Source organism: Colossoma macropomum, unplaced genomic scaffold (genome assembly GCF_904425465.1).
Source record: "Colossoma macropomum unplaced genomic scaffold, Colossoma_macropomum, whole genome shotgun sequence".
Classification (NCBI taxonomy): domain Eukaryota; kingdom Metazoa; phylum Chordata; class Actinopteri; order Characiformes; family Serrasalmidae; genus Colossoma; species Colossoma macropomum.
In genome coordinates, this window is record NW_023494784.1 from 42949122 (window position 1) to 43092032 (window position 142911).

The 142911-nt window shown below is 39.0% G+C and overlaps 10 protein-coding genes and 2 pseudogenes across 15 annotated transcripts in view; 2 read left to right on the forward strand and 10 right to left on the reverse strand.

Moving 5' to 3' along the window:
- Positions 1-2535: 2535 nt before the first annotated feature.
- On the forward strand, positions 2536-12370 carry rnaseh2b (ribonuclease H2, subunit B). Of its 2 annotated transcripts, XM_036572040.1 has the most exons (11): positions 2537-2684; positions 4053-4124; positions 4268-4375; positions 5519-5595; positions 6353-6467; positions 6591-6655; positions 6912-7017; positions 8230-8311; positions 8833-8878; positions 11912-11989; positions 12205-12370. In XM_036572040.1, exons 1-11 carry the CDS (start codon positions 2621-2623, stop codon positions 12313-12315), a joined length of 924 nt encoding a protein of 307 aa, XP_036427933.1. In that variant the 5' UTR covers positions 2537-2620; the 3' UTR covers positions 12316-12370. The 2 variants fall into 2 exon arrangements, with proteins under 2 accessions (XP_036427941.1, XP_036427933.1); XM_036572048.1 differs by lacking the exon at positions 11912-11989 and having other exon boundaries at positions 2536-2684.
- A 4365-nt stretch (positions 12371-16735) lies between these two features.
- Positions 16736-19944, reverse strand: LOC118810602 (uncharacterized protein C13orf42). Its single transcript, XM_036574488.1, has 3 exons — positions 19543-19944; positions 17937-18081; positions 16736-16986 (listed from the first exon to the last, which is right to left on the reverse strand). The coding sequence occupies exons 1-3, from the start codon at positions 19942-19944 to the stop codon at positions 16736-16738; spliced, it is 798 nt and encodes a 265-aa protein (XP_036430381.1).
- Positions 19945-24884: 4940 nt separating this feature from the next.
- Positions 24885-30849, forward strand: LOC118809096 (protein CXorf21). Its single transcript, XM_036572062.1, has 2 exons — positions 24885-25568; positions 27843-30849. The coding sequence occupies exon 2, from the start codon at positions 27856-27858 to the stop codon at positions 28699-28701; it is 846 nt and encodes a 281-aa protein (XP_036427955.1). The 5' UTR covers positions 24885-25568; positions 27843-27855; the 3' UTR covers positions 28702-30849.
- A 580-nt stretch (positions 30850-31429) lies between these two features.
- On the reverse strand, positions 31430-38113 carry LOC118809124 (nuclear factor 7, brain-like). The gene is made up of 6 exons (XM_036572117.1): positions 37451-38113; positions 37170-37265; positions 36847-37077; positions 34577-34599; positions 34386-34504; positions 31430-32392 (listed from the first exon to the last, which is right to left on the reverse strand). Exons 1-6 carry the CDS (start codon positions 37832-37834, stop codon positions 31848-31850), a joined length of 1398 nt encoding a protein of 465 aa, XP_036428010.1. The 5' UTR covers positions 37835-38113; the 3' UTR covers positions 31430-31847.
- Positions 38114-47235: 9122 nt separating this feature from the next.
- Positions 47236-58615, reverse strand: LOC118809097 (nuclear factor 7, brain-like). The gene is made up of 6 exons (XM_036572077.1): positions 57870-58615; positions 57586-57681; positions 57263-57493; positions 56951-56973; positions 56750-56868; positions 47236-49725 (listed from the first exon to the last, which is right to left on the reverse strand). Exons 1-6 carry the CDS (start codon positions 58269-58271, stop codon positions 49175-49177), a joined length of 1422 nt encoding a protein of 473 aa, XP_036427970.1. The 5' UTR covers positions 58272-58615; the 3' UTR covers positions 47236-49174.
- A 2080-nt stretch (positions 58616-60695) lies between these two features.
- On the reverse strand, positions 60696-76883 carry LOC118809103 (zinc-binding protein A33-like). 3 transcript variants are annotated; one of them, XM_036572105.1, is made up of 7 exons: positions 76288-76883; positions 66043-66420; positions 65766-65861; positions 65443-65673; positions 63315-63337; positions 63108-63226; positions 60696-62477 (listed from the first exon to the last, which is right to left on the reverse strand). In XM_036572105.1, the coding sequence occupies exons 1-7, from the start codon at positions 76534-76536 to the stop codon at positions 61936-61938; spliced, it is 1638 nt and encodes a 545-aa protein (XP_036427998.1). In that variant the 5' UTR covers positions 76537-76883; the 3' UTR covers positions 60696-61935. The 3 variants fall into 3 exon arrangements, with proteins under 3 accessions (XP_036427998.1, XP_036427983.1, XP_036427991.1); XM_036572090.1 differs by lacking the exon at positions 76288-76883 and adding an exon at positions 67924-69703 and having other exon boundaries at positions 66043-66709; XM_036572098.1 differs by lacking the exons at positions 60696-62477; positions 63108-63226; positions 63315-63337; ... (1 more) ...; positions 65766-65861; positions 66043-66420 and adding exons at positions 69912-70789; positions 73049-73167; positions 73256-73278; positions 75168-75308; positions 75401-75496 and having other exon boundaries at positions 76135-76883.
- A 2732-nt stretch (positions 76884-79615) lies between these two features.
- Positions 79616-82851, reverse strand: LOC118810926 (serine/threonine-protein kinase pim-1-like). The gene is made up of 5 exons (XM_036575089.1): positions 82831-82851; positions 80827-80877; positions 80353-80731; positions 79974-80150; positions 79616-79722 (listed from the first exon to the last, which is right to left on the reverse strand). The coding sequence occupies exons 1-5, from the start codon at positions 82849-82851 to the stop codon at positions 79616-79618; spliced, it is 735 nt and encodes a 244-aa protein (XP_036430982.1).
- Positions 82578-88428, reverse strand: LOC118809131 (nuclear factor 7, brain-like). Of its 3 annotated transcripts, none has more exons than XM_036572147.1 (7): positions 88099-88428; positions 87774-88062; positions 87517-87612; positions 87194-87424; positions 85424-85446; positions 85224-85342; positions 82578-83550 (listed from the first exon to the last, which is right to left on the reverse strand). In XM_036572147.1, the coding sequence occupies exons 1-7, from the start codon at positions 88173-88175 to the stop codon at positions 83015-83017; spliced, it is 1371 nt and encodes a 456-aa protein (XP_036428040.1). In that variant the 5' UTR covers positions 88176-88428; the 3' UTR covers positions 82578-83014. The 3 variants fall into 3 exon arrangements, with proteins under 3 accessions (XP_036428040.1, XP_036428030.1, XP_036428022.1); XM_036572137.1 differs by having other exon boundaries at positions 87774-88059; positions 88096-88428; XM_036572129.1 differs by having other exon boundaries at positions 87774-88428.
- A 6949-nt stretch (positions 88429-95377) lies between these two features.
- LOC118809151 (zinc-binding protein A33-like) lies at positions 95378-100878 on the reverse strand. The gene is made up of 6 exons (XM_036572175.1): positions 100308-100878; positions 100046-100141; positions 99728-99958; positions 97727-97749; positions 97528-97646; positions 95378-95913 (listed from the first exon to the last, which is right to left on the reverse strand). The coding sequence occupies exons 1-6, from the start codon at positions 100584-100586 to the stop codon at positions 95378-95380; spliced, it is 1284 nt and encodes a 427-aa protein (XP_036428068.1). The 5' UTR covers positions 100587-100878.
- Positions 100879-102470: 1592 nt separating this feature from the next.
- LOC118810936 lies at positions 102471-109530 on the reverse strand (annotated as a pseudogene).
- Positions 109531-112878: 3348 nt separating this feature from the next.
- LOC118809158 lies at positions 112879-114771 on the reverse strand (annotated as a pseudogene).
- Positions 114772-127336: 12565 nt separating this feature from the next.
- LOC118809145 (zinc-binding protein A33-like) overlaps positions 127337-142911 on the reverse strand; it is an 18352-nt gene continuing 2777 nt past the window's right edge. The window contains exons 4-6 of the mRNA XM_036572162.1: positions 131586-131608; positions 131379-131497; positions 127337-128714 (exon numbers count right to left, since the gene is read on the reverse strand). Coding sequence (XP_036428055.1) covers positions 128173-128714; positions 131379-131497; positions 131586-131608 — 684 coding nt within the window. The 3' untranslated portion in view covers positions 127337-128172. The remainder of the gene's footprint in view (positions 128715-131378; positions 131498-131585; positions 131609-142911) is intronic.

Below are 142911 nucleotides of genomic sequence, written 5' to 3' on the forward strand. Positions count from 1 at the left end.
ATGAGTCAGTGAGTGTCTCTTGGCTGGGTGATCACCAGAGTGTGACGAAACCCTTCTACAGACCCAGACGTTTGCCCTCGTGTGACCCGGACAGAGACACAGGGAGGGAGACAGACTGTACTGTCTGCTGCTGAATGGCGCCCATACATGAGGACGAAAGCTGAGGAAGATAAACACTAAGTCCTTTCAAACAAAGCTCTGCAAATACTGAGAATACAACCAGCATTACAGTACAGTCAGAGCTGGTTTAAGGGGAGCCTGGTCACTTCTAATTTCTCCCATTATATCAAAAACATGACTCCAGAGGGCGCCCACGAGCGAGTCCTGAATGAATGGGAACTAAACGGCTAAAAAAATAAAAGTTAAAATAGTTTCTAACCGTTTGTTCAGGACCTTCCTTTAATTTTGGAAAGCAGGAGGATTTATTTCACTAAAAATTAAACAAAACCTCCCTGTATGTTTCCTTTTTTCTACAGCAAACTACTGACTGCCAACCAATCAGTGCTCAGTAGCAGTAATGCTAACCAATCAGCACTCAGTAGCAGTAATGCCAACCAATCAGGACTCAGTGTCAGTAATGCTAACCAATCAGCACTCAGTATCAGTAATGCCAACCAATCAGCGCTCAGTAGCAGTAATGCTAATCAGCGGTCAGTAGCAGTAATGCTAACCAATCAGCACTCAGTAGCAGTAATGCCAATCAATCAGCACTCAGTATCAGTAATGCTAACCAATCAGCACTCAGTATCAGTACTGCTAACCAATTAGATCTCAGTAGCAGTAATGCTAATCAGCGTTCAGTAGCAGTAATGCTAATCAGGGCTCAGTAGCAGTAATGCTAGCTTTTGACTGTCCAAAACCTGTTTACTGTAGAAAAAGGAAGCATACAGGTAGGTTTTCATTGCTTTTTAGTGAAATACACCCTTCTACTTTCCAAAATTAAAGGAAGTTGCTGCTCAAATGGTTAGAAACTATCCTAACCTTTCGTTTTTAGCCGTTTAGCCCCATTCAGACCCATTCATTTAGGCCTCGCTCGCGGGCGCCCTCTGGAGTTTTGCAGCCATGTGTTTGATATAACGGGAGAACTAGGAAGTGATCCGGCTCCATTAAACCGGCTCCGCCGACACTCCTCACTGCGCTGTCTCTGCGACCATCAGCTCTGCTGCAGTGTGTCAATGCTCACCAAAGCGCTTGTAAGACTTTGGCGCCATCTAGTGGACAGCCGATGTCTCAGGTTGCACTCAGTGAATTCATAACCATTTTGTGTAGTAACTTTCTGTGAGGGAGCTTTTAGAGGCGGACGTCTGGTTCCTATCACCACCACTGTGAACAATTCTGACTCGGTGAGTTTCGCTAGAACGGAGCGTCTCACACCAAACCAAGGGCTCCTAAGGGGCCGTGGTTAAATATTTCCTCGCAAAATATATGCTCGTCAGACAGCAAGCAAACGTAGGACCAGAGGTGACCAACGACATTGCCTACATTTGTTTTTAGCATAGCTAACGTTAAAAGCTGTATTCTACGGAGCCCCGCTGGTGACATCCTGTATAAGTAAAAATAACGCGTGGTCACGCCTTATTAACACATGGGAACGAGATCCTAAAGCGTGGCCACAACTTAGTGAGGCGTGGGAATGAGATGATTAAGTCGTGGCCATGACTTAGTAAGGCATGGGAACGAGATCACGGCTTGCTAAGTTGTGGCCAAGCATTAGGATCTCGTTCCCACGCTTTACTAAGTCATGGCCACGACTTAATCATCTCATTCCCATGCCTCACTAAGTCGTGGCCACGCATTAAATTTATTTATACAGGACGTCACCAGCGGGGCTCCGTGGTTTTCCCAGTTTCGCCAGTCGGTGCTGAGTTTATTCAGCAATTGTTCTCTGCAGTCTCTGTAAATGTAGTTTCAGTTTGCGTCACTAATCATGTTTGATTTTATATTTCAGTCCAAGATTAACATAAAATTCAATGAGCTGCTTCATATCTGAGCTTAAGCAAAGCACAGCTTTTGCAAGCGAATGCAAACCGTTGCATCGTAATGCAAAACATTTGCGAGGGAACGCAATGCTTTTTTTTTATTTATTATTTAACCACGGCCCCTTAGGGGCTCCGCACCAAAGAGAGGTTGGAAAACGGCCACGTTAATATTAGTTATGTTTTTCTGGTCAATAAATTCACATAAAAGTGAACAAAAAAAAAAATACCAGAAAAAATAAAATATCAGAAATGGCGCATTTAAAGAGGTGTCCGGATACTTTTGGAGCTATATTGTACACACAGGGAAACGTCGCTGTACAGAATTTCCAACTGGCGCCAAATCCGCTGTGTTTACCGGCCTGGTTGGGAAGGTACCATTTTAGGGGGGTGACGGTAAAAGTACTTTCGGGTACATCGAAATATACATAGTTTAGTCCGGGAATACTACAGCATTGAATACCTTTTCTTTGAAAAAATAAAAATACATACATTTTTCATCAGTACTTTTACGAAATGTTTTCTATCAGAAGTTTGCAGAAACTGCGGACACCCCTTGGCGTACTGAGAAACGTGCCGCCATTTTTGCTTGGTGCTGCAGCTCTTCAGTCCCAGAGTTTAACGGATTAACATAAACCGTCGAAATGACGACCAAGAAGAAGCGCTCGCCTCAGACCGGTAACGACCGCTGGGTGCTCATCGCTGCAGGTTCGACAGCTTAACGAGTCACTCTATTTGTTGGAGAAGTCATATCTGGTGGATAAAAGTTACCAGGCTGAAGTTCAAACCTCGTCTGCCTGCCTTCTTATTCGAATGTTCCGGTCCACCTTAAATGGTGCAGCTGTGGCTCTCAGGCACGGGAGGCGCCTCGTTGTAACGTCACCGTTTAAGGTGGAACGGAAGATTCGAATAAGAAAGCTGAAGTTTTCAGAGAGGTTGGTCTTTATAATCCACATGTTTAGGTTGCTGTAAGGTGTGTAAACTCTATAAAGGACACCTGTTAGCATTTGTAGGGGCTTCAGCAGCGCTAAAGTGTTACAATTTTAATTATTTTATTAAAACACGGCCATTCTGGAATGCACCAAAGTACGGAGCCCTGCTGGTGACATCCTGTGTAAATAAAAATAATGCTTTATTAACGCGTGGGAACGAGATCCTAGTGCGTGGCCACGACTTAGTAAGGCGTGGGAATGAGATGATTAATTCGTGGCCATGCATTAGGATCTCGTTCCCATGCCTTACTACATGGTGACCACGCATTAGGATTTCATTCCCATGCCTTACTAAGTCATGGCCATGCGTTATTTTTATTTATACAGGATGTCACCGGCGGGGCTTCGTACAAAAGCTTTTTTTTTGTTTATTACAATAATAATAATAATAATAACAATAATAGTAATACAGCACCTAATTTCTTTTTAATTCTCAAGTGTATTGCTCTGCCATTATTTTGTGAAACTAAGCAATTATTTTGAGATACTATTTCATTTTTCTGAGATGCTTTCTCATTATTGTGAGGAACCTTCTCATTATTTTCAGAAACTTTCGCATAAAGCGTCTCAAAATAATGTGAAATCATCTCAGAATGAGAGTTTCGGAAACTAATGACATAAAATCTCAGAATAGTGAGATCGTATGTCAAAGTAATGACTTAGTATTGCAAAATAATGGCAGAGCAATTCACTTAATACCAAAAAAATATAATGAGGTGCTGGATCTTTTATTTTTAGTGGCTGGAATGGGCTTCCATAGGAATTGGAGTCCAAATGTAGGGATAGGCGATAACGCTACCACTTATTTGCTTTTCAATCCAATGCTAAGGAATGACAGCATTAGCATCTCAATACCAATATTTCATTTATTTTTTCTTGTGCGCACACAGTGGGAAAACTTTGTGATTAATACAGAACAAACAAGTAAATAGTGACATCACTTTTGTTTTAGAGGGAGGAGAAATCATTTTTAGATAAACCTTTGAGCCCTTTTGAACTTTTGGCATCAGTGCCTGGTCATTAAAATGCTCTTCAGTCTTCTCTCAGTGTGACTCAACCCTGTATGTTCTATTATTGTGAACAGACTCAGCGTTGGAAACAGCGAAGCCACATGACGGCGACCCCAACTTCGTTAAACTCAGGAACCCAGCAACAGGTAGCGTTCTATTTTTATACATATCTATATTTGATGCGTATGTATATATTAAATGCCTTGTTGAAGCTGAATGGCTCATTATGGTCATCGAGCTAGATGACTAACAGCCCTTATGTGTTATGTGTTATGTATTATGTATATAGGTGCTGCCTCTCAGTACCTTTTCAGCAATGGGGATGAGCACGTGTATGAGGTGAAGGCTTTCACTGAAGACTTCCACTCCTGGTTTATTGACCAGACAGTCCAGAGAGGTGAGAACACTCTGAGCATCTGTTTGTTAGGACTGTACTGCCCACAATTTTAACAGCAAAGGTGGCACAAAAGGACTTTTTTGAGTACAGAGGATTGTTTGGGTGTAGAAGAACATCTTTTGGTATCTTAGGGCATCGAATCTCAAAGCAGTCCTCGGGGCCGTCCAGATGGTCCACATTTTTGGTCTATACCTATTAGCCTAGTGAGGCCAGACATGGGCCCAATCCCATTTCACCCCTCGCCCCTGCCACTGAGCCCTTAGTCCTCTGTTTTTTGCGTTCTCGTCTAGGGGTAGGGTGTCCCAACCTTTGTTGAGATATAGGGGGGCGAAGTGTTGGGGCTACATGGCCCTCTAAACTGAGGTTTTTCAGAGACTCCAAACAGAGTGATATGAGAAAAAAAAGAAAAACCAGCAAGATGAAGCACAAGAGACCAGTTAAAAATTACGATAATCACTGTATGATCTTAGTTTAATGTGCTGTCATTGTATTATATAATGATGTTTTCTTCATAACAAGCATAAAAAATCGCTAATAGTATGCTAACATCTCGGTAGCTAGCTAACTAACTTTCCTGTTCCACCTTAAATAGTCCGGCAGTTCTGACGCCTGAAGTGCCAGAATGTAACTGCTGCTCCATTTAAGGTGGAACGGGAAAATTCAAACAAGAAGCTGGAGAATATCTGACTTCAGCTTCGTATCACTGAAGAATTAGGGGTGGGTGATAATAAATAATTGCCCCCCTCTTTGAAGGCATATGATGCCCTAAATGTAACTAAAGCCCAGCAGTGAGGAGCTGAACTTTACCCTCCTCTGCTATCACTGCAGACTGGCAGGGTCGCCTACAGAGCAGTGCTAGTAGCTGTTAATGTATATGCCTAACTCTAAAGATATTTTATTTATTATTTTAAGACTTTTGAAAAGGCACCATATCAAATCATCAGATTTAGCTGCCTGGGGAAGGGGTCCAAAACACGGCCGACATTACAGAGAGGTCTCCAAATCCCCAAAACCTACATAGTATAGCTTTGAGTAATGGTCATTAAACATGTTGAACACTCCCCTGTTCCCAGAGTATGTTTGAAATGCCAGTGATAGGCTTGCTTTGATGCAGCTGTAACTTTAGCTTGCTGGTCTTTGCAGATGGCAGACTGCTGTATGTGACCGCTGTTGATCCAGTGTTTCTGTTGTTGCCGTACCTGCAGCGCGGTGGAGCGGAGGTAAACTTGTGCATCCTGTCATCCTAGTGTTTTGCTAATAATGCCTGCAGCATAAAACATGCAGTGTAACCTTTTCAACTCCTTGAGACCACCGGTGATTCCAAAACACACTTCGCCATATTCTTCATAACTTCCATATTTCATAAGCTACATTCAAAAGGTGGGGGTCGTATGAGAGCTGTAACTGTCTTCTCTCCAGTCAAATAGATGGGTGATGAAATTTTAAATCCCTTATAATAAAAGAAGCTGATCTCACTTTTTTTTTCTACTGAAAGTCAACCCATTTTTCCACAAATCTGGGCTATAAACTATAAACAGATGGCGTCTCTTCAGTGATCTGCTCTGTAAAAATTATTTTTATAAAATAATACCAAGAGCTTCTAAGATTTTTGGCTTTCAGCAATAAATTGTAAATGTATAGCAATATTTGTGATCATAAAACACGTTCTGTTCATTTTAGGGGAACTTTTACAAAAAAAAAAAAATAATAATTAAAACTTACACTTATTTCATGCAGTTACTGAATAATTTGCCTTACGATTTGGTCATGTAAATTCAGATGAACAAACCAAAATATACCCTGGAGAATAAGAAGACAAACAGCAAAGATCATTTTCATAAAAGTGTGCAGAAGAGTAAACAATGTTGTGCTACACTTATAATTTGTAGTCAGCTGTTGATAGATGAGCTGTAAGAACAAATGAATGCATGATCTCAGCTCTGTGAGATCTTGGGTTGATATTGATGTCATCCACAGGGGAAGTTCCAGCCGCTGCAGCAGATGGTGATGGATGAAGATTACCCAGGATGCACAAGGCTGCTGAAATGCACACAGGCTTTGGACTCAGTTCACCACGTGGCAGATGAGAAAGGTATGCAAGCTTATACCTACAGTGTCATATCTATTATAAAGTTTTGATGAGGGTTTTTATTTGTTTATTTATTTGTTTGTTTGTTTGTTTGGTCAACATTTGTGTGACTTTTTCATCTGGTAGTGGTTGGCGATCTGAAGTTTCACAGACATAACCAGGAGAAGACCCTGGAGTGGCTGAAGAAAAAGGTTTGTACAGTTGTACAACCTATGAAGTCAGTTTTTGATAGATTTACAGCATCAGCTCATCGACCACAAGTGTATGACTATGTATGTTTATGGCCGTGACCCTTAGTGTGCTGCTCAGTACAACTTTCTCAGCTGATTAGAGAATTTATACTTAAGCTGCAAGACCACTAAAAATTGTGCTTGTTTAAATATCATTGTGTATGGTTGAGTCTGTCTTTATTTCCCCAAGATAATCTTGAATTCGTTGTCATTTCAGGTTCAGAATACAGTGAGTGCACTCAAGAAGAGTGATCTTTCTGTAGGTGGAGGAGTGAAGTCCACTACATATGTCCGAGTCAAACAGGAAACAGATGCTTCTGAAGGTAAAGGGGAGATTGAGTGACTTAGTAACTAACAAGTGAAGCTTTGAACTTTTGATTCACTGTTGAATGAAACATTGCATGATGGTGACATCTGGTGGTTGATTATGTAAATGCATTGTGAAAACAATGGTTTTGATACATATTTAAGGATAGATAATCTGTAATATTGTGAAATATGCATAAGTCTATATAAGTAATCCTTTATGTACTTTTGTTTTAAGTAGTGATGCACTGATGCGATACGGTGTGTTTGCTGGCTGGTACTTCATGTTTATTTTCGTTGCGAAGGTTTTGCTAAATTATCTGGTATTGGATGTTTTGCATGTCAGTCAAATGGGTCTTTCCTATTTCAAAGCCTACCTAGTCCAGCTGTTCTTCAGTCCAGTCTTATTTCCATGCTAATAAAGTACTTTGGGCTCTGTGTTTAGCAGAAAAGCTGATTTTTTTGTTCTCTTTTCATGCCTGTTCACTGCAGTTTTTACCACAGCTGCATTTCAAGCACTGTCCTTTACTAGAGTTTGCAACCCCTAGCTGAAGCATGTCAAAATAAAAGCCTCTCTTAACAAATAAGTCTTCAGAATAAACACATTGTTCAGGAGCGCCTTTCTAATTCTGATGTACTTCACATTAGACTAGTCAGCAAATAACCATTTCAGACTTTTGCATTTTTATTAATTATTGCAGGCTAAAAATGGTCATATTTGGGGTGATTTTGGTACATTTAAATTAATAGTTAAGATATCTATATTGATCAGTTTAAGCATTCTAGCTTAAAAATACATTAGAAGAATATAATTGAATATGAAATGCTCCTCTAGTGTGCCTCATTTAAAAAATCTGTAATTAGTAACATTTAAAAAAAATATATATCATGTTTTGGAGCTTTTCAGTTGTAACAGCACAGTGTATGAAATATATGATTTTAAATTGATTAAGAAAAAAATCTGATTGGTACTAGGTATTGAACAATAATTTGAGTAGGAATCGATACCAAAAAAGAAAATTGAATCGGTGTATCTCAAATTTGAATCATGTTTGAAACAGAATGATGTAATAAAGCATCATCTGCCATAATACAGTGCTGTCAGTGTTTTGAAGTGTGTTGAGTTGCTGTTTGGAGTCTGCCCAGCACTATGAGTCACTGTACTGAGTGTTTTGTGTACACAGCGCATGCTCAGGTTCTAAAATTATCTAAAATTGCTTATTTTGCAGAAGACTACTTGCGATACGCTCATGGGCTCATCTCGGAGTACATCAGTGAAGAACTGAGCAAAGACCTACACAAGCACCTGCAGTAAGTGTACATACACACAGTAGTTTACCTTGTCATGTACTAGTGAACTAACGTTCAGTGAAAAAGCACATTTAACCAGTTTTCCCCCAGATGTAGTCGATAAGCCAAAAAATATTTGTTGTCCAAATTTTGCTTCTTTAGTTTAGCACTGAAGCTGTGAGGCAAACCTTGCTAACAAATATTAGTGGTCAATAGTCACCCAAATCTCTTCTGTAAAAACAACCCCAAAACCTTTCTAGAGAAGCATACCAAGTCAGAACTGTTCACAGTGGTGGTGATGGGAACCAGACATCTGAAGACTCTGAAAGCTCCCTCACACAAGTTTTGAGAATGTTTTGGCCTAAAATATTTTAATCCTTTAACATGCACGGGCTGCTGTACATGTTCATAGTATGTAGTACACAGCTGCTAGTATAACTGCGCACAGTATTACTAATTAGTAATACTAATATTACACCTTAATACTGTAATAGTGAAATATGTCATGTTTTTTGATACAGCATTTCTGCTTCTTTAAACAGGTTACCTGAAATATCCAGCCCTAAAGAGGTGGAGCCTCCTTCAAAGGTAAACCAGCTAGTCTGTCGCAGATACCAGTGCCTCCTTCTCCTCCTTTTTTCACCATACATATAAATTAGGGCTGTTACGGCAATTATGACTTAAAAATACTGTGATCAGTTATTTTGTGTACTTAATACACTTGTCTGAATTGCTCAAATTGACCCTAAAGAAAGAATTTTTAAAAGCAGTACATTGAGTCATAGCTATATGAGTGGACAAAATAAGCTTCGTCAGAATCTATTACTTTCTATAATTCGTGAGCATTTATTTTTTGTGTGAACGCAGAACTTGTCAACTTTGACGGTCCTTATATATATGTATATATGTATATTCATGGCATGCTTAAGTTCACCTCAGTCCGTTTTGATGAATGTGTCTCTTTGCTATAATCAGGCTGCTGTGGCAACTAAAGTCTGCCCACTGCTTTTAATGGACACATAATATCTGGTTGTACTTGCACTGTTGCTTACTAAATATCTGTTGGGCAGCTTTGCTCTACAACAAAATCAGATGCAGCACCTTATGAATTTATGCTTTGTTCATGTCTATTTATATATAATTCCTGTTGCTTTGCGTGTTCATATTTTCCCCTTTACATGATCTGGTTTGCTTTGTAATGAATTCAGTCTTTTTGGAGGCTTAAAGCTGCGGACTGGTCAGAAAAAAAGTTTGCAGTTATGATGCATGATGTTATAAAGCTGGCTTGCACGTGACTCAGTTACGTAAACTGCATCCAAATAGGTGCTCTACAAGTGCAGAGTTGGGTTCTGAGCTGGGTGCAGTTAGTATTGTGCGGTATGCAGGTTTACCCAATATACTGGTCCAATATATTTATTGTATTATATGCCACAAATACACATATTAACAGTGCCAGTCACATGAACATTAGCTCATTTGGCCGATTGGCTGGGTCAAGGATGTTTCGGTCACACGTCAGATGAAAACAAAGCAGAACCTTGATCATTTCCCGCTGTCTAGTCTGTTGATTCTAAGGTAGTTCCCTTTGTTTTCGAGGCAGTGAACATAAAGGAATGGGCAGTCTTTTGTGGTTAGCCTTAGCCTAACACGGATACCAGAGCTTCTGTTTTCTATAGTACCACCTTAGAAGCTGCCTGACTCGGTCAGCTGCATCTCACAACTGGTACTGAAGCGTGAATGGCTGTAATATTTTCCAAATACCAGCAGCATCTGACAGTTGAGGACACAAGTATATGCAACGTATGTATGAAAGAAAGGACTTGAGAAATTCGAAAAAATTGAAAAAATAAGAGATTGACTTCTAAATCGAATTTCCATTCCTCTCTAAATAGTCCCAACTGTCACATTCAGGTGCTTGTACAGGTGCCTGAATAAAACTGTTGCTCCATTTAAGGTGGAACAGAAAATCTGAACAAAATGCAGGCGCACAAGAACCAACTTGTAGAAATTCAGGCACGAAACAACATTTAGAACGAATGTTGCGAATATTATAAAGCAATATTGACAGATTTGTCTGTATATTGTTCAGTTTTATTTTTACTATTTTGCACAATTAAATTATTTCAGATTTATTTTGGCTGTTAAAAATGTTTCTTATTAAAAGAAAGGGACAGCTCAGAATAATAAGACTTCTACAAAAATAGGTTTACTTAGGCATCTGAATCAGATTTATTTAGATACCAACATGGTCAGAAGTTTTAATTTTACCTTGATACATTTTTGGCCATACCGCCCACTACTAGATGCAGTGCTGCAGGAAGGGCTACAACAACCACTGCAACACCACAATGGTAGCATGTTGGCCATAATCACATATATATGTATATACTGTATATTCAAAAGTATCAAGACACATCTAATTACTGAATTCAGCTACCACTGTGTCATGTTGCTTCTGATATAAACCCAGCTTGTGTGATTTATGTTGATATTTTATGTTCAGTGGTGTGTGTCAGTAACCATACAGTGCGTTGTACACTAGAAAAATGGAACCAACCAAGTTACCCTAATACAAACTGATGGTAGGCCAGTTTACATTTTGTGTGGGCCCCTCCATGGCCAAACATTTATCAATGTAAAGTTAAAACTTCTGACCATACCCAAATAAATCTGGTTCAGATGCTTAAGTAAACCTATTTTTGTCAGTGGGAATCATGTTCACTGTGATAAGCCACTCCAACAGTGCTGCACTGAACATTTACTACTACAGCAGGCCTCACCGCAGCTAGTCATCTGTCCACAGGAGTGTTATTAGTCAATCAAGGGAATTTTGTTGATATGTATAGATGTATACTGCTGTATTTAGATGTCTACCATGTTGCTCAATTGGCATCAAAGATGTGGCTGCATGTCATGGAGAATGCATATGCAAACTCTCACCCCTACAAGTTGGTTAGTGGTCATGCAGTTTGAAGAATTAGCTGTGACTAACACTGGGGGGAAGCGTAGATGGATAGTTGATTTAATGAATAAGGTTACGTTCACATTACAAGCCTCGTTGCTCAAATCCGACCTCTCTGACACGATGGTTCACACTCGTTTTAGTAATATCTGTCATTAATGTGACGAACAAGCGTCCTGAAATGACCCACATGAGCACATCCTACTCAGTAATGTCAAGTGAATGAATCACGTGCATCATCAGCACAAACTAACGAGCAGAACGAGCTTCGCTGAGAAGATTATTATCCCGTGATCAGCTCTCAGCTTCATTATTAGAGCGAGACTTAGGAGAAAAAGCCACCGTTTACAGGCTTTACCTTCTGTTCGGCGCTGCTGCCATGGTAACGCTGAAAGATGGCGCAGTGGAAAAAAAGCACATGAATTACGATCTGAGCGTCACATTGTCACATGGCCACGAATCGGATACGTATCCGATCTAGGACCACATATGAAAGTGGCTCAGGTCGGATTTGAAAAGATCAGCTTTGTGTCCACACAGCCCTGAAAACATCAGATCTGAGTCTCATTCGGGCAAATCAGATTTGTGCCACTTCCACCTGCTAATGTGAACGTAGCCTAAGTCTGTGGTGGTTTTGATTACTGTCCCGTGTTTGACAGAAAAGGAAACTGTCCGATAAACCCGTGGAAGCAGGCGAAGACTACACCAAGTTCAACAGTGCTGACTTCGTCCGAAAAGTGAGTGAGAACACAGATCTGAAGATGACAGGAGATTTTTGGGCTTAACTGATTCATGCTTTGCTGGAAGCTCCCTTGGGCGGCCGTCTGTCTTTCTTTCTATCACTCTTTCCTCCTGCCTTTTGATTGTTATTGCTTGCAGGTTACTTTCTGAGTTGCTTTAGAGATGTCAAGTTGTGTTTTTTGTTTTTTTTGGTCTTTTTTTCCCTCGCTAGCCTCCTAAGAAGATGACAGCAGCTCAGAAGTCTCTGGCCAAAGTGGACAAGACTGGCATGAAGAGCATGTCTGCTTTCTTTAGTCCAAAAGTCAAACAGGAAAAGAACTGAGTGAGTGAATGTGTGTATGTGTTTATTTTGTTAATAAAGTGGAAAAAAGACAACACCAAGGTCTTTTATTTGATTGAGTTTTTGTGTTGCATAAATAATGCTTTCCAGCTGTACTGGGACTGTGAAGTCCATTTTTTTTTCTGTTTGCCTAATATGAACCTAAGAATTGAGACGATTACCCAACATATGGTTTTAACTGATGATTGTGCTTCCGGTACAGCTAATATATATTATGTTAAATGTTACGTATAATTTATTTATTCATTTTTTTCTTATTAGAATGTGATGTAGTATGTAAACCTTGTTTCAAAACATGTTATCTGTTTCCCAGTCCATACAGTCCTTATATGGAGAATATATATGTATATATGTATATATATATTAATCCATTTTGAGTTGTTTTTGTGATGTCACAAAACCAATTCATCTACATATATCCACCTATTCAGCCTACAGCAGTTTAAGCTCCTCCCATTCACCCTGAAGTTTTAAGCCCGTGACTGCTTTTTGAATGAGGCACAATACAGAGCACAGGGCAGCCAGTCAGAACAGAGCTCATTTACATATACCAGTCTTAAAGGGACCATTACAAAAACAGGCTGTTTAGTTATAAGGGATAAAGAGAGGTTGGAAAATGGTCATGTAAAAATGAATCATGATGCCAAAATACAAGAAATATATATGATCAGGCCCCTTAATGTGGTCACCCAGCAAATGTGCAAATGTATAATTTGGTTTTAGTCTGTTTTTCTGTGTTTCATCGTAAAAGACAGATGGTTTCAAGAATGTCTATGTAAAGCTGGCAAGCAATTTAGAAATTTAGTAGAATAACACAGGAGACTCGCAAATAGTACAGCCGACTAATAGCACTTCTACCACTTGACAGACTGATATGCCGCAGTTATTAATCTGAATTTAGAACTGTCCATACCCTGATCGAGAACCTGTGTCTGTTTTCCATCAAATAACGGTACTCATTAAAGTAGAAGTTCTGAGAAGACGATTAGCAAGGTGACTGCGTTTCACTAATCAATGGTCTTAGAGCTTTTAGTTCTATCCATGTGTTCTTGTTGAATCATGAGAAGTGGACCCAAACCTAGCAGAGCTATTCCAGTACTTCAGGGACTTGGCAGTAGAAATAATAAGTAATAAAATAATAATAAGTAGAAATAATGGTAAATCCAATAGAAATAAAAATGTGGTGTCATTAAGATACACATTTGGCAGATGCTCCTATCCAGAGTCACTTACAAATTTAATCATGTTACAGAGATCAGGAGTCTTGCCCAAGGACTCTTGGTGGTGTAGTGTTCTTGCTGAGTGGAGAACTGAACCCTGCCCTGTTGCAGCAAAGACAACAGTGCTGCCTGCCACATTATGCCAACTGCATCATAGACTTGGTGGAAGAGCCCTGCTGCACTCTGGGTTAAAAGAAAATTTGGGTTACTTTCTTCTGGCTATCTAAAATGGGCTAGTCAGTCCCAGCCAGCTTGCATGCTCATTTTGGCGCACTCTTTTAGGAAGATAGTTGGTACGAAAGAAATAGAAACGATGGCACAAGAACTATATGCTTTAAAAAGCTGGTTCTTCAGGGGTTCTTTAATAAAGAAAATGGTTCTATGTAGAACAACAAACACTCAAAGAAATCTTTGCATAATTAAAGGGTTCTTTGCATCATGAATTGTTCTTCAGATTGAAGGAAAATGTGCGGTAGATGGTTCTATGTAGAACCAAAAAGGGTTCTGCTATTGTTTCGATATCAAGTATGTTACAGTAGAAGAACCCTTTTTCAAAATGGTTCTATGCAGACCCATATACAACACACTCTCCATCATTCTGAAGAACATTTCACCATGCCAAGAACTATTTAGTCATGCAAAGGGTTCTTTGAGTGTTCATGGTTCTATATAGAACCATTTTCTACTAAAGAACCCTTGCAGAACCATCTTGTTAAGAGTGTAGACCTAGCAGAATTCATTTTGAATGTACTGAAAAAGGAGCTACTTGTTAACTTGGGTACATAGAAGAGCTTGAGTATACAACAAAAATTATTCTGACGTCACTATAACAACACAGCCAAGCCTGTGTTCAACAGTTCAGCGCTAGCATGCTTATTCATAGTGATGGTTGGGGAAAACATCTGACACCTGCCTCTTAGTATTGTGGGGCTTTCCTGGTTTAGTTTGGCAAAAAATATAAACCCTGTTTCCTCTTTCCTGAGAATAAGAAACTAGTAGTGCACATGCAACATGTTCCTCTTACAGAGCTTTTATTTAAAAACAAAGTGAGATCAATTCTCACCACAACATCTTTTACAAATCATACTTCTAGGTAAAACAAGCACTAACAGATTTGGTCACTGATTAAACCCGTTTTCAGGGATAGACAAATATGGATAATCAGTTCGTGTGTAAAGATTAGGCTTATTTTGTGCCTAAAAAGCAGCCCTCAATTTAACAAATCAAGGCACTTGGTAAAGGAAAACATCAGTGCTCACAAGTATGGATATTAACCAATTAACAGTTAAACAACAAATACAAAAAATGTTACCTGGTGATTTTGGTTAAAAAGTTAATGTAATTTCTGATAAACAATAAATACACAAACAGGCAAGTTTTTCATTCACTATGAAGACCGTATTTGAATTGTATGCAACAGGGTGCAAGAGCTAAACTTGTTCTGGTAGCTCTACTGAGTGATGCACGACTCTGGGTTTCTGAAGTCGACTCCAAGTCTCGACCCCTCGGCTCCAATTTATTTTAACCAATAGTACCAGAGCCACTGATAAAGGGTTATAGCAGAACCGTCCTAAATGTAGTTTACAGCACAGTCACAACTAGGATATCTAGCCACATGGTACTGTGGCTGTGCAGCTACAACAGACTCTTTATAAAATGCAATGTTGCTACTGTTGAGTGGAGCCTTAAGCTATAGCCTAAAGATGTATGTAGTTATAACTGAAGTTTGGGGAAAGGAACATGCCTGAAACCCCTTCTTTTTCCAATCTAATGCCCTATAAATGCACATCCTCAGCTTCTGTTCCCATGACGAAGCGTTCTCAATCCCCACCGCCACCCCATCTCCTCCCTGTTCCTCAGACCCACATCTGTCCTACTACACCTGTGGGGGGGTCTGGCCTTCTAGCTACAGGCAGAAGCCGCCCAGAACTCTGGCCCAAGTTCACAGAGTTCTCCCCCCTCCTTCAATCAGTCTTCCCTCATACTACCACCACCATGTTGAAGGCATGGTCTGAACTAAAAAAAACAAAAAACAAAATGTGTTTGTTAACTAATAATTAGCCTAGTTCTAAAGAATTGCTGACTGCATTGATTGTTTTTTAAACTATATGTATATGAACTGATATGAATATGTTCATTAACTTGGGCTAATACTATATGGTAAATGTTAGACTGTGTTTTTAGTGACTAGGTAAAGACTAATAACGGTCGGTTGTCAGTCAAAAGAATTTCCAAAAATTTGCATCCCTATTCAGCAAATATTTTTTATGACTGTGATGGCATCCTGTCTGTCAGCCTTGATTTTTTGATGATTGAGGATGTATTTTGTAATTTTCTGAAAGTTCCCAGTGGACTACACATCATGGGTTTACACAAGGACAAAACTGCAACAGATCCTGGTCGGTAGATCTGAACATCGGCCAGGTTTCAGTTATCTGATCCATATCCAATATCCAGAGGGCTTGAGATCAGTAGCGACAAAGGAACCTGGAAATGGCCTGAGGACCCCATTGTGCTTTTCATCCCTTGTCTCAGCACCTGATCGACTGACTGATTAATCAGACCGTTGACAGATCAGTAGACAAATCTCTAACTGAGGTTTGTTAGCAGGCGAGAGTCCTGTTACTCTGGCTGGAAAACTCTATGAACGGAAGTTCTATCTGGAACGGCTTGGTCACGCCCTGGTAGAGGCCTGAGCGTAACGCTGTGAAGAGTTGCTGAAACTGAGACTAGTTTTGCCTGGATAATTGATGAAGCTGGGCCAGTGAGGATCTCCAGGACCCCAGTGTTACGTCACCGAGCTTCTATGTTCCACAACAGATGACTCTGCTCAGTCCTATCGACTCTTACTGCTCCATTCTGATCTGATACCATCATCCACAGCGAGCACGATGAACCTGCTCTTGCAAGTAACATTTGTGGACAATCAAAATCTATCACCGATATCACTCTACATGACCAAACGCCTCCAGCTGTTGTCCATTCCTGCAATGTATTGTGCTGTAGAATCTTTCAGTCTTTACGCTTTGATCAAAATCTCTTTCCTTTCTTTGAGACCACATAGAAACTAAAACCTGTGGCTGGTTTGTCCACAATAAAGGCACATTCTGAAGAATCCTTACTGCTGAAATTCGTACTTGAACTTGCCAAGTTGCTGGAGAGTTCTTTTCAAATTCCACGTGCTAATCTTTCTTCTTAAGCTTTGGTTTAAAGCGCAAGGTCTGGAAGGCACTCTCCACCACTTTGGGCAGGTGGATGGGGTTTCGCTGCAGACGTCTTGTGCTGCCTGTGCTCCCACCAACAGCCTTCTTCCAAGCGCCTTGCTCCGTACTCACGTCTGCCCGCTTCAGACGAGATTCGTCCATGGATATCCGCCGAGGGTCCCGCAAAACCCAGTTAGAGTGGAGATCATGTTCACACGTACTGGTAGCCACTGGAAAGAGAGCCATGATGTGAATTAGTTACCTTTTTACAAAGACTTCTCATGTCTCTGCTACTGAACAACGTGCAAGTTGTATTTTGCAGTGATTGGTTTAGTAGGAAGAGCAAAAGCGACTGAAAAGAAATCAGCAATATTGGCATAACTGTGGAAACTAAAGGCAACGACTGCAACAAAATGGCAGAATGGAGTGTTTGACAGTCTTCGCTTACTTGGTAACATTTTCATGAAAATGAGAAAATTGACAAAAATTTATTTGAAAATTTAAAACTTATTGAAGGAATCGTGTCATAAATGAAATTCAACACAAAGTAAAAACATAAAATTAACTTAAAGAGGCATTTACTGTTATTTGCCATATTATGCAGAATTTTGTAATGCAGCATTGGAACCCTGTTGGTCAGTTGGTCATCTTTCTAGCAGTAACATTGACTGTCTGGCTTCCTTCTGCATTTGCCGGTTGGCAGAAAAAGATAATAAATATTTCGAACAGCCTGACCTCATGTTCATTGTAGTTCCTCCCACCTTCAAGATACATCATCAAATGGTGGTTTTGTGAGTCTTTACATAAAAAATCGCACTCTTGAGATTATTGTAGCACCGTTGTTGAAGGCTAGTAAGCATATTAACAACAGATGCAGCAATGATAAAATTTGATAAAAGGGTGCAGAGACACTTTAAACCTCACATTTTAGCCAAAGTAGAATGAGTCAGTGTTTTCCTTCCAGTTGCCATAGGAGTCTCTGCTGCCGTCCCTGTCAGCAGTTCTCAAACTGGAGACACTGGCATTGTGATTAACAAAGGGGGCCTTGGAATAAAAAAGTTTGAGAACCACTGGCCTAAAGTTCCAGTCTAAAAGATCTCCCTGTAATCTTTCCCTGTTGGTAGGAAAATGTTCATCAAATGGCTTATGATTGGTCTAAATAATGAACTCTGGTTCTTACCAACAAAGTCCACGTCTGCATGGCCATCATCCACGTGTGGTTTCCTGGTGCGCTCGGGGTCACAGCTCGCAATCACTGCATCAAAGAACTGCAGTGTGTCCTCTTCATTAGGAATCGGAGGAGCTGAAGGTTCTGGACTTGGATGCTTTGAGAAATTTGGAAAAGACGTGTCCATTACAGATGACCTTCAGCAGGGAGATCACAAATCCCTTTTCTGTTTGTGTGATGAATCTTTTTAGGTACTGGTTAATAAGCCTCTGAAGTCATGTCATCATTCTGTAGTTGGTGTCAACACCAACTACAGAACGATGAGAAAAATCAGTGGCATCAAAAATTGCTGAGCAGACATTTTTCCTCCACACGTCACCAAATCCTATGAATTATGAGATTGTTAAGGAGACGAAACATGAATAATAATACATGCTAGCTCACCCTGTTGTGTACAGAACTCACATCATAAGACTGACCTCACTAAAATACCCCCAAGCAAGCCAGCAGGCTTCGTCCACTGTGGTGGTTATGCTGCTTTGTTGGTTTTAGGCCACAGCTGGTGTAGGTATATAACAGCTGTCGTTCAGCGGCATTTTAGGATGCGAGAGTGTTAGCTTTCTTATAGCATGCGTGTAGCATTATTCATATTTCAACTTCTAAACAACCTCGTAATTGACCCATGGGGGGAAACGTAGCAGGTTTGGAAGTTTTTTCTGGTTTTTTTTTTTTTGTTTGTTTGTTTTTTACCACAAGATGTGACAGCAGCCATATTTCACACAGCTCCTAATATGACTATGACACCAACTTCACAATGCCAACACAATGACGAAGTCTATGGCGCTTATTCAAAAGATATTTAAGGCACTCGATTTCACTGTTGGTGTGGGGCAGGGCTGTTCACCTCCAGTTCTGGGGAGCTGGTGTCCAGCACAATTTAGTGATTCATCTCACCTCATCTGTTAATTATTCAGTGTTTGATTATCAAACTGTGCTGGACTCTGGCCCTCCAGGATGAGTTGAATACCTCTGGTATAGGTAGTCCTGTTACAATCATGACATTTTAGCTGAAGATTAACTGCCATATAAGCAACTGCACTAAACAATTAAACTCTCTTTTTGTTCATTGGATCCATTTATTGAAGCACAAGCCTAATGTGGCCAGACTGACCAATTACATATTTTGCTTCCTAGCTGTCAGTATGAAGGAGATCCCGATTGATGACTCACAGCTCAATGGTGTTATAGCCCCAGTCAGAGCTTCTATTGTTTTCGCAAGACCCATCACTTCTCAAGAAATGTGTTCTGCTTCCCTTTATTTGCATGTATTTGCCTTAACTGATGAATATGCATCATTTTGTTTGTTCTGACATAAACGTGTTTGTGAAATCTAACAGCTCTGGAAAATAGTCATCATCACGCGGTAGTGTAATAATTGTGACAGGCCTAGGTAAGGGGTTTGTCCCATTGAATGTCATGGACATGTAAGGTTCCTATCATAGTCTAGGGTTCATTCTTTCTAGGAATCATGTGAAACACACTACCTCTAATAACACTGCAACACTGCTGAGGTAAATACCTCCGGAACCCAAACAATCAAAGTAAATGAAGACGTTACCTGGATGATTCTGTGCTGTGGCGGCCGTGGTGGCTGTGGCGCAGGCTTTTTCTTGCTGGAGACAGTCTCTCGGCGTTCGGCATACTTGAGGTCACTGATGCTCTTGGTGTACTGTCGTCTGAGTGCCACCAGTTCCTGGAGATACTCCAGACAGTTCTGGTTCTGGGAGTAGAGCCATACCCTGTCCTCTCGGCTATGGTAGTAGCACAGTGTCGTGCTGGACTCCACACTGACTGCGCTGACGCTCCGCTTCAGGGTCAAGTCCTGCCGGACACCACTCTTCTCCCCAACCACAAGCATAGATGTGCTGCGCACAAGCTTTACGGTGCAGGCATTGTGGTAGTCTTCCTGTGACCGGTGCCCATGGTTGGGGCGGAAAACGGCATTGATTTTCTTGAACATCACAGCAAGAGAAGCAACCAGGTCCTCAAGATACAATCAGTATGATACCTGTTTAAACTATTCTCCTGATCTCCATCCATTCCCTCTTTGGATGGACTTGCCATACATCAAAAATCACAGGGATTTAACGTACCTGTAGGAAGACGGGTTCCACGCAAATTTGAACTCCTGATTATTATCAGTTATCTTGTCCATTGTTGCTGAATTCATACAGAGACAGAACAGCAGACATTTCTGTTTTGTATGTTTCTGTGGACCATTTCTGTAGCCGTAGCAACCAGGTCCGTAACTCTAACCCAGACTTTAATAATGAATCAACCCCTAACCATATTAAGCTACACAGTTAAAGAGAACTTGTTGCCTATGGCAGCTGATGGTCAATAGGAATGAGTTTGATGTTGGTTACCGACTTTAACAAGTTCAGGAGTCCATCATTTTCCGTACTCTTAAATTTCATTCTCTATGGTTTGCCGTCTCTTGCCGTCTGGAGAACAAGCAGCTTCTTTACCATGTGCCCACAACCAGCAGGTGAATGTGACACCTGAGCCTGCTCACCTGTTGCTGGCTAAAGTTTCCCCTCAAGTACTGTTTGAGAGCCACGTCTGACCACCACTGATCAAACCCATAGAAATAAAAGGCAATTAAGAATGAGCCAAGCATATCATTTACAATTTCATCCCTGAAAGATGTAAGCAAAGAGTGGTTTGGTGTAAAATGGGAAAAGAGCCAGAATTGTTCACAGTGGTGGTGATGGGAACCAGACATCTGAAGAGTTTAATGCTTCTAAAAGCTCCCTCACAGAAAGTTATTACATGAAATGGTTATGAATTCACTGCCTGATGTCTGACACATTGTTTCATGATAGTCTTCAGAAAGTTTTGTCCCAGATCATATTTTTAAATCCATTCATATTGGTAGGGGACACGGAGGGCATTTTCAGGCAGAATAATCCCCAAAGAAGACATATTTTTCAGACTTACCACTATTTACCATCTTCAACAAGACACATATAGGTTCACTGGTGTTTTTGGATAGTAATGAAATGGCTATGTTTGTGTTTAGTCATAGGTTCCTATCACCACCACTGTAAAGAAAGTCAGTAATTTTTTCTAGAATGCTGCATTTCACATCAAACCACTGTGAATAACTTTGTTTACATGTGGAGATATCGATGGAATTTCCCTTCAGTGAACATTTGTTGACCTTTTCAGGAAGTGCTGTTTAACTACGGCCTAATTTGCTTAGTTTATATTCTCTTAACTTGGATCTTGATTAATTTCTATGCCATTAAAATGCCTTAAGGATACATTATAAGCAACTTCCATGGGGAAGAAGACAGTAGCCCACAGGATGTCGGTTGCAGAACACATTTTAACAGTATTCTAAACTATAGGAATCATTAAATTGTTTCAGTTTGAACAGAAATCAGTGCAGATCTTTAATAATCAAGATAATAATCAATAATCAACAAGACGAAGTAGCTTTGTTGTAATGTATAACAACTGATATTTTCAATTCAAGCCTTATAAAAATTCTGAGTGAGTGAATTGTTCTTCTGTAAAGCAGCAGGTGCAGTACTCGGTAGGTCGGATACTGAGCAACCTGTTTATTTTCAGTGAAACTAAAAGTTATGTCTTCCTCTTTCCTGGCAGATGTGCTGTTTTGCAAGATGTGTGTGTTTTGGGGGATTACCATGGATGCCATGCCCAAAAATAGCCAGACAGCCCTTCCAATTAGTGTATTCAAATTCTTCAAAGGAATACTTTGACGGAACAAAACAAACAAGCAAACAAACAAATTTACACAATTTTCCACCATCTGCAAATGTAGTCAATCAGCCAAGACATGTTCAGAGTCCAAATTTAGCTTCTTTAGTTTAGCACTGGACCTGCAACGCTAATGCAGCAAACACTACAAGTCAATAGTCACCCAAATCTTTTCTGTAAATACAGGGTGTCCCAAAAAAATTGACATCATTTCGTAGTCTAATAACAGCCAATTCTCCCTCAAATGATCTCAAATTTTAACATAATGTGTAAAAACTAACCAAGTTTAATTTTTAATGTTTTTTTCAGGTTGAAGAATGGCGCTCACTAGAAATGAAAAGGCATTTTGTGTGTTAGAATATGCTCGAACACAGTCAAACAAGAATGTGCAGCGGTATTTTCGAGACAATTCAATAAAAATGCACCAACTGGAAAGCAGATTTGGACATGGCACAAAAAATTCAAAGAGGAAGGCTGTCTGTGCAGGACAGAGGGATCTGGGCGACCACCAGTATTGGAAGATATTACATTTGTGAAGCTGTGAAATCGGTTATAAAATCTACATCCCTCTGAATTTCTTGTTCGAATTTTGATAAATAAATCTTGTATTGTTCAACATGAAGCCTATGTAATTTTGTTTGCCATGTAGTTACTCAGATATTCACATCTCAAATGATGTCAATTTTTTTGGGACACCCTGTACATCCCCAAAACATCTCTACCTGTATCCAGATTTTATTTAAGGCTGTGTCTACTTGTCAACGTTATCTAGGCCGCAGTGACTTCCTGTGAGCTGCAGGTGTTGTGCTGAATTCTGACTCCTCTATAGAATCCAGCTCACCTTCAAGATTAACAGTTTTTTTATAAATAGAAACAACTGAAATTGCAAACGGAATCTGTAGCCCGTGTGATGTGCATGTGCAAGAAAGGGGGTTTTGACACAACACCTGTTGTCTAGAGTGACTGCATTCAGCTTCATGGTGAAATTTTGATTATTTTTATGGTTCAAAGTAAGTCATACTGTGTCTTTAACTATGTCAGCAAGTCTGTGCAACCTTGTTGATGGCCTGGATGCAATTTAAGCAGGCTTGGTGAAATTTTGAGGATTTACAGATTTGGGTGGCTATTGACTTTTAGTGTTTGCTAGCAATATTAGCCTCAGTTCTAAGCTAAAGAAACATTTGGACATCAAACATTTTGTGACTGATTTGCTACATCTGCACAAGAACGTTTTCTAATATTGGCACAGTGCAATTCACCTCTCATTCACTGAGGACTCTCTCTGGCGCCCTCTAGCTTTTAACAGGCGTGTTCTTCGCATTAAAGAATGTAGGCATACTTCCCAGGAACTGTTTTTTTTTCTGCGTTGGAAGTACACTAATTTACCAAAGTGTCCAGACAGCCTTTCTAATGAGTGATTTCAAGGTGCACCCATTGCTGATACAGGCATTCAGTTTGTGTGCACGTGAGTCTATGGTCACCAGGCCCAATGCCAAGTGTCAGCCAGAGGGGTCTATAGAGCTGTGGAGCAGTTCAACAGCATTCTCTGGAGTGATGGAGCTCCATCCAACTTTTTTTTGGGATGAGTTAGAGATCCAGAACTAATCATTCAACATCAGTACCTGGCCTCACCAATGCTCATGTGGTGGAATATAGTCAAATCCTCATAGCAATGTTCCAATTTCTAGTGTTTTTATTTGTTTATTTATTCAACCCTTATTTAACCATGTAGTCCCTCAAGATGAAATTCCCTTTTTTTGGAGGAAAAGCTGGCCAAGATAGCACAAAACTTCTAGTTACAGCAATTATAAAATCAGGCATAACAAAACAGACATGGGACAGTTTAAGTAGAACATGTTCAAAACAAGCAAAGAAGAACAGATACATAATATAAAACACCAAATCCAGTTTAAGAATAGCAAATGCCCTCGTCAGTTACACCAATTTTTTTTATCAAAGCCTTAAAATCACTCAGGGAAACAACATCTTTAAGCCGTCATATGTTCTGAAGATTATTTCATGACCAAGGCGCAAAATATGGAAAGCTGTTCTGCCCAATTCTAAACTGATCTTGTGTACCGTAGAGCAGCTTTCTAGAGGAGTGAGAATCATAGCAGCAGTTGAAACATGATAGTTTACCCAGCGAGACTTTGTAAGTAAAATTAGGCTGCTGTCTCCTTGGGCTGAACATAGGCCAAGAAATCAGATGTGTGCTGGACAATGAGTTAGATAAGAAACGTAGAGGACTGTGACACACGGACACTAAGCAGTGTAGAGCAATCAGCATGCATGTAAATCATATCCCCATAAAACATAAACAATATCCCCTTGTACAGGCTACATACAAGCTGGGAAGTGTGAAGCCTGGGAACAAACTCCCTAATAATACCCTTCATCAGAAGAAACGTGTGAGCAGGTGTCTACAGACTTTTGCAGTGTTTGGAATTTGAATGACTTTGGCTGTATGACAGTTACAAACATTTAAAATGAGGAGTACCCGGACACACGGTGGGGTCCAAGATGTGGGAAAAATGTGGGATATTTTTCATTTAAACCTGGAAATAAAAAAAACAAGCAAACAAAAGAAAAAATAATACAATTTTGAAAAAGTAAAAAATTAAATTTTCAAGATTCCGTGTCATTTCTGGCTCACTATTCAAACTTAAGCTAATTTGTTATGGTCTTAATTTTTAATCTCATCTCTTCCATTGAAGCTTATGTTCAGGTGATCTGCTCATCAGAGGCTTCTACACAAAGTCAATTCAATTAAACTATATTGTCATCAGTCATTACACATATACGGGTGTCCACTATAACGAAACACGTAACGACAATATATACATACAATAAGTACAAAAATAGACAATACAATAAAAAGACAATAAATACAGAATAAAGCACACTAGTGCATAAACAGCGTAGATACTGATGTGCAAAATACAGGGTGATTCAAAAAGATTCATCCGATTTCAAAATGATTTATTTCACTTGTAAATCATTACAGAACAATGCAGTAAACTGAGCATAAAGTTTATTATGTAATTTTATAAGTACTCAATATGGCCCTTCCAGCTGTACAGGCAACATCAACACCATAGTCAAATTCATCCCATACTCGATTGAGCATGTCAGGTGTCACTGTACCCCCACAAAAAAAGTACCCCCACAAAAAAAAGTCACTCGGCATGAGATCTGGTGATGCTGGTGACCTTTTTCTTGGAACTGTTGGTACCAACGAAGAATGCTCTGAGATGTTGGAGGTTCACTGCCAGACTGACAGTCAGAAACTCTATGACCCCCCTCTTTCAATTGGAATGTGATTGGTTCCTAGGCACCTCACGGTTGTAAAACTACGGAGCGTTGAAATCGGATGAATATTTTTGAATCACCCTGTATGTGTGGCTTTCTCAGAGGGAGGTCCAGTGTGTAAATTATTCTTAAGTGTTTAGTGAACAATGTTATGAATGTTTTCCACAAAGTCCATGCCAGCTGGAGTGCACACTGTCATTAAAGCAAAACAAGGCAAATACCAAAAACTAACTATGTTAAACTTTCAAAGATTCTACTTCATTCAAAACTTCAAATGAAAAATGTGAATGTGTTAAATTAGAAAAGAAGGCACAACAGAAGCATTTTCACTGGTGGTCTCAGATTTTGGATCCTTACCGCAGACTGTGAACTAAAAATATATATCCAGATTTGCATACCACACTATATCATGATGCTCCATACAGTTCTTTCACTTCCTCACTTGAGGCAGCGTTAAACCCAGGGAGACTCATGCTGCTTTCACTTCACCTCTCAGCGCAACAAAACACAGCAATCGACAGGCAGTTCTACACAAATCTGGAACAGAAGGTGAGTTTCAGTAGGGCTGCTTTTACAGTAATAAGAATTCTTTATTTGTGCATATACAGTATACTGTATATATAGTACTGGGCAAAAGCATGTGAGCATCTGGCTGGAGTGCAGTGAGAAGTCAGGAACCAAACCTGTGCTCTTCTAACTCCATTCTTCTATCCAACACATTCTTGCTTTGCCTTATTTAGATTTATTTACATTTATTCTAATATTTTATAGTGTTTTTACTTTTATTGCTGAGAAAATAGTTTTAAACAATTGTCTTGGCTGCCTAAGACTTCAGTGTTTACATATGTGCTGAGTAAGGAGATGCCCTTTTTGCTTAAAAAGAAGCAGGACGTGCTTTTTACAGGGGTCAGTTAATGCATTTGATAGACCCTTTTCACAGTTTTGTGTCTGAAACAGCTGAAGTTGTCAGTGTATTCCTACCATGATGGAATACATTACAGCAGGAAGGCATCTTCGAATGAGAGTGTAGAGGACTCAGACACTTTGACATTCTCATTAAGGGCTTAACCTGTTTTTTCCACAAAATCAGTGCTAGTTTGGTGGAGCAGTGTTCATTGTCAGAGACAAGCAAGGTCTACATAAAAAGCAGGCTACTGATGCTGCTGCTTCATTGCTGGATGGGTGAGCAGCACAGATTTAAAGAATATAAATAAAAATATATAGGCAGGAGAAAGAAAGTGACGTTGTCTGTCTACAAATAAATGAAAACTGGTGGGTTCACCTTAGTTATCTAAAGTTAGGTAACTCAGATGAGTCAGTGAACTGTGTGGTCCTGCCACAGGATTCTGTGCAGCAATTGTGTTTATCAGTATGTTTTATTTCTGCTCCGCAGTAGCGTTAAACATTCGTGTTAGTACGAGGCTGGAGTTGGCTTTGTATTTGCCAGCTTCTTTTTTCAGAACTTTCTGTCTCACCTTAACAGGTGCAGTAGTTACGTTATGGTGCCAGCATTTTTCGATTCCACCTCAAACAGTGCAGCAGATTCTGGTGCCAGTGAAATTCTGTTCCACCTTAAACTGTACAGCAGTTACATTCTGATGCTTAAATGTGGCAGAATGTTAATTCTGCACCGTTTAAGGTGGAACAGAAAATTCTACTCACAGAAATAATATTGCAAAGCCTAGATCGTCCCAATAGGTTTTCTGGGTCTGTACCCAGGGGCCTAAGCAAAGCCATTATTCAAAGCCACTCGTCCTTGTTAGCAGGGATCTGTGAACTTTCATCCAAGGTAAGATATAAATGAAAAAATAATTCCAGGCCCACTGTGTCAGTATGTTTTGGCTAGGATTCTTGACGGTTTTTAAGTTTCCTGTTTTTTTTTCCATTTTTATATACACTCTCGAGCAAAAAGTAACTAACTAACTAAATAAATAAATAAATAAATAAAGGGTAAAACCCAGAATACTAATGGTTTTTACTGATGGTTTTGGCTGGTCAGAGTCCAGATTTAAACCTTATAGAGAATATTTAGTTAATGTTTAGTTGTTGTAGAATATGTAGTTGTTAATCACAAACTAGCTTGAGTTTTTTTTAACTGTTTGAAGCCATCAGTGGTGAGTGGAACAATACTGAGTGCATTTATATACACTTCAAAATCCGATCATATTCAAATTTCTGCAGTTATCTGATTACTCAGCGGTCATGTAAACAGCATGCTCTGATTTCTTAGATTGGAGTGAGTTCTAGAAAACCGACTAAGAACAAACTTTTTATCTACTTAAAAACATGGTTTAAAACCGCAAAGTGTAAATTAGAAGAGTGCTTTTCATTCACAGTGTGCGTTGCTCAATAGATAAGGGAGAGGGTTTGAGGAGTGCTGCGTTTCATGCTTAAGGAGGGGTGAGTTCTTAGGCTGCAGGTTAATGCATTTGATTAAAGTAAATAAACATAAGACAGCATCTGAGAGAAGCCAGCTGATAAGGTGAATGCTATACAGATAATACTTCTGTAACAAAAAATAAAAAAGCAAGAATACAATTCATTGTGTTTGACTGACCAGAGAGGAGGCATTCACGATACTGATATGACGTACGGTGCTCTTTCATGAACGCTCAGCAGAAAAGTTGATGATTTCTCAATTTAAACACTTTGTTTTAAAACGTGAAGCGCATACAGTTGTGGTCGAAGCATGCTCTGAGTGGATCTGCGTATTAGCGCCTTTGCAATTCTAATGCGTCACCTTGTGTTTGTCATTTAAGCAGCAGGTCACAGTAAATGAGTCAAAAAATTGTAACTTTTTTCTTTATTTGTCGTCTTGTAAAGGTGGCGATTAAGGATGCTGTGTGAAAGCAGTCTCTGGCGCATGACGTTTTGCACTGACTCTGACCATGTGGGTCTTTCTGCACGCTGCCCAGCAGCACCTCCGAAATCTCCTCCACTGACTGCTGCCCTTTTGGCCCAAATGGTCCCTCCAGTGCGTTCATCTTCAGAGAAGCAGAGCAGCAGCTCCTCTAGAGAGGCCCAGTCCAAGCAGGGCGACTCCCAGCCTCCTTCTGCAGCAGCCCCCCTGGACTCCCGACATCTTTCTCCAGGCGTTGGCATCCCTGGGAGGGAGGAGTCTTCTGGGGCTGAAGGCTTCCTGGTGCCTTCCAGCTGCCACAGCATCTGCCAACACTACAGTGACCTGCACATAGCTGGGGAACAGGTGATGCCTCTCAGTCCCAGTGCAGGAGATCCAGCAGGCAGCTACTTGCAAGACCTCCACCCAGGACCTTTCCTACTATCTGGAGATGTTCCTCCTCCCTCCTTGCTTCCTCCTCCCCAGGTCCCTGAATCCAGGACCTCCAGATGGAGGGAGGGCAGCGGGCGCGAGCGTCCCTCTCTGCTGCAGGATGGTCGGCCACTTTCCAACTCCCAGCTGAACAGCTACCTGGAGCAGAAGCTGTTGGAGTTGTACAAAGAGTACCTGACCGAGGGCCCAGCCGGGCCACTGCCTCTCATGGCCTCAGAGCTTCTGCAGAGCAGCCTGGAACAGATCACTCTGCAGCTGAGCCGAGAGCAGAAGCTGGAGGCGGCACGGGCCAAAGACATGCTGCTAAGCTTCCTGTTGAGAGCTACCAGCAGCCAGCAGTCCAGCCAGATCAGCACCCCACTGCTTCAGATCTCCACCCAGACAAAGTGAGGAGGCTGGAGGGAGGAGGGCAAAACAGGAGAAAGAATGGAAGGAGGTGGGAGACAATGCAAAGGGAGTAATAAGATATATAATATAGTGGGATAAAAAGAGTATGGACTTTGTTTGGACCTTCTTTAAAATAATCTTGCATTTATTATCTTGGTAAAATGTAGAGACGGATATCACTTAGAATTTCTAGTACTACTCGATATGAGTGCAGCATTTGAACAAGGTGTGCAATACAGTAGGACTCAGGGGGTCCAGGTCACTTCTAATTGACCCTTTGGAACCCAAATCAAAATTCTTAGGGGTCCATATGTCATGGTGTTGCAACTTCGATTAAGGAAAAACATAGTCAAAAACAAAATGCAATTTTTTCGTGAGTGATTTTTTAAAACTTCCCAGGATCTATTGTGAAATGAAAAAGACAACCCATTTTGTTCACTATTGAGACTAGCATCAGCACTGCCACAATGAATTAGCAAGCACAGTGATTCCCTCTGATTCCCACTGGGTATTTCTTACACTGCCATCAATCATAATATTTTACTGAAAAGGCATGATAACATGGTCATTTTGGTCAAGTTCTGACCAATTTATTAGTGCAAATGGGGAGATTTCAGAACCTAAAAGAGTACAATGTGGTGTTCCCCAAGGTTCTATTTTAGGTCCCTTACTGTTCTCCCTTTATTTACAGCCATTAAGACATGTCATTTGCAAACACAATGTTGCCTTTTGTTTTTATGCTGATGGTACAGGAATACATATCAGCTCTGCCACATACAGTGACACAGTTACACAAAGGGAAATATATGGTTAAAAACATAAAAGCCTGGGTGACCAGGAACTTCCTTCTTCTAAGGTCTTGCATAAGACATTTAAAGTCCTTAATGACCTTTGCCGTTATAGCCCAGCCAGACCACTTTGTTCAGCTGAAGCTTACTGCAGATCCTAGAACCAACTGCAACTCTTTTGGTAGAAGAACTTTCTTTCATTTAGCTCTTATGAGATTAAAAACACATTTGTTCTATTCGTTCATGCCTAGTTTTTCGATCTCTTATTAATCTGCAGTTTGGAATTGTGCTGTCCATCCGTTCTACCTATTCATATAAACCATGTTTTAGATTTCAATGTTCTGCTTATCATACTGTGTAAACCTTTTGTAACATAAAATGAAGTACTGTATGAATTAAATTATATCCAGTAATTTTTAAGTCATTTAACATTTAAGTAATAAGTAATTTTACTTGATATTTCAAGACATACTAAATTTTCCATGAAAATGAATAAGTAGCAAAACATAAAATACATTATACATGAAAGTAAATAATGATGTCCGTTAGAGACATGTTAATTAATCACACTTTAATAATTTATAAACACTGCCACATGTCTTTGCCTCTGCTTATAATATACACACTGTTTTTGTTGGAAATGAGTTATGACTGCAAAGCAACTGTCTGGCAAAATTTGATGTGCATGTCTGATCACTGCTTGACATTGATTTCAATAAATAAACCTTTAAAAACGGGTTCTTCAAAGGTTCTTTAATAAAGGCAACGGTTACATATGAAATCAGGACAACTCAAAGAACCATTTGAATGTTTTCATGGTTCTCTATAATGAAGAAACTGTTGTATTTGGTTCTTAAAGAACCTTTCAAAATGGTTCTATATAGCACCAAAAAGGGTTACACTATTGTTATGAATCAAAGAACATTTTTGTTACTATATAAAACCCTTTTTGCAAAACTATTTCATTGCTTGGCTCTCGTACTATAGATCACATTGAGGCTTGTGGAAAATGGCACACATGGTCTATGACTATCTAAGTTTCACAGAAATGAATGTGTACTTTATGTACTGTATCTGTAGCACAGCTTACAAACAGTTTACTGTAACTATATTAGTATAGGCCTATATCTGCCAGTGTTAGAACTCCATATAGAACCACATACACTGAACAGTGTTCACTTCCCACATTGTTGACACTCATTGGAAAAATAGGGCTCCCCCACGTCCCAAATTCCAGTTTAACCCCTGATCTTAACCAAACTTACAACAGACAAAAACAATACAAGACAAAAACAGGAAACCCAACAACCTGGTTTGTGTTACTGTTATCAGGGTCACAGAAGAGCTTCAGAAATGAAGATGAACTTTCCACAACTGTGTTTAAGCAACTGTAAGAGACAGTAAAGCTCATGCTGATGTAAGAAGCAGCTTATGAATAGACAACTTGTTCAAAAGTACACGACAAATATGATAAAACCTCCCGGCATCAAACTTACATATGAGATATTTTAAAATTTATATGGGCCATTACTTCAAACTGCGGTCCAACAGTAAAAAAAAACAAAGAATTCAGATCTTAGACATGTACAAGTATTATGTTCTGATTTATTTAAACACAAGGCATTAACTGAGCTATAAGCTAAATATAAACAAAACCATCATTTATAGGGTGCTTTCTACTGGGAGGCATCTGTCTCAAACTCTAACCCCTAAACTTCAGCTTGTGAAAATAATTCTTTTATTTTTTTGTATTTTTTAAGATCCTTTCATTTATTTTAAAGTGAAGCTGAAACATTAAGATTAATCATGAATTTATTTTAAAAAAAATTTATTTAAAAAAATGCTGCCCCAAATTTTCATGTGATTGTCACTACTAAAACAGCCACTACTGAAACACATGGCGACGTTTCAGTAGTGTTATGATTGTTTTGGTAGTGACAAAATTGAATCTTCAAACATGCATTTTAATAAAATAACCATAATTAAGATACAGAGTCACTCAAAGCAAAAGCATTTCAGTCAAAGCACTAAGTCACTTAAATGTGTTTTCAACTCTGATTTCCAATTCAGTAGAAAAACATGTAATAATCCAAATATATAATTTTGTAATGTTACACCTGCATTACTTTCCATTTTTATACACTCTAAGCATTAAGAATGAACTGTGTTCAGTGTTATTCAGACTGTGCTGCTTTAATGTAGTTTACATTAGTGTTTAAAATTAAGATAAACCTTCTCTCAATTGGATCCCTCAAATAATCTCAGCTCAGCTGCAGTAACTGAACAGGTCTTATAACTGCAGTGATCATTTCAGTGTTAATCAGTGTTTCAGTGCTGATCCACACAAAGACTGAATGAGCTCTAACTGAGCTGATTCACTGATACACTAAACTGAACTGCTGTGATTTTCACAGGGCTGATATCACCAACACTGACCAGTGGAAAAACTCTCTCAGTGAATGTGTGTGTGAAAGTGTGTAAGTGTGTGTTAGTGAGAGGATCAGAGAATGAGAGTTTTCCTCTGTCCCAGTCCAGCTGAACTCTGACCCTCTGCAGGTTCTGACCTACTGAGAGGAGAGTGTTCAGCTGTGGTGGAGAGCGGGCTTTATATTTACCACTGTTATACCACACAAACCACACTCCACTCCTGGAGAATATACTTCCCTTCTTCTGAGCAGATTCTGTCATCACACCTACAAACCAGACTGTATTGTCTCCAACTTCCACATCCCAGCAGTGAGTTCCTGAGTTGAAGCCCTCAGAGCCCAGAACACATACAGATATATCATCAAATCTCTCTGGATTATCAGGAAGCTGCTGTTCTTCAGTAGTGAATCTCACACTGGTCAGATCATCAGACAGGATGAGTCTAGGATGAGCAGTGTTGGGGTCCAGAGTTACAGGAGCTGAAATGAAAAAAAAAACACACATGTAATTTACATAGAAATACATATATTTCATGAGTTTAATTATACACTATAAAAAAATATTCTGTAAATGTACAGTAAGTTCCAGGAAGTTGTCAGGTAGTTACTGTAATGAATATTTACAGAACATTCTATAATGTTTACTTACATTTATGTTATATTGTAATTTTAAACAAAGTACAAAACAACATTTACAAGATGACACACGGACAGCAGTTTATTACTGTCATCAACAACTTTATTTTTTCTGAATATTATTACATACTTAAAAAAAAAGAGTCAACAATCCTAAAAAAACGATCAATTGTTTCATGTCAGCTTTTCAATAAATACAAAATAACTTTTTTATCAAAAGCTAACAGGCTCCTCTAATAACATTCACAGTTTCGAAATTTTTATTAAAGGATTCAGTGAAAAACTGCAATATTAAAAGTAAAAACATTTACACGCTCCAAAAGTCAGTGTTTAAGCTTAAGCTGTATAATATTAAACTTAACATGGACTTAACAGGTCCAAATAGCAACTTGGAGAAAGTTGAATTATTTCAATTCAATAAGTCATTATTTTGAAATAATAAGTTATTATATTGACATATTAATTAAAAACTTTATGAAGTCAAACAAAATTTGACATTCTGCTGCCAGAACTATGAATAAAGCTTGCTTTTCATTGGACGGGCGTCTCTGAAACAACAGCGTGTTAGCGCCAAAAACAAGACAAGCTTTTACCATCAAACAGAGCTCACAATCACCAAGCATGACCGGATCTACCATCAGGGAGACTTGGCTGAGCACGCTGGAGCTCTGAGTGCTAAAGGGCCTTTAGTACATAAGCGTAAAAAAGAAAGAGTCTTATTCTTTGAACAAGTCATCAAAGGTAAGATAATAATCAGTAACCATTTTCGTGCCTCTGTGTCAGTGTGATTTAGTTTAGGATGATTTGCAGTTTAGTTTTTAAATTTCCTCGTATTGTTTTTCCTCATGTAAACATTTTATGTTGTCTTCTATGGGGTGAAAGTTGTGCCGGTCGTAAGTGTGTGAGCCTCCTGTTGCATCAATATTCAAAACACAAAAACTGTTTTGTTTTTCGCAATACAGAGATAGAAATCTACTAAATGGTTAATTTATAGTGTCTGGCTTTACTTTTAGCAAAGCTCCTGTGATGTTTGCTGTGTGTTCAGAGGAAAGACGGCTTCCTGCAGCTGTGATGCTGCGTTTATCACTTACATTACATTTATACACTAATTAAAGAGAATCACTGGACAAAGCATTTACACCAACTTGACCTTTTAGTCATGATTATTTTTACTTTTTAATTTATCCATTAATTTACTTTCTGGTTTATTATGACACAGTGGTTGCAGTGAATGTTCATACCAGCAAAGAATTTGGCACATTTGATCAATTCACACAGTTTTTGGGGCAGACCAAGTAATGTTTTGCACTGATGTAAATCTTATTCTGCCATCATATAACCACAAGCTATCTTTACCACGGTATCATAGCCTACTTCAGTGACATAGCAATTCATCCTGGGGCGTATATGCACAGGATTATATAATATTTTAATATTATGACTTCTACCACAACAGTCATGGGCTGGAGGTTAGGGTACTGGCCCTGTGACCGGAAGGTTGCCGGTTCGAGCCCCAGAGCTGGCAGTACATAACTAAGGTGTCCATGAGCAAGGTACCTAACCCCCAACTGCTCCCCGGGTACTGCAAACAGGGCTGCCCACCACTCCGGGCAAGTGTGCTCACTGCCCCCTAGTGTGTATGGGGTGTTTCACTGCACTAATGGGCTAAATGCAGAGATGAAATTTCCCTGTTGTGGGACTAATAAGGGTCATATAACCTAAATCTTAATGGCAGAACAGGATTTATCACAGTGCAAAACATTAGTGGATCTGCCCCAAAATACCAGAGAAAAATAAAAGATGAAAAAGAAAGAACATCAGAGAAAATGAGACTCACTGAATTGAATAATCTCCTTCATCTTATCCCAGACTGTGAACTTCAGGTTGGCCAGGTGTTTCCCCACATGGAGCAGCTCTCCTGAAAGGCTCTCTGGATCCTGCAGTGTGACCTGAGCTCTGGAAGAACATTCAGCTTTGAGTTCAGAACCACAGACAAGAGAGAGAGAGACAGGAGACAATAACACTCACCTTTTCACTGTGGCCTTGTAGTTCTGTAAAACAATGAGAGTGATATCAGTGACTGAGTTCTTTATTCATTCATGTATTTATTTATTTTCTTAAGAAAGCATCACTTTCACACAGTGTAAACATCATATGTATATATGGGGTCACATGTATGAAATGTATGTAGAATCTCGACTAAAGTGATGCATAAACATTTCTAATGTCTGTACAGATATTTCTTGTCAGATTATGAAAATCCATACACGCCTGTTTCTTGTCATAAATCACACCAAACACTATAACATGTTAGAAAAAGGCCAAGATTGACCCATTATAGTATATACTGGTGGGACAATTGGCCCACCAGTATATACTATACTTCTGAAGCTGCTGTGCATGACAGTCAACAGATCACTCGTGTTGTGATTTTGTGAAAGCGGAAATCTGTTTATCTAAATATTTTTATTTATTTTCTAACATTACTCTACCCAGTGAACTCATAATACATCATTATGTAGTGTATTGTACGTTCTTGGTGTTCTGCTTTTCCGGATTCAGTTCTGCACAAGTCATTAGAAAAAGTCCCATAAATTCTGCAGTACCTCTCATCTCCACTAGCTGTCAGTATTTGTATTTTCTCCCCCAATTGAAACATGAGTGCATCACCTCCACAGTATGAGGAGCAGTTCTCACATCAACTTACCCTTTCAGAAATATTGATCTTTATGTAGATGCTCAGCATTATTTTTGTGTGGACATAAGAACCCAGATCTAGAACTGTGTGAAGCAATCAAAAATGCCAAATTCTTTGCTGGTACTTTTACTCGTAATGTCAATATTTCTCTTTACAAACCACTTACAAAAAACACGTTAATGAAAATTTTCAAATTAACATGGATACATTTAACCTTGTTTAACTGTTTGGCTGGACAACAATTTAAAGTAGAAAATAAGGCCACTGAGTGGAGAACAACATCATATAAATTCTCAAATCAGGAAATATAAATTAAGAAATGTAGGTCTACTGTTATTTATAATCGCTAACCACAAGCTTTACCATGGTACCATAGCCTACTTCAGTGACGTAGCAATTCATACCGTGGTGTATAAGCAAAGCTTTTGGAAAAGAACTCCTTAATCTGAGACACAAACAGCCACAAACAAGGAGAACCTAGAAAAGTAACAAAATAGTGATAACACTAGTAATTCTAGTAAAAGACCCCCGCACCCCCCCCCCAAAAAAAAACATTGTCAATCTATAAACACCATGAATGAATGAGCGTCTTTCTATTAAATATGAGTTGAGGTTTCCGTTTTTATGTAGCTTATGTGAAGTAAGCAGATTTCTCCCATATAACAACCTGTGTTGTGTTAGTTTGGGTGCGAGTGGCCAGGCCATGACACCCACCACCATGTTTCACAGATGAGCTGGTATGCTTTGGATCTTTTGCGCTTTTCATTGCTCTGATACAAGTTAATCTCGATCTGAACTTTCCACAAGAGCTTTCTCTAGAACTCTGCAGACTTTTTAAAGTACCTTTTAGCTAATTGTAACCTGGCCGTTCAGAATTTTTTACAGAGGTGCTGAAACATTTGGGGGGCTGTAACAGTCACTGACTGATAGTGGATGTCCAAGCTGAAGTCAGTGCAGAGAAGATTTGCTACTGAGTTTTAGTATTTGAGCGCACATCTAAGGCTTCCTGTCACTTGTGTTTCATCAGAACTTAGACTAGCCTTCAATTCTGAATGCACTTTTGCTGATCATAACTAAACATGGTTATTTTAGCAACGTGCAAAGGTGGTTATGGTTACGAAGCGAAGTAATAAACTATAGTAATGGTTGCTAACAACTAACTGGAAACCTAAGATATTTAAGCAGGGATTGGAATTATTCAGTTATCACTAATAAAAAGCAGAGGCAATTATAAATTAATAAAATAATAAGCAGACGTGATTCATGGGAGCCTCAAAACATGGGCCTGAATGCAAGTGCATACCCTGCACAACAAGACAATACAACACTGGCCTACTTGATTTAACATCACTCACACAGCAGCACATGAGGAGGAAAAGCGAGCTGAGTGTGGGTGATACTATTAATGTCATAAATACAATTTAATTTTTTTAAAAACACATTTTAATGCAATTTTAAATGGTTTCAAGATTGTAGATGAATATTAGAGTTTGACAGTGTTAAAAGTGATTTTGCTCCTATTTTCAAAAAAGTTCTGTAAAACAGAACTGTTAATTTTTGTTCCTTGTACAGTTTGTAACGCTGACTGAATCATCCTCACCTGTAAGAATGAAACATCTTCAGCTCCCATCTCCTCTTCTACGGCTCTGATTGTGTCTGAAAGTGCTGATATCTCTCCGCTCATCTTCTCAATCTTCTCCTTCATCCTCTGACTCTTCTGCCCCTCTTCCTCCCTCAGTGCTGATATCCTGGCTGCCTCTTCATCTCGTAGAAACTGGTGAAGCTTCTCAAACTCCTCCTTAATCTGTCTCTCTGTGTGTTGGGCCTGAGTCTGGAAGGAAGCAGTTAAATCAAATCAAATATGAATGATTATGTGAGGATGTGGGTTCAGAATCATAACCCAGAAGATTTTGTTATTCTAACCTTTATATGTTCTGCAGTCTGATCCAAATTCAGTTTAAACTCTGTAAAGATCTCTAGTTTCTCCTTCAGGGGCTTCAGGGCAGTTTTGAGTTCCTCCTGAAATAAATAATCCTTTTTGTGAGAAACAAAGCCAGATACAAAAACTGGTGAAACTGTTTCTCAAAATGTGAATCCACTTGAGAATCAGCTTATAAATTTAGTAAAGTGACAAATTAGTTTTATTTTCAGCTTAAAATTTAGTGAACTTAGTGAACTTCTGACAGTGTGTGTTTGTATCCTACCTTGTAGTCCACTGCTGCTTCCTGAAGGGGGAGAAATTTGTGGTGGGTGTGTATTTTAGAGTCCCGACACACCAAACACACAGGCTGTAGATCATCCAGACAGAAGAGTCTGAGTTTCTTACTGTGCACAATGCAGATGTTTTCAGACCCTGCTGGACTTCTCTGACCCTCACACAGGTTCTTTAAAGCCAGGTTTGGTAGAGGGTTCTCCTTTGAAGATCTCCTCCTACAAACTGGACATTCTCTGGATCCTTTGGTTTCCCAAAACCGCTGCAGACAGTCTTTACACACACTGTGGCTGCAGCGCAGAAGAACAGGATCCTTGAAGATCTCACAGCACACAGGACAGGAGAGATCCTCCTCTGAGAAAGACTTAGAAGCCATTTTCTTTACCTGCTGTTTCTTCCAGTGAGAACACTCAGACTTTCACTTTCAGTTCTGTGAAACACTCAGTCTCTGATTTCAGGGTTGTTTCCAGTCAAACAGGTGGCTGTAGATCCAGTTAGTGATCATTTCCCTTCAGAGAGATTCTCCAGTTCCAGAATTCTCCATAAACCCACCAACAAAAGGAGACTCAGCAGAAAACAACAGTACAGCCTGGAAAGCTCTGCAGACACCTCACAATCAGCACTTTCTCAGTTGGAGGAGTTTTAGTAGGAGGAGGAGTAAAGAAGGAGGAAACAGTTCAATAATAATAAACCCTGTAAAACATTAAACAGGTTTATTATTAACATAGTTTGATTCAGTTCCATTCAGTGATCCAGGTCAATGCCTTTTTTTCAAAATTGGTTCTACAAAAGTTAACCTTTTATTCACTTGGAAAGTACTTTAGTTTCACTAGTTAGTAATACAAGCCTCATTTACAGTCGCACACAGTATCTCATCAGCCTGTAGATGACTTGAGACACTATAAAAGGTGCAAAAAATTAGAATTTTGCATCCCCATGAGTTTCAGTTGTCCTCTTTTGCAGCAAATGAGTTGACTAGGTTACATAATGACCAAAGATGAACAGCTGCATCTCAATATTTAATGATTAAAATTAATACACTTTACCCTAATAGCTCTTAATAACACTTCATGAGCTCTGCTACTGATTAATTCAGCTTACCTATCTTGTTGATATCGATTGTTATTTAAGAAAAGGACATCAGTTATCTGAACATTCAAAATATTCTCCAGCAGTATGTGAGCTCCTCTCAGAATAACTGTTTAATTCATGAACCAACATGAAAACAGTTTATTTCAGTAATTTATTCAACATTTTAATTCATAAAATGTTGATTTGATGAATGAAACAGGCCAAAAATTCTAGAAATTCTAGAATAGTTTACAAATAAAAAGTCATTCTACATCCCAGCTAACAGGGAACGTTCCCACAACTTCGGGTAACGTTACCTACAAGTTCTAATAAGGTTTTAAGGAAAAGATTTTAATCTAATGTTCAAAGAACATTTTAAGGATGTTTATCATTTCAATTTTCGTTTTGCCCTTAATATTCTGAGGATGTTTTGGGGATCTTGTTGAGGTAACACATTATAGAATGTTCTTTTATAAACATTTGCGCAATGATACATGAAAACAATCAAAGAATGTTCTCACCACAACATTCCAAAAATGTTTTCTGGATGTTATTGAGGCCTGAGATGGCGGAATGTTTTTTATAAAACGTTCATGTCATGTGACATGTTAACAAAGGTAAAATGTTTTGCCTTAAACATTCTGGAGATGTTTTGGGGATGTTGTTGAGGTAACTCATTATACGTAGAATGTTCTTTTATAAACATTTCCACAATGTTACATGAAAATATGAAAGAATATTCTTAATGCAACATTGGGAAAATGTTTTCTGGATGTCATAGAGGCCTGAGATGACAATGTTTTTTTATAAAACGTTCCTTTAACGTGACATGTTAACAAAGGTAGAACATTTTCCCCTAAACGTTCTGGGGATGTTCTAGGAATGTTGTTGAGGTAACACATTATAGGATGTTCTTTTATAAAACATTTTCACTATGTTACATGAACACAATGGAAGAACAATCTCAATGCAGCATTCAGAAAATATTTTATGGATGTTATCGAGGCCTGAGATGACAATGTTTGAAATGTTCCTGTAATGTGATAAGGACTGACATGCCAAAAGTTGTGGGATAGCAGTATGTAAATTGATCATGAAGTGGTGTTTTCTCAGGGGACAGCTTGGGAACCCTCACACAGTATGGTGTCTGACTAGAACTGTCCATGCAAACAGACAAGTGACTCTGGAAGATATCAGATCTACATTCAATGCAACGAGGCCCCATGATGTCCCTCCAGATGTCTTCTGTTGATGCCATGTCAGGTTGCTGCACTTTGCTGGGCAAGAGGGGATCCTAGACAATACTAGTTCCTGCCCCATGACTTTTCACATGTCAGTGTATTTACAAGGTCAAGGTGGCGGTCAAATTTATTTATCTGTTTTTTTAAGTTGTGAGTATGAATACATTTTTTGTATAGTATTAAAGTAAAGAATTTTAAGGAATTATTCACTGGCTTAGTCCAGATGCTACTCTGTGGTTTTAACACCCATAATCACTATTGTAGGTTGTGTAAGGCTGCAGTACACATAAAAGGCAACAGCATCTACTATTTATGCCTACACTTTTAGATCAAAAGAACACATAATAATGTATTAAACTGATTTAAAATGCTAAATGACTGAAATATTTAAGTTTAATATCTCATTTGAGTCAAAATCTGGTGGCTAGTTGTGAAAAACACGTTGTTTTACCAAAAGTGACTACAAAGGAACAAGACATACTTATCTTATTTTAATTAATCAAAATAACACATTCAAAATAAAAAAAATGGCTATATACTAATCAAAATGATAACTACCAGTTCATAGCTTCTTAGAAATCTCATTGCACACATATAAAATACAACCCCATTTCCAAAAAAGTTGGGACGCTGTGCAAAATGTAAATAAAAATAGAATGCAATGATATGCAAATCATGTAAACCATATTTTTAAAGGAAAATACTACAAAGACAACATATCAAATGTTGAAACTGAGAAAATGTATTGTTTTTTGAAAAATATATGCCCATTTTGAATTTGATGACAACACATTCCAAAAAAGTTGGGATGGGGGCCTGTTTACCACTGTGCTTCTTCACCTCTTCTTTTAACAACACGTGTTTGGGAACTGAGTTGACACTGTTGTAGTTTTGAAAGTGAAATGTTTTACATTCTTGTTTCATACAGGATTTCAGTTGCTCAACAGTTCGGGGGCTCAATTGTCATATTTTTCATTTCATAACCCTGCAAATGTTTTCAATGGGTGACAGATCTGGACTGCAGGCAGGCCAATTTAGCACCCAGACTTTTTTACTATGGAGCCATGCTGTTGTAATACATGCAGAATGTGGTTTTACATTGTCTTTCTGAAATAAACAAGGCCTTCCCTGAAAAAGACGTTGTCTGGATGGCAGCATATGTTGCCAAAACATGTATATATAGTTCAGCATTAATCTTGCCTTCACAGATGTGCATGTTACCCATGCCATGTGCACTAATGCTCCCCTATACCATCATGAATACTGGCTTTTGAACTGTGCACTGATAACAAGCTGAGTGGTCTTTAGCCCGGAGGACACAGTGTCCATGATTTCCAAAAACAATTTCAAATGTTGATTCGTCAACACCACAGGACACTTTTCCACTTCCCCTCAGTCCATTTTAAATAAGCTTGGGCCCAGAGAAGGTGGCAGCGTTTTTGGATCCTGTTTATATGTGGTTTCTTTTTTGCATTTTAGAGTTTTAACTTGCATTTGTGGATGCAGCGATGAGCTGTGTTCACAGACAGTGGTTTTCAGAAGTGCTTGGCCTTGATTTCCACTACAGAATCATGTCTGTTTTTTAATGCAGTGCTGCCTGAGGGCCCAAAGATCACGACCAGCAAATACTGGTTTTTGGTCTCTTGCATACAGAGATTTTTCCAGATTCTCTGAATCTTTTAATGTTAGTACCATAGACGATGAAAAGCAAACTTTATTCTTTAACTGTTGCACTATTTGATCGTGCAGTCTTTCACAGAGTGGTGAACCCCTCCTCATCTTTACTTCTGAAAGACTCAGCCTCCCTGAGATGCTCTTTTCATACACAATCATGTTACTGACCTGTTGCCAATTAACCACCAGGTGTTTTTTACCATTACACAATTTTACCAGCCTTTTGTTGCCCCGTCCCAACTTTTTTGGAATGTGTTGTTGGCATTAAATTCAAAATGGGCAAATGTTTTTCAAAAAACCAATAAAATTTCTCAATTTCAACATGTGATATGTTGTCTTTGTACTATTTTCAATGAAATATAGGGTTTAAATGATCTGCACATCATTGCATTTTCTTTTTATGTACATTTTGCACACCGTTCCAACTTTTTTGGAAATGGGGTTGTATATTTTCTCAATTAAAAAGTTAGTTTGCTGCAAAATTCATGACAGTAATTATTCTAAATAACTATAATAGCATGTCCGAAAAAAAATTATAACCTTTCAATGAAAAAAAAATGCCTGTTCTGTCCTCCTATCTTTCTTCTCACCCTGACCGCTGTTTTGTTAATTATTTGCTCACTGGGCTCTCGCAGGGGTTTCGGGTTGGTATCCTCTCCCCTCTTTCCTCTTCCTACATTTCTAGGAACATTCGGTCTGTGTTGGATGAACGTAGTGTAGTTTCTGCTCTCCTGCCCTACCCAGATTTATTAAGGTTGCGGGTCGTGGCGCTCTCTTGGCTAAAGTCAATATTATGGATGCCTTTAAAATTTTGCCTGTTCACACATCGGACTGGCCTCTCTTTGGCGTTAAGTGGGAGTCCAGATTTTATTTTGCCGTCCGGCTTACTTTCGGTTGCAGGAGTAGCCCTCATATTTTTGATTGTCTTTCTGATGCCTTGTGTTGGATCCTTTTGAACATCTGTAACTTGCCTTTCGTTCTCCATCTTTTAGATGATTTTTTGCTCATGGACTTCCTGTCTTCTCGTCATTCCGCACTGGGTATTCCACTCAGGGGTGATTTTGCAATTTGGACGTTCCTCTCTCTGCTGAAAAGACTGTTGAAAAGCTCACTAGGATTAGATCTATTCTGGGGGCTTTTCTCTCAGCTTCGTCTGTTTTTAAGCATGACGTTCTCTCTCGTCTTGGCCATCTCAACTTTGCTATGCGCGTCATTCCTCAGGGTCATTCTTTTATTTCACATTCACTCCTTCTCAATCACTCGGTGGTTGATTTGCATGATGTCGTTGCCCTTGACGATGGATGCTGGTCCGATCTGCGGTTCTGGTCTTGGCTCCTCAAGCAATGGAAAGGCATCTCTTTCTTTGACTCCGACGTGGTTAAGCCCACTGACTCTCTTGCCTTGTTTACGCCACTCCCTCTGTTGGATTTGGGGGGTACTTCCAAGGGCAGTCGTTCGCAGAGAAATGGCCAGCCGAATTCTCTGAATTTGCCCTTGGATCTGCTTCCTCTGCACTGCACGAGATTTATCCCATTGTCGTCACTAGCATGCTGTGGGGTGAGGCTTGGTCACGGGAACATATTAATATATTTTGCGACAATGAAGCCATAGTTGCCATTATTAACAAAGGTTGGTCATCATCTAGCACAACCATGCCCTTACTTTACTGACATTAACATGGCAATCAGTTATTCATAACTTTATTGTAACAGCTGAACATATTCCTGGCCACTTTAATGCTGTTGCATCTCAATTTCATTTACGGGAGTTCAGACGTCTCTGACCATTGGCCAACAAGGATCCAACACCTTGCCTTCCTTTTCCCCTACTAATTTTGGACTAAATAGCTTTTATAACGCATTACTAGATTCTGCTAAATATTATATGTCAAAAAGGTTTAGCCCTTTCCACTCTTAAAGCTTATAACTCCACGTGGTCTTGGTTTATACTGTTCTGTCTTTCTCTACAAATTCAGTTTTTTTACCCATTCTCATCACCACAGTTTGCACATAATTGTCAGATTAAGTAATGCTTGCTAATTCTTGCTAATAAAGCACCATCTTATCTTATCTTAGTGTATTTTGGCTCAGTATTTTTTTAATTAATTTATTTTATTACTTTATTAACCTCTGCAAAAAAACTGCCATTGGTTTGTGATTTGTTGGTGAAGTCATCTCATCATTTTACTGTGACGTCACGTCAGGCACGAAGGCGCAAAGGCGAACTGTGACTGCTCATAAGTAAGCGTTTTGGCTTCACATAAAGCACATAGTGTTGATTTATGTACGTAACTGTGTTTAATATGTTGATTTTAGCAAGTTTTTTTTCCAGTTTTTACACACATTGTATCCACTTTTTCACTCCCAGTCTTGTAGCATTGTGACTTTGAGCAGATAGGCCAGCTAGCATCGGCCTATTGCATTTTAGAAACTTAACTAGCGACTGCGCAGTCTTAATATTCTGCCTTTTTTTTGTATACTTTATTGGATAATAGCCACAACACGTTTGAACAGAGGGCTTAAATTTTTAACCTTGTACCCAAAAATCTTCTCCAAGTGTACATATGTTGCTACCACTATGAGCTTGTGAATTAACTCCCTCCCGCAGCAGACACTGCAGGGCTGGCTTCCATTAACGTCCTCAAAGCGCTAGGGTGCGGTACATGTTATGATATTGTATAAACTCATATTCGTCACGATATAGCATCACTACTGTGCATATAAATGCTTTATTAACCACAATTTGAGCACATTATATATTGCTGCTGGACAGTTATCAATCCATGCTATTGTTCTGCATGGATCAAGTTGTTAGAAATAGATTTTTCTCTCATATGCAAATTATATCCTTTTTTCACTAATGTTTTCTCTTTTTTGGCTTTCTGGGTTTTTGATGTGTTATTGAATGAGTTGGACCTGTGAGTTCTGTAGGTTTTTATTGACAAATCAGTCTAACTTCCTTAGGCACTACAAATTAAAACTAAATTAAAAGGGGGCTAACAAAGTATGCAGCGATGCAGATGGACTACAGTCTATAAGTGCTCCTGCATGGAAAGCGGACCTGATAAGAACATTGGGCCTCATTCACCAACTGTTCTTAAGAAAAAAATTCTTCTTAAAACTCTTTCACAAAGACTCTGACATTCACCAGTGTTTTCTCATTTGGGATTTGTTCTTAGGTAAGAACAGAATCTACACACACTCAAGAGCACAAAGGTGTGACCAGTTCTGCAGTCTAGGAACCTGTCATGAGTCTGACTTAGACGTCTTTTTAGGACCTTTCTCAAGAACTAATTGAAGAAAAACTTACAACGATATTAGTGAATGAGGCCCAATGAATGTGTATTTAATGAAGTGGCTGGTCAAACTTTGTGGTCATTGGTGCTCTTATGGAGGTCCCTTTCCATTGGTACAGGAGGCCTGATAAATTGTGCAGCAATAGATGAGCTACAGTCTGTAACTGTAAACCTACAGAGTTTATTGATTTAGAAAGGGTTTCTGATAAAAATGGCCAATAGTAAGTGTCCCTGATAAACTTGGAACAGTTTAAGTGAGTTAATTATCTCTGTGGTTAATTAAAACACCCAGCTTGTCAAGGATTTACGTGGATACCTCAAAAAGGACTGAGAAAGAAAGGTCAACCCCTCCTACATGGAGATGATCATTGCAACGGGGGTATGCAAATGCTTGGCTTCAGTTGGGACGAAGAAAAAGACCTTACTCAAGACCATGCAAATTGGAAACAAGTAGCTGGAGTGGGAGTCTAAATCATATGGGAAATCAAGGTTTCCTTGCTTTCTAAAAATTAATTTAAATATAGTATGTATACCCTGTTAAGTTCTTGAAATTACCCATTCAATCTCCATTCCATACAGTCCATATATGAGAGTGAAGCTCTAGAAACAGTCTCTTGAAATTTACTGTTTTCCTAATGTATAAATCCAAGAAAAATAGCTGGCCAACTTGTATTTTGTCTATCGAAAATTGTTTGAAGACTGGCTTACATGTGTTCAACGCATTAACCTTGAGTTCACCAGGATCATGTCCGTGCATTTGTCCAGCTATGAAGGCCTGGATCAGCATCTTCCGGGCTCCTTGAGTTACATCACTCAGAAAGAGGTGAGGGAATAATAAGGCTTGACAGAGCTTGAGACTTGATACAAAGTCTGAAAACTGATGTATGTGAGTATTCTTGTTGCTTCTCCCTTCTTTCTGCTATCCTTTCTTTGCCACTTTATTCAACTAATTGATGAAACCAGTATTGCTCAGGTTTTCAGCCTTTCTCTCTCCTTTTCAAATAAAGCCAACAGATGAGTGGGAGAAAACCATTGAAGATGAAAGGCACAAGATGAAGATGATTTCATGCTTCCTGTTGACATTGTCAGTGTAGGCCTTGTCATGGAGGTACAGGGGGTAATGGAAGACCTGCATGATTTGCCCATTGCCTTTGCCACACTGATTGGACTTCTGTATGCTGTCAATGCGGACTACACAAAAGATCTGAGGTACACTTTTAAAGTAATACGACAAACTATTGTGATGATTAGAGGAGAAAGCTACTCATGGATAGAAGTTCATGGGTTGAAAAACAAACTCTCACAGTAAAGACTGATGGACTAAAGAGGAGTTGTGATACTCTTGTGAGTTCACATGTTTGAATATTTAACCTCTACCTCTACTGGACTCAGCTTGTTAGATTCTTGTTATGCTAAAGTTTAGGCAGACAATCTGTTTAGATAAGTGAATGCGCTCATGGCAGCTAATACTTATTTTAACATTTAACTGAAGCATTTAAATTGCTGCAAGGTTTACAAGTTTGAAATTTTATTTGGTTTGGGTAAACCACATTATTGCAGGTAGTACAGTCTGCTGTTAGGTGCTAAAGACCACCTTTGTACAACAGCAAAAAATCTTTGCCTTAAGTAAACATTGAGTATTCTGTTTTTATATTAAGACGCTGTTTGTAAACTACACATCTTTGTTTACCTTATCATGGAACATGGAGGATTACAAAATACAAAAAGGTTCTGCATTGTATGATGCACTTACTTTTGACTAGAAATGAATACTGATATTGAAACCTTAAATATTAATAAATACTGATCCAAATTCTTTCTTTTATAGCAAGCCTTAAAATGAGGTCTTTTTAATTCACTTTACTTAAATTGATCAGCTAACAACATGACCTCACATAGTGTGAGTGAGTGCTATTTCTGGATATATTTGTTACAGTCAGATTCAGTGTTTTACTCCCTCTCATATACTATCCAGCACTTTCTGCTGATATTGGCTCAATACTGATACCTATTAATGCCACAATGACAGGTCTGCAGTTGATGTGTGTTTCTCAGCTTTATTCAAATTCTGTTTTAATGTCACTGAATGTAACCTCTGTGACTCTGTGGTTTTGTCTGTTTATCACAGAGATTTAAGGAAATAACTTACTGCATTTTAAAAAATGTGCTGAAAAAAGTTTGTTTCTCGTAGTCAAACATCATGACAGAATAACAAAGTATAATATATAATGTTCTACGAATGTTATTACTAAACATTTTAGAATGTTTTTAGAAAACATTATCCTACCTTTAAAAAGAATATTCTGGGAACTAAAAGAAAACTTTCCGCTAAAACATTAATAGAACACTGCATGGTAATATTCTCAAAACGTTTTTAGAACAAAAAAATTCTAGCTGGGATAGCTGTTGTGCCTTCACTTACTGTTTTAATTCTCTTTTAAGGCCAGAGTACACAGACGGCACAAACATGAACATTTTAATGTTTGCTGTCTCTAGAATGTTCACAAAAAAGAACATACAAGTAAAACGAACGAGAGTGAATGGGAAGAGAACATTCTAGGTTTTCAGCAATCACATATGGGTATAGCACACCAACCAAATGTTTGTGTTTGTGTTTCTCCCATTGATGTACTCTGACCTTTACATTGCATTATCCCTGTTTATTCACTTTCGTTCTAAGTATCTAAGGGTATTCATATTTATAATATGAAGACTCATTGATTGTCTTGCCTTGAACTTTCTTATACAGTTGTAGCACAAATTCTCAACCTAAACAAAGAATTTCATTCCTACTTTCAACAAAGTATTTCATATTATGTCAATAATATTGTCATATTATGTCAATAATATGTCACTAACACTCTAAATTGTATTTGAAAACTTTATTTATAACATCACCTACTGCAGTGTTGACACACACTACTACAGTTCACTCTGCAACCCCATAAACCACCAGCAGAGAAAATAAGCCCTACTAGAATTATGCAGTAAATTCAGTGCAGTACTTTATATCATATTCACTGTATTATCCGTCACTGAACTAATTTACTGTTGCAGAGCACAGAACTAGTAAAATCTTCAGAAGACAGACTGCACAAGCACAAGATTGTTTCCCTCGAATCTAGAGTACTCTGCAAAAGCCAGAGACCACCCTTAATTTATTTCATTTCCAATCAAAATGGTAATTGTTATTAATTTTTTTATATAAAAAAATTAAAAAAAAAACAAACAGAAAACATTTAACAGAAAATGAAACAAACCCTCAACAACTAATTGTAATATGAGTATTTAGTGTGTGCATGCTTTTTCTTTATTACAGCTGCCATTCTTTCCACAGGACTCATTTTTAGTTTTTTAAAGAAATCTGCAGGGATATTTTTCAACATCTCCAAAGTTCAGTCTTAGAAGTTGGTTTCCATTTTCTGCTTCTCACAATCCAAATTAACCCAAACACACTCAGTGATGTTGAGGTCTGGACTCTGGGGTGGTCAGTCCATCGTTCAGCTTCTTTGGTTGATGTGTCCGTCTCCTTTTCTCAGTGAGGTTCTTCTTGAACAGCTACACCTCCTTTCAGACCCACAGCGCTGAGTCGTCTTCTCACAGTGGAAGGATGGACAGAAACACCTGTGGATGTTTTCAGATCTGAAGCAGCTTGATTTTCTCCTCTCTCTCAGAGATGAAAGCTTTAAGTGCTGTTTATCTGATGGGGGCAGTTATGAGAATGGACTACCTTATATCTGCTCAAAAATATCTCCTGAAAAATGCTAAATGTGTACTGAATGGCTGTTATTTACTGGACAGGAAATAAATGAAGGGTGGTCAGTGACTGATTTATTGTTACATTTGAGTTGTTAAACTGATTTAAACTGTTTTATTTGGCAGCTGCAGACAATTCACATTAGATTTACTTGATAGAGGAGTTTGTAAAATTAACAGGATGGGCTGCAAAATTACACACAAGCAGTAAAGTTAACAAAGGCACAGGCACACTTATAATTGAAAATAAATAAATAAATAAAATAAGGCAAAAGCCAGGAAACCAAAAAGTCTGGTTAATAATACTGTTAAAGGGGTTGCTTCCAAAAATGAAGATAAACTTTTCACAACTATGTTGTAAAAAAAGTGTAAAGCCACTTAACAGGTCTCTACTGCATGGACAACATTTTGTTCATAATGTGAAAACAAATTTGTTGTGTTTAATGAATTGAGAAAAACAACAATGACCCCGTTTATACCTGGTCACTTCATGCGTGTTGAGTATCAGGATTATACCTGGGTAGAACCAAGCAACACGAAAATGCAAGTACAAATGAACCCAAAACGCACATAAAACAGATACAAATCCACTCAGACCACTTCAGCAGGTGGTCTGAGACACATTTGAGCCACATTACAGCAGCGTAAACACATTCGACAACTAAAACCTGAGCGAAAACTAACTCTCTCTATCAAGCTGATTCACTGATACACTAACCTGCACTGCTGTGATTTTCACAGGGCTGATGTCGCGGGTACTGAACAATGGAAAAACTCTCTCAGTGAATGTGTGTGTGAAAGTGTGTAAGTGTGTGTTAGTGAGAGGATCAGAGAATGAGAGTTTTCCTCTGTCCCAGTCCAGCTGAACTCTGACCCTCTGTAGTTTCTGACCTACTGAGAGCATGGAGAATAGCTGAGGTGTACAACGGGCTCCATATTTACCACTGTTACACCAAAAAAACCACACTCCACTCTTGAAAAAAATACTTCCCTTCTTCTGAGCAGATTCTGTCATCACACCCACAAACCAGACTGTATTGTCTCCAACTTCAACATCCCAGCAGTGAGTTCCTGAGTTAAAGCCCTCAGAGCCCAGGACACATACAGATTTATCAAATCTCTCTGGATTATCAGGAAGCTGCTGTTCCTTATCACTGCCTCTCACACTGGTCAGATCATCAGACAGGATGAGACTAGGATGGGCAGTGTTGGGGTCCAGAGTTACAGGAGCTGAAGAAAAAATACACACATGTAATATAAGTAGAAATACATACAGTCATGTGGAGACACTCCATGAAAAATTTAGACTTTTTCAATATATTTGGAAATATATAAATCAAATCTTAATTTAAACACTGTAGATAGATAAGAGAGATATGATTTAACAAGTGACAGTTAGAATTAACATTCATTGTTTACATAACTGAAATAAATAATAATGCAACTTTCCTATGTGGAAAAACTAAGTACACCCCTACATACATCATTACTTCATACATGTCATATTGAAATCAGGTGCACTCGATCAGGTGCCAATGATTAGAATTTGTCACATTTGAATGTTTCAGAACATCAAACTACTTTTAATATTAGATAAAGTAAACCCAAGTAAACATAAAATTCTGTTTTTAAATGATGGTTTCATTTATTGAAGGAAGAATGCTGTTCAGCCCTACTTGGCCCTATGTGAAAAACTAAATGCCCCTTTAGGTGCTAAATCAACCAGCTAAGCAAACTCAATGGACTATTAGGCTAATTTTTAACTAGCCTAACTGATTACTGACAGACCTGTTTAATCTAAACATCACTTAAATAGAACCTGTCTGGCAATGTGAAGCAGCTTGAAGGTCTCAAAAAGCAGCACATGATGCCATGCTCTAAAGAGATTCAAATACAGATGTGAAACAAAGTCTGAAATCTACCAGTATGGAAAGGATTATAAAGCCATTGCTAAGGCTCTGGGGACTCCATCGAAACACAGCGAGAGCCATTATCCACAAATAGAGAAAGCCTACCAAAAGTTCACTAAAAGTGCATCAATGACTCATCCAGGAGGTCACAAAAGAACCCAGATGAACATCTAAAGAACTGCAGGCCTCACTTGACTCAGTTAAGGCCAATGTACTCGATTCCACAATAAGAAAGTCACTGAGCAAAAATGGCATCCATTGAAGAGCTGCAAGGTGCAAACCACTGCTAACCAAAAAGCATAAAGGCTTATTCGCATAAAGCTAACACTGTATTCCAGCATGAGAACATCATGCCAACAGTCAAAGATCCTGGTGGTAGCATGATGTTCTGGGGCTGCTTCTGCAGGACCTGGACAGCTTGTCATAATTGATGGAACCATGAATTCTGCTCTATATCAGAAAGTCCTTAAGGAGAATGTCTGCCCATCAGTTTGTGACCTAAAGCTCAAGCGCAGTTGAGTTATCCAGAAAGACAATGATCTGAAGCACACAAGTCCATCTCTGAAGGACGCAAAAGAAACAAAATTAAAACTTAGGAAGAATTTGGTTTGGCATTGTCTTGCCAAAACATGTATATGTCGTTCAGCATTAATGTTGCTTCACAGATGTGCAAATCATCCATACCTTGTGCACTAATGCCCCCCTATACCACCATGAATACTGGCTTTTGAACTGTGCACTGATAACAAGCTGAGTGGTCTTTAGCCCAAAGGACACAGTGTCTATGATTTCCAAAAAGAATTTCAAATGTTGACGTCCACTTCCGCTCAGTCCATTTTAAATGAGATCAGGCCCAGAGAAGGTGGCAGTGTTTCTGGATCCTGTTTATGTATCGTTTCTTCTTTGCATTTTAGAGTTCTAAACTGCAACAAACTGTTTTCACAGACAGTGGTTTTCAGAAGTGTTCCTGAGCCCACGCAGTGATTTCCACTAGAGTGCCGCCGCTAGTTCTTTGCTGTTTTGCATTGAGAAACGTTTTTCTTGAATTTTTGCACTATTTGATTGTGCAGTCTTTCACAGAGTGGTGAAATCCTCCTCATCTTTACTTCTGAAAGACTGAGCCTCTCTGAGATGCTTTTTATACACAATCATGTTACTGACCTGTTGCCAATCAACCACCAGATGTTTTGCGTTACAAAACTTTACCAGCCTTTTGTTGCCCCGTCCCAACTTTTTTAGAACATGTTGTTGGCATCAAATTCAAAATGGGCATATATTTTTCAAAAACAATACAATTTCTCAGTTTCAACATTTGAAATGTTGTCTTTGTACTATTTTCAATTAAACATAGGGTTTAAATGATTTGCAAATCATTGCATTTTGTTTTTATTTACATTTTGCACTGCGTCCCAATGTTTTTGGAAATAGGGTTGTAAGTTTCTACCCATCTAGTTGTCAGTTACATTCACAGCATTGCAGAGATGGAGTAGGAGAGCCCTACCATGAGAGTCTGTTTGATGGAGTGTATCAAAAAATGCAACCATGAGGGAAAAAAAAACAGATAAGACCTGATATTCCTTTCTTCAGCCTATGGCATGTAGTGCTACTGAACAGCCTAACCTCCCATCACCCTCCACCTCCACCTGCCTCAGATGAGTATGCAGTCTATCATCCTATGCCCTCATCAAGACAGCATTGTCACGTTTGACATATGGGCTTGGACCATAATGGTCTGTGTGACCTATTTAACAGACAGATATTGTACAATTGTCCAAGGCTTAACATTTCTAACCTCATTCACAAAGATCTGCATGAGTTTGTACAATTAAAGCTTGCACTGCAGAACTTGCTGCCAGAGGATGGGATCAGATCCTTGTTGGGGAAGGCCAGACTAATCGCTGATTCTTTCCTGAATTCTCCCTGTCTATATAAAGACACAGTGGCAGCACTTGCTGGACATCTTCATCAGTTGGCCTTGATGGACATGATGGATGCTCCTAACGTTTGTCCTGGGGACTTGGAGACCTTTAAGAGATTTTTAATACAGGTCAAGGCACTTGTTGGTCTGCTTCAAACCCTGAGAGCAGAAGATGAGGTCCTGCACTGTTTTCACATTATTAGACTTCTGCAAATAGTTGCAGAGATGTGATGCCAAGAGAGGGGAGGAGAGACTGCTGCAGACTTAAAGGGGCACCCTAGGCCCCCTGTAGCCACAGGAAGAGCAAAAATCCAGGCCAGCCACCATAATTCACAGTTCAGATCACACCTCCTGCATTTCCAGTCAGTCCCCACCAAGCAGGAAACAAATAAGCAAAAGGCTTATTGTCCCGACTGTGAAAGTGCTGAACATCTTCTAAGCCAATGTGTTAACGTCCCTCAGATCACAATTTTGGGGGACCTAAGCATGATTCTTTGGAGGGGCCCCTCATCTGCCTAGACACTCCAGCAGACCTACACCTTTCAAAAGTTCTACAAATAAAAAAGACAGAATCATTTGTTGTTTTGAACAGCCAATTTTAGCAACTTATTTGATGTGATCCTAAGACCATTTTTGACCATCCACATGAAAGAAGATCAAGCGGGAAGCTTTTGTCTAAGCTCCACCAGTAGCAGTTGCAGAAAGAGCAGAGACAAAAGGAGCAGTTGCAGAAGGAGCAGAGAGCATTAGCAGCTTACTCACTGGAATTTTGTACTTTAGCAGCTGGTAGTGGGTGGAAAAAAAAATTTTATTAGTGGCTTTTTGAAATGGACTCAATCCAGATGTTTTAACTAACCTCGCCTGTAAAGATGAAGACCTTTCACTATATCAGTTTATTTCTTTATCCATTTGACTAGACCAGTTGTTGCGGCATACGCCCAGGAGGGTTTAGCAAACAAGGGTTTGACCAACCCACCCCACTCCAAGAAAATTCAGGAGGATCAGGGAGAGGGCCCTCAACAGGAACCCATGCAGTGCAACTTATCTCATCTAACCCCAAAAGAGAGACTTTGCCGTTATGGAGGTCTGTGCTTGTATTGTGGTGGTGCTGGTCACGTTCTACGTGACTGTCAGGCTCATTTGCACAGACCTCAGATGCCAACCCCTGGAAAGCGCATAGAGACCATGCCACACACTAATGTGGTGAGAATTCTCACAAAGGGGTTGGTGTCTGTCACTCTGTACAGCCAGCAATCTTCTCTTGTCATATCAGCCCTGATCAACTCCAGACTGGAGGAGAACTTCATAACCAGCAGCATTGTCAACATATGCCAGATTCCTATGGAGCCTTTGAAAACCCCACAAAAAAGTTGCAGCCTTAGATGGAGAGCCTGTTGGATAATACTCCATTACACACCACTTAGCCCATTAAACTAGCCACTAGCATGTTACATGTAGAACCCAACTCCTTTTCTTTACCGGATTCCACAGAGTTACCTGTCATTTTAGGACTGGCATGGTTAGAGAAGTACAATCCCTGCATTTCCTGGTCAGACCAGGAGATATTATCTTGGTCTAGTTTCTGTTTCGAACATTGCCTTCAGTTTCCTACCCTACTTGTTAGGGGCACTACTATCAAAAGCCCAGATATGGGAGTTAGTCTCATTATCCACCACCCAAGATTCAGACCTCAAGGAGGTTTTCAGTAAGAGAAAAGGCCACCCAGCTACTCCCTGACTGTTCTTATGACTGTGCCATTGACTTTGTAGAAGTCTCACACAAGAAGAAGAACAAGTCATGGAAAAGAAAGAAAAGATGGGGTCTTTGTCCCTGCATAGATTACAGAGGACTTAATCTCATCAGAAGTACTTGTATCCTCTACTACTCATTCAGTAGCCAACCAATCAATCACGATCAGCAAGTTCATCTTCAAGACCATACGATCATGATAGATCATATGGCTGCTTCAGTTATCACGTTTATGTTACTATAGCTGCGTCATTCTGCATCCGCAGTGATTTACTAGCTATTTAAGCAGGAATATATAAAGCTGTAACTTGCACATCTCAGCTAACTAGTATTTTTTCTCTTGAACTTGACTCAGTGAGGGCTGTCGAAAAAGAAACAAAATATGTAAAATTTTCACCAGGAGTGGGAGAAGGATTTTTTATTCACCATGGTTAAGGACAAAACCCTTTGCCTGATGTTAGCAGAGAGAGCTAACTTGGAATTTAAGGACATAAAAGTTTGATTCAGTCAATAAAAGTAAGTGGGATATATAAGTACGGCAGCTGAGAAGGCCATTCTTGGGTTTTAGAACATTTTTTTTTGGAGCTTGAAGAAATGGGTTTAAATATGTGTTTAATACTTCAACATACATGTTTTAAAGTTGCAAACACCAAGCTGCATCGGCCACATTTGTAGGAGACTGCATTTCTTGTTCAACCCGGAAACCGAAGCAAAACGTTTTGGGATTGAAGCTCCCCTTAGTGTAGGGATAACTGGGGCATCCAGCGATCTAGTGCCATCTAGTGGTTACTATGTGATGTGCATTGTAACTGTAGTCAGTACTATTAGGCTCTCCTACATTCATTTCTTTGTTTAATCAGAACACAACTAGCCACAAAATTTTCTAGATTTGCTGCACATAAAATAAAATATTATATGACAAAGACTGTTTCAAATTATTGTGAGAGTGAAGACTTTTTAGTTAAAATTATTTGATTAATGGTAAAACTGCACTCTCTTTCTGTTCAAAGGTATTTGTGAGGATAAACTGATAGATTTATCTGTGGGTGAACACAGTTGATTGTTCAGTCATTTACAAAGAACTCCTGGATGCTTCTGTCCACAAATACTGTAAAATATATAGCTTAAAGACAAATCTTTGTTTATGCCAAATGGCAACAGACATTATTGCCCCCAAGAGATTTGCCAGGAGCCGCCACTGGAAAAGCCAACACTGAAGCCAACACTTTTGACATTATGCACCTGCTAGCAAAGCACTAAAAAAACAATTCATTATTCAGATCCTTTAAAAACAAAGATTAAATTCTAAGAGCCATAGATAACATGTCACATAGAGCTGCAAATGTACCAGGAAGAGTGGAGTCATTGTCAGAAGACATATGCAAACAGAGATTTATCTATTTGTGAATTCTTTTACCTGCAATTTGTGAATATGACTGACTTATGTTGGTTCACATGCTGTTTAATGATGCCTGTATCAAAGAGGACTTTCTCACTCTCTTTTTGAACAAGAGAACAAGAAGTGAGGATATATACTGTGCTTTCAACATGTATGCTACCGAGAAAAACCTTCCTCTTCAGAAATTTGTGTTGATAACAGCAGACGGCGCAGCGGCAACGCCTGGTTTGCATGCTGGTTTCATCACACTTTGTAGGAAATATCCCACTTGAACTGCTTTTGTCAGCTACCATTGTGTCATTCATCAGCAATCACTACCCAGCAAAGTAGTGGATTTCTCACATGTAATGAGTCTTGTGGATAAAATTGTAAACTCAGTTCATGCAAAAGCTCTCCAGCATCGCTTGTTTGAGTCATTACTTGATGAGCTTGACGCTGAATATGGAGACCTGATTCTGCGTGTGGATGTACCCTGGTCAAGTCATGGGAAGGTGCTCCAGCGATTCATTGATTTGCTGCCAGATATTATGACATTGATGAAGTCAAGGAATGAAGAATACAAGGAGGTGGCAGATGAGACATGGCTGCTTGAGTTGGCTTTTCTGACGGACCTAACGTCCAAACTGAATGAGCTAAATTGTGATCTGAAAGGAAAGGGCAGAGACCTGTTGTGCATGATTAGTGCTGTAAATGCCTTCAAAGGTAAACTTGCATTGTGGAAATCCTAATTAATGAAAAGTGCAGGAGGCTCCTTTCTTTGCCATTGGAAAGGTTCCAAGTGGTCATCAAGGATCAGACTTACACCAGAGCTATAGCCCGAATGATTGTTCTCATTGCTATCTTGACAATGCGGGCTGAAATCCAGCCCTCAAGTGGGTTTAGATCAAAGTAGTAAGTGCTTAGTACCTAAATTTGGGGACGGCTGTTAAAGAAGTCTTACTGGATCCAGTATATTGGGGAAATCACATCAGATGTAACTAAGCATCAGATCACGGTAGTGCAAAGTTGAGGATCAGTTAAGGACGTACAGATTTAGTTCATGGCAGAGACGCTATCCCTGTTCTTTGCTTTACCTTGTTCCAGAGTGACTTTATGAGCGTGGGATCATGAAAAGCTAACCCCACTCTGAGGAGTAGGACTCTTGGATTATGCGGTCTGGTCCTCAAGCTACTAAAGATTTATTTTCACACTCTGTGTCTTAATTGACATCACATAGCGGATAATTGTTTCCATAATCAGTAATTAGTGAAAAAGAAAGATACAAAAAGTGAGACTCACTGAACTGAACAATCTCCTGCATCTCCTCCCAGACTGTGAACTTCAGGTTGGTCAGGTGTTTCTCCACATGGAGCAGCACTCCTGAAAGGCTCTCTGGATCCTGCAGTGTGACCTGAGCTCTGAAAGAACATTCAGGACTCAGTGCTGAAGCTTTCAGAACCACAGAAAAGAGAGAGAGAGATAGGAGACAATAACACTCACCTTTTCACTGTGGCCTTGTAGTTCTGTAAAACAGTGAGAGTGATACCAATGAACGACTTATTCATTCATTCTGAATCACTCACTGCAAGCCATCTGTATAATACGGTAGAATACACAGCATCATCCTGGAAGTGCCAGCAAGTTAAGTAGTGTTGAGAAAATTATTATATGTCATAACTCTACAAACATTAGCTGAATAAAGCAGTTAATATTTAAAGATTTTGCTTTGTGAAGTTTTAAGAAAAATATCAAAATATTCTTTTTCATTTTCATACTTTTAACCCCTGACGATGGTGAGTAAACTGTCTTCACCTGTAAAAATGAAACATCTTCAGCTCCCATCTCCTCTTCTATGGCTCTGATTGTGTCTGAAAGTGCTGATATCTCTCTGCTCATCTTCTCAATCTTCTCCTTCATCCTCTGACTCTTCTGCCCCTCTTCCTCCCTCAGTGCTGATATCCTGGCTGCCTCTTCATCTCGTAGAAACTGGTGAAGCTTCTCAAACTCCTCCTTAATCTGTCTCTCTGTGTGTTGGGCCTGAGTCTGGAAGGAAGCAGTTAATCATATGAAATATGAATGATTATGTGAGGATGTGGGTTCAGAATCATAATCTCAGAAGATTTTGTTATTCTAACCTTTATATGTTCTGCAGTCTGATCCCAATTCAGTTTAAACCTTTTAAAGGTCTTCAGTTTCTCCTTCAGAGGCTTCAGTGCAGTTTTGAGTACCTCCTGAAATAAATCATCCTTTTTGTGAGAAACAAAGCCAGATACAAAAACTGGTGCAACTCTTTCTCAAAATGTGAATCCACTTGAGAATCAGCTTACAGATTTAGTAAAGTGATGACAAATCCGTTTTATTTTCAACTTAAAATTAAGTGAACTTAGTGAACTTCTGACAGTGTGTGTTTGTATCCTACCTTGTAGTCCACTGCTGCTTCCTGAAGGGGGAGAAATTTGTGGTTGGTGTGTATTTTAGAGTCCCGACACACCAAACACACAGGCTGTAGATCATCCAGACAGAAGAGTCTGATTTTCTCACTGTGCAAACTGCAGATGTTTTCAGACTCTGCTGGACTTCTCTGACTTCTCTCCTGTAAGAAACTCTCACACAGGTTCTTTAAAGCCAGGTTTGTAGGAGGTTCAGGAATTGAAGATCTCCTCCTACAAACTGGACATTCTCTGGATCCTTTGGTTTCCCAAAACCGCTGCAAACAGTCTTTACACACACTGTGGCTGCAGTGCAGAATAACAGGATCCTTGAAGATCTCACAGCACACAGGACAGGAGAGATCCTCCTCTGAGAAAGATTTAGAAGCCATTTTCTTTTCCTGCTGTTCCTTCCAGTGAGAACACTCAGACTTTCACTTTCAGTTCTGTGAAACACTCAGTCTCTGATTTCAGGTTTGTTTCCAGTCAAACAGGCGGCTGTAGATCCAGTTAGTGATCATTTCCCTTCAGAGAGATTCTCCAGTTCCAGAATTCTCCATAAACCCACCAACAAAAGGAGACTCAGCAGAAAACAACAGTACAGCCTGGAAAGCTCTGCAGTCGTCTCATGCTCAGCACCTCCTCAGTAGGAGGAGTTTCAGTGGGAGGAGTTTTAAAGAGATAGGGCTAGAATTTACACCAGACAGAGCAGAAAACAGATCAAATAATAATAAACCCAGTGATTTTAGAGTCATTCCACACCAACTCACCCAAAGCCTGTCCAGCCACATCATGGATTTCATTAATAAAGACAAGCAAAAAAGGCTTAACACAAAATGTCAAAGTTACAATAAGTTTAAAGCTAATATATTTAAAGCTAATATTATGTTTAATTGCTTAAATGACTGAACTGAGCTGAAATATTAACTTGATATAAATACAATAAGAATAATCAATATTTCACTTTAAATCAGCTGAATGTTTGTTAATAAATGTTCATAAGAGCTTAATTTTTCGGATGTACACATTTATGCCATATTGTACAATATTTCATATTTGAAATTTGTAATCTTTCAATCAGTTTTTAGAATTATGTTTGCAAACTTTTATGTAATATGCCTATATTTCTACCAAACCTATGAATTATTCATTTATATGTGTAATATGAAGGGGCACAGCACCAAATTCAGGGCCCCTGGCACAGTATTTTACCCCCTCCCCAAAAGATTAAGAAAACTATTTTTTTTTTATTTTGTAGTATTACTTTATGAGATTGTTTGGTATGTATTTAAGGGTAAAACAGCTAATAATCAATAAGGTAAGTTGTGCTTTCACTGCAATCAATTGTATCTTTTCAAGTAGAAATACCTTAAATCCAATCAATAGATTAACATTTCTCATTTTGAGGTGGTTGTAAGCTTATTTTAAGATTATTTCACTTATTTGTAGGTATTTTTACATGCTTCGAGTAATCTTGTCAAGTAAAATTATCTCACTATATTTTAATAGTTAATAATAATTTAGCTTATTTCAAGCATGTTTCTTATAACAAGCAAAAATATCTGCCAATATAGTGAGATAATGTGACTAAAATTACACCAAGCAAATAAAAATATCTAGAAAAAAAGTTGAAATCGTGTTAAAATAAGGTTAGAACGATCTCAAAATGAGTGATATTAGATACATTAACTAGATTTAGCCAAGTTGCCATTTCTGCACTGTTGAATCATCAATCCTGCTGTAGTTCAAAAAGGATTAGACTTAAACTTGGTCTCTCTTCAAGACAACCAATGTAATTAGAGGAAACATCCAAAAGAAAAAATCAAAACAAAATATTTGAGTATATTTACTGTCATTTTCACTTTACCTGCTGAACAGATGTTTGGCTGTTAGTTGGAAGCTGTTGGCTGCTTTGTTGAGCTCAGTGTGTCTCACTCAGCTGCCTCAGTAGAGGAAGAGGAGCTGCTCTCTCTCCATCAGTCACTTCTGGAACTAACAGTAAAGAGTGTTTTACAGGTTCACTGCTGCACTGAGGCTGAACTTCACTGGTTATGATCACAGAAACACTGTCTGGTACATTACCTGTTAATAAAACGCTCACCAGCTGCTCTGAATCAAATCCTGCCTCTTTATCAGCTCGTGTTTATGAATCACTGCTTGCTAGCTAACCGCTAGTTAGCAAGCTAGCTTACTTTACTGCAGCATTTTGGCTGTTTGGCTCTTCAGGCTGACCTGTTTTCTGACAGAAACTGGTCAGCAGTTTTCTGTCTGTCCTCTTTTAGCTTTCTCTCTCGCTCTCTGAGCTCCTTGCGCTTCTGAAATCCTGCTTTTGGTGTTTCAGAATTAGCTGCTGCACTAACTGCTGTTATTTACACCACAGATTTGTGCAGGAGGATCAGACCACTTTAGCTTTTGAGGAGGGCAGGAATTAGACAGTTAAGAAGAACTTATTATGGAAGTTAGTATATTATTACTAAAATAAAACCAAGTATCAAAATTAGAAACCAAAATCAGATTGTTTGTGAGGCTTTTGGAGACCCCCTATACAGGCAGGACCCCAGTTTGTCAGGTCCACCATTACCTGCGATCCGACGCCCTGCTAATATGTGAAGCTACACCATAAGAACCGTCTGATTAGCATATAATAATCACAGATGTGCTCTGACGTCTTCATGGTTTAATCATTTTTTATGTTACTCATTCCACATTTCATTTTTGTCAGAAAACAATCAGAAGATACCTTCATATAATTTTGATGACAGAACTGACAAACAAGGAAACTTAAAACAGATAAATAAATGAACTTCATTAAGCCGTTCAGACAGAAACAGACAGGCTGTTAGTTTTAATCCCATTTTCATGGTATCAGTGTTAGAACTCCATATAGAACCACATACACTGAACAGTGTTCACTTCCCACATTGCTGACACTCATTGGAAAAATAGGGCTCCCCCACGTCCCAAATTCCAGTTTAACCCCTGACCCCTGAAATTTACAATAGACAAAAACAATACAAGACAAAATACAGGAAACCCAACAACCTGGTTTGTGTTACTGTTATCAGGGTCACAGAAGAGCTTCAGAAATGAAGATGAACTTTCCACAACTGTGTTTAAGAAACTGTGAGAGACAGTAAAGCTTACGCTGAATTAAGAAGAATCTTATGAATGGACTTTTTCAAAATTTCTAAACAAATTTGATAAAACCTCCCAGCATCATATTTACATATGAGATATTTTAAATATATATGGGCCATTACTTCAAACTGCGGTCCAACAGTAAAAAAACAAAGTATTCAGATCTTAGACATGTACAAGGATTATGTTCTGATTTATTTGAACAATAATAAGCTAAATTAACAAGCTAAATATATACAAAACCATCATTTATAGGGTGCTTTCTATTGGGAGTCGTCTGTCTCAAACTCCTAAACTTCAGCTTGTGAAAATAATACTTTTATTTTTTGTATTTTTTAAGATCCTTTCATTTATTTTAAAGTGAAGCTGAAACATTAAGATTAATCATGAATTCATTTATAAAAAATGTAATTGTCACTATGGAAACAGTCACTACTGAAACACATGGTGAAGTTTCAGTAGTGTTATGATTGTTTTGGTAGTGACAAGATGGAATCTTCAATAATGTATTTTAATAAAATGACCATAATTAAGATACAGAGTCACTCAAAGCAAAACAATTCCAGTCTAAACACCAAGTCAGTTAAGTGTGTTTTCAACTCTGACTTTGAATCAATTCAGTAGAATAATCCAAATATATATTTGAATGTTACACCTGCTTTACTTTCCATTTTTATACACTCTAATCATTAAGAATGTAATGTGTTCAGTGTTATTTAGACTGAGCTACTTTAATGTAGTTTCCATTCGTGTTTAAAAAAGCAGATAAACCTTCTACAAATGTGTTTAAGCAGCTCAATAAGATTCCTTAAATAATCCCAGCTCAACTGCAGCAACTGAACAGGTCTTATAACTGCAGTGATCATTTCAGTATTAATCAGTATTTCAGTGCTGATCCACACAAAGACTGAATGAGCTCTAACTGAGCTGATTCACTGATACACTAAACTGAACTGCTGTGATTTTCACAGTGCTGATTTTACTGGTAAGGAACAGTGGAAAAACTCTCTCAGTGAATGTGTGTGTGAAAGTGTGTAAGTGTGTGTTAGTGAGAGGATCAGAGAATGAGAGTTTTCCTCTGTCCCAATCCAACTGCACTCTGACCCTCTGCGGTTTCTGACCTACTGAGAGGAGAGTGCCTGGCTGTGGTGAAGAACAGGCTTTATATTTACCACTATTATACCACACAAACCACACTCCACTCCTGGAGAATATATCTCCCTTCTTCTGAGCAGATTCTGTCATCACACCCAGTAACCAGACTGTATTGTATCCAACTTCAACCTCCCAGAAGTGAGTTCCTGAGTTGAAGCCCTCAGAGCCCAGAACACATACATATTCATCAAATCTCTCTGGATTATCAGGAAGCTGCTGTTTCTCATCAGTGAATCTCACACTGGTCAGATCATCAGACACGATGAGATCAGAATGAGCAGTGTTGGGGTCCAGAGTTACAGGAGCTGAAGAAAAAATACACACATGTAATTTACACAGAAATACACATATTTCATGAGTTTAATTATACACTATAAAAAAAATCTGTAAATGTACAGTAAGTTCCAGGAAGTTGTCAGGTAGTTACTGTAATGAATATTTACAGAACATTCTGTAAAGTTTACTTACATTTATGTTATATTGTTGTTTTAAACAAAGTACAAAACAATATTTACAAGACGACACACTGACAACAGTTTATTACTGTAATCAACAATTTAATTTTTCTAAACATTATGCATATATATGTACCATACTACTTCAGTGACGTATCAATTCATCCCAGGGCGTACATGCAAAGCTGTTGGAACAGGACCCCTTAATCTGAGACACAGGATGGAGGATGGGGGGCCCTTGCAGTCAGTATTTACTATCAGCATATGTAATATTATAATATTATGATTATTATAAATCAGCTCCTACCACAACAGTCATTTTATAATGGCAGAACAGGATTTATCACAGTGCAAAACCTTAGTTGGTGTTCCCCAAAATACCAGAGAAAAATAAAAGATTAAAAAGAAATACGAAAGAAAGAAAAACAAAAATGAAAGAAAGAGAAAGAAAGAAAGAACGCTAGAGAAAATGAGACTCACTGAATTGAATAATCTCCTTCATCTTCTCCCAGACTGTGAACTTCAGGTTGGCCAGGTGTTTCCCCCCATGGAGCAGCGCTCCTGAAAGGCTCTCTGGATCCTGCAGTGTGACCTGAGCTCTGGAAGAACATTCAGGACTCAGTGCTGCTGAAGCTTTGAGTTCAGAACCACAGAAAAGAGAGAGAGACAGGAGACAATAACACTCACCTTTTCACTGTGGCCTTGTAGTTCTGTAAAACAATGAGAGTGATATCAGTGTTCTTTATTCATTTATGTATTTATTTATTTTCTTAAGAAAGCATCACTTTCACACAGTGTAAACATCATATGTATATATGGGGTCACATGTATGAAATGTATGTAGCTAAAGTGATGCATAAACATTTCTAATGTCTGTACAGATATTTCTTGTCAGATTATGAAAATCCACACAAGCCTGTTTCTTGTCATAAATCACATCAAACACTATAATTTGCGAGAAGAAGGCCAAGACTGACCCAATATAGAATATACTGGTGATACAATTGGCTTTTTGTCCACTTCTGAAGCTGCTGTGCATGACAGTCAACAGATCACGTGTTGAGATTTTGTGAAAGCAGTCAAATCTGTTTATCTAAATATTTTTATTTATTTTCTAACATTACTCTACCCAGTGAACTCATAATACATCATTATGTAGTGTATTGTACGTTCTTGGTGTTCTGCTTTTCTGGATTCAGTTCTGCACAAGTTATTAGAAAAAGTCCCATAAATTCTGCAGTACCTCTCATCTCCACTAGCTGTCAGTATTTGCATTTTTCTCCCTCAAAACATGAGTGCATCACCTCCACAGTATGAGGAGCAGTTCTCACATCAACTTTCACTTTCAGAAATATTGATCTTTATGTAGCTGCTCAGCATTATTTTTGTGTGGACATAAGAACCCAGAGCTAGAACTGTGTGAAGCAATCAAATGTGCCAAATTCTTTTGCTGGTACTTTTGCTCGTAATGTCTATATTTCTCTTTCCCAACTCTCTTTACAAACCACTTACAGCGTTAATGAAAATGTACAAATTAACCTTGTTTAACTGTTTTGGCTGGACAAAAATTTAAAGTAGAAAATAAAGTCCTGAAGTGGAGAACAACATCATACAAATTCTCAAATCAGGAAATATAAATGAAGAAATGTAGCTCTACTGTTATTTATAATCGCTAACCACAAACTATCTTTACCACAGTACCATAGCCCACTTCAGTGACGTAGCAATTCATCCCGGGCCGTATAAGCAAAGTTGTTGGAACAAGACAACTTAATCCGAGACACAAACACAAACGAAGAGAACCTAGAAAAGTGACATAATAGTAATAATAGCACTAGTAGCACTAGTAATTCTTTAAAGACCCCCCCAAAAAACCTTGTAAATCTGTGAACACCATGAATGAATGAGCGTCTTTCTGTTATATATGAGTTGAAGTTTCCGTTTTAATGTAGCTTATGTGAGGTAAGCAGATTACTCCCACATAACAACCTGTGTTGTGTCAGTTTGGGTGAGAACGGCCAGGCCATGACACCCACCACCATGTTTCACAGATGAGGTGGTACGCTTTGGATCTTTTGCGCTTTACATTGAATTTTTTACAGAGGTGCTGAAACATTTTGGGGGCTGTAACAGTCACTGACTGATAGTGGATGTCCAAGCTGAAATCAGTGCAGAGAAGATTTGCTATCAAGTGTTACTATTTGAGCGCACATCTAAGGCTTCCTGTCACCTGTGTTTCATCAGAACTTAGACTAGCCTTCAATTCTGAATGCACTTTTGCTGATCATAACTAAACATGGTTATATTAGCAACGAGCAAAACTGGTAATGGTTACAATGCTAAGTAAAAGACCACAGTAATGGTTGCTAACCACTAACTGGAAAACTAAGATATTTAGAAGGGTTTGTAAATAGTCAATTATCACTGATAAAAAGCAGAGGCGATTATAAATTAATAAAATAATAAGCAGATGTGATTCATGGGGGCCTCAAAACATGGGCCTGAATGCAAGTGCATACCCTGCACAAAAAGACGCTACAACACTGGCCTATTTGATTTAACATCACTCACACAGCAGCACATCAGGAGGAACAGCGAGTGTGGGTGATTTTATTAATGCCATAATTCTATGAAAATTATACATATTTAAACATGTTTTATTTACATTTTAAATGGTTCGCAAGATTGTAGATGAATATTACAGTCTGGCAGTGTTAAAAGTGATTTTGTTCCTACTTTCAAAAAAGTTCTGTAAAACAGAATTGATCATTTTCATTCCTTGTACAGTTTGTAACGCTGACTGAATCATCCTCACCTGTAAGAATGAAACATCTTCAGCTCCCATCTCCTCTTCTATGGCTCTGATTGTGTCTGAAAGTGCTGATATCTCTCTACTCATCTTCTCAATCTTCTCCTTCATCCTCTGACTCTTCAGCTCCTCTTCCTCCCTCAGTGCTGATATCCTGGCTGCCTCTTCATCTCGTAGAAACTGGTGAAGCTTCTCAAACTCCTCCTTAATCTGTCTCTCTGTGTGTTGGGCCTGAGTCTGGAAGGAAGCAGTAAATCAAATCAAATATGAATGTTTATGTGAGGATGTGGGTGCAGAATAATAATCTCAGAAGATTTTGATATTCTAACCTTTATATGTTCTGCAGTCTGATCCAAATGCAGTTTAAACCTTTTAAAGGTCTTCAGTTTCTCCTTCAGGGGTTTCAGTGCAGTTTTGAGCTCCTCCTGAAATAAATCATCCTTTTTGTGAGAAACAAAGCCAGATACAAAAACTGGTGCAACTCTTTCTCAAAATGTGAATCCACTTGAGAATCAGCTTACAGATTTAGTAAAGCGCTGAAAATTGTTTTTATTTTTCAGCTTAAAATTTAGTGAACTTAGTGAACAGTGTGTGTTTGTAGCCTACCTTGTAGTCAACTGCTGCTTCCTGAAGGGGGAGCAATTTGTGGTTGGTGTGGATTTTAGAGTTCCGACACACCCAACACACAGGCTGTAGATCATCCACACAGAAGAGTCTGATTTTCTCACTGTGCAAACTGCAGATGTTTTCAGACTCTGCTGGACTTCTCTGACTTCTCTCCTGTAAGAAACCCTCACACAGGTTCTTTAAAGCCAGGTTTGTAGGAGGTTCATGCATTGAAGATCTCCTCCTACAAACTGGACATTCTCTGGATCCTTTGGTTTCCCAAAACCGCTGCAGACAGTCTTTACACACACTGTGGCTGCAGTGCAGAATAACAGGATCCTTGAAGATCTCACAGCACACAGGACAGGAGAGATCCTCCTCTGAGAAAGATTTAGAAGCCATTTTCTTTTCCTGCTGTTTCTTCCAGTGAGAACACTCAGGCTTTCACTTTCAGTTCTGTGAAACTCTCAGTCTCTGATTTCAGGGTTGTTTTTCAGTCAAACAGGCGGCTGTAGATCCAGTTAGTGATCATTTCCCTTCAGAGAGATTCTCCAGTTCCAGAATTCTCCATAAACTCACCAACAAAAGGAGACTCAGCAGAAAACAACAGTACAGCATGGAAAGCTGTGCAGACGCCTCACACTCAGCACCTCCTCAGGGGGAGAAGCTTCAGTGGGAGGAGTTTTAAAGAGGAAAGGCTAGAATTTACACCAGGCAGAGCAGAAAACAGATCAAATAATAATAAACTGTGATTTTAGAGTCATTCCACCCCAACTCACCTAAAGCCTGTCCAGCCACATCATGGATTTCATTAATAAGGATGAGCAAAAAAGGCTTAACACAAAATTTCCAAGCTACATTAAGTTTAAAGCTAATATTATGTTTAATTGCTTAAATTACTGAAATGAGCTGAAATATTAACTTGATATAAATACAATAAGAATAATCAATATTTCACTTTAAATCAGCTAAATGTTTGTTAATAAATGTCCATAAGAGCTTAATTTTTCGGATGTACACATTTATGTCATATTGTATGACAAATATTTCATATTTGAAATTTGTAATCTTTCAATCAGTTTTCAGAATTATGTTTGCAAACGTCTATGTAATATGCCTATATTTCTACCAAACCTATGAATTATTCATTTCTGCATGTAATATACAGGGGCACAGCCCTGAATTTTGGGCCCCTGGCACGGTATTTGCCCCCTCCCCAAAAAATTAAGAAAACAAAAATTTTATTTATTTTGTTGCATTACTTTATGTTGTTGGTTGGTATGTATTTAAGGGTAAAACAGCTCATAATCAATAAGGTAAGCTGTGCTTTCACTGCAAAAAATGGTATCTTGGCAAGTGAATTAATCTTAAATCCATTCAATACATTAACATTTCTCATTTTGAGATTGTTGTAAACTTCTTTTCAGATTATTTCACTTAGTTGTAGGTATCTGCACGTGCTTTAAGTAATCTTGTCAAGTAAAATTATCTCACTATATTTCAATAGTTAATAATAATTTAGCTGGTGTCCAGCATGTTTCTTATAACAAGCAAAAATATCTGCCAATATAGTGAGATAATTTGACTAAAATTACACCAAGCAGATAACAATGTCTAGAAAAATGTTTAAATAGCCTTAAAATAGGTTTAGAACAATCTCAAAATGAGTGATATTAGATATATATTAACTAGATTTAAGATAATTTCACTTGCCAAGTTGCCATTTCTGCACTGTTGAATCATCAATCCTGCTGTAGTTCAAAAAGGATTAGACTTAAACTTGGTCTCTCTTCAAGACAACCAATGTAATTAGAGGAAACATCCAAAAGAGAAAAACAAAACAAAAATATTTCAGTATATTTACTGTCATTTTCACTTTACCTGCTAAACAGATGTTTGGCTGTTAGTTGGAAGCTGTTGGCTGCTTTGTTGAGCTCAGCGTGCCTCACTCAGCTGCCTCAGTAGAGGAAGAGGAGCTGCTCTCTCTCCATCAGTCACTTCTGGAACTAACAGTAAAGGGTGTTTTACAGGTTCACTGCTGCACTGAGGCTGAACTTCACTGGTTATGATCACAGAAACACTGTCTGGTACATTACCTGTTAATAAAACGCTCACCAGCTGCTCTGAATCAAATCCTGCCTCTTTATCAGCTCGTGTTTGTTATGAATCACTGCTTGATAGCTAACCGCTAGTTAGCAAGCTAGCTGACTTTACTGCAGCATTTTGGCTGTTTGGCTCTTCAGGCTGACCTGTTTTCTGACAGAAACTGGTCAGCAGTTTTCTCTCTGTCCTCTTTTAGCTTTCTCTCTCGCTCTCTGAGCTCCTTGCACTTCTGAAATCCTGCTTTTGGTGTTTCAGAATTAGCTGTTGCACTAACTGCTGTTCTTTACACCATAGATTTGTGCAGGAGGATCAAACCACTTTAGCTTTTGAGGAGGGCAGGAATTAGACAGATAAGCAGAACCTATGATGGAAGTTAGTATATTATTACTAAAATAACAGCAAGTATCAAAATTAGAAACCAAAATCAGTTTATTTGTGAGGTTTTTGGAGACCCCCTATACAGGCAGGACCCCAGTTAGTCAGGTCGACCATTAACCTGTGATCCGACGCCCTGCTAATATGTGAAGCTACACCATGAATTCAAACTGGCTTCACAACTAAAAGCTAATTTTTAAGGCCTTTTGGATCCTGTATTTTCACAAAGAGGACTGATCCTATTTCCTTCAAGCTTTATCCTGAATAAGAACCGTCTGATTAGCATATAATAATCACAGATGTGCTCTGACGTCTTCATGGTTTAATCATTTTTTATGTTACTTATTCCACATTTCATTTTTGTCAGAAAAGAATCAGAAGATACCTTCATATAATTTTGATGACAAAACTGACAAAAAGGAAAACTTAAAACAGACAAATAAATGAACTGACTTCATTAAGCCGTTCAGACAGAAACAAACAGGCTGTTAGTTTTAATCCCATTTTCATGGTATCAGTGTTAGAACTCCATATAGAACCACATACACTGAAGTGTTCACTTCCCACATTGTTGACACTCATTGGAAAAATAGGGCTCCCCCACGTCCCAAATTCCAGTTTAACCCCTGATCTTAACCAAATTTACAACAGACAAAAACAATACAAGACAAAATACAGGAAACCCAATAACCTGGTTTGTGTTACTGTTATCAGGGTCACAGAAGAGCTTCAGAAATGAAGATGAACTTTCCACAACTGTGTTTAAGCAACAGTAAAGCTTACGCTGAATTAAGAAGAATCTTATGAATGGACTTTTTCAAAATTTCTAAACAAATTTGATAAAACATCCCAGCATCAAACTTACATATGAGATATTTTAAATACATATGGGCCATTACTTCAAACTGCGGTCCAACAGTAAAAAAACAAAGTATTCAGATCTTAGACATGTACAAGGATTATGTTCTGATTTATTTAAACAAAAGGCATTAATTGATATACTAATGAGCTAAATATATACAAAATCGTAATTTATAGGGTACTTTCTATTGGGAAGCGTCTCAAACTCTAACCCCTAAACTTCAACTTGTGAAAATAATACTTTTTGTATTTTTTTAAGATCCTTTCATTTCTTTTAAAGTGATGTTGAAACATAACAAGATTAATCATGAATTTAAAAAAAAAAAAACTTTATTTAAAAAAATGCTGCCCCACATTTTCATATAATTGTCACTACTGAAACAGTCACTACTGAACCATATGGTGACATTTCAGTAGTTTTATGATTGTTTTGGTAGTGACAAGATGGAATCTTCAATAATGTATTTTAATAAAATGACCATAATTAAGATACAGAGTCACTCAAAGCAAAATAATTCCAGTCTAAACACCAAGTCAGTTAAATGTGTTTTCAACTCTGACTTTGAATCAATTCAGTAGAATAATCCAAATATATATTTGAATGTTACACCTGCTTTACTTTCCATTTTTATACACTCTAAGCATTAAGAATGTACTGAGTTCAGTGTTACTCAGACTGTGCTACTTTAATGTGGTTTACATTCAGGTTTAAAATGCAGATAAACCTTCTACAAATGTGTTTAAGCAGCTCAATAAGATTCCTCAAATAATCTCAGCTCAGCTGCAGTAACTGAACAGGTCTTATAACCGCAGTGATCATTTCAGTATTAATCAGTTTTTCAGTGCTGATCCACACAAAGACTTAATGAGCTCTAACTGAGCTGATTCACTGATACACTAAACTGAACTGCTGTGATTTGCATGATTTCACTGGTACTGAACAGTGGAAAAACTCTCTCAGTGAATGTGTGTGTGAAAGTGTGTAAGTGTGTGTTAGTGAGAGGATCAGAGAATGAGAGTTTCCCTCTGTCCCAGTCCAGCTGAACTCTGACCCTCTGCAGGTTCTGACCTACTGAGAGGAGAGTGTCTGGCTGTGGTGAAGAACAGGATTTATATACACCATCATTATACCACACATACCACATTCCACTCCTGGAGGATATACTTCCCTTCTTCTGAGCAGATTCTGTCATCACACCCAGTAACCAGATTTCACTGTCTCCAACTTCAACATCCCAGCAGTGAGTTCCTGAGTTAAAGCCCTCAGAGCCCAGAACATATGCATATTCCTCAAATCTTTCTGGATTATCAGGAAGCTGCTGGTGATAAATAGGGAATCTGACACTGGTCAGATCATCAGACAGGATGAGTCTAGGATGAGCAGTGTTGGGGTCCAGAGTTACAGGAGCTGAAATGAAAATAAATAAATAAATAAATAAATAAATAAACAAACAACACATGTCAGGTAGTTACTGTTAATGAATATTTACAGAACATTCTGTAATGTTTACTTACTTATATTGTAGTTTTAAACAAAGTACAAAACAATACTTGCATTTTTTCTGAACATCACATAATTATATATATATATATATATATATATATATACAGCTTACAGAAAAAGAGTCAAACAGCTTACATAAAAAGAGTCAATAATCCTAAAAAAGGGTCAATTGTTTCATTTCAGCTTTTCAGTAAAACAAAATAAGTTTTCTTTTAAAAGCTAACAGGCTAACAGGCTCCTCTGATAACACTCAGAGTTTGGATTTAAGATGAAATTTTTTACTAAAGAATTCAGTGAAAAACTGCAATATAAAACGTAAAAATATTTACACGCTCCAAAAGTCAGTGTTTAAGCTTGGGCTGTATAATATTAAACTTGTAGACTTAATAAGAAAGTTGAATTATTTCAATTCAATAAGTAATTATTTTGAAATAATAAGTTATTATTTTGATATATTAATTAAAAACTTCAAGAAGTCAAACAAGGGTGGCGCAGTGGGTAGCGCTGTCGCCTCGCAGCAAGAATGGCCTGGGTTTGATTCCCGGCCAGGCGACCAGGGTCATTTCTGTGTGGAGTTTGCCTGTTCTCCCCGTGTCTGCGTCGGTTTCCTCCCACAGTCCAAAGACATGCAGTCAGGCTAATTGGACATGCTGAATTGCCCCTAGGTGTGAGTGAATGTGCATGTCTGTCTGTCTGCCCCGAGATGGACTGGCGACCTGTCCAGGGTGTATCCTGCCTTTCGCCCAATGACAGCTGGGATAGGCTCCAGCGACCCAGAAGGATAAGAGGTTTAGATGATGGATGGATGAAAAAGTCAAACAAAATGTGACATTCTGCTGCCAGAACTGGGAAAAAAGCTTGCTTTTCATTGGATGGGCGTCTCTGAAACAACTTCACACTCAGCACTTCCTCAGTGGGAGAGGTTTTATAGACGAAAGACTAGAATTTTCACCAGACAGAGCAGAAAACAGATCAAATAATAATAAACGCTGTGATTTTAGTCATTCCACCCCAACTCACCTAAAGCCTGTCCAGCCACATCACTTGGTGTTAGCGCAAAAAAACAAGACAAGCTTTTCACCATCAAACAGAGCTCATTATCACCAAGCATGGCTGGATCTACCATCAGGGAGACTTGGGTGAAGACGCTGGAGCTCTGAGTGCTAAAGGGCCTTTAGTACATACAAGAAATAACATCTTAAAAGTTCATGTAAAAAAGCGTAAAAAACAAAGAGTCTTATTCTTTGCACAAAGTCATCAAAGGTAAGATAATAATCAGTAACCATTTTTCGTGCCTCTGTCTCAGTGTGCTTCAGTTCAGGATGATTTCCAGTTTAGTTTTTAAATTTCCTCGTATCGTTTTTCCTCATGTAAACATTTTATGTCGTCTTCTATGGGGTGAAAGTTGTGCCGGTCGTAAGTGTGTGAGCCTCCTGTTGCATCAATATTCAAAACACAAAAACTGTTTTGTTTTTCGCAATACAGAGATAGAAATCTACTAAATGGTTAATTTATAGTGTCTGACTTTAATTTTAGTAAAGCTCCTGTTGTGATGTTTGCTGTGTGTTCAGAGGAAAGACGGCTTCCTGCAGCTGTGATGCTGCGTTTATCACTTACATTACATTTATACACTAATGGAAAGAGTCGCTGGACAAACATTTACATCAACCTGACTTTTTAGTCATGATTATTTTTTACTTTTTAATTTATTCCTTAATTTACTTTAATACCTGGTTTATTATGACACAGTGCTTGCAGTGAATGTTCATTATGTATGTGTGTCTGTTGGGGGGTGACTCTAGGGGGAGAAGGAGGATGGGGGGCCTTGCAGTGTATTTTTCTCTTGTATTTTGGGGCAGACTAATGTTTTGCATGTTTTTGTCATAAATCCTATTCTGCCATTATAAAATGACAGTTGTGGTAGGAGCTGATTATTATAATCATAATATTATAATATTATATATGCTGATAGTAAATACTGACTGCAAGACCCCCCATCCTCCATCCTGTGTCTTGGATTAAGGGGGCCAGGTCAGCTTTGCTTATACGCCCCAGAATGAATTGATACGTCACTGAAGTAGGCTATGGTACCGTGGTAAAGATAGCTTTAGATGAAAAAGAAAGACGAAAGAAAGGAAGATCGCTAGAGAAAATGAGACTCACTGAACTGAACGATCTCCTTCATCTTCTCCCAGACTGTGAACTTCAGGTTGGCCAGGTGTTTCCCCACATGGAGCAGCGCTCCTGAAAGGCTCTCTGGATTCTGCAGTGTGACCTGAGCTCTGGAAGAACATTCAGGACTCAGTGCTGCTGAAGCTTTGAGTTCAGAACCACAGAAAAGAGAGAGAGACAGGAGACAATAACACTCACCTTTTCACTGTGGCCTTGTAGTTCTGTAAAACAGTGAGAGTGATATCAGTGACTGAGTTCTTTATTCATTATTGTATTCATTTATTTTTTAAGAAAGCATCACTTTCACACAGTGCAAACATCATATGTATATATGGGGTCACATGTATGAAATGTATGTAGAATCTCGACTAAAGTGATGCATAAACATTTCTAATGTCTGTACAGATATTTCTTGTCAGATTATGAAAATCCACACAAGCCTGTTTCTTGTCGTAAATCACATCAAACACTATGATTTGCGAGAAAAAGGCCAAGATTGACCCATTATAGAATATACTGGTGAGACAATTGGCTTTTTGTCCACTTCTGAAGCTGCTGTGCATGACAGTCAACAGATCACGTGTTGAGATTTTGTGAAAGCAGTCAAATCTGTTTATCTAAATATTTTTATTTATTTTCTAACATTACTCTACCCAGTGAACTCATAATACATCATTATGTAGTGTATTGTACGTTCTTGGTGTTCTGCTTTTCTGGATTCAGTTCTGCACAAGTCATTAGAAAAAGTCCCATAAATTCTGCAGTACCTCTCATCTCCACTAGCTGTCAGTATTTGTATTTTCTCCCCCAAAACATGAGTGCATCACCTCCACAGTATGAGGAGAAGTTCTCACATCAACTTTCCCTTTCAGAAATATTGATCTTTATGTAGATGCTCAGCATTATTTTTGTGTGGATATAAGAACCCAGAGCTAGAACTGTGTGAACTTAGCAATTAATCCCGGGGCGTATATGAAAACCCCCTTAATCCGAGACACAAACAAAGAGAACCTAGAACAGAGACATAACAGTAATAATAGCACTAGTAGCACTAGTAATTCTGTAAAGACCCCTTGTAAATCTATAAACACCATGAATGAATGAGTGTCTTTCTACTATATATGAGTCGAGGTTTCTGTTTTTATGTAGCTCATGTGAAGTAAGCAGATTACTCCCATATAACAACCTGTGTTGTGTCAATCTGGGTGTGATTGGCCAGGCCATGACACCCACCGCCATGTTTCACAGATGAGGTGGTATGCTTTGGATCTTTTGTGCTTTTCATTGCTCTGATACAAGTTAATCTCGATCTCAACTTTCCACAAGACCTTTTTCTAGAACTCTGCAGACTTTTTAAAGTACCTTTTAGCTAATTATGACCTTCAGAAATTTTTACAGAGGTGCTGAAACATTTGGGGGGCTGTAACAGTCACTGACTGATAGTGGATGTCCAAGCTGAAGTCAGTGCAGAGAAGATTTGCTATCAAGTGTTACTATTTGAGCGCACATCTAAGGCTTCCTGTCACCTGTGTTTCATCAGAACTTAGACTAGCCTTCAATTCCGCCTGCACTTTTGCTGATCATAACTAAACATGGTTATATTAGCAACGAGCAAAGGTAGTTATGGTTACAAAGCAAAGTAATAGACCATAGTAAGGGTTGCTAACCACTAACTGGAAACCTAAGATATTTAAGCAGGGATTGGAATTATTCAGTTATCACTAATAAAAAGCAGAGGCGATTATAAATTAATAAAATAATAAGCTGACGTGATTCATGGGAGCCTCAAAATATTGGCCTGAATGCAAGTGCATACCCTGCACAACAAGACACTACAACACTGGCCTATTTGATTTAACATCACTCACACATCAGCACATCAGGAGGAACAGCGAGCTGAGTGTGGGTGATACTATTAATGTATATAAACGTTAGACATATTTAAACATGTTTTAATTACATTTTAAATGGTTTGCAAGATTGTAGATGAATATTACAGTCTGGCAGTGTTAAAAGTGATTTTGTTCCTATTTTCAAAAAAGTTCTGTAAAACAGAATTGATCGTTTTCGTTCCTTGTACAGTTTGTAACGCTGACTGACTCATCCTCACCTGTAAGAATGAAACATCTTCAGCTCCCATCTCCTCTTCCTCCCTCAGTGCTGATATCCTGGCTGCCTCTTCATCTCGTAGAAACTGGTGAAGCTTCTCAAACTCCTCCTTAATCTGTCTCTCTGTGTGTTGGGCCTGAGTCTGGAAGGAAGCAGGAAATCAAATCAAATATGAATGATTATGTGAGGATGTGGGTTCAGAATCATAATCTCAGAAGATTTTGATATTCTAACCTTTATATGTTCTGCAGTCTGATCCAAATTCAGTTTAAACTCTGTAAAGATCTCCAGTTTCTCCTTCAGGGGCTTCAGTGCAGTTTTGAGTTCCTCCTGAAACAAAGCCAGATACAGAAATTCGTGCAACTGTTTCTCAAAATGTGAATCCACTTGCAAAAAATTAATCATTTAGTAAAGTGATGACAAATTGGTTTTATTTTCAGCTTGAAATTTAGTGAACTTAGTGGAGAACAACATCATATAAATTCTCAAATCAGGAAATATAAATGAAGAAATGTAGCTCTACTGTTATTTATAATCGCTAACCACAAACTATCTTTACCACAGTATCATAGCCCACTTCAGTGACGTAGCAATTCATCCTGGGGCGTATATGAAAACCCCTTAATCCGAGACACAAACACAAACACAAACAAAGAGAACCTAGAAAAGTGACATAATAGTAATATAAGCACTAGTAGCACTAGGAATTCTGTAAAGACCACCTCAACTTTCCACAAGACCTTTTTAAAGAACTCTGCAGACTTTTTAAAGTACCTTTTAGCTAACTGTAACCTTCAGAATTTTTTACAGAGGTGCTGAAACATTTGGGAAGCTGTAACAGTCACTGACTGATAATGAATGTCCAAGTTGAAATCAGTGCAGAGAAGATTTGCTATCAAGTTTTACTATTTGAGCGCACATCTAAGGAACTTCTAGTGAACTTCTGACAGTGTGTGTTTGTAGCCTACCTTGTAGTCAAGTGCTGCTTCCTGAAGGGGGAGAAATTTGTGGTTGGTGTGGATTTTAGAGTCCCGACACACCAAACACACAGGCTGTAGATCATCCAGACAGAAGAGTCTGAGTTTCTCACTGTGCAACCTGCAGATGTTTTCAGACTCTGCTGGACTTCTCTGACTTCTCTCCTGTAAGAAACCCTCACACAGATTCTTTAAAGCCAGGTTTGTAGAAGGCTGATCAATTGAAGATCTTCTCCTACAAACAGGACATTCTCTGGATCCTTCAGTTCTCCAGAACCGCTGCAAACAGTCTTTACACACACTGTGGCTGCAGTGCAGAATAACAGGATCCTTGAAGATCTCACAGCACACAGGACAGGAGAGATCCTCCTCTGAGAAAGATTTAGAAGCCATTTTCTTTACCTGCTGTTCCTTCCGGTGAGAACGCTCAGACTTTCACTCTCAGTTCTGTGAAACACGCAGTCTCTGATTTCAGGTTTGATTCCAGTCAAACAGGCGGCTGTAGATCCAGTTAGTGATCATTTCCCTTCAGAGAGATTCTCCAGTTCCAGAATTCTCCATAAACCCACCAACAAAAGGAGACTCAGCAGAAAACAACAGTACAGCCTGGAAAGCTCTGCAGACGCCTCACACTCAGCACTTCCTCAGTAGCAGGAGTTTCAGTGGGAGGGGTTTTAAAGAGGAAAGGCTAGAATTTTCACCAGACAGAGCAGAAAACAGATCAAATAATAATAAACCCTGTGATTCCACACCAACTCACCTAAAGCCTGTCCAGCCACATCATGGATTTCCACTAAAGTCAACCAAAAACATCAGATTAACTCATGAATCGTAGCACAATGTTAAAGCTAAAGTTAGTTTTTGATTAGAAGTTTTTGTTTGCCTCATTCTGCTCTAAATTGCATCTTAAATATCAAGTTTAACTGCTTAAATGACTGAAGTGTAACTGAAATATTCAGGATTGGATCATCAAGTTTTCGGCCACTAAGCACAAAACAGAAGCTCTCCATTCCCTTCCATTCATTTCAGTCTTGAGTCCAGTAATAAAGCCACACCTGAGCTGTTTTAGATCACCTCATGGCCCTGTCCTCTTCTACAGAGACTGGACTGTCTGTCGTTTGATCCACAGGCCTGTCAATCATTTTATAGCTTCAAAATATCTGAAATAAAAGGTCAACCATTTAAACAACAGAACAATTTCAGTGTATACTACTACTACTACTACTAATAATAATAATAATAATAATAGTAATAATGATAATAATTCAAGATCTTGAATCTTTTATTATTAGTACTATTATTATTATTATTATTATTATTATTATTATTATTATTTATTGTTATTATTATTATTATTATTATTATTATAGGATAAAAATAAAGCATAACTCAAATAAATGAATATATTACTGCGCCGCTTCAGACAAGCATGTTGATGCTGGTGTGCTGGTTAACCAGTATGACCATCCTGAGGTGACCAGGTAAAACAGCAGAGACCAGCATAGACCTGCTTAGATCATCATGAAAAGCATGCTAGTCAGTGTTGTTTTTCTCAGCAGTGTTTTCAGCTAAGATAAAATTAATAAAAACAACTTTGCTTATTTTTTTCAGACAGAGTTATCTTTTATAATTTTTAGAAATGACTGAAACTTTTGAATGCAGCTAATTACAATTGTGCTGTTTTTTCTCTTTGTATCCAGTAAAAGCACAAATTTAAATGTGTTGTGTTGAAGTGAAGGTAAATATACAGAACTGAAGAGAACAGATTCTTCAACTCCAGCATGTCTGGGGTCGACTTTTGGCCAATGGCTCTGAGAGTCACAATTCGGGATATATTGAAACAGATACTGGTATTGGGTATCCAGCCGATATGGTGCTCATGTACCCGTACTCTCACTCATTAAATAATAAAATTAAAAACTTTTAAATTTTATTTGTTGTAGATCACCGCCTGCTTTTAGCTTCAGTGCAGTGTTAGCAGTGCAGGATTTCTAAATCACACAGTTTATGTCTGGCTTTAGAGGACATTGAGCTACAGTTGAAACAGCCAGACAAAAGACTCTGTCCACACTTGAGCTGCTCGAATACATCAGAGTCACATGATTCCTGTTGTTACTGATCTACAGAAACAGCTGTTAAAAGACACACATGAAGAGCAAAACTACAGCTGTACAGAAGTGCTTTTCTGACGTGGAACAAAACTCGCTCTTCTCCACTGCAGCGCTACTCAATCCAAGGTAGCGTTAAATAATACAGCCCAGCTCACTAATGCACTTCATTTAAAACCAGTCAGATTTTAATGATCTAACTGTAAAAGTACATTGCACTCATAATTCTATGTAAGTTACTCAGTGTGGTAAGAAACTCGGTATCGAGGAGTACTAAAGAATACAGACATGGCCGAAAGTGTTGGCACCCCTGAAATTTTTCCAGAAAATGAAGTATTTCTCCCAAAATTATTGCAATTACACGTTTTGTTATACACGTTTATTTCCTTTGTGTGTATTGGAACAACACAAAGCAACAGAGAAAAAAAAGCCAAAAATGATGTAATTTCACACAAAACTCCAAAAATGGGTTTTGTATGTAACAAAACATGTGTAATTGCAATAATTTTCTGGGAGAAATACTTCAGGGGTGAAAAATTTCAGGGGTGACAACACTTTCGGCCATGATTGTACATACTTGTACTTGGTCTTAGTCAAAATGCTTGTAGTCGAATCTTCGACTCTGTTGTTTTTTCACTGTAACTGGTTTGTGAGACAGTTTGATGGAGGCGTCTGTAATACAGGAAAGAGTTTGGGTAGAGTGAGTTTGTTTGATTAGCAACTGTCAACAATGCCAGTGCTGCTCACCAGACGCTGTAAGCACAAAATCTGATCATGATTAGGGTTTAAATAATGATCAGAAAAAGTTTACTGTTGTTATCAGACATCAACTCAACCATCAGCAAGTTAAATGTGCTGTATCTCCTCTTAGGTTTGTGTGAAGTGTCTTATCATTCATATAATAATGAGCTTCATCAGACATTTTTAAAATGCGTCTTTTGCTTTATTCATTGTACTTTTTCCACCGTCACTGTCCTTTTTCTCTGTCATTGTCCTTTTTTCTCTATCCTTTTTTCCCCATCATTGTCCTTTTTCCACTCTCGTTGTCCTTAATAATTTGTCACCGTTCTTTATCCAGTAGTCTGTGATCACATGAAGAAGTGTTTGTTGTTGTTGTTTTTTATTGTTGTTTTTTGTGATCTCCTCTTAACTTTTCTTTATAACCTGAAATATAAACCATGATTTGCATTAGGCAGCATTAGAGATGCTTCTGAAGCCTAAAGAAATCTAGAGATTTTTATCTCAATCTTATTTTCCAGTTTACTTATGGCACATATACATATATGTGCACCACAGTATCTCCTCATTTGTAACTAGATATTTTAGGCTTACGGCTTCTCCTAGCCTCCCTGGCTTACCTGATCTTAAGCCTGGACGGTGCACTGGAACCACTCATTCTGCCTGATCTGCTGCAAACTAGGCCACCTGGATGGGTGGTGCTGCAGGCACCAGCTAATCAGATTACAGCATTCTGTGCAGAGTGACAGGAGTGGATAAGGCAGAGATGCTTAATCACTACATATCAGAAGGACTACCAGTAAAAGGGTGGGATGTAACCAGAACGTGAAAATACACTATTATAAACTTATATATTTAGGGACGTCTGGCCTCTACTGCAAATTCTTCACCTGCATAATCCTTCATATTCATATCTCTGTTATTCTGTACTTAGTTACCAGGTTAAAGGTGCCTTGTTTACCCAGATGCTCCCATTTATCTTACCCTTGGATAAACCGTCTCTGAAGTCCAGAAAGCCTGCAATAATGTCCAGTGTCTCATTAAAGGGAAGGTATCCACAAACCATCCTGAACAGAAGGACACCAAGCGACCAAACTGTTGCAGGATCTGCGTGATACCTCTTCTCCAGAAAACACTCAGGAGGGCAGAAATCAAGAGTTCCTGAGATCATAAAAAAGAGAAAGAGCACAGCTGAGCAACATTTAACAGCTCAGTGGCTTTGGGACACGATTCTCCTCTCAGGATCATAGTTTTAGATGTGAAGCTCCTCGTGGACATGTTTGGTATCTCTCTCACTCACTCACTCTCTCACTTTTAGCTGAAGATTGTCCACAAGAGGGAGCTATTAGCCTTCAAATTTTACCTGCAAAATGATTATATCCAGTGCTCCTGATCCTGTCACCACAGCCAAAGTCAATAAGTTTGACCTCTGAGGTGTCTGTGTTGATCAGAAAGTTCTCCAATTTGATGTCCCGATGCAGGACACCTCGCATGCTGCACTGGCTCACTGCATCCACAGCCTGGAGCATTATGGCTCGGGCCGCCTCTTCCTCGGCATAATCTCCGAAGTTGTCAATGAAGCTCTCCAAGTCCACACAAGGGTCAGGGCGCTCCAGGACCAGGATGTATCTGTGTGGCTCATCAAACCACTCGATGAGCACGATGATGTTCTTGCAGATGGGCGGCTGGCTCATCATCTGCACCAGAGCCATTTCCACAGGTACGGCCTTGGACTCATCAGGCTGCAGGACAGTAGGTAGTCGAATGGTGAGGCGAAGGACGTGGAGAGAAACTCATGGGGAGACCATCATGTGTTACTACAAGTAGGTGCACTTACGCTGTAGAGATATCGGTCATTTGGCTGTTTAGGCACTAATTTGATGGCCACCTATGGTCAAAACCAAAGGACATCAAGATTACTCAATTTAAGTAAAAATAATACACAGGCATCTAAACTGTACAGATTGTTTATTAATTCTATTTAATAACTGTTTATGTGCTAAAGTGTTCAGTCTGCACTCAACCCTAAAAACCGACCGAGTTTAGCAAGAGCTCAGATAGAAACACAGAGTAAATCCATCAATATGTGAATCACTTCTAATCTTCATGCACAGAAAAATACAATAAAACCCCAAAACACAAATGTGAATATTCATACAGAATAAGGTGATCTCTAAACTGCAGTGCTGTTGACGTTCCTGACTGAACCCAACTCTGCATCTATGTATGTATATCTACAGTTTAACTGCTTCACTGATAAACATTTTTTCTGTATTTGAGTAAACAGCCTGTTAAAATGATACAGTCTGATACACGAAGTAGTTCTGGATTACAGTACTGAAATAAGATAACTAGTTAGTGAACTGACTCATTAACAACGTCATATTAATACGATTTTTAGCAAATCCAGTAATTCAGATAAAGTTCAGCTCCCCTTAGAGCCAGCAGAGTCTGTCTGTTAACAGTCTGGACACTGAGCTGTGAGTTCGTTTCTCCATATAATTTAGTACAAAACTGTTTCAGCTTCAGGAATGAAATAAAAGCAGCTCCACCGTCCAGATGATCAGGACAGTGTGAGTCAGGCATTACAGCTCCTCACTAACACCTTCACACCATTTCTGAGTCTAATAATTACTACAAAAGTTCTTCCTTTGTCTGAACGGAGGACACAATGTTTCAAGATCAGTTCATACATAGAAACTAAACTGAAAAACAGCTAATTGTTTTGTGATGTCACAAACCCCAACACATTTATGTACATAGCCAACGACTGGCCTACAGCAGTTTAGCCCCACCTATTCACACTGAGGTTATAAGAAGTGTTTCAGCCTGTGCTGATTTTTGAATAAAACACAATACAGGACAGCCAATCAGAACAGAGCACATTAACATATGTCAATTTTAAAGGTACAGTAAAAAAACTAGCTTGTTTAATTCTAAGAGATAAAGTGGTCATGTAGAAATTAATTACAGCTGTTTTTGATACATTAAATCACATCATCAGTGGACGTTAATAAAAAATGTAAAATGTAAAATATGGTTCTTTAATCCACTACAGGGCTGAAATTTTGAATCCCAGCTTCATGATTCTGCGACCTCACTGGTTGAGCTTGAAGGCGGAGCTGTTTAAAGATGCTGTGATCTGACTGGCTGTAATCGAGGGGGTGGGATACCAGTGAACAGCGTGGTGATTGGCTAGTCAGCTCAAGTGTAAAAACAGGGTCAGAATTCGTGCTTGTATTTCATAGCTTGTAGCTTCACAAAGGTAGGAATTTTGTGAGTCTGTATCTCAGACTTGTGAAACCTCAGTGGTGAAAATGTTCCTGCATAAGTTTTAATTACACACACAAAATATTAATACAGCAACTAAATATTTTTACATGCGCACAAATTATTTCTACAGCTGCAAAACTTTATTACACATTTACAAACTTGAATTTGTTCACACATTCAGACACATCCATGCAACGTTTTAGCACATGCTCACAAAAGATGACATACAACTGCAGGATGTGAAATTATTTATGAAAAATTGTTTCACAAGCTTAAAATATTAATGACTCTTATTTACTTTCATTAAAACAGGAAACCAAACAATCTGGTTTGTGTTACTGTTATCAGGTTTTGCAGAAGAGCTTCCAAAAATGAAGATAAACTTTCCACAACTGTGATTAAGCAACTGTGACGTCTCCTATGAACAGACACCTTCTTCAAAATTTCAAAACAAATTTGATAATTCCTCCCAGCATCATACTTACATATTATGTTACAACTGCATTACTTTTTATACATTCTAATAATTAAGAATGAACTGTGTTCAGTGTTATTCAGACTGTGCTACTTTAATGTAGCTTCCATTCATGTTTAAAATGCAGATAAACCTTCTACAAATGTGTTTAAGAAGCTCAATATTCCTCAAATAATCTCAGCTCAGCTGCAGTAACTGAACAGGTCTTATAACTGCAGTGATCATTTCAGTATTAATCAGTATTTCAGTGCTGATCCACACAAAGACTGAATGAGCTCTAACTGAGCTGATTCACTGATACACTAAACTGAACTGCTGTGATTTTCATGATTTCACAGGTACAAAACAGTGGAAAAACTCTCTCAGTGAATGTGTGTGTGAAAGTGTGTAAGTGTGTGTTAGTGAGAGGATCAGAGAATGAGAGTTTTCCTCTGTCCCAGTCCAGCTGAACTCTGACCCTCTGCAGTTTCTGACCTACTGAGAGGAGAATGTTTGTCTGTGGTGAAGCACAGGCTCCATATACACCATCATTATACCCCATATACCGCAATCCACTCCTGGAGAATATTTCTCCCTTCTTCTGAGCAGATTCCGTCATCACACCCACAAACCAGCCTGTACTGTCTCCAACTTCAACATCCCAGCAGTGAGTTCCTGAGTTACAGCCCTCAGAGCCCAGAACAAATCCATATCTATCAAATCTCTCTGGATTATCAGGAAGCTGCTGTTCCTCATCAGTGAATCTCACACTGGTCAGATCATCAGACAGGGTGAGTCTAGGATGGGCAGTGTTGGGGTCCAGAATTACAGGAGCTGAAGAAAAAATACACACATGTAATTTACACAGAAATACACATATTTAATGATTAGTCCCACACTGTAAAATATTACAGTAGCCTACTTTACTGCAGCAGAGTTGTTAATCAGGTAGATACTGTAATTAATATTTACAGCACTGATACTGTAATATTTGCTTACATTAATGATCTATTTTATTGTACTTTTAAATGCAGTACAAGACTCCATACTGACAGCGGTTTATTACTGTAATCAACAATATCCTCTTTTCTGAATATTATTTATGTGCACATAAAATAAAAATAAAAAATAAAAGAGTTGAACAGCAGCTAAATTGCTTCTCTAATACTTTAGAAAGCTGAACTAAATGAACTGGATCATTTTACAGTGATTACTACTTTATTTTAGTCTCAGAGTTTTTAGTCTCAGTGAACCAGAATTTTTTTCAGTTAAAATTACTATTTGTTTCTGGGGAGCTGAGAATTGATTTCTGAGCTTTGTCACCTTTTTCACTGCTCATGAGTTCATACGTCTAAACTCACACAAATAGTACTGTACAGCTTTTGTGTCTGTCAGCTTTTTGTTTGAATTATTTCCATTTATTGCTCCACTTAGATTCGGCTGTTTGGATAAATGTGAGATCTGTGACTTTGTGAGGAACAATATTAAGTGACTTATAATCTCTAATTCTGTTTCATAACACAGTGCAGTTTTGCTTTGTGTTAAATTCTTGTTGAAATTATTTAAAAAAAATTCTCTTTTCTTTGTTTAATTGTACTACATTAAAAAGACAATTGATCCAAAAGTAAAAGCAATAATTTTTAAGCTGCATTTTTTAAGAGAATGAAATCTGATGTGTTTTCTGTGAGAGCTGTTATTGTATTGTGACTAATAAAAATCTCTCCACATCATTTCTGAACAGTTGAGGTCATCCTGCCTTATTTTCATTTCTTAGCTATCAAACACTGATTAACATCTGTTGCTATTTTTCATTACCTCAGATGAGCTTTATCAGATTGTGACAGAGTAGAAGGTAGAAGGTTTTCTGCTCATTTCCAAAAGCCAAAAACAAATGTAAAATGTAAATATCAGCTTAGCTTTATAAAGGTTTCTGCATCATTGTCGCCAGTGGTTTCTGAAACAGGTACTTAACAATGTTCTTTTATGTTTAGAAAGCAAGCGTCACAAAAACACATTCAGTGTGTAAAGGCCTTTTTTATAATTTGCACATTGGCACTGTTCGTGAGTTTTATGGCGTCGAGCTCTCAGAGACTTTCCTTTCTGCTGTCTTGTTGTTTGTTCTGCACATCAAGTACAATGTTGTGTTTTAAAGTGGTATCAAACCTGTAGTTGAGAAGTTCTTGGAAGCTCTTCTACGTCTTAATGCTGAACAGTGAATGGTGGCTCTACTGGGAGTGGGAGGATAGGGGGTCCTTAAGGTATTAACACAGAGGGGCCAGTGCAGGTCTTAATCTGGCCTTGACCAAGTCAGTATTTACTATCAGCATTGGTAAATCAGAGTAGGTGCTTCACTATAATAATCTGCTTTTATCAGGAGAGTTACTTTGTAATGGCAGAACAGGATTTGAGATGGTGTAAAATGTTAGTATATCTGCCCCAAAATATATAAGAAAATAAAACATTTAAATAAATAAAAAAGAATTAAAGCTAGAGAAAGTGAGACTCACTGAACTGAACAATCTCCTTCATCTTCTCCCAGACTGTGAACTTCAGGTTGGCCAGGTGTTTCCCCACATGGAGCAGCGCTCCTGAAAGGCTCTCTGGATCCTGCAGTGTGACCTGAGCTCTGGAAGAACATTCAGGACTCTTTGAGCTTTGAGTTCAGAACCACAGAAAAGAGAGAGAGACAGGAGACAATAACACTCACCTTTTCACTGTGGCCTTGTAGTTCTGTAAAACAATCAGAGTGATATCAGTGAATGTGATCATTCATTCATTCATTCATTCATTCATTCTGCAAAAGAAATCATCACTTACAGTGTAAATATCACAGGAGTCATATGTATCAAACTTATGTAGAATCCCCACTAAAGTGATGCATAAATGTGTTTCTAATTTTGTGTGCTGGATGCTTCTTGTCTAATTTATTAAAAATCACACACACACACACACACACACACACACACACACACACACACACACACACACCTGTTTTCGTGCTTTGCTGGATTCAGTTCTGCACAGATTATAAGAACAAACTTCCACTGAATTCTGCTGTACCTCTTCTGTCCACTAGATATCAGTATTGTCCATTCTCCCCCAGAACATGAGCGTATCACCTCCAGAGTATGAGGAGACCTTCTCACATCAACTTTCACTTTCAGAAATATTGATTCTTACGTAGATGCTCAGCATTATGTGTGTACATATGACCCCAGAGCTAAAGCTGTATGAAGTAATCAAATGTGCTAAATTCTTTACTCAGAATTATGAACCACTTCAAAAAAAAATCAGGAGTATGAAAATGTTTATATCAGCCTGATTAATCTGGACATAGTTTTATTCTTTTGAGTGGTCAAAGTTAGAAATGATACCTTCAGAAAATAAATCCCCAGAGCAGAGGACAACAACATGTAATGTTAAGGGTCCATATGTAAAGCTGTTAGACCAGACCCCCTTAATCCAAGACAGAACCAATCACAAGGAGAGCCCATCATGAAGTGATGCTATAATGCTAATAGTGTCAAAATGTGTGAGATCGGCCCATTTAATATTCATCCCATTTATATATAATGATCTATTTAAACCCAAGACAATAATTGAGACAGTAATAAGCTAAATATACAAATTCATCATTTATAGGGTGCTTTCTATTGGGAGGAGTCTGTCCCAAACCCTAACCACTGAATTTCAACTTGTGAAAAAAATACTTAGTTTTTTTAATTATTATTTTTTTCAGTGTTTCTTTTAAGTTTTACATTTTTAAATATTCAGACAATGCTGTCCCATGTTTTCACATCACTACCAAAACACAGAGTTTTAGTCTGCAGGCTGCTAGTAACATACTGGCTAGTGTTTGAGTTCTGCTCAAAATTAGCTAAAATTGTACTGAAACAGTCATGACAGTCATTTGGTAAAGTTTTAGTAGTGTTATGATTGTTCTGGTAGTGACAAAATGGAATTGTCAATCATTTGTTTAAATAAAATTAACATAATTAAGGTACAGAGTCACAAAACAAAAGGATTTTAGTCTAAAGTCCAAAATGTATTTAATCCAATTTGCCTGAAACATCCAGTAACTTTTCTAACCACTGATTGGAGGCCTAAGCAATTTAAGCAGAGTTTGGAATTGGTCAATTATCGTTGATAAAAAGCAGAGGCGATTATATTAATGACATAAGACACAGATGTGATTCACAGACCCACAAAATATGGACCCTTTTGCAAGTGCACACCCTGAATACCCAGACGCTCCGACACTGACCTACATTATTTAACATCACTCACAAAGCAGCAGGTCAGGAGGGAAAGCAATCTGGGTGTGGGTGATATTAATGTTATGGTTATATGATGTTATATACTCTGAAAATTACACATTTTTAATATAGTTTTATTAATTTGAACTGGTTAACAAGATTTTACTCCATTTTTATTTCTTTCCTTGTACAGTTTGTAACGCTGACTGAATCATCCTCACCTGTAAGAATGAAACATCTTCAGCTCCCATCTCCTCTTCTATGGCTCTGATTGTGTCTGAAAGTGCTGATATCTCTCTGCTCATCTTCTCAATCTTCTCCTTCATCCTCTGACTCTTCTGCTCCTCTTCCTCCCTCAGTGCTGATATCCTGGCTGCCTCTTCATCTCGTAGAAACTGGTGAAGCTTCTCAAACTCCTCCTTAATCTGTCTCTCTGTGTGTTGGGCCTGAGTCTGGAAGGAAGCAGTAAATCAAATCAAATATGAATGATTATGTGAGGATGTGGGTTCAGAATCATAATCTCAGAAGATTTTGTTATTCTAACCTTTATATGTTCTGCAGTCTGATCCAAATCCAGTTTAAACTCTGTAAAAATCTCAAGTTTCTCCTTCAGGGGCTTCAGTGCAGTTTTGAGTTCCTCCTGAAACAAAGTCAGATACAAAAACTGGTGCAACACTTTCTCAAAATGTGAATCCACTTGAGAATCAGCTTATAATTTTAGTAGTGATGACAAATAGGTTTTATTTTCAGCTTAAAATTTAGTGAACCTAGTGAACTTCTGACAGTGTGTTTGTAGCCTACCTTGTAGTCGACTGCTGCTTCCTGAAGAGGGAGAAATTTGTGGTTGGTGTGGATTTTAGAGTCTCGACACACCCAACACACAGGCTGTAGATCATCCAGACAGAAGAGTCTGAGTTTCTCACTGTGCAAACTGCAGATGTTTTCAGACTCTGCTGAACTTCTCTGACTTCTCTCCTGTAAGAAACTCTCACACAGGTTCTTTAAAGCCAGGTTTCTAGGAGGCTGGTCAATTGAAGATCTCCTCCTACAAACTGGACATTCTCTGGATCTTTTAGTTTTCCAGAACCGCTGCAGACAGTCTTTACACACACTGTGGCTGCAGCGCAGAATAACTGGATCCTTGAAGATCTCACAGCACACAGGACAGGAGAGATCCTCCTCTGAGAAAGATTTAGAAGCCATTTTCTTTTCCTGCTGTTCCTTCCAGTGAGAACACTCAGACTTTCACTTTCAGTTCTGTGAAACACTCAGTCTCTGATTTCAGGTTTGTTTCCAGTCAAACAGGCGGTTGTAGATCCAGTTAGTAATCATTTCCCTTCAGAGAGATTCTCCAGTTCCAGAATTCTCCATAAACCCACCAACAAAAGGAGACTCAGCAGCCTGGAAAGCTCTGCAGATGCCTCACACTCAGCACCTCCTCTGTAGCAGGAGTTTCAGTGGGAGGAGTTTTAAAGAAGAAAGGCTGGAATTTACTGGAATTTATCAGGTTATCAGCACCTGGGCACAAATGTTTGGATGGCCTCTTCCTGGCTACCTTTTTTGGTGGTGAGGCAGTTTAATCACAGCAGTTTGCAAAACTGGTTCAGTATTGCAGCTGCAGTGAGGTTTAGCTACAGACATGGGTGTGTTTGAATCATGTTACTTACTCTCTGCTTCATATCTCACCCTTTTCTTTCAGGCATTCTCATAAGTAATAGATGTAGCTTTGACTTCAGATTAAACTGATTAGCTCTTCCTTGTTCATCTGATGCATCGGTGCAGCAAAATCATATTTCTTTTTCATATTTTTATAACAAAATGTGTTGTTTCAGAGCATGTCTGAAAAAGTCTTACAGAAGGGGGTCACAAACCAAAGAGAACAGAAAGTTTCAGAACCACTGCACTACAGTAACTGTAATACCTTCTCAGCAGGTGTCACCATGTTAGAGTCGCTACGCCCCACGACTTTCAGCTCCACCCCTGGCTCAACTTTTAACAATGCTTAAAAATGGGAGGGGCACAATGGGAGGGGCACGGCAGTGATGTACAGGTTTGAAGGTGGGGCTGCGAGGGAAACCGGGTGGGCTGGGCTGCTATGTTTTTAGAGCTAGCGTATGTTAGCTACCAGAAAATATGGAGAGTGACTACAGAATGACGCATGATGTCAGACGTCTGTTGCAGGGGTGGGAATCTGAGAGTCAAGCACAATTTCATTATTTCCCTGCTCTAATGCTGCTTTCAGGTGGTCTTGGTTTCCCACCAGGAGGTTCCATGTGAACATCCTTCAAAGTCGGACAATGAAATCACATATCAAAATTTTCAATGCAGTGCAAACCAGTCAAGTTAAGATGTCAACAATGTTTCATTTTAGTGGTGGATGATAGAAGCAAACAGTCCAACAACACAAAGAAATCAGACCAACTGTACAAATATAATAAATGGTGATGATAAAGTCACATATAGTTTACCCACATTTTATTTCTGCTTCATATGAGCCCAAAACAGTAAAACTGGCCAAAGTCGACAGATACTGACTAGATAATAAACTACAACAACCGTTTTACAACCTCAGTGTTCTGTTTATCTCTCACATAATCACATGAACAGGCATGTTGTGTTGGCACCTCTAAGTAAAGTACAACTCAACTCACACTTTAAAGCTGTATAAACAACCAACTAAACCTGGAAACTAATCGCTGAGTTGAATTAGGTGGGTTTGAGCAGGAAAATCCAAATGTGCAGGAATCCAGCCCTTCTGGACCAGAGCTGAAGTTCCCTAGAACGTTCAAAATAATAGAAATAATACATCAATAATAATAATAATAATAATAATAATAATAATAATAAAACAATATACTCTCACTTTTTAAAAATGTACTATAGTTACTTAAGTACATCCATAAGCAAGTACTTTCATACTTTTACTTAAGTAGATTTACAGATATACAGAATATTTGTCCTTTTTATCAAGTATTATTTTATATATACTTTTACTGAAGTACTGTACTTTATTAAACTGCTTTTCATTGCATTCATTGCATTTCTAATTATTTATTGCATTAATAATCTCTATTTTTTCTTTCACACATTCTGTATGTCTGATGCAGGTGTCTGTATTGTGCATTAGACAGTATGAGCATCTCTGTCTGCTCTAAAATGAAAATCTCCTTGAATAAATAAAGGACTGTTGGACGTCAGTTTCAACGTAGACTTTCTCCTCACTTCTTTTTTAGAAGAGAAACTGTACCCAGGGGCTGTAGTGTAAATGTATATATATAAATGGGAATTTCTGACCAAATCATTGTGAGTTATTTGATGTTTTCATTAAACATCAACAAATGCTTTGTTGCTAAGTGTGGATATCCATAAAATCTGTAATCTATAATGAATTTAGGCCAACAGAAAACTGTAGATTTAAATACAAGCCTAAAATGCCTGAAGTGAGAAACCTCTGACCTCTGCATCATTACTTACCCACAGTCCTGCAGCTCCATCATGACTGGAATCACCAAATGTACAGACAACATAAACAGTAGGTAACGTTACTGCTGAGCTCTTCAGGTGATCATTACCCTTAAATGAAAACATCACGTTATGTAACAATCATTATAACGATTATTTACTGATATAAAACTAACACCATTTAGATTTACATTTTAGAATTTATTTTTAATTTCTTCCCCTAATATATGAAGATATGGGCTTATCTGGAAATAAAGTTAAATAAATAAATAAATAGATGAATGAATGAATGAATGAATAAAGTTTAATATCACAGTAACTAACTTTATCTGACATCTAATGTGAGTGAACAGCTAACCTCACATAAGAACAGCTACCAAAGCTGACTAACACATTCAGCCACACTAGATATGATATTAAATACTTCTACGCGTTTGTATGAGGTAGTTTCAGAAAACTGTTGACAGAATTTGATGAATGTTAAGCGGATCTTGAACTGCGCAGTGTTTTAATCCTCAGTCTGGATTATCAGAGAGTTTCACTGACGCTTCACTGCTTAGTCGGCCAACGTTAGCCAGCAGCTAGCTAGGTACGAAACTGAGCCCCTGACCGGAAAAACGGAAGAGCTTCCAACCGAGGATCTGCTGGAACAGTTTAGTGTCCAGTCAGACATGATTCACTTCAAAACGCTCTGAATGAGCTCAAACTTATCAGTGCTGTAAACAGTAAACACGGCCGGACGGAGCCGCTCGCTGTGCCGTGTCCGCTGTGGTCCGTCCTGTGGAGGAACGGAGAGAGCCCGCGCACTCACCAGGCTGTCAATCAACTCGTCACCGCACTCTTTTAAATATCACCAAATAACTTTTATAAAACCATCTTGAAATAAAACATTGGGGTGAGTTTTAGAGACAGGAAAGCTTGTAGAAGCGACACAACATCACTGAAAAACGAGTAAACGTGAAAAAAAAAGCTGTACTGCAGCCACCAGAGGGCGACAGAGACGCTTTGGTTTCACTTTTCTCCTCCTGTCGTACAGCAGAGTCTTATATACAGTCTACGCCTCAGGCGAGCTCAGAGAAGTGGAGCTTTTATGGATTTGAACTCCTTTTCTTTTTCTAATCTGACTTTTAATGATCATCAACTCACATATCTTTAGAATCATTGAGAACCAGAAAGAAAAGATAAAGGTAGACTGCAAAGATTTCTGTTTCTAAATAATAATAATAATAAAAATAATAATAATAATAATAATAATAATAATAATAATAATAATAATAATAATATACTGATGAGCTAAATATAATTGTGAATAAATTAAACACCGTTTCTATGTTATTTTGATAACGTTGCCCTTATATACACCCAGAAAATCATCATTAACCACTCCTCTTCTTTACCACCCCAATAAATCCTCTGGGTCTAATCTGGCCACCACACTGTGAAATTTCTATCTGCGCCGCTGCAGACAAGCATGTCGATACACAACAATGTTTAAAGCAGGAATCTTGTTCTACACTTTATAAGGACCCTTTGTTTGCCAATTTGACTCCACTAAGATAATGCTAACTTTAGCTAGCCTGGTAATGATGTAATGTCATTAGCATTAAGCTAACAGTAGTTAATATTTAGATTTTATAACAGCAGTCCTTGCTGTTGGAGTAGGAGGAGATGCTCAGATTGGGCGCTGTATAATTGAGTCTGCACTTGACGTAGGAAAAGGATTCAAATCTGAATGGCTTGTTGATTCCCATGTTTTCTGACCAAGGCTGCCCAAATGTATGTACCAGATAAACTGCACCACACCAGAACTACAGAGCTGCTATAGCACACAGGAAGTGATGAGAGCTCAAGTTCAAACTCATCTCAAGTTCAGAAGAAGTTTACATTTTAACTTACTGTCCTCACAGTTTAGATGGACTAAACGTTTCTGAACATCATTAGTGGATTTATGATGTTTGGTATCAGCTCACACTTCACAAACTCACTCTTTTTTTAGCTAAAAGCTACAAGGTGCAATGATACGATGTGGCTAGGCTAGTAGCATTAGCTGAGGAGGAAAAACAGGTCAGCACTTCAGATCAACTGTCTTCTCAGAGTACATTTCACACTACATATGAACTGCTGAGGTTTTTTGTGGTCCAGTTCTGGATTTCAGTCACAGTTAGTAAGATGATGAGTGGCTCTCAGAGACTGAGCATGTCGTTGGTGGTGTTTGCACTTTCATTAAAAATAAAGGATTCCAGTTTTTGGACTCTGTGTCATCCGGTGGGGGAAACCTTAGTCATTGGTTCTGTTGGTTGTTCCTACCTCTTTCCATGTTCACTAAAATGAGTGTAATTTGTCCACATCAGTCAGAAGGAAATGTGTTTGTGTTGTGTTGCTTTATAGCCATTTTATGGATTTGAACTCGACCCGTACGGCTAACAGCCACCCGCGGCCTCAGGGTCCACACACAGGTCAAAGACCCTCTGAGAGTCCGAGTGAATTAATATTCAGACTTACATTTATCTGATGCTTACAGGCAGTGATGGGATCTTTCATTAGCAGAGAGTCAGCAGATCAAACACATTACAATCAACATGTTTATAAAAGATTTAAAAAATCTCAACATTAACATTAAACTAGATCATAAAAATCATAAAAATACAAAACAGATGTAAAAACAGCTGTATTTACAGTCCAGTGGTCGAGCTCAATCAGAGTGTGATAGAAAATTATCACAAAGTCCAAAGCTGATTCTTTATTTTGACAGTTTGTTTACACCTGTGTACATAAGGAGCGGTAAAAAGAAATAAAAATAATACACAGGCATCCAGACTGCACAGACTGCTTATTACTGTTTAATAACTATGAACATGCTGGTCAGCTGTCCAGAGTATCAGGAAAAGTATTCAGTCTGCACTCAACCTTAAAAACCAACACGAGTTTAGCGAGAGCTCCAATTGAAACACACAGCAAATCCATCAATGTGTAAATCACTTCTGATCTTCATGCACAGAAAAATACAATAAAACCCCAAAAACACAGTAGAAGGTGCTGATCTAGTGTGAATATTCATACAGATGAAGGTGAGCTGTACCTACAATGCTGACTCAGCACTGACACTCAGCGTAAATAAAGTAGTAGAACTCCTTCACATCAGGTAAAGACGCTGTGTACAGGTTATTAAATGAACTCAGCTCAATACAAAACCAGAGGAGAAACAATTCCACCAAGTTCTCTGAACAGAATCATTACACAGACATGAGTGTTGATGCTGCTTCTCTCCGTTATAAAATCCTCTCCCACTTTCTGAGAGCTGTGTTCTTTAAACTGGATCATTTTGGATGGTACCTTTCTTAAAGTGCTGCTCTGTAATTGTACTGAATGCAGTCCAGCAGCTGTGCTGACCGCCTCAAAACTGCGGTGCTGTTGACGTTCCTGGCTGAACCCAACGCTGCATCTATGTATGTATATCTACAGTTTAACTGCTTCACTGATGTTTTTTTTCTGTATTTGATCAAGCAGCCTGTTAAAATGATACAGTCTGACACACAAAGTAGTTCTGGATTACAGTACTGAAATAAGCTGACTAGTTAGTGAACTGACTCATTAACGACGTCATATTAATACGATTTTTAGCTAATCCAGTGATCCAGATAAAGTTCAGCTCCCCTTAGAGCCAGCAGAGTCTGTCTGTTAACAGTCTGGACACTGAGCTGTGAGTTTGGTGCTCCATATAATTTAGTCCAAAACTTTTTCAGCTTCAGGAATGAAATAAAAGCAGCTCCACCGTCCAGATGATCAGGACAGTGTGAGTCAGGCATTTCAGCCTGAACTGACACAATACAGGACAGCCAATCAGAACAGAGCTAATTTACATATGTCAGTTTTAAAGGTACAGTCAAAAAACTAGCCTGTTTAATTCTAAGAGATAAAGTGGTCATGTAGAAATTAATTACAGCTGTTTTTGATACATTAAATAATATCATCAGTGGACCTTAATAAAAAATGTAAAATGTAAAATATGGTTCTTTAATCCACTACAGGGCTGAAATTTTGAATCCCAGAGCAGCTTCATGATTCTGCGACCTCACTGGTTGAGCTTGAAGGCGGAGCTGTTTAAAGATGCTGCGATCTGACTGGCTGTAATCGAGGGGGTGGGATACCAGTGAACAGCGTGGTGATTGGCTAGTCAGCTCAGGCGTAAAAACAGGGTCAGAATTCGTCCTTGTACTTCGTAGCTTGCAGCTTCACAAAGGTAGGAAATGTGTGTGTCTGTATCTCAGACGTGTGAAACCTCAGTGGTGAAAATATTCCTGCATAAGTTTTAATTACACATTCAAAATATTAGCATATTATATTATACAGCAACAAAATATTTTTACACATGCACAAATTATTTCTACAGCTGCAAAACTTTATTACACATTTACAAACAAATTTGTTCTCACATTCAGACACAACCATGCAACGTTTTATCACATGCTCACAAAAGGTGATATACAACTACAGGATGTGAAATTATTTATGAAAATTGTTTCACAAGCTGAAAATATTAATGACTCATTTAATTTCATTAAAACAGGAAACCAAACACCCTGGTTTGTGTGTTACTGTTATCAGGTTTTGCAGAAGAGCTTCCGAAAATAAAGATAAACTTTCCACAACTGAGTTAAAGCAACTGTAAGACCTCTCCTATGAACAGACAACTTCAGAATTACTTTTTATACATTCTAATAATTAAGAATGTACTGAGTTCAGTGTTACTCAGACTGTGGTCACTATTACTGCATTAAGAATGTAGATAAACCTTATACAAATGTGTTTTGGCAAGTAAGAAAAACTACTGTCTCAAATAATCTCAGCTCAGCTGCAGTAACTGAACAGGTCTTATAACTGCAGTGATCATTTCAGTGTTAATCAGTATTTCAGTGCTGATCCACACAAAGACTGAATGAGCTCTAACTGAGCTGATTCACTGATACACTAAACTGAACTGCTGTGATTTTCATGATTTTACTGGCACTGAACAGTGGAAAAACTCTCTCAGTGAATGTGTGTGTGAAAGTGTGTAAGTGTGTGTTAGTGAGAGGATCAGAGAATGAGAGTTTTCCGCTGTCCCAGTCCAGCTGAACTCGGACCCTCTGCAGTTTCTGACCTACTGAGAGGTCAGTGCCTGTCTTTGCTGTAGAACAGACTCCATATTCAGCATTAATATACCACATACACCAAACTCCACTCCTGGATAATATATTTCCCTTCTTCTGAGCAGATTCTGTCATCACACCCAGTATCCAGCCTTCAGTGTCTCCAACTTCAACCTCCCAGAAGTGAGTTCCTGAGTTACAGCCCTCAGAGCCCAGAACAAAATACATTTCATCAAATCTCTCTGGATTATCAGGAAGCTGCTGTTCCTCATCAGTGAATCTCACACTGGTCAGATCATCAGACGGGATGAGATTAGGATGGGCAGTGTTGGGGTCCAGAGTTACAGGAGCTGAAGAAAAAATACACACATGTAATTTACACAGAAATACACACATTTCATGATTTGAGTCACACTGTAAAATATTACAGTAGCCTAATTTACTGTAGCAGAGTTGGTAATCAGGTAGTCACTGTAATTAATATTTACAGCACTGATACTGTAATATTTGCTTACAGTGATGATCCATTCTATTGTAGTTTTAAATGCAGTACAAGACTGTATATTTACAACACTCCATACTGACAGCAGTGTATTACTATAATTAACAATATTCTCTTTTCTGAATATTATTTATGTGCACATAAAATAAAAATAAAAATAACAGAGTTAAACAACAGCTAAATTGCTTCCTTAATACTTTAGAAAGCTGAACTAAATGAACTGGATCATTCTACAGTGATTACTACTTTATTTTAGTCTCAGAGCTTTTAGTCAATGGAACCGAATTTGTCCTGTTAAAATCACTCAATTTTTCTGCAGAGCTGAGACTTCAGTCCAAACTCACATGAATTGTACTGTACAAATTTGTCAGCTTTTTGTTTAAATTATTTCCATTTACTGCTCCACTTAGATATGGCCATTTTGATAAATGTGAGATCAGTGATTTTGTGAGGAACAATATTAAATTACTTATCATCTCTAATTCTTTTTCATAACAGTGCAGTTTTGTCTTGTGTTAATTTTTTAAAAATTATTTTAATGTTTACATTTTAAAATTTAATTTTTTTTTTTTTAAACAACATTTAAGCTGTATTTTTTTTAAGAGAATAAAATCCGATGTGTTTTCTGTGAGAGCTGTTATTGTATTGTGGCCAATCAAAATCCTGACACTCTCCACATCATTTCTGAACAGGTGAGGTCGTCCTGCCTTATTTTCATTTCTTAGCTATCAAACACTGATTAACATCTGTTGCTATTTCTCATTATGTCAGTCGAGCTTTATGAGATCCTGACAGAGTAAAGGTTTTCTGCCCATTTCCAAAACCAAAAACAAATGCAAAATGTAAATTTTAGCTTAGCTTTAAAAAAGTTTCTGCATCATTGCCGCCAGTGGTTTCTGAAATTGGTACTTAATGTTCTTTGATGTTTAGAAAGCAAGCGTCAAAAACACATTCAGTGTGTAAAGGCCTTTTTTATAATTTGCACACTGGCACTGTTCGTGAGTTTTATGTCTGCAGATGGCGGCGTCGAGCTTTCAGAGACTTTACTTTCCGCTTTTTGTTGTTTGTTCTGCACATCAAGTACAATGTTGTGTTTTAAAGTGGTATCAAACCTGTAGTTAAGAAGTTCTTGGAAGCTCTTCTACTTCTTAATGCTGACGCTGAACAGTGAATGGTGGCTCTACTGGGAGTGGGAGGATAGGGGGTCCTTAAGGTATCAACACAGAGGGGCCATTGCAGGTCTTAATCTGGCCTTGACCAAGTCAGTATTTGCTATCAGCATCACTAAATCAGAGTAGATGCTTCATTATAATAATCTGCTCCTATCAGGACAGTTACTTTATAATGGCAAAACAGGATTTGAGATGGTGTAAAATGTTAGTGGATCTGCACCAAAATATATAAGAAAATAAAACATTGAAATAAATAAAAAAGAATTAACGCTAGAGAAAGTGAGACTCACTGAATTGAACAATCTCCTGCATCTTCTCCCAGACTGTGAACTTCAGGTTGGCCAGGTGTTTCCCCACATGGAGCAGCTCTCCTGAAAGGCTCTCTGGATCCTGCAGTGTGACCTGAGCTCTGGAAGAACATTCAGGACTCAGTGCTGCTGAAGCTTTGAGTTCAGATCCACAGAAAAGACAGGAGACAATAACACTCACCTTTTCACTGTGCCTTTGTAGTTCTGTAAAACAATGGGAGTGATATCAGTGAATGTGATCATTCATTAATTAATTCATTCATGTATTTATTTATTTTACAACAGAAATCATCACTTTCACACAGTGTAAATACAACAGGAGTCATATGTATGAAATGTATGTAGAATCCCCACTAAAGTGATGCATAAACGTGTTTCTAATTTTATCTGTTCGAATGTTTCTTGTCTAATTTATGAAAAATCACACACACCTGTTTTCATGCTTTGCTGAATTCAGTTCTGCAGAGATCATTAGAAAAATGTTCAATGAATCCTGCAGTACCTTTTCATTCCACTAGTCGTCAGTATTTTCCATTCTCCCCCAAAACGTGAGTGCATCACCTCCAGAGTATGAGGAGATGTTCTCACATCAACGTTCACTTTCAGAAATATTGATCTTTAAGTATTTTTGTTTGTACAGATGAACACAGAGCCAGAGCTGTATGAAGTAATCAAATGAGCTAAATCCTTTGCTGGCACTTGTAACGCCTATATTTCACTTTCACAACTCAGAATTATGAACCACTTCAAAAAAATCAGGAATATGAAAATGTTCACATCAGCCTGCTTAATCTGGATGTAGTTTAATTCAATTTTGAGTGGTCAAATTTAGAAATTACACATTCAGAAAATAAATCCCCAGAGCAGAGGACAACCTCATGTAATGTTAAGGGTTCATATGTAAAGCTGTGAGACCGGACCCCCTTAATCCAAGACAGAGACAATCACAAGGAGAGCCCATCATGAAGTAAAATAATAATGATAATAGTGTCAAACTGTGTGAGATCGGCCCATTTAATATTCATCCCATTATTAAATATTATGATCTATTTAAACCCAAAGACAATAATTGAATAGTAATAAGCTAAATATACAAAATCATCATTTATAGGGTGGTTTCTATTGGGAGGCGTCTGTCCCAAACCATAACCACTGAATTTCAATTTGGGAAAATAATACTCACATTTTTTTTTCCAGTGTTTCTTTTAAGTTTTATATATTCAGAAAATGCTGTCCCATGTTTTCACATCACTAACCGAACAAAGAGTTTTGGTCTGTAGGCAGAGCTTTATTTAGGCCACACCCCTGCATTTCAGAGCAGGAAGTGAGAGGGCATCCCTCATCGCCACATGGCGAGCAGTTAGATCCCATTGTTTTGAAATGAATGTGTCCCAAAATCTAAAAGTCAGTGAGTAATATTAAGAATCGTCACTTCTGAAAGATATATTTTAAACTTTTTTTTTTAATGAAAATAGTTTTAGGTTTTATTTGTATAGAACTGTTCAAAGCTGTGTCTGCTGGTAACATACTGGCTAGCGTTTTTGAGTTCTGCTTAAAATTAGCTAAAATTGTACTGAAACAGTCACTACATGTGGTAAAGTTTTAGTAGTGTTATGATTGTTCTGGTAGTGACAAAATGGAATTGTCAAACATTTGTGTTAATAAAATTAACAGAATTAAAGTACAGAGTCATTTAAAACAAAAGGATTAGACTAAAGTCCAAATCAGTTAAATTCAAAATGTACTTTAACCAATTTGCTTGAAAAATCCAGTAACTTTTCTAACAACTGATTGCCTAAACAAAGTAAGCAGAGTCTGGAATTGGTCAATTATCGTTGATAAAAAGCAGAGGCGATTATGAATTAATAACATAAGACACAGATGTGATTCACAGACCCACAAAACATGGCCCCATATGCAAGTGCACACCCCGCATACCCAGATGCTCCGACACTGACCTACTTTATTTAACATCACACACAAAGCAGCAGGTCAGGAGGGAAAGCAGTCTGGGTGTGGGTGATATTATTGATATCATGTTATGATTATATGATGTTATATACTCTGAAATTTACACATTAACATTCATTAATATTTATTCATTTCAACTGGTTAGCAAGATTTTATTCCATTTTTATTTCGTTCCTTGTACAGTTTGTAACGCTGACTGAATCATCCTCACCTGTAAGAATGAAACATCTTCAGCTCCCATCTCCTCTTCTATGGCTCTGATTGTGTCTGAAAGTGTTGATATCTCTCCGCTCATCTTCTCAATCTTCTCCTTCATCCTCTGACTCTTCTGCTCCTCTTCCTCCCTCAGTGCTGATATCCTGGCTACCTCTTCATCTCGTAGAAACTGGTGAAGCTTCTCAAACTCCTCCTTAATCTGTCTCTCTGTGTGTTGGGCCTGAGTCTGGAAAGAAGCAGGAAATCAAATATGACTGATTATGTGAGGATGTGGGTTCAGAATCATAACCTCAGAGAATTTTGTTATTCTAACCTTTATATGTTCTGCAGTCTGATCCAAATCCAGTTTAAACTCTGTAAAGATCTCCAGTTTCTCCTTCAGGGGCTTCAGCACAGTTTTGAGTTCCAACTGAAACAAATCCAGATACAGAAATTGGTGCAACTCTTTCTCAAACTGTGAATCCACTTAAGAAAACAGCTTAAAAATTAAATAACGTGATGACAAATCGTTTTCATTTTAAGCTTATTATTTAGTAAACTTATGGAACTTGTGTGTGTGTGTGTTTGTAGCCTACCTTGTAGTCCACTGCTGTTTCCTGAAGGGAGAGAAATTTGTGGTCGGTGTGTATTTTAGAGTCCCGACACACCCAACACACAGGCTGTAGATCATCCAGACAGAAGAGTCTGATTTTCTCACTGTGCAAATTGCAGATGTTTTCAGACTCTGCTGGACTTCTCTGACTTCTCTCCTGTAAGAAACTCTCACACAGATTCTTTAAAGTCAGGTTTGTTGGAGCGTTCTCCATTGAAGATTGCTGTAGACAGTCTTTACACACACTGTGTTTAGAAGCCATTTTCTTGTCCTGCTGTTCCTTCCAGTGAGAACGCTCAGACTTTCACTCTCAGTACTGTGAAACACTCAGTCTCTGATTTCAGGGTAGTTTCCAATCAAACAGGAGGACAGGGAACAGGAGATTATCCAGTTCCAGAATTCCCCACAAATCCACCAACAAAAGTAGACTCAGCAGAAAACAACTCAGCACCTCCTCAGTAGGAGGAGTTTCAGTTGGAGGAGTTTTAATGAGGATGGGCTAGAATTTTCACCAGACAGAGCAGAAAATATAAAAAATAAATTATCCATCTAATGACATTAGTAAACATTAAATATATTATCACCCATGTTTAATTCTGTTGCATTCAGTGATCAAATTGCAAATCAATTTATTATAGGTAGTACACTGACTTCTTACGGTAATCTTTTTTATGTTGCATTATTGCTGCTCACTCACTTTAGCCATAAGCGTCCTGGAGTATTCTTGATTGCGTTTTGTTTTAACCAGATTATATGGGAATAGTACAAATAGTCATTTTTGAACAAAAAACTATCAGGCATGTCTTATCAGACATCTTCAATATTTCTCTGAGCCAGTCAGTTGTCCCAGAGTGTTTCAAAATGACTACTATCATCCCTGTACCAAAGAAATCTTCTGTTGCACTTACTTCAAACACATAAAGAGCAGCCTTCCTTTCACACTGGATACATTTTGGTCTGCGTATCACCTTAACCCATCTACAGAGGATGCCATACTGACCCACGTGGAGGGAAAAGACAATTGTGAGAATGCTGTGAATTGGCTTTAGGTGAGCATTCAACCCAACCACCCTACAGCAACCTATTGAAAAGTTGAGTTTGCTGGGCCAGAACACCTTCCTCTGCATTATGCACATCCTTACTGGGAGAGCTCAGTGTGTCAGGATTGGCAGCACCACCACACCTAACACCGGTGCTCTCCATGGATGTGTGTTCAGTCCCCTGATGTTTACACTGCAGACTCTTGACTGTGCGGCAAAGCATAGCTCAAATCACAGTATCAAGTTTTCTGATTATGCTGCTGTGCTGGCTCTCATCAGCAACAATGATGCACCAGGTGCGGTGGTCTTCAAACTGGTGCAGAGACAACAGTCGATCTCTTAATTTTGATGAAAGAGGTGATTGGTGTGCACAAGGTGTGACCACACCTAGACCCACAACACCGCAAGACCCTAGAGCAGATTGTAAGGACAGCTCAGATCACTGGGGTCTCTGTCCACCAACGACACCTCATACCACAAGTGCTGCATCCACAAAGCCAAAAGCATTGTGGATGACCCCTCACATCCCTCCCACGGACTCTTCATCCTTTTGCCACTTGGCAGAAGATACCATACCATCCACTGCACCACCACCAGACTCTGCAAAAGCTTCTTCTTCAAGGCAGTCAGATTACTGAAGGCATCAGTGCCCCTTAACACTGGACTAATCTAGACCAATTCTTTGTATGCTGCTATGGGACCTCAATCTTTCCTCCACTTATGCTGCTTTGGCACCACATAAATATATATACACACACACACACATACACATACATACAATGCCGATTCTTATACATAGCTTGCTTTGTTGTTGTGCCTCCTTAGTGTCATGTGTATTTATTGTCATGCATGTTTATTGTCTGATGTATATTCTGCACTTCTACATTTCTACATTTTGTTCCAAAGATTACAGGTTACATTGAGGAAAAAGGAATGACAAAGGTCACATGACTTGACTTGTGACATGTATATGTAATATATATGCATACATATATAGGTAACGATAAGGCAAATCATTAGGACTACTCACAGATGACGAGAAGAACATTATCTCATAACAATGACACAAGACAAGGTCTAGGATATATTAGACGATAACCGGACAATTGATTCTTGTAGTCGACATGTTAGATGTGGGAGAAATGGGCAGGTATGAAGACTTGAGCAACACTGACCAGGGCCAAATTAATATGGCCAGACGACTGGATATGAGCATCTCCGAAATGACAAGGCTTATAGGATGATTCTTCATGATCCCTCTGGGGTTCCTGTTCTACCAAGAGAAGGGTAGCTGGTTGTGGTGCAGAATGAGCTTTAAATTCACCATTGTTATACCAAGCAATCCAAACTCCACTCCTGAAGAATATACTTCCCTTCTTCTGAGCAGATTCTGTCATCACACCCATGAACCAGACTGTACTGTCTCCAACTTCAACATCCCAGCAGTGAGTTCCTGAGTTGAAGCCCTCAGAGCCCAGAACACAAAGATGAATCAAATCTCTCTGGATTATCAGGAAGCAGCTGTTCCTCAGTGATTCTCACACTGGTCAGATCATCAGACACGATGAGTTTAGGATGAGCTGTGTTGGGGTCCAGAGTTACAGGAGGTGAAGAAGAAAAAAAAAAATTATATACACAAACATATATACACACATAAAAATTCACATATTTCATCATATAAATCCTATACCAAATAGTTTAATTTGTGAAATCTGTAGTTATATGCTTGTTTTAAGTGGTTTATGTCAGTGGTGTGTCTGAAAAGATGTTTGAGCTAGTTTATACACACACACACACACACACACACACACATATATATATATATATATATATACATACACACACACACACACACACACATATACATACACACACACACACACACATATATATATGTATGTGTATATATATATATATATATATATATATATATATATATATATATATATATATATATATATATATATATATATATATGAGAAGAGCAAAGAAAGAATGCAAACTAGAGAAAGTGAGACTCACTGAACTGAATGATCTCCTTCATCTTCTCCCAGACTGTGAACTTCAGGCTGGCCAGGTGTTTCCCCACATGGAGCAGCTCTCCTGAAAGGCTCTCTGGATCCTGCAGTGTGACCTGAGCTCTGGAAGAACATTCAGGACTCGGTGCTGCTGAAGCTTTGAGTTCAGAACCACAGAAAAGAGAAAGAGACAGGAGACAATAACACTCACCTTTTCACTGTGGCCTTGTAGTTCTGTAAAACAATGGGAGTGATATCAGTGACTGTGTTCTTCATTCATGTGGCTTTGTTTTACAATAAAAACATTACTTTCACATTGTGGAAATACCAGGGGTTCACAGTTCAGGCTGGTTGATTTGAGTCTGCTTTCATCTCTCTATATGAGCTTAATATGTAATGTGTCAGTGCTGGGTCCCCTAACTGTAATACCCAAAATCCCTTCACCTGGCAACATAAGGCTGTATGAAGCAATCGAATATGGCAAACCTTCTTAGTGTAAGTTTTCACAAATCAAACCCTGTGTATGTCAAGTTAATTTTCAGGCTCCTGATTTGAGCATGCAGATGGTCAGTCATCTTTGAGTCTCATTTTCCTGGAGACCATACACCGGAGGACAGCAGTCTGGTCTAAGAGCCTTCATCGTGCTCTTCCATCACTACCAGAACAAGGAGTATGTTTTGCCAAGATAGGAGGAGTTGACAGGAGGGCACAAGATTAAGATCTTCCTCATTTCAGTGTGTGTTTGACCCAAAAGGGAGCTGCATTTAGCAGCGTTAAGACTGCCCTCAATAAAAAGCATGTTCACTTTGATCTCCCTCACCCTGCTCATCTCCCCAAACTTTTTACAACCAACACTGGAGACACTGAGTTGAGATCAAGTTTGGTCCTTCTGGGTAGATGGTGACATGGCTGAGTTCAACTTCATGAGACTGCTTAACTCTCCTTTACTACATACACTATGTGGACAAAAGTACTGGGACATCTACTATCCTGTACACTTACAGGAGCTTTCATGACAACTCATTCTAAATCCATGTACATGAATATGGAGTTGGTCCCCTCTTTGCAGCTATGACAGCTTCCACTCTTCTGGGAAGCTTTCTATAAGATGTTGGAGAGAGTCTGTGGGACTTTTTGTCCACTCATCCAGAAGAGCATCTGTGAGGTCAGACACTGATGTTGGACGAGAGGGTCTTGCTCACAACCTCCGTTCTAGTTCATTCCAAGATGTTTGAAGGGGTTGAGGTCAGGGCTCTGTGAGGGCCAGTCAAGTTCTTCCGCACCAAACTCACCCAGCCAGGCCTTTATGGACCTTGCTTTGTGCACTGGGGCTCAGTCATGCTGGAACAAAAAAGGTTCTTCCCTAAACTGTTCACACAAAGTTGCAAGTGTATAATTGTCCAAAGTGTATGCAGCACAATGTAAAATACCCAACTTATAGCCACTTTAGGAATACAATGTGCTTCATATTTGTCATTTGTCTAAATAGGAACCAGACGGCAGATGTGTTGGCTCTGCATGAAGCTTGATAGATTTTGGGCACCTATTTTCAACACAATATCTGCAGTTCTTAGAAGCCAAGTTAAATTGTTCTCCATTGTCAGAAATTTTGGTGTACCCACTAAATCTCCCTCATGTAAGCTATATGATATGGACACTATTGCATTTGCCCTGCTCGTAGCTAGGCAACAATTCTACTAAGCGGGAAATCTTTTTACTGTACTAATTGTTACTGGAAAATCTTAAAAAGGTGGACCCTGCTGTACTGTGGCTTGCCATTGGCTGAACTGGCTGTGCACAGGATTTGGGATGGTTCAAGCAGATGCTTTAGATACAGCATAAAACAACTATGAGCAGTTTTCCCTATAACATATTTTGAAATCCAAGCCAGGAGGCCATTCTATCCTGAGTTTTACTTTTATGGAACAGAGAGATATATCTGTTGCTGACCATAGAAGATGGCACTTGACATCAACTGCGTAATTCTTCCACACCAGGAATACAATGTCCTCTCCATTTAGTTTTGCTTAAACTTAAATAAGTGGTTCAACTTGCTGATTTGTCACTCGGGAATGCACTAAGCATCTATTATAGTTGTTTGGAGTGAAAATGATTTAACGCTACCAAGGCATAGATGAAAAGCAGCAGCTAACTCTATGAGAAATGTCTACACTGCAAGCTACCTTTACCAAAGTACCACAGGAAAATCAATGTCAAATTACCCAGACATTATTAACCTGCTGACAACATTTTAAGATGGAAAGTTGAAAGTGATTTTAATTACATTCTGAAAAAAATATTTTGTTTTCATTGCACTTTTGTTTGCTTGTACTCCAGACTGAAATCATCCTCACCTGTAAGAATGAAACATCTTCAGCTCCCATCTCCTCTTCTATGGCTCTGATTGTGTCTGAAAGTGCTGATATCTCTCTGCTCATCTTCTCAATCTTCTCCTTCATCCTCTGACTCTTCTGCTCCTCTTCCTCCCTCAGTGCTGATATCCTGGCTGCCTCTTCATCTCGTAGAAACTGGTGAAGCTTCTCAAACTCCTCCTTAATGAGTCTGATAGGAAGAATAGATCAAATTAAAGGTACTTGAGAATTGAAGGTATGTGAACCTCTAAGGAGTTAAACAGACAAACTACTACAACAACGTTTTTTACACTTTGGATCTGCTTCCCATTCCTGCCCATCAGTGCAAAGCACTCTGTAGAATTGTCAGCGACCAGAGTCAAGTTCATTTAGAGTTTGCCAGCATTACCATGCATTGTTGTGACTTTCTAGCAATGAGAAAGAATGTTTATTATCAGTATTGCCTTACTTTTTATTTAGATATTGATGATAAAATATGGCATTATGCCAACATTACTGCTCTCCCAAACAAAGTATTGTTTTCTTTTACTTAGTCAATTACGATGACATTTCACTTATTCAGAGGAACCTTTTGTCTTATTATATTATCCAAGTGTGCTCCAAACCAGCGGTGTTTGGCCAGAGCGAGCATCAAATTCTTCTGTCTTTTTTCCAAGGGGACTGCAAAGTTACAAGCCTATAAACACTTGGCATTCGGTCTATACCAATTTGCTGCTCAAGAGTAGTCTTTATGTAATGAGCTGTAATGAGGAAAATACAGGGTTATTCAAAAAGATTCATCCGATTTCAAAATGATGTATTCCACTTGTAAATCATTACAGAACAATGCAGTAAATTGTAAACGTTTTAATTAAGCATAAAGTTTGTTATGTAAATGTACAAGTGCTCAATATGAACCTCCTCCAGCTGTACAGACAACATCAACGCCATAGTCAAATTCATCCCATACTCGATCGAGCATGTCAGGTGTCGCTGCACTCACGGCTCTTTCAGTGCGATTTCGGAGATCATCCAGTGTTGTGGAACCAACGACGAACGCTCTGAGCTGTCGGAGGTTCACTGCTGATGAAAATCACGCTGCACAGTTATGACTGATTCACTCTTATTGAAGTGGAGAACGCAGAACGCTTTCTGCTCAGGGGTCTCATCTCCTCGCAGACTGAAGGGAGCCATCTTCCACTGACAGTCAGAAACTATGACCCTGTCTTTCAATTGGTATGTGATTGGTTCCTAGACGCCTCATGGTTGTGAAAATATGGTGACTTGAAATCGGATTAATCTTTTTGAATCACCCTGTATATTGCCTCTACAGCAGCCTCTACAAAGCATTATATTACCAGGCTCTCCGAGTGCTAAAGGTTTATTAACTTGCTTCATTATGTACCGTAGGCCATCCAAACTCTTTAAACTCAGTTAAACTCTTCACATGTATCACATTTACAAACCTGTCCAGGAACATTGCTAATTCTGCGTCCAACTTTATCCTCTTCACACATAAAGTCAGCTTTAAAAAGCAATTACAATGATTATTCTTGTTCTAGCATGTTTATTGTATCATTTTTGGCAGCCCAGTGTGTTTTTTCCCCCCACAGTACTAAAACCTGCTGGTACAGGTTGCTAACAGGTTTTCTTAGCTGAGCAGATGCAGATGAGGGTGAAGTGATGTGGCATTTGGGAGTGACTGATAAGAGGTCAGTTTAAACACAGACAAGGCTTGCACTCCACCCTGCAGCTTTCCAGATGCAGTTTCTTTAGTGCGTAATATGCTTGTGCTGATGTCATTGTTAAACAATTTTTAAAATCATGTTCAAAATATTTTCCTGGTTATTTGAACTAGTAATATCACAAGTAAATTGGTTAATGCACCTTTAAATATGCATAATTATGTAAGGATTCGGATTCATAATCTTAGATTTTCTCATTCTCACCTTTAGATGTTCTGCTGTTACGGGACGGCGGGGAGGCGGACCCAAGTGCAGAAATGGAAACAGAAAAAAAAATGGAAAAAGTGAGTTGATTGTGACACTGGGCTGTGAATCTGAAACATGCATAGGAGATGACCCAAAGCCAGGTTCGAACCGGCGATGTATTGATCGGCGCTTCGTGGCGTTACCACTGCACCACTGAGAAACACAGATGACTACTGGCAATAACACCTCAAGGAAGGGGGAAAAGAAAAGGCGGGAAAACGACGAATGGCAAACAAAAGAGACGCTGAGAGCAGCGTGCTCAAACAAAGGCTGAACTAGAGAGGCGAGAGGACAGATAATAGGAAAAACAAAAAACACTTCCACTACAAAAACGAAGGGAAGGCAGACATCTTCTTTTCTTTTTTTTCCCCTTTAAGTAGCTTTGGGACAGTTTCTTTTCTCAGCCCTCTTTTCTTTTCTTTTTTAGTTTTTGGGCAGTTTCTTCTCTCAGCCCTCTTTTCTTTTTCTTTTTTAGTTTTGGGGCAGTTTCGTTTCTTTTCTTTTCTAGTTTTGGGGTAGTTTTGGGGTAGTTTTGGGGCAGTTTCGTTTCGTTTCTTTTCTTTTCTTTTCTGACACTAAGTACCGTACCTTACCGGTCACCCCTCTACAAAGGTGTGACAAACACTACTGTTTGCCTTGACCTTAAGTAGAGGAGTCCGCAGGTGTGTCGCGTTGGGCCTAATCAGCCCGCGGACTTCTGGGAATTGGAGTTCCCTGAAGTTATGGCCCTGTGCCGCCGTCGCCCTCTGCTGGCAGCTGGCGGCGCAGGCTGGACACCCTGCTGCCGTCGCCCTCTGCTGGCAGCAGGCGGCGCAGGCTGGACACCCTGCCGCCGTTGCCCTCTGCTGGCAGCAGGCGGCGCAGGCTGGACACCCTGCCGCCGTTGCCCTCTGCCGGCAGCAGGCGGGGCCGGCTGAACCCTTACATCTGCAATGTGATCCAAGTCCATTTGAAACTCTTTAAAGATCTTCAGTTTCTCTTGTAGAGGTTCCAATGCAGTCTTCAGTTCTTTCTGCAATGTAATCACAGACTAGATAAAAACATTGCTGTTGCTATATTGTATGTATTGTAAAATGACAACAAGGTGGTTTTATTTTCAGTTTTATTTTTAGGAATTTATTGAAATTGCAACAAAGAGTGGTCACCTATAGTCTACCCTGTAGTCAAGTGCTGCTTCCTGAAGGGGGAGAAATTTGTGGTTGGTGTGTATTTTAGAGTCCCAACACACCAAACACACAGGCTGTAGATCATCCAGACAGAAGAGTCTGATTTTCTCACTGTGCAAACTGCAGATGTTTTCAGACCCTGCTGAACTTCTCTGACTTCTCTCCTGTAAGAAACTCTCACACAGATTCTTTAAAGCCAGGTTTATAGGAGGGTAATCAGTTGAAGATCTTCTCCCACAAACTGGACATTCTCTGGATCCTTTAGTTTTCCAGAACCGCTGCAAACAGTCTTTACACACACTGTGGCTGCAGCGCAGAAGAACAGGATCCTTGAAGATCTCACAGCACACAGGACAGGAGAGATCCTCCTCTGAGAAAGACTTAGAAGCCATTTTCTTTACCTGCTGTTCCTTCCAGTGAGAACGCTCAGACTTTCACTCTCAGTTTTGTGAAACACTCAGTCTCTGATTTCAGGTTTGTTTCAAGCCTAACAGGTGGCTGTAGATCCAGTTAGTGATCATTTCCCTTCAGAGAGATTCTCCAGTTCCAGAATTCTCCATAAACCCACCAACAAAAGGAGACTCAGCAGAAAACAACAGTACAGCCTGGAAACTCTGCAGATGCCTCACACTCAGCACCTCCTCAGTAGCAGGAGTTTTAAAGAAGAAAGGCTGGAATTTACTGGATCATCAGGTTATCAGCACCTGGGCACAAATGTTTGGACAGCTTTTTCCTGATTACCTTTTTTGGTGGTGAGGCAGGTTAATCACAGCAGTTTGCAAAACTGGTTGAGTACTGCAGCTGCAGTGAGGTTTAGCTACAGACATGGGTGTGTTTGAATCATGTTAGTTACTCTCTGCTTCATATCTCACCCTTTTCTTTCAGGCATTCTCATAAGTAATAGATGTAGCTTTGACTTAGATTAAACTGATTAGCTCTTCGTTGTTCATCTGATGCATCAGTGCAGCAAAATCGTATTTCTTTTCCATATTTTCATAACAAAATGTGTTGTTTCAGAGCATGTCTGAAAAAGTCTTACAGAAGGGGGTCACAAACCAAAGAGAACAGAAAGTTTCAGAACCACTGCACTACAGTAACTGTAATACTCACCTTCTTAGCAGGTGTCACCATGTTAAAGAGTCGCTACACCCCACTACTTTCAGCTCCACCCCTGGCTCAACTTTGAAAAATGCTCAAAAATGAGAGGGGCACAATGGGAGGGGCACTGCAGTGATGTACGGGTTTGAAGGTGGGGCCGCAAGGGAAACTGGGTGGGCTGGGCTGCTGTGTTTTTAGAGCTAGTGTACGTTAGCTACCAGAAAATATGGAGAGTGACTACAGAATGACACATGATGTCAGACGTCTGTTGCAGGGGTGAATCTGAGAGTCAAGCACAATTTTATTATTTCCCTGCTCTAATGCTGCTTTCAGGTGGTCTCGGTTTCCCACCAGGAGGTTCCATGTAATCATCCTTCGAAGTTGGACAATGAAATCACGTATATCAAAATTTTCAATGCAGTGCAAACCAGTCACGTTAAGATGTTAACAATGTTATTACTTTAGTGGTGGATGATAGAAGCAAACAGTCCAACAACACAAAGAAATCAGACCAACTGTACAAATATAATAAATGGTGATGATAAAGTCACATATAGTTTACCCACATTTTATTTCTGCTTCATGAGCCCAAAACAGTAAAACTGGCCAAAGTCGACAGATACTGACTAGATAATAAACTACAACAACCATTTTACAACCTCAGTGTTCTGTTTATCTCTCACATAATCACATGAACAGGCATGTTGTGTTGGCACCTCTAAGTAAAGTACAACTCAACTCACACTTTAAAGCTGCGTAAACAACCAACTAAACCTGGAAACTAATCACCGAGTTGAATTAGGTGGGTTTGAGCAGGAAAATCACCAAATGTGCAGGAATCCAGCCCTTCAGGACCAGAGCTGAAGTTCCCTAGAACTTTCAAAATAATAGAAATAATACATCAAAATAATAATAATAATAATACAACAATATACTCTCACTTTTTAAAATGTACTATTGTTACTGAAGTACATCCATAAGCAAGTACTGTTGTACTTTTACTTAAGCAGATTTACAGATATACAGAACATTTGTCCTTTTTATCAAGTATTATTTTATATATACTTTTACTGAAGTACTGAACTTTATTAAACTGCTTTTCATTGCATTCATTGATTCAGTCGATTTAAATACAAGCCCAAAATGCCTGAAGTGAGAAACCCCTGACCTCTGCATCATTACTTACCCACAGTCCTGGAGCTCCATAATGACTGGAATCACCAAATGTACAGACAACATAAACAGCAGGTAACGTTACTGCTGAGGTCTTCAGGTGATCATTACCCTTAAATGAAAACATCACAGAGTTACGTAAAAATCATTAGAACAATAATTTATCAATATGACATGAAGTAACACTACAAGCACATTAAGTTTTCTGTACCATCAAATTTTAGAATGTATTTTTTATTTCTTGCCCTGAGATATTAAGATATGTGCTTATCTGTAAATAAAGTTTAATATCACAGTAACTAACTTTATCTGACATCTAATGTGAGTGAACAGCTAACCTCACATAAAAACAGCTACCAAAGCTGACGAACACATTCAGCCACACTAGATATGATATTAAATACTTCTACGCATTTGTGTGAGGTAGTTTCAGAAAACTGTTCACAGAATTTGATGAATGTTAAGCGGATCTTGAACTGCGCAGTGTTTTAATCCTCAGTCTGGATTATCAGAGTTTCACTGACGCTTCACTGCTTAGTCGTCTGACGTTAGCCAGCAGCTAGCTAGGTATGAACCGAGAACTTGTAGAGATGAGAATTTCCACTCTGCAATGTCTTCCGGTTTTCTCAGACGCTAGAGGGCGCTCACGAGCGAGTCCAAAATGAATGGGTTGATATAGATCATTTGAACATTTCTAATGTAAAGGAATGCGATCACTGCCTGAACACAGAACAACATAAAACATTTTAACACCGCTGTTATATTTTAAGAGCTTTTAATCTCGAGATATAGGAGTTTAAAACAGCGCCTCATGTACGTTCATGACGTCAGTGAGCGCGAGCCAATGAGCTGCTCCGCTCGCCAATCAATCATCACTCTCTAGCAGTAAAGCACGCCTCCTGCTGCCCAAAACCCGTTTGCTGTACAAAAACGGAAATATATAGGTGAGATTTCTTTGTTTTTTAGTGAAATTCATCCCTCTACTTTCTAACATTAAAGAAACATTCTGGTCGAGTGATTAGAGACTATTTTATCTTTTCGTTTTAGTCGCTGAGCTCCATTCACTCCCATTCATTGAGGATTCACTCGCGAGCGCCCTCTGCTGTTTAGCAGTCCTGTTTTGTTATAACGGGAGGAATAGGGAGTGGCCAGGCTCCTCATAAACCAGCTCTGGGTATGAAAATGAACCACTGACCGGAAACACCCGCGAAGACGGTGAAGAGCTTCCAACCGAGGATCTGCTGGAACAGTTTAGTGTCCAGTCAGACATGATTCACTTCAAAACGCTCTGAATGAGCTCAAACTTATCAGTGTTGTAAACAGTAAACACGGCCGGACGGAGCCGCTCACTGTGCCGTGTCCGCTGTGGTCCGTCCTGTGGAGGAACGGAGAGAGCCCGCGCGCTCACCAAGCTGTCAATCAACTCGTCACCACACTCTTAAAAATATCACCAGATTACCTTTATAAAACCATCTATCCTGAAATAAAACATTGGGCTGTTTTAGAGACAGGAGAGACTGTAGAAGCGACACAACATCACTGAAAAACGAGTAAACCTCAGTCAAAGTTTGGTTCCAGCTGCGTTCACTTTGATTAGAGGGGGCGGGGTTAAGAGCTGTGCTGCAGCCACCAGAGGGCGACAGAGACGCTTTGGTTTCACTTTTCTCCTCCAATACAATTACAATTACAATACACTGAAAAAAAAATATTCTTTGACTCAACAAGCCTTAGTTACAAAATTTTTCTTTAAACACGTCTTAGCTTTACTTGATGTAATGCAATGCAGAAATGTATTTTTTCTGAACTCAAAGAAACGTGTTGAATGAACACGTAAAAGCACACTTTTGAATGCCTTGTGTCGAATTGAAAGAAAGCTAAATATACAGAACTGAAAATAATTGATTCCTCAGCTCCAGCATGTCTGGGGGTCGACTTTTGGCCAATGACTCTGAGACTCAAAATTTGGGATGTATTGATACAGATACTGGTATTGGGTATCCAGCTGATACTGTGCTCATGTACTCGTACTCTCACTCATTAAATATTAAAATTTAAAACTTTGATAATTATGAGCTCCATCAGACGATTTTAAATGTGTCTTTTGCTTTATTCATTGTCCTTCTTCCTATGTCACTGTACTTTTGTACACTGTCCCTTTTCCATTGTCGTTGTCCTTAATAATTTGTCACTGTTCTTTATCCGGTAGTCTGTGGTCACATGAAGAAGTGTTTGTTGTTGCTGTTGTTGTTTTTTGATGTTGTTTTAACCTGAAATATAAACCAAGATGTGCATTAGGCCGCATTAGAGACGCTTCTGAAGCTTAAAGAAATCTTGAGATTTTTATCTCAATCTTAATTTCCAGTTCACATATGGCACATACACATATATGTGCACCACAGTATCTCCTCATTTGTCTCTAGATATTTTAGGCTCACTGCTTCTTCTCCTAGCCTCCCTGGCTAACCTGATCCTAGGCCTGGACGGTGCACTGGAACCACTCATGTTGCCTGATCTGCTGCAAACTAGGCCTCCTGGATGGGTGGCGCTGCAGGCACCAGCTAATCAGATTACAGCATTCTGTGCAGAGTGACAGGAGTGGATGAGGGAGAGATGCTTAACCACTACATATCAGAAGGACTACCAGTAAAAGGGTGGGATGTAACCATAATGTAAGAAATACACTATTATAAACTTATATATTTAGGGACGTCTGGCCTCTACTGCAAATTCTTCACCTGCATAATCCTTCATATTCATATCTCTGTTATTCTGTACTTAGGTACCAGGTTAAAGGTGCCTTGTTTACCCAGATGCTCCCATTTATCTTACCCTTGGATAAACCGTCTCTGAAGTCCAGAAAGCCTGCAATAATGTCCAGTGTCTCATTAAAGGGAAGGTATCCACAAACCATCCTGAACAGAAGGACACCAAGCGACCAAACTGTTGCAGTATCGGCGTGATACCTCTTCTCCAGAAAACACTCAGGAGGGCAGAAATCAAGAGTTCCTGAGATCATAAAAAAGAGAAAGAGCACAGCTGAGCAACTCATATAACAGCTAAGTGGCTTTGGGACACGATTCTCCTCTCAGGATGATATTTTCAGAGATGTGAAGCTCCTCGTGGACATGTTTGGTATCTCTCTCACTCACTCACTCACTCACTTACTCTCTCACTATTAGCTAAAGATTGTCCACAAGAGGGAGCTATTAGCCTTCAACTTTCACCTGCAAAATGATTATATCCAGTGCTCCTGATCCTGTCACCACAGCCAAAGTCAATAAGTTTGACCTCTGAGGTGTCCGTGTTAATCAGAAAGTTCTCCAATTTGAGGTCCCGATGCAGGACACCTCGCATGCTGCACTGGCTCACTGCATCCACAGCCTGGAGCATTATGGCTCGGACCGCCTCTTCCTCGGCATAATCTCCGAAGTTGTCAATGAAGCTCACACTCAATGAAGTCCACACAAGGGTCAGGGCACTCCAGGACCAGGATGTATCTGTCTGGCTCATCAAACCACTTGATGAGCTGGATGATGTTCTTGCAGATGGGCGGCTGGCTCATCATCTGCATCAGAGCCACTTCCACAGGTACAGCCTTGGACTCATCAGGCTGCAGGACAGTAGATAGTGAAGGTGAGGTGAAGAACATGGGAAGAAACTCATAGTTTGAGACCATCATGTGGTACTACAAGTAGGTGCACTTACGCTGTCCTGTTTCTCTGCATACTTTGTTAGCCCCCTTTTACCCTGCCCACAGAACACTGCCCACAGGACAGTGTTGGCTGGATATTTTTGGTTGGTGGACTATTCTCAGTCCAGCAGTGACACTGAGGTGTTTAAAAACTCCAGCAGCACTGCTGTGTCTGATCCACTCAGACCAGCGCAACACGCACTAACACACCACCACCACATCAGTGTCACTGCAGTAGTACCACCCAAATAGTACCTGCTCTGTGAGGGTCCATGGGGGTCCTGACCACTGAAGAACAGGGTAAAAGGGGGCTAACAAAGTATGCAGAGAAACAGATGGACTACAGTCTGTAACTGTAGAACTACAAAGTGCACCTATATAGTAAGTGGAGCTGATAAAATGGACAATGAGTGTAGAAACAAGGAGGTGGTCATAATGTTATGCCTGATCGGTATATATATATATAGGTGCTGATCTAGCGTGAATATTCATACATACCTACAATGCTGACTCAGCACTGACACTCAGCGTAAATAAAGTAGTAGAACTCCTTCACATCAGGTAAAGACACTGTGTTCAGATTATTAAATGAACTCAGCTCAATACAAAACCAGAGGAGAAACAATTCCACCAAGTTCTCTGAACAGAATCATTACACAGACATGAGTGTTGATGCTGCTTCTCTCCGTTATAAAATCCTCTCCCACTTTCTGAGAGCTGTGTTCTTTAAACTGGATCATTTTGGACGGTACCTTTCTTAAAGTGCTGCTCTGTAATTGGACTGAATGCAGTCCAGCAGCTGTGCTGACCGCCTCAAAACTGCAGTGCTGTTGACGTTCCTGGCCGAACCCAACGCTGCATCTATGTATGTATATCTCCAGTTTAACTGCTTCACTGATGTTTTTTTCTGTATTTGATCAGGCAGCCTGTTAAAATGATACAGTCTGACATACAAAGTAGTTCTGGATTACAGTACTGAAATAAGATAACTAGTTAGTGAACTGACTCATTAACGACATCATATTAATACGATTTTTAGCTAATCCAGTGATCCAGATAAAGTTCAGCTCCCCTTAGAGCCAGCAGAGTCTGTCTGTTAACAGTCTGGACACTGAGCTGTGGGTTTGGTGCTCCATATAATTTAGTCCAAAACTTTTTCAGCTTCAGGAATGAAATAAAAGCAGCTCCACCGTCCAGATGATCAGGACAGTGTGAGTCAGGCATTACAGCTCCTCACTAACACCTTCACACCATTTCTGAGTCTAATAATTATGATGAAACTTCTTCCTTTGTCTGAATGGAGGAAGCAACGTTTAGAGATCAGTTCATACATAGAAACTAAACTGAAAAACAGCTAATTGTTTTGTGATGTCACAAAACCCAACACGTTTATGTACATAGCCTACAGCAGTTTAGTCCCACCTATTCACACTGAGGTTATAAGGAGTGTTTCAGCCTGGACTGACACAATACAGGACAGCCAATCAGAACAGAGCTAATTTACGTATGTCAGTTTTAAAGGTACAGTCAAAAAACTAGCCTGTTTAATTAAGAGATTCCAAGAGAAAAGTGGTCATGTAGAAATTAATTACAGCTGTTTTTGATACATTAAATCACATCATCAGTGGACCTTAATAAAAAATGTAAAATGTAAAATATGGTTCTTTAATCCACTACAGGGCTGAAATTTTGAATCCAAGTGCAGCTTCATGATTCTGCGACCTCACTGGTTGAGCTTGAAGGCAGAGCTGTTAAAGATGCTGTGATCTGACTGGCTGTAATCGAGGGGGTGGGACACCAGTGACAGGCGTGGTGATTGACTAGTGAGCTCAGGTGTAAAAACAGGGTCAGAATTCGTGCTTGTATTTTGTAGCTTGTAGCTTCACAAAGGTAGGAAATTTGTGTGTCTGTATCTGTGTCTGACTTGTGAAACATCAGTGTTGAAAATATTCCTGCATAAGTTTTAATTTTTATACATTCTAATCATTAAGAATGTACTGAGTTCAGTGTTACTCAGACTGTGGTCACTATTACTGTATCAAGAATGTAGATAAACCTTCTACAAATGTGTTTAGGCAAGTGAGAAAAACTGCAATGTCTCAAATAATCTCAGCTCAGCTGCAGTAACTGAACAGGTCTTATAACTGCAGTGATCATTTCAGTATTAATCAGTATTTCAGTGCTGATCCACACAAAGACTGAATGAGCTCTAACTGAGCTGATTCACTGATACACTAAACTGAACTGCTGTGATTTTCATGATTTCACAGGTACAAAACAGTGGAAAAACTCTCTCAGTGAATGTGTGTGTGAAAGTGTGTAAGTGTGTGTTAGTGAGAGGATCAGAGAATGAGAGTTTTCCTCTGTCCCAGTCCAGCTGAACTCTGACCCTCTGCAGTTTCTGACCTACTGAGAGGAGAATGTCTGTCTGTGGTGTAGAACAGACTCCATATTTACCATCAGTACACAACAAACACCACAATCCACCCCTGGATAATATTTCTCCCTTCTTCTGAGCAGATTCTGTCATCACACCCACAAACCAGAATCCACTGTCTTCAACTTCAACCTCCCAGCAGTGAGTTCCTGAGTTAAAGCCCTCAGAGCCCAGAACACAGACAGATATATCATCAAATCTCTCTGGATTATCAGGAAGCTGCTGTTTCTCATCAGTGAATCTCACACTGGTCAGATCATCAGACAGGATGAGTCTAGGATGGGCAGTGTTGGGGTCCAGAGTTACAGGAGCTGAAGAAAAAATACAAACATGTAATTTACACAGAAATACACACATTTCATGAGTTTAGTCCCACACTGTAAAATATTACAGTAGCGTAATTTACTGCAGCAGAGTTGGTAATCAGGTAGTTACTGTAATTAATATTTACAGCACTAATACTGTAATATTTGCTAATAATAATATATTAATATATTAATATTTGATCTTTGTCTACATACTGACAGTAGTGTATTACTGTACCTAACAATATCCTCTTTTCTGAATATTATTTATGTGCACATAAAATAAAAAGACTTGAACAGCAGTTAAATTGTGTCTTTAATATTTGAAAAGGTTTAACTCAATGAACTATTCAATAAAACAGAATTTAATTTTCCTGTTAAAATCACTTGATTTCTGAGCTTTGTCACCTTTTTCACTGCTCATGAGTTCAGAAGTCTAAACTCACACAAATTATACTGAATGTATTTGTCAGCTTTTTGTTTGAATTATTTCCATTTATTGCTCCACTTAGATTTGGCCGTTCTGGTAAATGTGAGATCAGTGATTTTGTGAGGAACAATATTACGTGATTTATAATCTCTAATTCTGTTTCATAACACAGTGCAGTTTTGCTTTGTGTTAAATTATTGTTGAAATTATTTTAAAAAAATTCTCTTTTCTTTGTTTAATTGTACTACATTAAAAAGACAATTGATTCAAAAGTAAAAGCAATAATTTTAAGTTGTATTTTTTAAGAGAATGAAATCTGATGTGTTTTCTGTGAGAGCTGTTATTGTATTTCGGCCAGTAAAAATCCTGACACTCTCCACATCATTTCTGAACAGGTGAGGTCGTCCTGCCCTATTTTCATTTCTTAGCTATTAAACACTGATTAACATCTGTTGTTATTTCTCATTACCTCAGATATGATATCCTGACAGAGTAAAGGTTTTCTGCTCATTTCCAAAAGCCAAAAACAAATGTAAAATGTAAATTTCAGCATAGCTTTAAAAAGGTTTCTGTATCATTGTCGCCAGCGGTTCCTGAAATTGGTACTTAACAATGTTCTTTTATGTTTAGAAAGCAAGCGTCATAAAAACACATTCAGTGTGTACCCATTACGCTATATCAACCACCAGGACCTTTAGGTAACAAATTCCATTTTTTATAATTTGCATATTGGCACTGTTTGTGAGTTTTTCCATTATTTCAAAAATGTGCCTGCAGATGCCGTCTTGCTCTCAGAGACTTTACTCTCTCCTGTTTTGTTGTTTGTTTTGCTGTGTTCTGCACATCATGCACAATGTTGTGTTTTAAAGTGGTATCAAACCTGTAGTTGAGAAGTTCTGCTGGACGCTGTTCTGCCTTTTAATACTGATGCTGAACAGTGAATGGTGACTCTACTGTGAGTGGGAGGATAGGGGGTTCTTAGAGCATCAACACGGGTGCGGGTCTTAATCCGACCTTGACTAAGTCAGTGTTTACTAAAAGTTTACTACAAAGTGAGACTCACTGAACTGAACAATCTCCTTCATTTTCTCCCAGACTGTGAACTTCAGGTTGGCCAGGTGTTTCCCCACATGAGGCAGCGCTCCTGAAAGGCTCTCTGGGTCCTGCAGTGTGACCTGAGCTCTGGAAGAACATTCAGGACATTCACACTATATTACCAAAAGTATTCACTCACCCATCCAAATCATTGAATTCAGGTGTTCCAATCACTTCCATGGCCACAGGTGTATAAAACCAGGCACCTAGGCCTGCAGACTGCTTCTACAGACATTAGTGAAAGAATGGGTCGCTCTCAGGAGCTCAGTGAATTCCAGCATGGTACTGTGATAGGATGCCACCTGTGCAAGTCCAGTTGTGAAATTTCCTCACTACTAAATATTCCAAAGTCAACTGTCAGTGGTATTATAACAAAGTGGAAGCGATTGGGAACGACAGCAACTCAGCCACAAAGCCACAGAGTGGGGTCAGTGGATGCTGAGGCGCATAGAGCGCAGGGGTCGCCAACTTTCTGCAGAGTCAATCGCTACAGACCTCCAAACTTCATGTGGCCTTCAGATTAGCTCAAGAACAGCGTAGAGAGCTTCATGGAATGGGTTTCCATGGCCGAGCGGCTGCATAGAAGCCTTGCATCACCAAGCGCTATGCAAAGTGTCGAATGCAGTGGTGTAAAGCGCCGCCACTGGACTCTAGAGCAGTGGAGACGTGTTCTCTGGAGTGACGAATCACGCTTCTCCGCCTGGCAATCCGATGGACGAGTCTGGGTTTGGCGGTTGCCAGGAGAACGGTGCTTGTCTGACTGCATTGTGCCAAGTGTAAAGTTTGGTGGAGGGGGGATTATGGTGTGGGGCTGTTTTTCAGGAGTTGGGCTCGGCCCCTTAGTTCCAGTGAAAGGAACTCTTAATGCTTCAGCAGACCAAGAGATTTTGGACAATTTCATGCTCCCAACTTTGTGGGAACAGTTTGGGGACGGCCCCCTCCTGTTCCAACATGACTGTGCACCAGTGCACAAAGCAAGGTCCATAAAGACATGGATGAGCGAATTTGGTGTGGAAGAACTTGACTGGCCTGCACAGAGTCCTGACCTCAACACCTTTGGGATGAATTAGAGCGGAGACTGTGAGCCAGGCCTTCTCGTCCAACATCAGTGTCTGACCTCACAAATGCGCTTCTGGAAGAATGGTCAAAAATTCCCATAAACACACTCCTAAACCTTGTGGAAAGCCTTCCCAGAAGAGTTGAAGCTGTTATAGCTGCAAAGGGTGGGCCGACATCATATTAAACCCTATGGATTAAGAATGGGATGTCAGTCAAGTTCATATGCGTGTGAAGGCAGACGAGCGAATACTTTTGCCAATATAGTGTGTGCAAATGAGCTCTGTTCTGATTGGCTGTCCTGTATTGTGTCTCATTCAAAAAGCAGTCCAGGCTAAAACACTCCTTATAACTTCAGTGTGAATAGGTGAGGCTAAACTGCTGTAGGCCAATTGGTGAATATGTAAATAAATGTGTTGGGTTTTGTGACATCACAAAACAGTTAGCTGTTTTTGCAGTTTAGTTTCTATGTATGAACTGATTTCTAAACGATGCTTTCCCCATTCACGCAAAGGAAGAACTTTTGTCATAATTATTAGACTAAGAAATAAGTTAAGTGACCCATATTAGTCCCACAACGGGGAAATTTTACCTCCGCTTTTAACCCATCTGTGCAGTGAAACACCACATACACACTAGTGAATGCACACACACTAAAGGGCAGTGAGCACACTTGCCCAGAGCAGTGGGCAGCCCTATCCGCAGCGCCCAGAGAGCAGTTGGGGGTTAGGTGCCTTGCTCAAGGGCACTAAATGGTGGGAAGGTGTTAGTGAGGAGTGTGTAATGCCTGACTCATGCTATCCTGATCATCTGGACGATGGAGCTGATTTTATTTCATTCCTGAAGCTGAAAAAGTTTTGGACTAAATTATATGAAGCACCAAACTCACAGCTCAGTGTCCAGACTGTTAACAGACAGACTCTGCTGGCTCTAAGGGGAGCTGAACTTTATCTGGATTACTGGATTTGCTAACAATCATGTTAATATGATGTCGCTAATGAAAAAATGCTAAGATCAGTCGCTAAACGGTTAGCTTTTTTCAGTATTGTAATCCAGAACTACTTTGTATGTCAGACTGTATCATTTTAACAGGCTGCTTGATCAAATACAGAAAAAAATATCTATCAAGGAAGCAGGTTAAACCTTAGATATACACACATAGAGGCAGCGTTGGGTTCAGCCAGGAATGTCAACAACACCGCAATTTTGAGGTGTTTCAGTCCAATTACAGAGCAGCACTTTAAGAAAGGTACCATCCAAAATGATCCAGTTTAAAGAACACAGCTCTCAGAAAGTGGGAGAGGATTTTATAACGGAGAGAAGCAGCATCAACACTCATGTCTGTGTAATGATTCTGTTCAGAGAACTTGGTGGAATTGTTTCTCCTCTGGTTTCGTATTGAGCTGAGTTCATTTAATAACCTGTACACAGTGTCTTTACCTGATGTGAAGGAGTTCTACTACTTTATTTACGCTGAGTGTCAGTGCTGAGTCAGCATTGTAGGTACAGCTCACCTTCATCTGTATGAATATTCACACTAGATCAGCACCTTCTACTGTGTTTTTGGGGTTTTATTGTATTTTTCTCTGCATGAAGATCAGAAGTGTTTCACAGCCGACCAGCACATTCACAGTTAGTAAATAGAAATAACAAGCAATCTGTGCCACCTAGATAGCTGTGTATTATTTTTATTCATATTTATTATTGTATAATTGCTTTATGAAAGCAGTAGAACTTTCAAGTTTGTGCGCTATTGTGAAAAACATAGTACATTGTTATTCACAATAACATGCCCCTTCTTGTACTCTATAGCATATACGTTTTCTTTTTTTCTTGTTGATTTGTATATTTATTTTTCATACTGCCTGCTTTTTGGATTATTCTCATCCTTATGTTTTGTCTGGTGAGTGTTTATTACTAATTTTGCTTATTTTTTCTTCATTTTTTGATGCAGTGATGAAGAATCCACCTTCACAATCTGCAAGTGACACAGAAATTGACCAGAGACCTCCACATTTGTTAAGCAACGACAGTGGGGTAGGCTTCAGATGTTCATTCTCCTGCTGTCTCTCTCTCCCCAACACAAACATATACACTCACTGGACATTTGTAAATGACTCCTAACTTACAGATTGCAGTCTGTCTGTTTCTCCACATACCTTTTAGCCCCCTTTCACCCTGTTCTTGAGCGGTCAGAACCCCCGCAGGACCACCACAGAGCAGGTATTATTTGGGTGTTGTTGGACACAGCAGTGATGCTGGAGTTTTTAAACACTGTGGCTACTCACTGTCCACTCTATTAGACACTCCTACCTTGTTGGTCCACCTTGCACACTCTTGAAAAAATGATGGTTCTTCAAAGACTCTTAAATAAAGAAAAAGGTTCTATGAAGAAAACTGAACACTCGAAGAACCCTTTGCATGATTAAAGGGTTCTTTGCACCATAAAAGTTTTTTTTCAGCTTGTGCTATACATGGTTCTACACAAAACTGTTTTGAAAAGTGTTCTATATAGCATCCAAAAGGGTTCTTCTATTGTTAGAAACTTGACATCATAACAATAGGAGGAACCTTTAGGATGCTGTATAGAACCATTAGGGCTCTATATAGAACCATTTTCTTTACTAAAGAACCTTTTAACCCATCTTTTTAAGTGTATAGACATAAAGTTAAAGATGATAGCTCATCTGTTGCTGCACAGTTTTGGTTATCCTTTAATCCTTCATCAGTGGTCACAAGATGCTGGCCACAGGACACTGTTGGCTTTTTTTTGGTATTCTCACTCCAGCAGTGACCCTGAGATGTTTAAAGCATTGCTGTACCAAAACCACACACACTACCATGCCAGTATCACTGCAATGCTGAGAACAAAATAATAACAATACCTGCTCCGTGATGGTCCTGGTTGGGGTCCTGATCATTGATAAATGAGGTGAAAGGGTTAACAAATTATGCAGAGAAACAGGTCAGCTACATTCTGCAACTGCAGAACTACAATGTGCACCTATACATTAAATGAAACATAAGCATAGATTCAAGGTGGTTACATTTACAAGACATGATACAGAATATAGTGGCTTAACGTATGACATTATTTTCTTAGAACTGGGGAAAAGTATTGATTGCTCAGCTCTGATCACCTGTGTTGTACTACCTTTCTTTACTTGTTTACGATTTTACTGAAGAGCTTGACACCAACTGTGTTCTTTTATTCCTTAGTACTGATTTCCAATGAATATTTTTAGTTAACTGAACTTCAGAAAGCTTTGTTTAGTGAGTTTGAATGTAACGGTTACATTAACTAAATTTTCTTCGTTCAACAAAGAAAGAAAAGTTAGCACAACTCAAAGAGCTTTGCTTGAGACTAATCGTACTTCTCAGTGCAACAAATGTTCTCATGTTAGCTCAGCTAAATATTTTTTTTGTGTTGACCAAAAATCAAGACCAAGTCAGTCTAACTTACTAATTTACAAAAGTTCAGTGAATTTTGAAAATTCTGTATTTTTTTGTTGTGCAAGCTAAACATTTTTACAGTGTGAGCTTAAAGGGGAATTCCACCAATTTTTTTTATTTCTGCATAATTAAATGGCTAAGATGTAAACAAAGTCATGCAGAGAGGTCTGATGTGAAATGTCTGAAGAGTTTCATCACAAAGTTATTACATGAAATAGTTATGAATAGACTGCATAATGTCTGAGACACTGTTTTGCAACAGTTTTGTGATAAAGTTTCAGCTTAAAATCTACTTGAAGCCAGTTATTTTAATCCACTCCTGGCTGTGAGGTACACATAGGTCCCAAAAAAAACTTACTTTTTTCAGATTTAGGATATTTTATCATCAACATTCCATATAAAACTCAGTAGACACATATAGGTTCACTGGTGGTTTTGGATAATAAATAAATTTGTCTGTTATAGTAAATAAGCCTGTAAGTTTCTCCACAATAAACTATTTCACATCAAACCACTCAAAACCACTCTCTGAATGACTCTTTACATCCCAGACTATATATATATATAGTATTTGTTTTTGTTGCTGGGATTTATTAAACTGAAAGGAGGTGAAATTATTTGATGTCAATATGGAAAACTGAGGAGTGAAGAAAATTTGTGATGGCTGGTAGTTCATAGAACTGCCAAGTACAGTGCACTAGTAATAAGTGGCATTGTATGTACATTTTAGAGTGTAACTAATTGACATAATATGAAATTGTTAACACATTTTAATCCCTTTAATGATTAATGACAAATATACAATGAATAAAACAATGAAATGCTTCCAGTGAATTCTGCAGTACCTCGCCTTTACACTAGCTGTCAGTATTTTCCATTCTCCTCCCTTGAGTGCATCACTTCCAGAGTACGAGGAGTTCTCATGTCAACTTTCACTTTCATAAGTATTGATCTTTACGTAGATGCTCAGCATTATTTTTGTGTGTACACTTTCACTCGGTCTTATGAAGCACTTCGATAAAAAAAGGACTATGGAAATGTTCAAATCATCCTGCTTAATCTGGACATAGTTTAATTCTTTTAAGTAGTCAAATATAGAAATTATACATTTAGACAACATCATGTAATGTTAAGGGTCCATATGTAAAGCTGTTAGACCGGACCCCCTTAATCCAGGAGAGAGGAGAGGAGAGCCTATCATGAAGTAATATAATAATACTAATAGTGTCAAATTGTCTGAGATCGGCCCATTTAGTATTCATCCCATTATCATATATTATCATATATATCATATATGATTTATTTAAACCAAAGACAATAATTGATATAGTAATCAGCTAAATATACAAAATCTTCTTTTAAAAGGTACTTTCCATTGGGAGGTGTCTGTCCCAAACCCTAACCACTACATTTCAACCTGTGAAAATAATACTTATAATTTTCTTTGTATTTTTCAGTGTTTCTTTTAAGTATTTTTTTAATTACTTTTTTCATTTTCAAATATTTAAAAAGTGCTGTGCCATGTTTTGCCATGTCGTTACTAAAACACAGAGTTTTAGTCTGTAGACAGAGCTTAATTTTAGCCACACCCCTGCATTTCCCAGCAGGCAGTGAGACTTCACATGGTGGGCGGTTAGATTTCTTTGTAAATGTGTTCCAAAGTCTGAAAATCAGTGTGTAATAATAAGAATTGTCACTAGCGAAACATATATTTTCTACAATCAAATAAACTTTTTTGTGTTTTAATGAAAAATATTTTTAGGTTTTATGTGTGTACAACTGTTCAAAGCTATGTCTGCTAGTAACATACAGTCACAACCAAAACATTTGTGAAGTTTTTTTCCTAAATTTCTTCTCAATTTATCCACCCACTAGTTAGGACTATCACCCCCAATCACACAATTCCACCAGCTCTAGGAGGGCTAAAGCTGGGACAGGCTTCCTCTGAGATCTGTGAAGCACCACCGCATCTTATCGAACTGCCTCTAACGCAACGTCATCGTACAGCTAAATGCGCTCGGAGGAAAGTGCCAACTGCCAGTTCTTTTATGTCAGCTCACAGACGCCTGCCCTGGCTAGCACTGTACTTGTTGATCAGGGGACACAGGAGGTGGAGGGGCATCCTACCCACAAAAAGAGAGCGAGGCCAGTTGTACTGATGACAGGGCCAGCTCTTAGACAGTTGCACCACTTTGGAGCCCTCGTTTGCTAAATTTTTGGCAGTGTTATGATTGTTCTGGTAGTGACAAAATGGAATGTTCAATCTTTTTTTTGGTAAAATTAACATAATTAAGGTACAGAGTCACTCAAAGCAAAAAGATTTTAGTTTACAGTCCAAGTCAGTTAAATCTGAAATGTGTTTTGAACTCTGACTTTGAACCAGTTCAGTAGAATAATCCAGTAACTTTTCTAACCACTGATTGGAGGCCTAAGAAAATTAAGCAGGGTTGGGAATTGGTCAATTATTGTTAGTAAAAAGCAGAGGCGATTATAAATTAATAATATAAGAAACAGATGTGATTCACAGACCCCCAAAACGTAGCCCCACATGCAAGTGCACACCCTGCATAGCCAGACGCTCCGACACTGACTTTACTACTTTATTTAACATCACTCACAAAGCAGAAGATCAGTAGGGAAAGCAATCTGAGTGTCGGTCATATTATTAATAGTATAATTCTATGAAAATTAACCATTTTTAATACATTTTTCCTGGTGAGCCACACTTTATTTCAAGTTTTCACTCTAGAAGTGCTGAAAGTGTTTTTGTTCTCATCTTCAATTGAGAATGAATTGTTGGTTTTCGTTCCTTGTACAGTTTGTAACACTGACTGAATCATCCTCACCTGTAAGAATGAAACATCTTCAGCTCCCATCTCCTCTTCTACGGCTCTGATTGTGTCTGAAAGTGCTGATATCTCTCTGCTCATCTTCTCAATCTTCTCCTTCATCCTCTGACTCTTCTGCTCCTCTTCCTCCCTCAGTGCTGATATCCTGGCTGCCTCTTCATCTCGTAGAAACTGGTGAAGCTTCTTAAACTCCTCCTTAATCTGTCTCTCTGTGTGTTGGGCCTGAGTCTGGAAGGAAGCAGTAAATCAAATCAAATATGAATGATTATGTGAGGATGTGGGTTCAGAATCATAATCTCAGAAGATTTTGTTATTCTAACCTTTATATGTTCTGCAGTCTGATCCAAATTCAGTTTAAACCTTTTAAAGATCTTTAGTTTCTTCTTCAGGGGCTTCAGTGCAGTTTTGAGTTCTTCCAGTAATAAATCACCTTTTTTGTGAAAAACAAAGCTAGATACAAAAATTGCCGCAATTGTTCCTCAAAATGTGAATCCACTTGAGAAAAATGAATCATTTAGTAAAGTGATGACAAATTGGTTTCATTTTCAGCCTGAAATTTAGTGAACTTAGTGAACTTCTGACAGTGTGTTTGTAGCCTACCTTTTTCTATTTGTGAGACTAGCCCCCAGTTAGTCAGGTCCACCATTACCCGCGATCTGACGCCCTGCTAATATGCGAAGCTACACCATAACTTTAAACTGGCTTCACAACCAAAAATTAACTTTAAAGGCCCTTTGGATCCTGTATTTTCACAAAGAGAACTGATCCTATTTCCTTTAATCTTATTTCTGAATAAGAACCATCTGATTGACATATAATAATCACAGATGTGCTCTGACATTTTTATGGTTTAATCAATTTTAATGTTACTCATTCCACATTTCATTTTTGTCAGATAAGAATCACATCATCATATAAATTTGATGACAAAACTGACAAACAGGGAAAACTTAAAACTTCCAAACAAATTAATTGACTTCATTAAGCCGTTCAGACAGAAACTGACAGGCTGTTAGTTTTAATCCCATTTTCATGGTATCAGTGTTAGAACTCCATATAGAACCACATACACTGAACAGAGTTCACTTCCTACATTGTTGACACTCATTGGAAAAATAGGGCTCCCCCACGTCCCAAATTCCAGTTTAACCCCTGATCTTAACCAAACTTACAATAGACAAAAACAATACAAGACAAAATACAGGAAACCCAACAACCTGGTTTGTGTTACTGTTATCAGGGTCACAGAAGAGCTTCAGAAATGAAGATGAACTTTCCACAACTGTGTTTAAGCAACAATGAGAGACAGTAAAGCTCACGCTGATGTAAGAAGAATCTTATGAATGGATGTGTTCAATATCTCAACATAAATATGATTAATCCACCAACTATCATACTTGCATATTTTTTCAATGTTAATCTGCATGATCGTCCATTTTTTACATACTGAGCAAGAAATATATACATATATGTATATGTAGTGTTTTTTCAGACTGTTTCAGACTACTTTAATGTAGTTTCCATTAGTGTTTAAAAAAGCAGATAAACCTTCTACAAATGTGTTTAAGCAGCTCAATAAGATTCCTCAAATAATCCCAGCTCAGCTGCAGTAACTGAACAGGTCTTATAACTGCAGTGATCATTTCAGTATTAATCAGTATTTCAGTGCTGATCCACACAAAGACTGAATGAGCTCTAACTGAGCTGATTCACTGATACACCAAACTGCACTTCTGTGATTTTCACAGGGCTGATGTCACGAGTACCAAACAGTGGAAAAACTCTCTCAGTGAATGTGTGTGTGAAAGTGTGTAAGTGTGTGTTAGTGAGAGGATCAGAGAATGAGAGTTTTCCTCTGTCCCAGTCCAGCTGCACTCTGACCCTCTGCAGTTTCTGACCTACTGAGAGGTCAGTTTCTGTTTGTGGTGAAGAACAGGCTCCATATTCACCTCTGTAATACCACACACACCACACTCCACTCCTTGAGTATATACTTCCCTTCTTCTGAGCAGATTCTGTCATCACACCCAGAATCCAGTGTTTATTGTTTCCAACTTCAACATCCCAGCAGTGAGTTCCTGAGTTAAAGCCCCAAGAGCCCAGGGCACATACACCCATATCAAATCTCTCTGGATTATCAGGAAGCTGCTGTTTCTCATTACTATATCTCGCACTGGTCAGATCATCAGACAGGATGAGATCAGGATGAGCAGTGTTGGGGTCCAGAGTTACAGGAGCTGAAGAAAAAATACAAACATGTAATTTACACAGAAATAAAAATACATCATGAGTTTAATCATACACTGTAAACAATTACAACAGCCTAATTTACTGGCATCAAAGTTGTCAGGTAGTTATTTTAATTAATATTTACTGCACTCACACTTTAATGTTAATTTACAGTAAAGATGTATTGTAGTTTTAAATGCAAAACTATATTTACAAGAGCACATACTACCAGAAGTATATTACTGTAATCAACATATCCTATTTTGTGACTATTAAATATATGCACATACATGTTAGGAAATGAAAGAGTTATGCAGCAGTTAAATTGCATCTGAAATCATTTAAAAACCATCAACAATCCTAAAAAGCTAATCGACTGTTTCATTTCAGCTTTTCATAAATACACCAAGCTATCAATCCAAAAGCTAACAGGCTCCTCTAATAATATTCACAGTTAGGCTATAAGTTGGAAAATTTACTAAAAGGTTCACTGAAAAACTGCAATATTCAAATAAATAAAAAATATGCTACATGCAGATCTTATAAGCTCCAAAAGTCAGTGTTTAAGCTCGAGCTGTAAAGTATTAAACTCAATGTGGGAAAGTAGACTTAGTAAGCCAAAATAATGACTTTCAGAAAGTGTAATTATTTCAATATAATACCTAGTTATTTTGACATAAGTTATTATTTTGATATATTAATTAAACAATTTCAAGAAGTCAAACAAAACAAAATGACAATCTGCTGCCAGAAATAGGAAAAAACATCAGGCTAGCCTTTTATTGGACAGGCGTCTCTGAAACAACACCATGTTAGCGCCAAAAACAAGACAAGCTTTTCACTAGCATCAAATAAAGCTCATAATCACCAAGTATGGCCAAATCTACCCTCAGGGAGACTTGCGTGAGCAAGCTGGAGCTCTGTGTGCTAAAGGGCATTTAATACATACAAGACATAACATACTGAAAAATTATGTAAAAATCATCTGTTACGTTGAAAATCACTTAGAGCAACACAGACCACAACTACAGATTGATTAGAAGTCTTCCCAATGAAACACTGCATTTTGTATGAGAATGGAATTTGATTTGTTTTCTGTGAGAGTTGTTACTGTATTGTGGCAAATCAAAATCCTGACTCTCTCCATGTCATTTCTGAACGTGTGGGTCGTCCTGCCTTATTTACGTTTCTTAACGCTCCAAACACTGATTAACATCTGCTGCTATCTGCCATTACCTCAGTCAAGCGTTAGCAGATCCTGACAGAGTAGAGGCTGCTGTTTTCTACACATTTCCAAAGACAAAAACAGATTGAAATAACATCAGTTTATGTTTAAAAAAGGTTTCTGCGTCATTGTTGCCAGTGGTTTCTGAGCTTTCTTGCTCAGATCAAGAGCATCAATTGTCTTGTACTGATGTTAAGAAAGAAAGCGTCTCATTCTATGCACAAAGTCGTCAAAGATCCAAAGATACAATGTCAGTGTACGTTAGTTTAGAATGATTTGTGGTTTAGTTTTTTAAATTTCCTTGTATTGTTCTTCCTGAATGTTCATGTATACATTTCAGCAAACTTTCAGGATGCATGTTTTAAAGAGAAGGGAAGAGTGATTTTTGTGTTTTTTTTTTGTTTTCTCCATATGGATTCATCTCCTGTTCCATAGCTATTCAGAACATGAAGCCTCATGGATGACAGCCGTGAGAGCCAGCAGGAAGGCGGGGCCCTAACTCTGAGCGAAGATGAACCCTTAATTTGTCTTGTGTTCGATCCGGGTGGCCAAGCTGCTGAGCGGGGTGCAGTGACGGGGAGGCAGAGCAACAAGCTCTCGTCCCCTCTTGGCTCAGGTGCTCAGCACCTTATAACAAAAAGAGAGAAGAGAGAGGAACAAGCAGCAACGACAGACTGAAGACTAAAGAGCTGAAAAGCTTGAGTGAGAAAAGGACTGAAAAGTCTCGTTTTTAAGCCACTGAAAAGTGGCCAGCTTTGATGAGGTTGTTTGGTTTGTTTTGTGTTGTTTTGGAGTGAAAAATAAAGTGAAATGGCTGCTGCGACTCTGAACACTGCCTCCAGCGTCCGCCTTGAGCCCGGGGCAGCACAAGTCATGTTACACCTACTAAATGGTTAATTTATATTGTCTGGCTTTAAATTTAGTAATAGTTAGCTGTGCATTCAGAGGAAAGACGGCTTCCTGCAGCTGTAATGCTGTGTTCATCAGTTTAAAAAATCAGATAACATTTTTACACAGATGAAAAGGGTCATTAGAAAAAAATTTGCTTATTAATTTATCCCTTAATTTACTTCAATACCTGGTTTATTATGATACACTGGTTGCAGTGGATGCTCATAGTGTGTGTGTGTGACTCATGGGGAGGGATGACTATAGCGGGAGTAAGAGGATAGGGGGGCCTTAGACCTTCAACACCCAGTGACTTGTGGGGGTCTTAATCTGGCCTAGTCAGTATTTACTATCAGCATTTGTAAATCGGAGCAGATGCTTTATTATAATAATCTGCTCCCATCACAACAGTAACTTTTTATTGGCAAAATAGGATTTATGACAGTGCAAAACCTTAGTGGATCTGCCCCAACATATGTGAGAAAAATAAGACAGAATGGAAGAAAGAAAATAAGAAAGAAACAAAGAAAAAAAGAGAGCTAGAGAAAGTGAGACTCACTAAACTGAACGATCTTCTGCATCTTCTCCCAGACTGTGAACTTCAGGTTGGCCAGGTGTTTCTCCACATGGAGCAGCGCTCCTGAAAGGCTCTCTGGATCCTGCTTTGTGAACGGAGCTCTGGAAGAACATTCAAGACTCAGTGCTGCTGAAGCTTTGAGTTCAGAACCACAGAAAAGAGAGAGAGACAGGAGACAATAACACTCACCTTTTCACTGTGGCCTTGTAGTTCTGTAAAACAATGAGAGTGGTATCAGTGAATGTGCTCTTTATTCATTCATGTATTTATTTTTTTATTTTACAAAATAAGAATCATGCACACAATGCAAATACCACAGGGATCGTAGGTAAGAAATTTATGTAGAATTCCACTAAAGTAATACATAAACATTTCCCATGTCTGTACAGATGTTTCTTATCAGATTTAGGAAAAAACACACCTGTTTCTTACTATGAATCAGGTCAAACATTACAATATGTTAGAAAAAGGCCAAAATTGACCCAGTAATAACCTTTACTCCACTTGTGAAGTGGTCAAATCTGTGTATCTGTGAATATTTTCATTATTTTTTTAAACATAACTATACCCAGTAAACTCATAATACATAATTGTGTACAGAAAAAGTACATTCTTGATGTTCTGCTTTGCTGGATTCAGTCGTACACAGTTTATTAGAAAACGTCCAGTGATTCTGCAGTACCTCTTCTTTCCACTAGTTTTAGTCAGTATTTTACATTCTCCCCCAAAATATGAGTACATCACTTCCAGAGAATGTGGAGGAGTTCTCTCATCAACTTTCACTATCATTAAATATTATAAATATATATAACAAATAATTTTCATGAAAATCTTTACATAGTTACGCATTATTTTTGTGTGTACGTATAGTCACAGAGCTAGAGCTGTATGAAGCAATCAAATGTGCCAGATTCTCTGCTGGTACTTGTAACGCCTAAATTTCACTTTCCCAATTCTCTTTATAAACCATTTTAAAAAATGAGGTCTATGAAAATGTCTGAAATCACATCTACAAAATCACTCTGGATAATTTTAACCTTGTTTAATTCTTTTGACTGGACAAGTTTTAAAGTAGAAAATAAAGCCCCGGAGTGGAGGACGACATCATATGAATTCTTAAATCAGGAGTAAACAAACATAGGCCTCCTGTTATTTAATGCTCAGATTGTTGTATTATATCTTGCACCCAATCTTTAATCCCATGCTCTGCTGAGAGATCTTTTACCCTTGCCATGAAAACCCTCTGTTGTCTAAACCAGTTTTTAATCGCCCTTCTGAAGACCCTGGTAATGGGTCTGTTGATTGTTCTTTTCTTTAAATTTTGACTGTTTTTATTTAATATTTAATGTTCTTTGCAACATCATTTCATTTTAGATTGTGTGCTGCATGCTGACACAGTTTTTACTAGTCACAAGTTTAGCTGACTTCTGAAGTAAATGCCTGAGCATGTTTGAATCCACCCAGGAATATGAATATCCTACGCCAAAAAAATTTAGGTAGGCTGGAACTTCTCCTGTACTGATTGGGCCTTGTTACAGGTTTTTTACCCATCCCTGGTAGTGGATTCTACTTTTAAATGTGTTATTCCTATGGAATAAAAAGGAGGAATGAAGGGAATTCCATGGATTTCCTTAAAAGGATAATCTTTTCTGTACAATAAACCTCTTCTACAAGCACACTAACTTCGTTATAAATTGGTCATCTTATGTCTTTCTGTCTGAACAAAACGTCTTGACCAGTAAGTTTAAAAAGACACATGTACATTTCCTGGCATCCATGCCTTGCTCAGCCATGGTTTCCTGTTCTTAATCACCCCAGCTTAGCTGTATGTTGTTCTCAGAAACCTTGTTCATCTGTGTATTGGCTTACTGCTACTCATGTATGCTTCTAAATGTATAAAGAGACCCTCCTATTCTAAAAATAAATAAATGTGTCTGAACATCAATGCGCCTGTGTCTGTGTCTCTTGATCTAACACACTCCTGGATCTCCGATGGAGAATAACCAGATAAAGTGAGGTCAAGTTGGAATCGCTGATATGGGATCTGCATGATGTGATTGAAAATGAAAGGTGAGCCACAGAAGAAATGGTCATATTCAAATTGAAAGAGAATGTGGTAGAGTCAAGCAAGATCTGGAAAATCAGCTACAGGATTTAGGTCAGTCAGTATCAGACTGTCTCAAGAGACGAGACGTATAACTCAAGTGTATGGTTTCCCGACACCAACCCAGCTCACCTATCCAACCCACGCCAAGCCCATACCTAGTATCAAACCCCACTACATCCACTCCAGCAGGTGTTTCTGACAGCTGTTCTTATGTGCTGAAGTATACAGCACCAATCAAACTTGACTTCCCCAGATATGGCAGTTCAGAGCAAGATCCTGTGGATTTTATTGAAAGATGCGAGGAGCATCTAGCTGTGAGACCCCTCAGTGATGCAGAGATTTTAGCCACTTTGACATCTGTTTTATCGGATACTGCAAAAGACTGGTGGTTAGCAGAAAAAAAATGCATCAAGAGTTCAAATCAATGTTTTTACACTCCTTTTTATCTGAAGACCATGAAGAGGAGGCAGAAAAGTGCTTACATGAGAAAAAAGAGGGAGCTGATGAAAGCATTCAAGAGTTTGCATTTTGCTATCGTGCATTATGTCTATGGTGGAAGACCTCCATGAAAGAGAAAGACATTATACATACAATTTTACGTAACGGCTAGTGAGTATTTTAAGGGAGACAGTTTTCACGGTAGATAAGTTGGTATGGCTCTGCACTTTGGCAGAGAGAGATCTGTCTGAGGAAAGATCATATTGGACACAAGCTCAACAAGAAGCCCAAAATCAAAATAAAAGGCCTGACAATAGACCACCAAAAAAGCGATCCAACCATACCGCAGCTTTACATTGTGAGCAAACACATCTGGAGGTAAAAACACTCAGTTTTCCAATCTACTTGAGAAGTCATAGATATGACACTGTAGTTGACACCGGCAGTACTTTTTTGTTGATTCAGGAATCACACTGGATGTAAGTAAAGGCTGTCAGTGAGATCTGGAGGTCAAGTCAGGGTCAGAAGTTCACATTGGCTAATTGGCAGTTGCAGACTGCGCTTGGAAGGGTGACTTGGCAATGTACATTGCATGGACATGATTTCTCCATTGAATTATTCATCTTTAGAGACCAAGACCACGTTTTTCCTATCATACTAGGACTGCAGTTTTTATTAACAGCAGGAATCGTTCTGGATTTTACCAATTACCAATATACCTATAGGCTATCCGTTTATGGTGACAGTGCTCATAGCTTTGCATGTTGTAATAGTAATCCTGTTTTCAACCCCAGCAGTCTGTATCTTGCTACAGGGAAGATCACAGTATCTGCAAAGACCATTCAGCAGTTGGTGGAACAGGCTGATGCTACACCTACAGAAATGCAGCAGTTGGAAAGCATGCTTTTGAGTTGTCCAACAGTTTGCACCGACAAACTAGGACATACTACAGTCATCAGTCACCAAATACTAACTGTAGATGAAATTCCAATACAAAGAAAAGCCTACCCTATTCCAGCAGCAAAACAACAATTCTTAGATAAGGAGATTGAGACCATGCTTTAGCGATGGCATCATCGAACCCTCAACATCTTCTTGGTCAGCTCCTGTTGTCCTAGTACCAAAAAAGGATAGTGGAACACCTGTCTGTGTAGACTGCAGGGCCCTAAATGCCAAGACACACTTGGACAGATTTCCCATGCCACAAGTCCAGGACATCTGTGAATCACTCCATGGAGCTAGTGTTCAGTACAGTGGACCTGAAAAGTGGCTACTGGCAGGTCAGTATGGACCCAAACAGCATCCTTAAGACTGCATTTGTGGTTAAGAACAACTTATACCATTTTGTATGCCTTCCTTTTGGTCTAAAGAATTCCGCAGCTACATTCCAGCATTTGATGAATTCTGTGCTTAAAGATGCCATAGGCAAGTTCTGTTTTGTCTATACTGATTACACTGTGGTCTATTCCAGCTCTGTTGAACAGCCCCTCACCTACTTTCAACATGTTTTTAGCCTGTTGGAGAAATCTGGCCTTACCCTCAATCTCATAAATTGCAATCTTTTACAAAAATCTCTCACATATCTCGGTCATGTCATCTCACATGAAGGAATCAAGACAGAGGCAGCCAAAATCGAAGCAGTGAAGAACTTCACAGTGCCTCGCAACATAAACGAAGCACAAAGGTTCCTGGGGCTTGCAGGTTGGTATCATAGGTTCATACCCAGATTTTCAGGGTGTGCAGCACCACTCAATGCCTTAACTGTTCCTAATTTAACATGTCCGTTAAAGTACAAACTGATGCTAGTGAAGTAGGTTGGGCGTAGTTCTCACACAAGACTGGGATGGAGCTGAACATGTAATTGCTTATGCTTCATGATGGCTGAATAGTGCTGAAAAGAACTATTCTTTTTCTGAAAAAGAGTGTCTAACAGTCGTGTGGGCTGTTGAAAAGTGGTGGCACTACCTTGAAGGGCGACATTTTGAGGTGTACACAGACCATGCTGCTTTGACCTGGGTGTTCAACCAACCTCGACCATCCTCACGTCTCATAAGGTGGGCCATATATTGGCAAGGGTTTGATTTTAATGTGCACTACAGTAAAGGGAGATGTAATGTTGTCCCAGACTCACTTTCTTGCAGTATGCCTGAAGTTCAGCCTTGTCTCCTAGCTACTCACAATGCTCTTCCTCAAGGTGAAGACCTACCGAATAATTGGGAGGAGATTGGGAAGCATCAGAAGGAAGATCCTGCACTTCAACCCCTATGGCAAGCCACAAAAGGTACAGATAAATCCCCCAACCATACGCAATATGCAGAACACAATGGGTATCTGTTCCGAAGTATAATGAACACCCAACAAGGACAAATACTTCAACTAGTAATACCCACCATGTTAAGACCAAAATTCCTTCTCTTTGCTCATGATAACCCCTTAAGTGGTCATCTTGGTCGCATGAAAAACCTTCAGTAGGTTACTCAGTGTGGCTTACTGGCCTGAAATATGCAAAGACGTATGGATGCACTGCAAGCAATGCGCTACCTGCGCTAAATGGGACCTTAAAAACCATGAACACATCCTTTGTCAAAGATAATCATTGTTCTTAGGGCCTGTTCTTGGATTCCAGAATTCAGATTCACAATCAATGTTACCTACCATGTTGAAAATATTAAAAGATTTCATGGCTTGATAAAACCTTAAACAAGCAGGGAGGTGTGTGACAGTTGTCACATTTTTGCTTTCTCTCATGGTAATTCCTAACCCAAGTGGCAGTACTGTGGTAGGAGATCAGTTTACAAGCCAAAAGGGGATCCATGAGATAGCATTGTAGGCTTAGTGGAAGTGGTTAGCTCCATGCCTCATTAATAAAGACCCTGGTTTGATGTAAGTTTGTTATTGCTTAACTATAGGTATATTCAGCCGATATTTGTGTATTTTTTATTTATATGAAGTTTTGTGCTGTTTTCTTTTGCAGAAGGGTTCTTTTTCTTCTTGTATATTTTTGTTTTGTGAATTTCTCTCTATACTCATCTTTTCAACAACTAGCTTTTCTCATATGGACTTTGCTCAATGTGCAATTCGTTTGGACAAAGGTTTCATGACTGCATTGGCTCACAGCGGCTCAGAACAGGGACCATTTGAGTTCGGACTTTCCTTCAACAACACAATACACAGGATTCGTGGATTGTGCTGGGGTGAAGGATAGGTTCAAAGGACAATTACCCTAGTGAGAGCTATCCAATTTTTTTGCTATTTAGATTTTTTTCTATGGACTCAACAACTGAATGAACTTTTGACAGACATTGAGAATGAACTGACTGAGCTTTAGTTTTGTATTTATTGTGTTATTTTTTCTCCTTGGTTGTGTTTTTATTTTTTTGGTTTTGATGCACTTTGGGTATAGTAAATAAGTTAAAACACTCTTAGTGGATGGTACTCCCCTCATTTTAAATTCTGAAAATGTGTTTACAAAGGCGTATCCATTACAAAATGATCAGGGAATCTCCTTTTCACGCAAGTTTGTCATTATTCCAGATTTCCCATTCAATTTGCTGGGTCGCGATGTTGTGTCCAAATTGTGTTTATCCATTTCTTTTGATGAAGGAAAAATGATTGTGTCCAATGAGCGCAATTATGCTTTTTCTGTTGATGAGGGCACCACAAGTACATCATTAAAAAACCCAAAATATCTGCAAGATGTCCCTAAATCATTATGGGCAGAATATAGGGACGAAGTGGGTCTATTAAACTGCGAACCGTATAAAGCCCAATTGTCAACACAACAGCCAGTCTGCAGGCAATACCCTTTGTCTAGAGAAAAGGAGGTAGGAATTGAGGGGGTGATACAATTACTGCTAAAACAAGGTGTGGTTACTGAAACAGTATCTCCCCATAACACACCAATTAATTTTGTATGCAAGGTGGGTGGTAGAGGTTGGAGGTTTACACTAGATTTATGGCGGGTAAATGAAGTTGTCGTTCCACGTGCACCAACTGTGCCAGATGTGTCTGCCATTGTTAATACAATCCCAGTAACACACACATTTCACTGTTGTAGACTTGTGTTCAGCCTTTTTCTGCATCCCAATCCATGAGGACACTCAGCATATTTTTGCTCTTAGGTTTAAAGGGAAACAATACACATGGCAGTGCCTCCCGCAAGGATGTGTGGATACTCCCACTGCCGCTGTGCGTGATTCCCTGACTACTTTCACTTTAGCAGAAGGCTGCACGGTGCTACAGTATGCTGGTGATTTGCTACTAACAGCAAAGGATGAGGTCACATGCAAGGCTGGCTCTGTGTGTCTGCTTCAGCATTTGGCTGTGTGTGGTTCCAAAGCTGCCCTTGACAAGCTGCAGTACTGTCAAACTATCTTGGTTTCATTTTGTCAATGGGAAGCCAAAGACTCTCAAAGGACAATTAAAGCATTTGCTCACAATGATTTGCGTTTTCTCAAAATGGTGTGAGGCCTTCGCCTGTGTGACAGAAAATACGAAAACAGTGGTAAGAATTTTAGCCAAAGAAATTATACCACGTTTTGGCATCCTAACGTCAATTAATAGTGTATTACATCTAGTGTAACACAACAATTATGCCAGTACCTTGGCATTGAATGGAATTTTCACATTCCAAATCATCCTTAGTCATTGGGCATTGTTGAACATACAAACAGAACTGTTAAAGAAAGGCAACAGACTAGAAGTAAGAAATCAGTTGAATTATTCCCAGCCATTCTTTGTGGAATACACATGACACTCAACCACAAAATTGTCTCCTTTTGAGGTATTGATGGGATGGCCATTCCCAACACCATGAGTGCAAGGTAAACCTGGTCAGATAATCAGTGGAGATATGGACACAATTGTGACAGATTACACACAGAAGCCCTGATCAATAAATCAACCAGCATACAAGCTAATGTTGCTGTTTCTCTCCCTCTCCCCACAGACCAACCAACACACCCTTTTAAGCCAGAATACAAGGTACTAATTAAACGTTTGCTTCCTAGGAAAGTTGGAGAAGCACTCAACAGACCACCATGCACTGTCATTGCAGTAACCAGAACAGCTGTTTTGACTGATGCACAACCACAATGGATACATGCTAGTAGAATAAAAGGGGGCCGCCAGGTAGACTGAGTTGTAAATATTTGGTTATGTTATGACTGCAGCCCAGATAGATTCTCGCCTATATCCCTGGTGAATAACTACAACTACTTCTAGGCCCCCATCTGCCACCTCAGCTTACCACCAGGACCGTGGCAGAATCCCAGAAGACTTCACTGCCTGACCAAAGCTACTGTGAACCTGCTAAAGAAACAGGGACTGGACTACACTTTCTGGACCTTGTCCTGTTTCTTACAGCTGACCCTGACCTTGACAGATTTCCTTACTTTCGTGTGACAGTATATTGTTATTACTTAAATCCTAGAAAACCACATGAAGTACTGTGCAAAGTTTCACATTGTGACCATACTTTAAACTGATATTGCACTTAGTGTTTTGTTATTTCAGACTTTCTCTTTTGATCCTACATGGACTCAGAGGAAACAGGATCGACGAAGATGGGCCATTGAGATGACACGTTGCGGGGTGACGTGCTAGTAACCTCTCCCCTAGGGGCCTAGGCTGCCTGTCCCACAGCGCAAAGTTGCAAACAGGCCAGAAAACTGTTGATACACGACCATATGAGTATGTATTTTAAATAACTTTGTTTTTGCTTATGTTTGAGTTGCTGTTCCTATATCTTATATTCCTGCTTTCACTCTCTCCTGCATTGGGAGGGTTGGAACGGAACCCATTTTTGCAACATTCATTGTCTAACAATTTGTGGTATCATAAGGCCAATTTTACTGTGTGCACCACCATTGGCAATACACCATGCTATTTGTGTATGTCTGCACATAACATAATGGTATCCTCTATCTTTAAGGATGTTTTTTTTCAAACCATAATTGTTCTGAAAAATTAAAGGCCTGTATCACGTCACAGGCCTGAGCAAAGAATTTTTTTTCCAGACCTCCATACCAGTTTGTTGATAATCTAGATGCTGATTATGAGTGTTTTTATCTGGCCCCTGTTATTTCCTATGCCAAGGATGTAGGTAAGTTACTCATTAACACATGTTAAAACCCAGGGTTTATGTAATTAATGATTAAGGTAAGCCTCGCCAGGATATTTTCTGGCACTGTGGTGGCAATAAACTGTGCCGCTTCCTACCCGATCGGTGGACTGGTTTATGTTGCTTAGTCATGTTTGCTGAAAGACTGCAGATAATCCCAGCAGAGAGGCTAAACAGATCAAGGGCACCTCAAGCCAAGGGCCCAAGCAATCTCTGATGACTGAAAACACAGATGTGTCTATATAGATACAATCAGGGTACCTCAGGGAATTCCAGATGAATTTAAAGCGATGAATTCAATAGCAGCAGGATTCTCTTCTACTCTCCACTCTCTTCAAATGAATAAAAATGTTGATTGGAATAACTATGGTTGGTATAATCAACAGCGTTTTGCTAATTTTACCCACAATATCCTTAAGGCATTGGCCCAACAACTACATTTAACCTCACAAATGACGTATCATTGCCTGGGAAGGACAAAACCCTGACCAAAGACTGAAATATGGAGAAGGCCCAAACACGTCAAAAAGAATCGTTTGACAAGACAGTGAAGGATAGAGAGTTAATCCCAGGAGAAAGTGCACGTCCTCCTGCCTTCATCAGATACCAGCTTGTTGGCAAAATGGCAAGGTCCCTATAAAGTAATTAGGTGTATCAACCAGACAACATACGAGCTGTCACTCCCAGACAAAAAGAAAAAATTACAAGTTTTCCACATCAACATGCTTCGAGCCTAGAATGAGCCCAAAGACAACACCTCAGAGCCCCTGTGGGTACCAGCTGTGGATGAGGAAGAGGAGTGCAGCGAACAGTACTTCCCATCAGTTGATGACACCAGCCCATCACCTGACCTAACGCACCTGAGACCAAACCAACGAGAGGAGCTGAGCAGGATTATTCCGCCAAACCTCTTCAGTGAAGAGCCAGGCAGGACCAGCACAATACAACACAGCATCTGTCTTCTGAGATCAGATCCCATAAAACAGACAAACTGTAGGGTGCCAGCACACCTGATTCCTGACCTGAAGATGGAAGTAGAAACCATGCTGCAGCTCGGGGTGATTGAACCATCAACTAGTCTCAAAGCTAAACGTGGTATCTGCTTTTGACCCCTACCCAATGTCAAGAGCGATGAACTTATTGAGGGATTGGGTAAAGCAAAGTTCTTGTCAACACTCGACCTCTGTGCCACTGGACCAGTCGGCCGAAGAGCTAACGGCGTTCCAGAAGCCCAATGGCTAATTCCATTTCTCTGTGATGCCATTTGGACTCCATGGAACAGCAGCCACATTCCAGAGGCTCATAGATGAGGTGGTGAAAGGGACAGAAGACTTTGCGGCAGCATACATTGAAGACGTGGTCATCTACAGCATGACATGACGAGCACATCTGGCACATGGAGACTGTGCTTTGAAAGATTCAGGAAGCAGGACTGACAGTGAATCCAGCTAAATGTCATCTTGCAAGGAGTTCCGTCTCCTATCTCAGATACACCTTGGAAGGTGGAACTGTCTGTAGGTTGAAAAGGTAGAGGTGGTTAGACAGTGTCTGGTGCCAACAACCAAGCGAAGGGTGAGATCCTTCTTGGGACTTGTCGGGTGGTATAGGAGATTCATCCCGAGATTTTCAGAACAAGCAGCAGTCCTGACGGACTTGGTAAAGAAGGACATGCCACAACATGTGAAATGGACTCAGGAGTGTGAGGCAGCTTTTAAATACTTAAAAGAGTGCTTGTGCTCAGAGCCTGTGTTAAGGAGTCCAGAATTTGATAAGCATTCCCTTTATCATTCCCTTTGATCCAGACTGTAAGGGCCCACAACCATATGGAGAGAGGGGAGTGATCCTGTCGTCAGTAAACCTGAAAAGGAAAAGAATATTGTTACTGTAAGCCATGTAAAAGTATACTTACCTGTAGAATGTGTACAGCCCTGCTGATATGTCAGTTTTAAACATGGTGGGGAGTAATTACCTAATTATTGGATTATGTTTGCAGAGCACCTACCCCTTTGTGTTAACTGGTTTAACCCAGGGTGGGGTTAGAGGTTTAAACACACGGGAAGGTCAGGCTAGCGGGGAGGTCTTTTTTGAAACAAGAGTTTGAGGGAAGTCTCTTCGGTCTCGCAACCTTGTGACAAAAAGTTCCTGTGCTGAGGTTAAGCCAGGGCAGAGTTTGGACCAAGCTAATGGGTGTTTGAGGTCCTAAACAGTTCTATGTACTTGTTCTATGAGAGAACTCATTTTCTTTTCGTTTTCTTCCAGTTTTTTTTCTTTTTTCCTTTTGTAATTCACTTAATAAACATTGGCATATTTGCACTTACTTTTGGAGTCACAGTCCTTAATTTTGGTAGACCCAGGATTCCCGGCCAACCACTCAACCAGGCGTGAATCTGAGAATATCCAACATCACACATACACACACAGGCACACACACACACATACTAACAGCAGGCCATGTAAGAGGAGAACAGAGTGAAGTAACACAGCACTTCCACTCTTTTATTCCCCGTGGGTTCACCCCAATACCACATGTGTAATGTAAATGTGTACAGTGTGAAGTCATGGAAAATATGTTATTTTATATGTTCTTCACAGAAAATAAGCAAAAGCCAAAGAATCTGGGGTTGAAATAATAATTAATATTTTTTTCTTTTGGTAAACATTGAAAATGGGTCCCACAGACCCGAACACCACTCAAGGGTTAAACCAGTTACATTTACTGTCAGTTCAGTTTTCTTGAACAGATTTTTTAAACTGTATTCTATAAGGGACAAAAGCTCACTTTACACATTCTACAGTTACATGTTTTACCCACAGCTGGAGCTGCAAATTCAAACACTAGCACAGATAAT

What these genes read in the sequence shown, in the direction of transcription:
- rnaseh2b (XM_036572040.1), top strand. Translation starts at nt 2,621, where the DNA reads ATGACGACCAAGAAGAAGCGCTCGCCTCAGACCGGTAACGACCGCTGG. An exon ending in CTGGGTGCTCATCGCTGCAG is followed by an intron (nt 2,685 to 4,052) that starts GTTCGACAGCTT and finishes TATTGTGAACAG; the next exon opens with ACTCAGCGTTGGAAACAGCG. An exon ending in TGCAGCGCGGTGGAGCGGAG is followed by an intron (nt 5,596 to 6,352) that starts GTAAACTTGTGC and finishes TGTCATCCACAG; the next exon opens with GGGAAGTTCCAGCCGCTGCA.
- LOC118810602 (XM_036574488.1), bottom strand. Translation starts at nt 19,944, where the DNA reads ATGTTCAAGAAAATCAATGCCGTTTTCCGCCCCAACCATGGGCACCGG. An exon ending in CACAGCACAGAATCATCCAG is followed by an intron (nt 18,082 to 19,542) that starts GTAACGTCTTCA and finishes AATTTCTCAAAG; the next exon opens with CATCCAAGTCCAGAACCTTC. An exon ending in TGCAGACGTGGACTTTGTTG is followed by an intron (nt 16,987 to 17,936) that starts GTAAGAACCAGA and finishes CTCTCTTTCCAG; the next exon opens with TGGCTACCAGTACGTGTGAA.
- LOC118809096 (XM_036572062.1), top strand. Translation starts at nt 27,856, where the DNA reads ATGCTGTGTGAAAGCAGTCTCTGGCGCATGACGTTTTGCACTGACTCT.
- LOC118809124 (XM_036572117.1), bottom strand. Translation starts at nt 37,834, where the DNA reads ATGGCTTCTAAGTCTTTCTCAGAGGAGGATCTCTCCTGTCCTGTGTGC. An exon ending in AAGCAGCAGTGGACTACAAG is followed by an intron (nt 37,266 to 37,450) that starts GTAGGATACAAA and finishes TATTTATTTCAG; the next exon opens with GAGGAACTCAAAACTGCCCT. An exon ending in AGACTGCAGAACATATAAAG is followed by an intron (nt 37,078 to 37,169) that starts GTTAGAATAACA and finishes GCTTCCTTCCAG; the next exon opens with ACTCAGGCCCAACACACAGA.
- LOC118809097 (XM_036572077.1), bottom strand. Translation starts at nt 58,271, where the DNA reads ATGGCTTCTAAATCTTTCTCAGAGGAGGATCTCTCCTGTCCTGTGTGC. An exon ending in AAGCAGCAGTGGACTACAAG is followed by an intron (nt 57,682 to 57,869) that starts GTAGGATACAAA and finishes GATTTATTTCAG; the next exon opens with GAGGTACTCAAAACTGCACT. An exon ending in TACAAGGCCACAGTGAAAAG is followed by an intron (nt 56,869 to 56,950) that starts GTGAGTGTTATT and finishes ATGTTCTTTCAG; the next exon opens with AGCTCAGGTCACACTGCAGG.
- LOC118809103 (XM_036572105.1), bottom strand. Translation starts at nt 76,536, where the DNA reads ATGGCTTCTAAATCTTTCTCAGAGGAGGATCTCTCCTGTCCTGTGTGC. An exon ending in AGACTGCAGAACATATAAAG is followed by an intron (nt 65,674 to 65,765) that starts GTTAGAATATCA and finishes GCTTCCTTCCAG; the next exon opens with ACTCAGGCCCAACACACAGA. An exon ending in GAAGGAGATTATTCAATTCA is followed by an intron (nt 62,478 to 63,107) that starts GTGAGTCTCATT and finishes TTTTTTCTTCAG; the next exon opens with CTCCTGTAACTCTGGACCCC.
- LOC118810926 (XM_036575089.1), bottom strand. Translation starts at nt 82,851, where the DNA reads ATGAATGGAAGCTACATTAAA. An exon ending in TGAATGGAAGCTACATTAAA is followed by an intron (nt 80,878 to 82,830) that starts GTAGCACAGTCT and finishes TTTTGACCATAG; the next exon opens with GTGGCCATCAAATTAGTGCC. An exon ending in ATGACCGATATCTCTACAGC is followed by an intron (nt 80,732 to 80,826) that starts GTAAGTGCACCT and finishes ACTGTCCTGCAG; the next exon opens with CCTGATGAGTCCAAGGCCGT.
- LOC118809131 (XM_036572129.1), bottom strand. Translation starts at nt 88,175, where the DNA reads ATGGCTTCTAAATCTTTCTCAGAGGAGGATCTCTCCTGTCCTGTGTGC. An exon ending in AGACTGCAGAACATATAAAG is followed by an intron (nt 87,425 to 87,516) that starts GTTAGAATAACA and finishes GCTTCCTTCCAG; the next exon opens with ACTCAGGCCCAACACACAGA. An exon ending in GAAGGAGATTGTTCAGTTCA is followed by an intron (nt 83,551 to 85,223) that starts GTGAGTCTCACT and finishes TTTTTTCTTCAG; the next exon opens with CTCCTGTAATTCTGGACCCC.
- LOC118809151 (XM_036572175.1), bottom strand. Translation starts at nt 100,586, where the DNA reads ATGGCTTCTAAACACAGTGTGTGTAAAGACTGTCTACAGCAATCTTCA. An exon ending in AAGATGTTTCATTCTTACAG is followed by an intron (nt 97,750 to 99,727) that starts GTGAGGATGATT and finishes ATTGTTTTACAG; the next exon opens with AACTACAAAGGCACAGTGAA. An exon ending in TACAAAGGCACAGTGAAAAG is followed by an intron (nt 97,647 to 97,726) that starts GTGAGTGTTATT and finishes ATGTTCTTCCAG; the next exon opens with AGCTCAGGTCACACTGCAGG.